General features: G+C 49.2%; 5 long non-coding RNA genes across 8 annotated transcripts; 1 reads left to right on the plus strand and 4 right to left on the minus strand.

The window, feature by feature from the left end:
- Window positions 1-19,999: 19,999 nt before the first annotated feature.
- On the minus strand, window positions 20,000-23,015 carry LOC137206471 (uncharacterized). The gene is made up of 3 exons (XR_010934664.1): window positions 22,267-23,015; window positions 21,218-21,395; window positions 20,000-20,634 (listed from the first exon to the last, which is right to left on the minus strand). It is a non-coding gene; the product is annotated as an uncharacterized lncRNA (long non-coding RNA).
- A 7,354-nt stretch (window positions 23,016-30,369) lies between these two features.
- Window positions 30,370-39,705, plus strand: LOC137207961 (uncharacterized). Its single transcript, XR_010935401.1, has 2 exons — window positions 30,370-35,098; window positions 36,848-39,705. It is a non-coding gene; the product is annotated as an uncharacterized lncRNA (long non-coding RNA).
- Window positions 39,706-63,163: 23,458 nt separating this feature from the next.
- Window positions 63,164-72,087, minus strand: LOC137207962 (uncharacterized). 3 transcript variants are annotated; one of them, XR_010935403.1, is made up of 6 exons: window positions 71,769-72,087; window positions 71,348-71,484; window positions 70,961-71,115; window positions 70,519-70,621; window positions 66,061-69,545; window positions 63,164-65,835 (listed from the first exon to the last, which is right to left on the minus strand). It is a non-coding gene; the product is annotated as an uncharacterized lncRNA (long non-coding RNA). The 3 variants fall into 3 exon arrangements; XR_010935404.1 differs by having other exon boundaries at window positions 66,061-66,205; window positions 70,961-71,118; XR_010935402.1 differs by having other exon boundaries at window positions 70,961-71,118.
- Window positions 72,088-74,638: 2,551 nt separating this feature from the next.
- LOC137207963 (uncharacterized) lies at window positions 74,639-81,435 on the minus strand. Of its 2 annotated transcripts, none has more exons than XR_010935405.1 (4): window positions 79,907-81,435; window positions 79,429-79,697; window positions 78,402-78,534; window positions 74,639-77,647 (listed from the first exon to the last, which is right to left on the minus strand). It is a non-coding gene; the product is annotated as an uncharacterized lncRNA (long non-coding RNA). The 2 variants fall into 2 exon arrangements; XR_010935406.1 differs by having other exon boundaries at window positions 79,429-79,508; window positions 79,907-81,434.
- Window positions 81,436-84,908: 3,473 nt separating this feature from the next.
- Window positions 84,909-93,546, minus strand: LOC137206472 (uncharacterized). The gene is made up of 3 exons (XR_010934665.1): window positions 92,685-93,546; window positions 88,577-88,748; window positions 84,909-87,050 (listed from the first exon to the last, which is right to left on the minus strand). It is a non-coding gene; the product is annotated as an uncharacterized lncRNA (long non-coding RNA).
- Window positions 93,547-143,681: the final 50,135 nt, after the last annotated feature.

Consider the following 143,681-nt stretch of genomic DNA (forward strand, 5'->3'; position numbering starts at 1 on the left):
ACCATCAGGGAATTAACAGCAATATTTAGGAAGGAATTTAAAAACTGAACTAGAGTTCATTTTTGATTCCATAATGAGTGAGAAGAAAACATTTGGACTGTAAAAAGGAAGTCCAGACAAAACAATACTTGCTTTTAAGTTTCCAAAAAATTAATTTTATGTATCTTTTTCTGCCAAACATTAATTACACATATTGTGTTTCTTTGTCTTATAGGAAAAGATAAATGATAAAGAGCAATGAATTTTAGCCTTGGGTCAGCCTGTGAAGCCTCTGCTGGATTTCCCTGGCATCGGGGGCACATCCAGTACACTAGGACCCAAACTGAATCTTGCTGCAGTGAGAATAACATTAAGATGAGAACCTACATCAGCCCTCATTAAAAGGGAACATTTTGGGATGACCAGAGAGGATGCCCTCTGAGGGGTCTTGTAGTTGAAGTGTCCAACCAATAGGTCAGCATCTCTCAGCACTTCTCAGATCTTCACTAAGTTGGTCTTGAAAGTCAGACTATCCTGATTGCAGCTGACAGAATCCAGATAAAAATTACTAAAAAAAGGAAAAAAAAAACAAAACAAAACAGGGAGGAGGGGTTATTAGCTCACGTCATTTAAAAGTACAAAGGCAACAGCTTCAGGCATGGCTAGATCCAGGTACTCAAATAATGGTATCAGGAAGTGATCCCCTTCCACCTCTTGGCTCTGCTTGTCCCTCTGTAGGCCCCATTCTCTGGCAGGCTCTACTTTCCTAGCACCTATTCACACCCTCAGCAGCCCTGGGAGAAAAATGATTTTCTACCCACAGTTTCAACAGAAGTTCCAGAAATGAGTCTTACTGAATCATGTGTTTATCCTTTATCCAATCTCTGTGGCCAAGGGCATGGAACACTCTGATGACTCAAGTTCATTCTACTGCAGAAAAAGTATCCGGACTTAAACTTTTGAAGGCTTAAGGCTTTGCTGTTTAAGAGCTGTGCCGCGGGATGGAAGGAGAAGAGAGAATCACCAGTTCCCACGTGGCCTTTTATGACCCAGCCTTGGAAGTAACCTAGCAAAACCAGCCCTCAGATTCAAGTTTAGGGGCAATAGACCCACCTCTCATGAGAGGGGCATCCAAAAACGTTGTCATGTTTTAAAACTACCACACATGGCAATCAGCTTTGCATCCTAAGATTGGCTTTTCCTCTTTTCCCACTTCACTCTTTTCAGTCCGCAAATCACTTCCCTAAGTAACCTACCTGCCTACAAGCTTTCATCTCCAGCTCTGCTTATGGGAGAAACCCAAGCGAAGATGCTATCTGTAGCCTCATTCCTCAAGCAACTAGGGGCCCTCCAGGCTTATCTGATGAAGTTTAGTTCAGATAGACATGAGTTTTACATTGAACTTGCTTCAGTTAGGATGTGTGATCGTCTTTGGGAGAAAAGCAAACTCCCCCAGGAGTAAATTTCCACCTACACATATCCGCCGCTTTCTTCCACAAGACGACTTTGTCTTGCACTTTTTAAACCTCTCCCATTCCTGGCTGCCTGCATTCCCTGAACCTCGCATCCTTTGGAAGAGCTTTTTAATGATCTTTTAATTCTTTTTCAATTTTCTGATGCATCAGCATGTGTACAAGGAGGTAAAAAATGGCTCCCTCTTCTGATTTGGCTTCGTCACCACGCAGCAGGGTCTGGTTTGACTCAAGCTGCACAGCATCTGAGTGGCCCCCTTACAAAGAAGTCCCCCGGGAGTTAGGATTTGCTTTCTCTGCTGTTGATTCATTTTACCCCCATCTACATCGAACACGTACAGTTCAAAACTGGAGGTCAAACACAGAGCTGGTTTATGTCAAAGTATTCACCATTTACTCAGGGTTATCTCAGCCTCTGCTCTCCCTCCCTTTCCCAAAAGAGGTAACCTGCAAATGTTTAGCTCCAAAGAGCAGTTTAAGCACGCTTAAAATCTTCAATGATTTAGAAGTCATTGGAAAGAAAGCCTCTGATTGATTTGCTTGATCTTACTTAGGGGAAACTATTTTTTAAAATGGGTATGTGAGGGAATTCCCTGGTGGTCCAGTGGTTAGGACTCAGCACGTTCACTGCTGAGGCCCGGGTTCAATCCCTGGTCGGGGAACTAAGATCCTGCAAGCCGCGTAGCACGGCCGAAAAAAAATTTGGTTATGTCGTAAGTTAGCGGTAGTATAAGGGCACCCAGGACACAAAGACCCCCGAAGCTCGCCAGGTGGACAGGTGAGGCACAGGACAGAGTGTCCTCGTGAGGACTGGGTTCTCATAGAGCCACCAAATGGCACTGTAGGTTGAGAGGATGCTGCCTGGTCTCTACATCAGGAAACCTGAATCAACAACATCACGTTAGGGGGAGGGATAAATTAGAAGTTTAGGATTAACACATATGCACACTATATATATATATATATATATATATATATATATATATATATATATATATATAATAGAGAACCAACAAGGACCTACTGTATAGCACAGGGAACTACACTCAATATCTTACAATAATCTATAAGGGAAAAGAATCTGAAAAAGAATATATATATATATATATATATATATATATATATATATATATATATAACTGAATCACTTTGCTGTACACCTGAAAATAACACAATGTTGTAAATCAACTATACTTCAATTTAGGAAAACAACATGTTCCCCAACCAAAAAAAACAACATCATTCTGGGCATTGACTCTGTGTCCAGAAACTCTTCTAAGGGCATGTGAGGTATCAACCCACTTATTCCTTCCAACACCCTCCAAGGAAGATACTAGTATCTTCTACTTCCAGCACAAACAGGAGAAAACTGAAGCTCAGAGCACCCGTGTGACCAGCTGGTGGGTCGTATTGCCTCACCTTGAACTCAGAACACTGACTCCAGAATATAGACCATTAACCATCCACTGCATACATGGTCACATCGGAAGGGGCTCTGTTTGGGCAGCCAGAATTAGTAAATAAAAGTACAGGATGCCACCCAGTTAAACGATGCCCAGTTTTCCTCTAAGTAGGTACCAAATACTGCATAGCCCCGAATTTATCTAGCAACCTTAGATTCTGTCAGCCAGAAAGAAGGGGGTGCAGCTGTTGGAAGCAGACGCATGACTGACTCTCCAGTGCTGAGAACATGGCCCAGCACTTAGCTGCCAGAGAGGACCTAGGACAAAGCGAGGGCGTGGTCTGAGGGACTCATCTGGTCACCATGGAGACCCGTAAAGAGGATGATGGAGCAAGACCAAGGGGACAGAAGGAACTGCTTGAATGTGTGGCCACTTCTAGAAACAAAGCAATAACCAGTATCATGGTGAGGGGGTATTTGTCATCTAAACCCACGCTGCATTTGTATAGAGTCAGGAAGGTGTTTCAAAAACTTCCTCAGACTTGTTGACTTTTCCACATCCCACTTACACTATGATTTGCTTATTTCTTTCAACTCACTTTTTTTGTATAAATAAATGTATTCAAACAGAAAACTTGATGTCACACCTCTAAAAGGAAAACCGACCATCCCTTGCTATAAATTGAAGGTAACTGTGAGGATAAATACATACCTTTAAACAAACCTATCCAGATAACACCTAAAGTTATCTCCCAAGTCACAGCAGAGAAGTCATATCCATAAAGAAACATTGGTTGGGGCTTCCCTGGTGGTGCAGTGGGTAAGAGTCCTCCTGCTGATGCAGGGGACACGAGTTCGTGCCCAGGTCCGGGAGGATCCCACATGCCGCGGAGCGGCTGGGCCCGTGAGCCATGGCCGTTGAGCCTGCGCGTCCGGAGCCTATGCTCCGCAACGGGAGAGGCCACAGCAGTGAGAGGCCCGCGTACCACAAAGGGAAAAAAAACAAAAAAGAAACACTGGTTGAACAAAAAGGTTATCAGGCATAAACATTTTTATGGCAAAATATTCATTTTGTATTTTAATTTGACTCCTTAGGAAATCTGATTATAATTTTAACTCTGTTGAGTCATTCTTGAGTAATCACTTAAAAATCTTAACTCTAGAAACTCAACTAGCTAGAAACACCTGAACCCAGATGAGCCCTAAAATTCCAATATGGCAGTCACTTCCCAGGTTCGATTCTCCTTTAACGGGTGTCTCAGGAGTTGCTGTCTGGGAGAACCTACTGCCTCAATCCAATGAGAATCATCTGGGATGTCAGCACTGAAGTCAGTTATGAGGTTATTTGGGTTCCTAGTTAAAGGTACACTAAAGTGGGGGGAGGGAGTGGTTCTGTGATATATCCAATAATTGGTCCAGTCCTGCATACCTCTGTAATAGGGTTACACACAGACACCTTCTGCCATATATTGGGTTGGCCAAAATGTTCATTCTGTTTTTCTGTACGATGGCTCTAGTAGCACTTAGTTGTCTTTAACTTCATCTGAAACGATTTTGTTAGACTGTATTTTGATAGCTGTCATATCAGCGTGCATTAAAAAAAAAACCTTAAAACTGGTGAATTTTTGTGTAACATTTTAATATTGAAGATGGAAGAAAAAAGCAACATTTTCAGCATATTATGCTTTATTATTTCAAGAAAGGTAAACACGCAAATGAAATGCTAAAAGAAGATTTGTGCAGTGTATGGAGAAGGTGCTGGGACTGATCAGACATGTCAAAAGTGGGTTCCAAAGTTTCGTGCTGGAGATTTCTCTCTGGACGATGCCCCATGGTCTGGTAGACCAGTTGCAGTTGATAGCGATCAAATTGAGACATTAGCTGAGAGCAATCAATGTTATACCACGTGGGAGATCGTCAACATACGCAAAGTACCCAAATCAAGTGTAGAAAAACATTTGCACCAGCTTGGATACATGAAATCGCTTTGTTGTTTGGGTTCCACATAAGTTAAGTGCCAAAAACCTTCTTGATCATATTTCCACATGTGATTCTCTACTTAAAGGTAACAAAAATGTTTCATTTTTAATAAAGTTCTTTCACATCTTTTTTTTTAAAGATTTTTTTGATGTGGGCCATTTTTTAAGTCTTTATTGAATTTGTTACAATATTGCTTCTGTTCTATGTTTTGCCACAAGGCATGTGGGATCTTAGCTCCCCAACCAGGGATCCAACCCGCACCCTTTGCACTGGAAGGTGAAGTCTTAACCACTGGACAATGAGGGGAGTCCAGAAAATGTTCCTTTTTTAAAACAAATGGTGACGGGTGATGAAAAGTGGATACTGTACAACAATGTGAAATGGAAGAGATCGTGGGGAAGCGAAATGAACAACCACCAACCACACCAAAGGCCGGTCTTCATCCAAAGAAGGTGATGTTGTGTATATGGTGGGATTGGAAGGGAGTCCTCTATTATGAGCTCCTTCCGGACAACCAAACAATTAATTCCAACAAGCACTGCTCCCAATTAGACCAACTGAAAGCGGCACTCGACAAAAAGCAACCAGAATTAGTCAACAGAAAATGCACAATCTTCCATGAAGATACCACAAGACCGCATGTATCTCTGATGACCAGGCAAAACCTGTTACAGCTTGGCTGGGAAGTTCTGATTCATCCACCGTATTCACTAGACATTGCTCCTTTGGATTTCCATTTATTTCGGTCTTTACAAAATTCTCTTAGTGGAAAAAATGTCAGTTCCCTGGAAGACTGTGAAAGGCACCTGGAAAAGTTCTTTGCTCAAAAAGATAAAAAGTTTTGGAAGATGGAATCATGAAGTTGCTTGAAAAATGGCAGAAGGTAGTAGAACAAAAGGGTGAATACGTTGTTCAATAAAGTTCTTGGTGAAAATTTAAAAATGTGTCTTTTATTTTTACTTAAAAACCGAAGGAACTTTTTGGCCAACCCAATACCTCAGCAGTGTCTCCCACGTGAGCAGGGCGGACATCCCCAACCTACTCGCTTTGAGTTGGGCTGTGTAACTTGCTTTGGCCCATGTGGGCAGACTTCGTGTAGCCCATGACTGAGCAGAGGTTCTACATCTGCATGACTTGCAATGGCCTCCTGTACTCTGCCCTCCCACATATGAGCATGTCCAGGCAGCTGCTCCTCTTACAGCCAGAGTCCCAGAGCAACAGACAGATGAGGCTGAACTGAGACCACCCCATTGCCTGTAGCCAAGCCCAGCTGGTCAGCAGCCTGAGCTACAGATGACCAGACAAGGCTGGCCAAGATCAGCCAGACCACAGTCAACACCAAACACCCTTGAGTGTGAAAAGAAAGGTTTATACATCACTGAATTTTGAGCTGGTGCATTACACATCACTGAAGTGGTAAAAACTGGTTAATATAACTTCTTACTTGGAAAATGGGCCTTTCCTCATCTGCCCTTCCTGGAAGCTGGCTCCAAACTGGTCCCTCCCGCCACAGATAAACAAAAGCCCTGGGCGGTGTGCACCTTCCCAGGAGGGTTTGCTCTTGCCATCAATGGGACAAACTACAGGTCATCTCGGTTTTTCTCAACCCTTCTACCTCAAAGCAGGTCAGCCAGGTTCACAAGCTATCTCCCTTGGGCCAGGCAGTGTCCAGTGACCTCCCCCTCCACTGGATGACCCAAGAAGGAAAAGATCAAGGAGAGAGAGGAGGTTCCCCAGCCCACTCCATCCCCGTCTTCTTGCTCTTTGCTCCCCAAATAAAGAACTCAGGAACATTTTCACCCTGATCATCTGAGACAAGACAGAGATGGGTGTAGAAATGAATGTATCCATTAGGTGCTGTTCACAGACCAACTTCACTTTTTGTGAGAGGCTGTAATTAGACTGCTGTGATTTTTCAAGTAAGGAAAATGTTAAATGGAAGCGTGTCAGCTGGTTAGAAAAGTTACCCAAAATAACATCACAGGGAACGGATCTTTTGATAAAATATTCCTAAAGGGTTTTAAGCTATAAAATATTTTCTACCCCCAGATTCGCAGCTTTTGCCTCCCATTTCCAGATTTCCAGATTGACATTCCAAAATGTTTTTTTTTTAAGTTGCAAAACGTGCTTACTGCTTACCTCCCCCTCTGTGGAAGTGCCTCTTTTGCATTTTGCACTTAATTTTAAACCTGAGACTGATAACTTTTTCAGTGCTGAGTCACTGGTATAGAAATGGCCCAATTTTCAGCTCTCCAGGCAGAGATATGGGCTCTGGAACCAGTAGAAAAGCAACTTTCAGCATATCCCCTAAGAGACGAAATACAACAAATCCTGCTGGTCAGACAAATCTCTGATGCTCTCTGAGAATGATTCTTCTTTTGTAGCTTTTCCTGGTGACAGAGAAAGGGAGTCTTTCTGGCCACCTGTCAGAATCTCAATGAGTCAAGAAATATTTACTAAGTGTCCGGGGAACATTTTAGGGGTTATGAAAGAAACACAGGAGAAACCTCTCTCTTCAGGGAACCCACAAGATTTAGACGAAGATGAGATTTTAAAACCTACAAGAAGGACGTGTGTGTGTCTGTTGTCCCTGTGCCAGAGTGACATAAAAATGCAGCTTCCCGGAGCCTGACCTCCAGAAAAGTGCTTCCATTGTGAACTGTGTTTTAATGAAGTATCCTTGCTTCCCCAGCTGGACCACAGATGCCACGACTTCAGGGTCTAATGTGTGATGGTCTTAGAAGCAACTACCGCCTCTTGAATCCAAGAATAAGAAGTCCTCAGTCAGTTCTGACCGACAACTTAATGAACGATTCTAGAAAGCCCGAGAAGACAGACCTCCATGTGGGCTGCAGGAGTTTTAAAGAAGTCTTCATTTCAGGCGGAATCGTAATGTTCCCATGCACAGGGGTTATATCTTCTCAGAAGCTGACACGACTTTCAAGCATGAGACCCAGGAGTGAAATATGATGTATGTTTCCTGTCGAAGCCAAGAGTGACCTGAATATAAACCTGGGCCGGGCTCTCAGTTTGTGCCTGGACTTGAAAAGGCCCCGTCCCTAACAGTCTGAAACGATCTGTAGTCTCCAATAGAGGAAAAAGTGGAGAAATCTTTCAATATGAACGTTTGGAGGCCCTACACACACACACACACACACACACACACACACAGGCTCTTAGACATGTCTCCATCCTGAGTTGATCTGAGCAGAAATTCCAGGCTCCAAAGGGAAGCTCTGAGGCCAGAAGAGCTGTCGGGCAGTGGGCATGGGTAAACCAGGCAGCTGCCAATTCCTTCATTTATACCGTACAGACCTGGCAGCAAGAGGATGTAAGCGGACCGAGAAAATTAATACAGAATAAGGAGAACCGTAGAATGACGCATGTTTGGTCGGTGCTGAGTGTGCGTCCAAGTCAACACGCCTACATCACTGCCCTCCTCTTCCCACCGCCCTGTTCACTAACCTCCAGACCACCTGAAGTCTCCCTCTTAAAGCACCACCTGCTCTCCCAGCTCCCCAAAGCCTGCCCCCATCGCCCCTGCTGGCGCCCTCCCCGCTGTGGGTCCCAAGGTCCGGCTGGGCCTGGAAGGGACACTGTTGTCAGGACTCCTGGCGGCGGGTTGGGGTACCAGAACACAAGATGTGGGAAGACTCACAGGTCCTATGAGCGGGTCGCTCTGCATCTTCCCTGTCCTCTGCCCAGGCCCACCTCTGCTCTTCCTGGCCCAATGATGCTGCATCCTGGCAACTGGCCCGTGAGAACTCCCTCTCCTGAGCTCCCTGCCCTCTAGGGTTTGATCAGGGTCCGCCTGCGGGAGGCACGCTGGAGGTGAGGGCAGGAGGAGAGGGAGGTCCCGTGTCCCTTGCCCACAGGCTCCCTGCTGTGCCCAGAGTGGCTGTAGCCCCTGTGGGCAGCCCGTCCCTGGCCCGGCTCTCCCTGGGCTCCCCAAGCCCTCTCCTCTCTCCTCCTGCCCCGTCAGACCCAGGGGCACCAGCAGCTACTCTCTCCTGCTGTTCCCTGTTGCCTCCATCCCTGAAGAGTTCCCTTAATTCTGCTTGAAGCCCCCCAGAGCGAGCCTCTCTTTCCTGCAGGCGCCGTGACCGATAGAAAGTGTTGGACCAGAGCCCTGGAGACCGTCAGTCACGGAGACTCCTGTCTGATCCAGGGGGCTCAGCACGAGGCGGGAGCCCGAGTCTGCAGAAGCCAGCAGCGCCCCAAGTGGCCTCCACGTGCCAGCCCTGGGCCTCCTTGGCCCTGTGCACCCCAAGCCCTGGGACACCCAGAGCCACGGTCGGCCCCGGGACTGTGCTCCTGCAGTTGAACCATCTGGAGAGTAGTGGTGAGGGGCTCGGGCTCGACACCCACACTGTGTGACTGTGTGGCCATCACTGCCCTCTGTGGCCTCAGTCTCCTCCTCTGTAACGTGGGTATCATGGCGGGGAGGCTTAACTGAGGTGTTTCAGGCACAGTGCTCGGTTCTGGGCCTGCGTCAGGACCAGCTCTGTAACCCAAGCTCTGGTTATTCCCTCGTGTCTGGGGCTCACCCTGGATGGCTCAGGCCTCGTTTCTTCCAGCCGTCACTGCACACATGCTGCAGGCTTCTTCCCGGCAGAGGACACATGCACATGCACACTCACACTCCCGTGCATACGTGGGGCTTGTAGCCGCCATAGTGGACAGTGCAGGTCTCGCCTGTCTTCTCATCTTCCTCTGCTCCCCTTCTAGTTGGGGGTGTCTCAGCCCCCTATGACTTCAGGGTCCCCATCCACGCAGGGGACCCTACCCACACCCAGCCCAGACGGCTCCCCTGCTGAGGACCTACATGTCCACACGGGGGCCGCACAGGGGCCTCCAACCCAATTCAATGAGCTCACGCCAAACACGGCCTCTTGGACGTCCCCACCTCAGGGAGCGGTGACTCCAGCCCCCAGGTCCTGGCAGGATCCTGGCTGTGTCTCCTCTCTCCTGTTTCTTCCTCGCATCTCAAACTCTGCCGTCAACTCTGCTGCATTCCCTCTATATCTGCCGTCACCCTCCAGCTCAGGGGACTGTCCTCTGTCACCCACAGGACCATCTCACCCCTGTCCCCCACTGCCACCCATCCCCCACACCACGGACAGAGGGGCCTGGTAACATCCCTGCTTAGCCCTCACTGAGACCTCCCCGCCGCTCCCCCAGACCCTCCCAGCTCCCTCACTGGCTCACCAGGCCCTGCGTGACCTGGCCTCCGTCTGCACCCCAGCCCCAGCCCCCACCTTCTTCCCTCACCATCCTCGTCCCCAATCCTTTGCTTCAGTCACAGTGAACTTCATTCCCTTTCTTAAACTTGCTGTACCGTCTTGGCCTCTGGGCCTTTGCATGTGCTGTGCCCCCTGCCTGGATTTCCTTTCTCTCGCTCTTTTTACCGGACTGAAACCTTTACTCACCGGAGAGGCTCCAGCTCAGCCATCTCGCCCCCTGGAAGACTTTACTGGGTGATGTCTCCCCGTCCTGCTCCCCAAACACACAGGACCCCCTAGGGGCCACTGCTGGTCACTTTCTTTGTTGCCGTAGCAAAGGACGGTGGCCGCCTGGTCCATTCCCAGGACAGTGCTAGTCACGTGGTGGGTGGGCCTCAGCAAACGTTTTTTTGGTACAGAGGAGTTATTTCATCTGTCTTCTCTCCCCAGCTGGATCGAGAGCTCGAGGAAAAGGACTGCGGGTCATGTTCTCTGAGTCCCCCCCCGCCACATCCCCCAGCTCACCGTCACCACACATTTGACCAAGTGACCAATGGGATCAGCCCCTGCCACGTCCACATTGACTGCTTCCTTCTAATCATGGTGAAAATAAATATCTAAAGGCAGCTTCGAAAACCGGACAGAAAAGGAATGCAGGCGGGACACTCAGGGGGCACATGGCTGAGCGAACTGTGATCACAGCCTGATGTCATCATCCAATCCTGTCCAAACTGAAAGTGATTTAAGAGTTGGGGGCATCTGAGCAAATGCCTTAACCTGTGGATATTTCTCTCAAGGCAACGCTCCAGAAAGGGGGAGATGCTGCCTTTCTGAAGCGGGTCATGGCCAGGCAGCCCAATCAGAGAGAAACATGCTCGCTGCTTCTCTCTCCATCTTCTCCAGTCTTGACTGGATTATGGAGAGATGATTGTGCCGTGGAGAGGAGTGGGGAGAGGCCCAAAAGTCAGCCGAGCCCAGGGCCTCTTCAAAAACATACTAGTCACTCAAGTCCTGGAGGCGATGGGTATTGATTTCTCCTCCAGCTAATGTGCTGGGACTCAGAGCCCCAGCTCCGGAGGGATTAACGTGAGCCACCTTTGGTGCCCTGGTGTGGCTCTGACTGCTCCAGGGACCTGCTGAAATCTGGGCCTGGGGTCTTTCTCGGCCTGTCAGGGGTCCTCCCCACAGATGGGGGCAAGGACTGGCCCAGTGGTCAGGTGGGCACAGAGGCAGTGGATGATTGCCGACGTCCTAGTGCTCAGGACCTGCAGCTCAGCCCCCGCTTGAGGTTGGCTCAAGCTTTCTCCTGTCCCTGGAGCTCAGTCTTCCTATCAAACAAATGGGTAGATTACCATCCATCCCTTGGGTTATATCAAAGAACAGCTGAAGGAATCTTGAGGTCTGGGGGAGTGGGGTTCACAGAGGAGTCGTGATGCAGGTGCAGAGTGTGAAAACCCCAGAGCCCCGGCTGCATCCCAGAGTCAGAGCCACTTGGTGAGATCACCTCTATTCGTCCTTCAAAACAGACAGCCACTAAGTGGAGAAACGGGAACCTCTTGCCCATCCTTTGAATCTCAGTCCAGGGCTGTTTCCAATAAACCGTGGCTATGCACCAAACTTCAGGGCTAGAGTCTCTTCAATCATGCCGCTTCAATGTAGACAGAAGGTCCTGGTTAATACAGGCATACCTCTTTTTACTGTGCGTCTCAGATATTGCATTTTTTTTTTTACTGACTGAAGTTTTGTGGCAACGCTGCGGAGAGCAAGTCTATTGGCACCATTTTTTCCAAGAGCATTGCTACTTCCTGTCTCTGTGTCACATTTTGGTAATTCTCACAATATTTCAAACCCTCCACCAGGGAAAAGATTACGACTTGCTGAAAGCTCAGATGATGGTTGGCATTTTTTAGCAAAAAAGTAGTTTTTAATTAAGGTACGTACTTATGTTTAGACATAACGCTATTGCACACTTAATAGACTACAATATAGTGTAAACACAAGTTTTATAAGCACTGGGAAACCAAAAAACTCATGTGACTCGCTTTATTGCAACGTTCACTTTATTGAGGGTGGTCTGGAACCAAACCCACAATATCTCTGAGGTCTGCTTGTAACAACAATAATAACCAACAATAATAACTGTCTTAGTAATGATTGTCTTAGCCCAACTTCCCCAGGAAACAGACAGAGATGAGGAAAAACGTTATGTGCTAAAGCATAGGGGAGGGCGATCCCAGGATGCAGGAGGGAGGGGAAAGGACAATGAAGCAGGGAAGGAAGACAAGAACGTACAAATAGGATCCCAGCTGGACACAGATCTGGGCTGGCCCCATCGCTGGGTCTTCCTGGCCGTCCTCGGACCTCCTGTGTGCACTGTTGTAAGAGACTCTAGGGGTGGGACAAGGAAGGGTAAAATGTAGGGGTAACCACCTTTTGGACAGCTCCATGGGCACTGCTCCCACGGAGTACCGTGTCGGTGGTGCAGCTGGAGCCCTTCAACATGGTTACCCCACGAAACTCAGTGCCCTCAGGGACCAGGTGACCACATGAACAAATGAATACAGAGAGGGGAGGGGACTGAGGCAAACTGGGGGGCCCGGGTCCCCTCTAAAGGAGCACTTGCCACTCAGCTCCAGCCCACTGTTGCTCTGGAAGAACCCGGGACTGTATTCTACAATATTACCATTTTTCAATGAGTGCCTGAAACTGGGACTTTTTTTCTCTGTTTTAACTTAATATATCTGCCTTGACTGTGGGCCATTAGATTACTTTTTCTCATGTAATTTCTTTTAATCGAGGTAGAATTCATACACCATAAAATTCATCATTTTAATTTATGTTGTAACACTTCATTCCTTTTCATGGCTGAATATTATATCAAATGGATATTCCACATTTGTTTGTTCATTCGTCAATCGGTGGACAGTCCTAAGCCCCTTAATGAGAGATTTTGAAACCTAACACTCAGCTGCCCCTTCCACATGAGTGCGAGGCTGGCTTTAGAGCATGGCTGTCCCCTAGTGTGGAATGAGACGGCCACAAGCATTCATCAGCATTGGCTGACCTCTCAGGTGCAGAGGTGCGACAGCTAAAAAGTTTCTCGGTGATGCAGGAATGGCATTGGTCCCATTTCAAAGACCTATGTCTTGGTCGTTGATTTTGCAGAACGATTTGCAGGAGCAGTTCTTCTGGTCCTCTCGGTCCCTGCCCAGGGACAGCGTAGGTGTGCCGTACCCCGCACTCAGCCCCCCACCGCCCCCCAGCAGGAGAGGCGAATCCCTGGCTCGGAAGCATCTCCAGTGACTGACGTATGGAGTCCTGAGCTTGGGCTCTGAAAGTCACCACAGGGGCTGTGATGTTAACCACACCCATTACTGAAGACAGAGGGGAGGGGTTTCTCACAGCCCTAAATCTTCCTCCTCTGAAAGGGGCATGAATTCTCCCAGTCTTTCGCTCTGGTTTATATCAGATCCAGAGGCACAGGTTGATTCTAACGGAGGCTGAGTGAGCTGGGGGAGGTCAGGGTAATGCCTGCATCTTTGGAGGCTGGTGAATGACTGAGCACACAGAAAGCCACCACCTCCATCTCTAGCACGGTGCCAGGGATGCTTATTTCACGCTGCCCCCTCTAAAGCCCTTGCATCACTGCCTTACCTGCACTCGCATCAACATATCACCTTCAAAACACTGTCACAAAGGCATCGTTTTTGGAGAACGGGCTCGGGGAAGAAGTGATCCCCCATATTCGCCTGCCTCAGCTCTATTTCCCATAGAGTCCTCGTTTCAGAACAAATCAGCGTGTGATTAGAATCTCACCACTGATGAATCCCAAAAGCTCACTTAGAAACAGGACTGTGTGGAACTCAAGAGGACAACTGCCATATTCTCTGAGGGCTGAAGACAATTTTCTTCCTTGTCCCACAGCACATGGGGAGCTAACGGATAGAGCTGCGGATTGCCAGAAAATAGGCGGCCCCTCTGGGACGGGAACTCTGCACTCGCCGAGCTTGGCACCGTTCATCGGGGCGAGCTTGTCTCTTGGGTGTAACATCCAAGTTGGCTGCTTGGCTGCCTGCTCTTCAGTTAGTTCCCTGAAACAAATTCCCTAAAACTGACTCTGTTGAGTCCCATTCCAGAACTTGCCATCATTTCTAAAGTGTACAAATCTCCTTATGAAATTTTTAAATTGGCCACCAGCATCACGTTTTTGCAGCCACCCCATGACAAATTTCACAGGTTTCCAGACCTGCATTGATCAAAACTGAAAAGATCTGAGCTTAAAATCAAAAGAACCGAATTATCTTGCTCTCCGAAGCTTAGAGAAGCATTTAATTGGGATAAAGGTTGTATGGAAATCAAAGCTTTTTTGCAGTCATTTTATTTTATGCATTTGTAGGGACAAAGGTAAGTGCTCAGTTGAAAGGGAACTAATGGATTGGTCACGTGGTCATTCTGCAAGCATTTGTTAAACAGCTAGTCTATGCAAAACACTGTTAGGTGTGATGAAGTGTGCAAAGAGATATAATGCGATTCCATGAAATGAGGCAAATCATGACGAGTTCCTGCTAGAAGATCGAGAATCCTGTAGACTCTGAGACACACGCAGATCTGATCTCTGTAGGGACGATGCGGCAAAGTAGTGCACCCACTAGGCACCTCTAATAAAGGCTTTGCGCTAATTAGGAGATGAGGTAGCGTTGGACGCAGGCGAAGATGGGAAATGCCTTCATTTCCTGCAAGTTCACTCAAGGCGACTGGGGTCCTGGTGTGAGAATCTTGGGGTGAGCACTCCTGCTGGGTTCAGAGCCCTCGGGACAAAGCCGGCTCTGACCCCTGTGAACATGCAAAGGACCTAGAAACAGTCTGTGCCTTGGTTTCCTGATCTCCCATAACCGGGCACTTGGACTAATTTGTAGTGAGACAGTGCATGTCCAGAGCTGCTGAGAGCTGTGTCTGGAGCACAGAGGGGACAGCTGTGGTGGCTGTCACTACTGCAGGGTCATGGCATATGTGGGTTTCCACTGGTTCACCCATGCAGGCCCCCCTTCCTGGTGAGAGGGTCCCACAGGACGCCCAGTGCCTGAGGCTAAGGCTGTGTCTGTGACCAGGAGGTGGAAACTGAAGGCGAGGCTGGGAAGTCGGTCCTGGGCCCCAAGCTGCCCAGAAACCCAAGCCGGCACCTCCTGCCTTGGAACTTCTGACCCAGGACAATGGCTCCTTTGATTGGGTCTTTATTTCCTGTCCCAGAGCCCCTGAAGTCCCCAGCTCATCGCTACTCATCCAGCAGGTCTCAGCTCAGATGTCACCTCCTCAGAGACTCCTTCTCGGGCTCCTCAGGGTTGGGGACACTGTCCTGGGGGCTCTGGACCATCACCCTGAGTCATACTCCATTGTGGACAAGCCCAGGGGACAGGGCCCCTTCCCCACTGCGTTGCCCACACCCGGTACATGGCAGGGCTCGGGCGGGTCCAAGCTGAGGGACCGAGGATGGAGGGGTGCCAGGGGAGTGATGACAGGGGCCCCGCAGGACGTGACTGGGCTCCAACCCCTCGTTCGTTCTGCCCCTCAGCCCTGGGCAGGGGGTCTCTGTGTGTTGATTTTCCAAGTTTCTGTCACTAAGAAGCTCTAATCAAGCCCTTCTACCCTCTTTCCCTCTGTCCATTCTCCTGCCTCCTAGAGGACCAGGCCACCCCCTCACCCAGAGCATCACTTCCCACCCGAGAAACCCCCAAAGGAGATTTCAGGACAAGCAAATGCACAGCGTCCACCTGACTGTTTTCCTGGGACCGTTTTCCATCCTGCTCATGGGTGACCCTCCGCCCCTCCTGCGGTTCAGCACTAACTCCCCCGGTCTCCTGGGGGAAGACTGGAGCCAGGGGTCCAGCACTACTGGGGCTTCTCAGACTCTAGTGAGACTCTGGACCCCCTGGAGGGCTTGTTAAAACTCAGATGCCGGTCCCAGCTCAGAGGTTCTGATTCAGTGGGTCTGGGGTGACGCGAGAGAATTGGCAATTCTAACAGGGTCCCGGGAGGCTGATGCTGCTAACCTTGGAATGACACTCCGAGAACCACAGCTCTCCACTAAGCCTGTCCACCTGAGACAGGGGCATGAGTCTCTCTCTGCCTCACTCAGGACCCCCTCCTGCCTCAGGCCCTTTGCACCTGCTGTTCCCTCTGCTTGGGGAGCTCTTCCCAGGGCTTGCTCACCTCCTCCGAGAGGCCATCCCTGCCCACTTATACGACTTTGTCCATCAGTTCTATTTCCTGTCTAGCAACTCTCACCTCCCTACATGTCAGACAATGGTTGGTCCAATGGCTATTGCTTGTCCTCCAGACTAGAAAGTGACCTCCGTGAGAGTGGGGACTTTGGTTCCCTGCCCTGTCCCGGCACCCAGAGCAGTGCCCAGCAGGGACGGGTGCTCAGTAAATACCTATTAGTAAGTGACTCAGGGCAGAGCCCTGCTCTCTAATTTCATAGGTCGCTCTTTCTCCTGTTGATTTTGAATGGTGTTTCCTACATCACCCACTTCTTTATTGATTCTTAGATCATAGAGCCTCGGAAAACTGCTGGGCAAAAAACTCTCGTTTTCAAAAAGGAAATTAGATGGTGGCTTCCCTTGTGTGGGGAAGGGTATGAAAGGCCCCTCCCCCACCTGAGAAGGGACATTCAGCCCTGCAGTTGCCTGGGGTTCAGGCTCCACGCGGGGCCCCGCAGTGATTGCTCTCATTCATTTATTCTTCCCTTTTCTGACTCTCAGCAAGCCAGCCGCTCTCTCCTGACTTTCATTTCCATCCACTTAAGTGGAGAAAAATTAAAAAGAAATGAAATGCACTTAAGAGAATGCCTTGAAAGGTTAGCAGACCACCCAGGGGAAGAGAATGGGCTCCTTTTGGGGTCTTTGTGATTATCAGTTATTTACTGAGCCCTGATTATGTTCCCAGCGGCCATCAAGACATAAAGGAGACAGGGTCCCTGCCCCGGGGGCTTGCCAGGGGGAAGGGACAGTTTGTGGGGCTAAAAAAAATGATTATCGAAACAGGTTCGTTTTGTGCGATGCACAGCAAGCCAAAATGCTAAGACACTGAGGTCTGCAGCGAAGAGAGTTCAGTCACAAGGCAGGCAAGCACAGAGACGGGAGAACAAATCTCAGATCTGCCTCCCCAAAGGCTAGGGTATGGGGTAATGAATAAAGCAGGAGGGCGGTCTGAGCATGGGGAGCGTGGGGAAAGGTGACTGGAAAAAGGTGCAGCAATTATCATTCTGTGCAGGTGTAACAAAGCTACCGGCCTCTGCACCACCCGAGGGTGGAGTTTTCAGCCCTCTGACATCAAAAGCTCATGGAGGGACTTCCCGGGTGCGCAGTGGTTAAGAATCTGCCCGCCAATGCAGGGGACACAAGTTCGAGCCCTGGTCTGGGAAGATCCCACATGCCGCGGAGCAACTAAGACTGTGCGCCACAACTACTGAGCCCGTGCGCCACAACTACTGACCGTGCTCCGCAGCAAGAGAAGCCACCGCAATGAGAAGCCCTCACACTGCAACAAAGAGTAGCCCCCGTTCGCCACAACTAGAGAAAGCCCATGCACCGCAACGAAGACCCAACACAGCCAAAAATAAATTAATGAATTTATTTTTTTAAAAAATGGTCACAGAGCACGGACATTGGCGCATGCCCAGTTGGTGGATCAGTGGTCCTATCCAGTCTTAACAAGCTCAGCTTAAAATATGCAGAGCTGACTCCAAGTTCCTGGAAAACAACTCAAGCAAACATCTTATTATTTAGGATACATGCTGCTTGGAGGACATGTCAGTCTTAAAATGACCTGGATTAGTGAAGGCAGGTGAAATGGATTTGACTAATCATCACAGCACGATTTCAAAATGTTCCAGCTGAAAAGACAGTGACGTGTGACTCAAGCCTGCTCTATGCCTTTATTATCCCTTTATTTTTGATGATGTCCTTTTATTTTCTGATATAAAAGGTAATAGAAAGTTTATAAAATACTCCTATAAAGTAGAGAAAAAATAAAACTCAACTCCAGTATTTTCTGCACATACAGTCTACTCGGTTTATAAATTTAGAATTTAGTGTGAATATGCAGTCTTCAGATCCTCCCTTGACTTACCTCACAGTATATTGTATACATTTCTCTGCACCATAAAATCATCTTTAGAGACATCAATGTTAATAGCTATGAAATATTCCATCACATAGATATACAATGATTCCTCTATTGCTGGACTGTAAGGTTGGTTTTTGCATTTCCATTATCTTTTTTGTTTGGGGTTAGTATAACTAACATGGCCGTGAACATCCTTAGTTAGGAATCTTGAGTCATTCTTGAGATAATTTAAGTTCCAAATGGGGAAGAAGAAAAGCCGAAGCCCACACTGGACATAAATCCCAGGTACTCTCAGGGCTCTGTTAGCAGAGGGGAAGGTGGGTGTGAAAATGCTTGTGGCCACCCAGGAGCCACACCTGGGCACCGGGTTCTTCCCCAGGACATCATCCGGGGCTGCTTCTCAGGTGCAAGCCCAGCACAGGGTGCAAGTGCCTGCTGGACCTGACCTTTCAGTCCACAAATCACTGGGCCATGGGAAACTCTAAATAATTTTAAAATGGAGCATCTCGGGGTGTTCTTCTTATTTTCTAGTTCAGTATAAGAGAGTGTCTGTTTGGGGGCAGACCAACGGGGCTCTGAGCTCCACCCAAGAACAGAAGCTCCACTGAGGCAGAAACAAGCCTCTGGCTCTTGTGTCTCCACTGAGAGAGGATGGAGGGGACAGGGGCCTCCTCAGAGCCGCTAGTGGGGAGTCGGCCTCACCGGGGACACTTCTCTCTCCCACTTACGCGCAGCAGACAGAAGAATGTTTAAAACTGACATGTCAGCAAGGCTCTTTGTTCTATGCAACCAGCTCATATATATTTTGAAGCTCATTTTGATTTAATATGAAAGCATGAACTTTCAGCCTGAGAGCTTAATACTGAATTGGCCCTTTTATGGAATTGTCCGTGAATGACTTTTCACAAGTTGTCTTTTCCTCTTTCCTAAGCTGCTCTGGCCCTGGCTCTGCATCTAAGGAGAAAAATGCACCATCTTTGCCACAATTTCTACTTCTGGAAAAAAAAAAAAAAAGTTTCCCCATGGCTTTATAGTCCTTAGGCCCCTTGTCGTGGATCCTGGGTGGAGGAGCCATTTTGACTGGACATGACACCATTTTCTTTAATCCATGACTCCTGAAAGTTCAGGTGAGTATGAGTCAGGAATCTTTGCAAAGAGTAGAAATACAACTCAGCTTAGCTTTAAGGAAAAAAATTTTTAAGAAATGCATTGGTTTCATGACACTGAGAAGCCAACCCCGTAGCACCACTGGGGGAAGCACTTGGTCGTGGGCAATTTCTGCCGTGTCTTTCCTGATCCTAACAGGCAGGAGCTTTGCCCCCCGCCTTCTGCCCCCAAAGATGAGCAGTGATGCTGCTGCTGCTGATTCCTTAATAATAAACTCCACGGCGAGTAGAGTCATCAGGAGGGGTCACAGCTGGATTCCCTCCAGCAAAGACCTCAGGGTGAATGAGAAAAGAGAGCGATGTATGAGCGGAGGGGCGGACCACCCCTGCTGTTGGCTGGTCGCTGGCTGCCTCTAGGACTGACAAAGGCTTAGTGGAAAATGGTTGGTAAAGTAGAAAACGAACGGACATCATGATGTCTGAAAGGCTTTCTCAGCATTAGTGGGATTTGATGAGCCCTTGAATATCTGATCAGAGAAAAATGAAACAAACAAACGGGGCACATGATGGTAAAGCTCCATGAACACAGAAAAGAAGGTGCCGGTGCCTGTCCCCTGGAATGCGTGCCAACACAAGACAGCAGTCAGGGACGTGCTGTCTAATGTGAAGATGCTCGGGGGCAGTGGGACATGTGGCGTGGTGGGGAGAAGATGGGCTCCTTCCCTGGTGCTGAGGGCAAGTGGTGTGGATGCTCCGAGGGCTGCAGTGTGTTCACTCACAGGGGTTTGTATCCGTTAGCTATCGTCCCAATTAAGCTGCATAACAAACCGCCCCCAAACTCAGTTGCAAACAACAATAAGCATTTATTTCTCATTCTCATGTCTACACGTCTGCTGGGGTTCATCACATCCAGGCCGGGCCTGGCTTTACTTGGTTTCAAGCTAAGGGTCGAGTCCGGGTCTGTCCACGAGTCTCTCATCTTCCCAGGACCAGTGACACCAGAGGCATATTCTTCTCATAGAGAAGGTGGAGCACAGGAGGTCAGGACCAGCTGGGCAAGCACATTCAACCCTCTGCCCACATCCCATCAGGCAGAGCGAATCACATAACCAAATCCAACCTCAACGAGACAAGAGACTCCACATCTAGAGGGGAAACCTACAAAGTCACGTGACAAAGGCCAAGGATCCAGGGAAGGGAGGGTGAAGAATTAGGACAATGATGCCCAACAATGCAACTTCCCATAGGCGTGAAAATCCCCATCCTGGACATATTTCCAGGGAAACAGAATTCTGGACGCGGGGTTTTGGAGCAAGTGATTTCTTTTCTCCCTGATGAAATTTCCACATCTGTAAAACAGAGGTAATGATGTCACATAAAATCATCTCACATGAGTTTGTTTAAAGTTTAAACAGTGAATCCCAGCAAAGTGCTTACAACAGAGGGGCAGATGTTAATATTAGCTATTAGCATTTCTGTTAATGCTCAAAGTTGTAGAAATTCCCTTGAGCATCTCATTAGAGAATCACTCTCCTGACAATTTACATTTTCCTTTCTTTAATGTGAGGAAAACCTGATTGTCACGGGGTGGAATACTCCCTCTGAGGAGGGTGCAGAGAAGGCGGGGCCCTGTGGAGTCACACAGTCCTGGGTCGCAGTCCCACCCCTGCCACGAGCAGCTGTGGATCTCAGCAAGTCACGCGGCCGCTCAGAGCCTGGCTTCCTCGTCTGTAGAATGGGGATCATCTCGGGCTCCTGTGTCAGGATGAAACTCGCTGAGGTAGAAAGTGCTCAGCGCAGGCCTGGCCTGCGATGAGTGATGCCGGCGGCAGGGAGAGCGCTGAGGGAGGAGTTGGGGCTGGGACCTCGGGCCTCGGCTCTGTACCCATCACCTGCGGGCCTGGAGGGGTCCCTCTGCCCCCTGAGCCTCACCTGCCCCACATGCAAGGAGGTGGCTGGACCAGTCGGATGTCCTGCATCTCTCCTGTGGCCTCTTATTCTGCGATCTGGGCACCGCCCACTGTGTTCAGTGAAGGACAGACGCTGGGCTGGGGCCAAGCTCCCCCAGGGGCCAGGGGCGGCCACGTTTAGCTCAGGCCTGGACACATTTCTGCAACAAAGGCTGAGTTTCACAGACAACATTTCCAAGGGGTTTCTTTCTTCACTGAACGCCTCCCTCTCTCCGCCTGCAGGCGGGTGTTTAGACCTCTGTCTGCAAGGGCCTCTCGGAGAACAAACGGGAGGGTCAAGCTCAGCTGTGGTGCAGCCTCTGTTCCTCTGTCCTGCCGCTCGGAGGCTGCCCTCCCCTGAGTGACGTCCCCAAGGACCCCACATCCCACCCGGGACGGGCAGCGGAGCCGGCCAGGGAGCAGTGGCTCCTCCCAGCCCCGCCAGAAAGGCCCTCCTTCCCCAGAGCTGGGCTCCGCCGCCCCGGGGCTCCTCCTCCCCAGCGAGGACCGTCTCTATAAGACACCTCTCCTCCCAGACCCCACCACCCACACTGTGAAAACCACGGACACTCACTAGACTGCACTCGGACTGATCACATAAAGAACTCTTCTAAGAAGAACCTGGGAGTCGCGTTTAACTTTTAAAATGTGTGTTGGGATCTGTGGCCGCTAATGAATCCCGTGCCTCCCCCGCTCCTGGTCCAGAAGCCAGAAGCAGAGATGCGAGGATCGCATGGGGGCCGAGGACACACGGTGTCTCTCCCGAGGCTGCTTTGGACAAGGCAGCTTGACCTGGGGCCACAAACGGACTTCCTCGTGCGGCCTCCATGAACGGAATTCTCTCTGCCAATCTGGACAGGGAAGGACTGGGGAGCTGAACGAGCAGGTCCGTGGGCCTGGCTTTGAGCTCTGCTCGATGGCAGAGAAGGAACATTATCGTCTTCCAGCCTCAGGGCTTAAGAGCTGAGAACCACGTGAACTCAGCCCGCCCGCCGCCCAGCCCCCTGTCAGCATCCCCGTGCCGGCACGCACCTGTGAAGCCTCTCCCGGCGCACAACGCACTCACGTGCAGGCGTGAACACGGAGACTTGAAGCACCACGTGTCCCGAGTATGTGGGGAGCCCAAGTGTGAAACAGCTCCCGCAGAGAGAGCCCAGGACCCCCTCCAGCCCTGCCCTGGGCGCAGGAATTGCAGGATGAGTGCTTAACCCGTAAGTATTGCAGGAACAAGTGATTTTAATTAAGTGAACCACAGGGCTGCCGCCTCATCCATTAATACCTCCCTCTAGGGCACATGATGTGGGGCTGTTCCAATTCTGAAAGGACTGTCAAGTTACTCTCTGCAAACGAACTTGCTGAGACAGGATGACGAATGACGACGTGGCCGATCCCCACATTTCATCTCCGCTCAGAGCTCCTCCTGCATCTTGTGTAATCAGGTCTCGGGTGTGTTTCCTGACCGGGGGAAGGCTCGGGATTTACCCGGGATTACCGAGCAGGGGCAGCGGGACTGTGACACGTGGAGGGGCCCAAAGCTGGCCTCCAGCCCAGGGACCCACCCCCGGGCTGACAAAGGAAATGCAGGAACACTGTTTTGAGGAGGCTGAGAGGCAGTTCTCAGGAGGAGGAAACAAACATCTGTGCATCCCTGCTAACCAGCTGCCCGACGTTTTTATGCCACTTTCGCTGATCTGCACCGGATCAGCCCTCCTGCTGGTTTATGGTGGTGAAATTCCAGTCATTAGAGTGAATGACTTGGTCCCTCCGCTGGTGTTCCAGACTCAGACTCGGCAGCACTGGCTTGGTGAGAGACCGGCCACTCTCCCCGTGCCTCAGCCTGTTGGGCGGGGACAGGCCTGCTCTGAACCCAGGGGACAGTCAGCACTGCAGTAAACCACTCCTGCCTCTTTTGCAAGGAATTCCTAGGTCAACGTTATACCCGTAGTTGTGACTTTGGTTTCAGCTCGGTGAGTGACACATCTTGGCCAATTAACTGTCTCAGTGGCAGCTCTGGTCACCTTTTCCCATGGACCTCATCTCAGATATTGATGCTGAAACAGTACAGTAACATGTCCCCAGGTGACAGTAAATGGCCCATTTTACTAATAGCTTCATAAGCCCCAGGTTATTTTTATTGTAATTTGCTAGTGAGCCTATTAAGAAGAGGCAGAGTCAGTTCCGGGCCATCAATGATTTTAGTTTTTAATAACTTTATAATAACTCAGAGGAGGCCGAGATCAGTCCTCAGGAGCGCTGAGTCAGTGGAGAGCTGGCCTGGAGCAGGCCCTGGGCTGCCGGTTTGCACGAGTCCCCGTGGCGTCCCACACACAACCAAGGCGGTAAATGACAGGCGTCTGCTCATTACCCCTGCTGCGGCTTCTGGAGGATGCGATCGACCAACTCAGGCTCCGCCTGATGCATCGTCAATAGGCCATGATGCTGCCTGGAATCACAGGCGCAGGCAGAGCCCAGACCTTCAGAGCAGAGATTCCAGCCAGGGGTGGTTTTGCCCTCAGGGCGTATCGGGCAGTTTCTGGAAATACTTTTGGTTGTCAGAACTAAGGGAGGGAGGCTACTGGGATCTCATGGGTAGAGGTCAGGGATGCTGTTAAACATCCCACGATGCTCAGGACAGTCTCCACCACAAAGACTTATCCTGGGCTTCCCTGGTGGCGCAGTGATTGAGAGTCCGCCTGCCGATGCAGGGGACACGGGTTCGTGCCCCGGTCCGGGAAGATCTCACATGCCGCGGAGCAGCTGGGCCCGTGAACCGCTGGGCCTGCACGTCTCCTGTGCTCCGCAACGGGAGAGGCCACAGCAGTGAGAGGCCCACGTACCACAAAAATAAAATAAAATAAAATAAAAGACTTATCCTGCCCAGAAAGTCTAGCTTGCTGAGGGTGAGACACTGATTTACAGCCACAGTGAACATTTCATTCCATCGTCTGGGTGTCGGCAGAAATGATACATGGCTGGAGGCCTGGCTTTTCAGTATCGTTGGCTTCGTGCAGAACCAAAACCATGCGTAAATCAATTCTCCTATTTGCTCTCTGGCTTCTTCCTATTGTAACTGTCTCCTTCCCACTTTTATTTTTCTGTTACTGGAGAAAAGGTGACCAAATCAAATAGGCTGGAGAGTCACTACAAATTTCTTTTCCTCAGTGAAAAAGAAATAATTTGGAAGTGAGTCACAGAAAGCAGAAAATCAATGAAAAACAAGACATGGAGTTTATCAAAAAGTTGATCATCCCTGAAGAGGAAAAAAGAAAAGTCTCCAGATGAGAGCTGGTCGGTCACAGGAGAGTCACCCCTGCCAGAGAGGAGCTGGGGGCCCGGGGAGAGCGGGGCTGAGCTGAGCTAGTGCGGAGCTTCCCAAAGGGCAGATCGAGCCACCTTAGCGGGGCCTGACATCAATTCCATGAGCCTCGACCAGCATTTTAAAACATGAAATAACAGAATTAAGTAGAAACTATCAAAGGATATCCTTTACCATGAAAGTGAATATTGTTTTGTGAAGTTTTGGCTTCCTATATTGTGTGTGTGTGCATATGCCAGGCCTTGTTGTAAAATATATTTCTTATGGTCGGCTGCAGTCAAAACAGCTTGGAAAACACTGGACTGGATGAAAAATGTTGGAGAATTTAAAGAGAACAAAGTATATGTAAGCAATTTTGCAAGTAAAAAGAACAAGGAAATTATTAACTCTGGGAGAGCAAAAGATGCATAAAAAAGAAAATGGGCTCTGCATGGGACTTCCCTGGCAGTCCAGTGGTTAAGACTTCACCTTCCAATGCAGGGGATGCAGTTTCAATCCCTGGTCAGTGAGCTAAGATCCCACAAGCCTCGCAGCCAAAAAAACAATAACCCAAAACATAAAACAGAAGCAATATTGTAACAAATTCAATAAAGACTTTAAAAATGGTCCACATCTACAGATGAACCGGTTTTCAGGGCAGAAATAGAGACACAGATGTAGAGAACAAACGTATGGACACCAAGGGGGGAAAGCGGCGGGGTGGGGGTGGGGGGGCTGGTTGTGGGATGAACTGGGAGATTGGGATTGACATGTACACACTAATATGTATAAAATGGATAACTAATAAGAACCTGCTGTATAAAAAAATAAATAAAATAAAATTCAAAAATTAAAAAAAATATGGTCCACATCAAAAAAATCTTTAAAAAAAAAGGGCTCTGCAGTGAATAACATCTACCTGGTCACGTGACATAAATGCTGCTTATGACGTAATTAAAATCATGATTAGCCTGTTGAGGGTGGTGGGAGGTGGGGTGCGGGTGGAGGAGGGACGCTGACCCCTCATCAAGGGTGCAGACGTTTGAAAGACACCAGCACAGCTTGAAAGCTCCACCAATAGCTCACTCTTACAAGACCTGGAAGAAACTTGCAGAAACGGCTAAAGGAATACTGTAGATGTCTCTGGAAAGAGACGGGCGGGGAACAGACAGATTCAACAGTGTTTGATTTGGTGATCATGTATCCATTTACTTAAAAAGGGGGCTCACAGGCAGGGGAGCAGGACCAGTGAGGGTGTGGTGGGGTCTCTGAAACGAGTCCGAGGATTGAAGTGGCTTTTGGTTCCATCACTTACAGCTGTGTAACCTCAAACCCGTCCCTTCCCAGCTTTTGACTCCAGGTGAGCAGTCTCTAAAACAGAGGTCGGACCGAATTATGTCGACCTCTCCTTCAGCCCTGGGGTCTGCGTCTTGCTGTGAAGTAGCCCGGGATACTGAGCATGACTCGCCTTGTCTCTATGTCAGGTAATGTCGACGCCACGCACACGAGGCACAGAGCAGGCATCAGGAAATGTGTGTGGGTTCCATCGGTGCTGGTGGAATCGTGGGCAGCCTCTGCTCCCCATGCTGAGTGAGGTCCTGTAGCCACGATTCACGGGACTGCAGATCCCCACCCCCATAGCAGAAAGGACACTCTCCTAAAAGGCTGGTTTTCACGCCCCTGGTGGTAGAGGAGATGATCTTAGGAGCCCACAGAAGGGGCAGAAAATATTCCAGCTTGTTCATCAAACCTGTAATTCTGTTAAAATTGGTCAAGAGGTTGAAGTAGGTCGCACCATAAGAATGGATTTATTTAAGAAAACTAGGAGTTGGTCTGGCTTAAAGGTGAATATTAAATAAGATAACAGCGTGGACGCCACAATGAGCAATGACTGTGAAGGTGCCCTTGAGTGACCCAAGCTTGGGAAGCACAGTGCCCGACGGGAACTGACTTCTGTTCGGTGGCTCCGTAGGTGGCCTGTCCCTGGAATCCATGTCCACTTGGGAAAGGTGACGTGAGGGACCTGGGAGCAGCAGAGCAGCCAGGTGAGGGGTCAGAGCACAGATGTCCTCTCAGGACAGCACGAGTCAACCTACAGCAGCCCAGGAAGCACTGAGGCCTCCGCAGGCGCTGTCCCAGCTCCAGACACCGTGGGGGGCACAGCACGAGCCACCAGGTGCTGGGCTGGCTTAGAGCAGTGTCTCTGAGCACCTGCCGCATTAGGTAGGTGCTTACTGCAGCACCCACTTTGCTGTGCTGTGGCCCAACATTCCGGTGTCCCTTTCTGAACATGCTCACTAAGGCCTGTGCTGCAGACCCTGCAGGGAAGCCCTGTCCCACCCCACCCCCGCCCTGGCCCCTCCCCCAGTTGCATCCGCACAAAAGCTTCATTGTCCCCTAGCGCCTGCCTGACTCAGATGCACACTGGCCTTTGGTTTCCAAGGTGCGGCACATCCGGCTCCACGTGACCTCGGGTGGTTCCCTCACTCATGTCCTTCACCTGTGAAGTGGGGACAGTGCCACAGGGGCAGCTGGAGCCCGGGAACCACTGCCCTGAGGGTCGAACTGAATTTCTCTAAAGAGGCTGGTGTTTGTTAGCGGCTTGGGGTGAGCTGATAGTGAGGAAAGGGAAGAGGGTTCTCAGGGACCCTGGGGAAGCCCTCCCTGGCGCCCTGAGACCTCTCCTAGGGGCAGAGGCACCAGCCCGCTCTGCCTTCCCTCTGGCTGGCTAAAGCCCCTCCGTCAAGGTCCCCATTGGGTGAGTCCAGCAAGCGGGGTCAAGAGTTCCAGAAGCCCCGGCCTCACTCCCGAAGCCCTGGTCCACGTCCACCCTCATGCAAGCCGCTCTGCTCACGTTCTCAGGAACGGGCTGCGGGAAGGTTTCCACGGTTCCCTTGTCTTACAGGAGCCCGAGCTCGGGGGACGCAGAGCTCAGGGTGGCAGGAGACGCCCCCAGATCCCACCTGCGAGGACAGCACAGTGTGGCTTTCATGGATGAAATTAGAGCCTCAGCAACAGGAACGAGTTTCTCCCGGTGACCGAGACGTTGTTTGGTAGAGGGATCAATAGATGCGAGCAAGCGTTCCACGTGCTGTGGAGGGGCCTCGGGCGCTGACAGATGATAAATGAGAAAATTAGAGGCTTCAGGAAAATGTAAATATCATCCTTTGTAAGTCTGTCCCTTGGCAGGAAAAAAAAATGTTTCCCCAAAGCAACGAGGCCCTTCTGTTCTTTTCCCCACCAGGAAAATGCCCGGGACTGTTTTACATACTTTCACTTATCTTGAGTTCCTACCAGGGCCTTGGCAAAATGTGGGAGGAAAAGGCTGCAGTTTCAACTGATTTTCCTTTAATTCAGTGTTCCTCAAACTCTACTTCATTATCACCCCTAAGGAGCCATTTCAGACATTTTTCTCCTAATTGCCCCTCATGAAATTTTAATACTACAGAACTACCAGACAATGGTTTATGTACTGTAGGTACATCTGTGTGTTTATATAAGAGAGTAAGATCCTATCATGCCCAAGAACCAAGTTTGCCCTCCTGGGAGCAGTATGGTCGTGAGCACACGACCTCATTCATTCATTCACCCAAACACGCAGCACGTATGCACCTGGTGCCTACTCTGAGCACTGGGGACTCAGCCCTGAGCAGAGCAGGTGGCCCTGGTCCCGTGGAGCTGACACTGTGGCAGGACGAGGGACAGTGACAGATCACAGGGGGAACAGGCACCACACCCGATGCAGGTCGATGCCATGGAGACGATGAAGCAGAATAATGGGAGAGGGGGTGCAGGGGTGGGTTCCAGGTGGGCCAGGAGGCCAGGGAAGGCCTGGCTGATGAGGTGACATCTGAGCTGAAGCTGGAAGGAGGGGAGGGGGCGGCCTGGGGTTTGTGGGGACAGGGTGTTGCAGGCAGAGGGAAGAGCTGGTTCCAGATCCTTCTCTCCCCAGTGATGGGTCACAGTTCTTGACACACATCTGAGGACCCTCCATCCCCGAGGAGATAGGAGGGTGTCAGCCCAGAGCTTGTTTCCGTTGCTGTTATCTGTTTGTTTTGGTGATCGCCTCTCTCCTAATTTCTCCTAAGGCAGGGACACGTGGACTGACGTTTACTCTCTTGGGGACCGTGAGAGGCAGACCCCAAATTGGATTCTGTGGGGCGTGGTCACTGTGCAGCACTTGGGGGCAAAGAAGCCAGGAACCAGGCGAGAGGCTGCAGCTTTGCTGAGGTTGGAAAAAGGAAATGCTTTCTTTTCTCTCAGGCACTGAGGTGGTTACAGCTGCTGTAGGAAACTGGTTCAATCAGAAGATAAAGCTGCCTCTCCTTGGTCTGATACACAGGTGAGGCAGGAAACAGACACATGGGCCTCGGCTCCCTGCTGACGGGGAAAGGCTTTGCTCCTCAGCCCTCGGTGGTTTCATTAGCCCTGAGAATATCTCCTCAGGTAGGCAGTGGAGAGAAAGGGATAGAAAGAAAATAAGGATTCTTCCGGGGCCGTTTGGGATTTAACCACAAGGGAAATACAAACAGTCAAGGACCCAGATGCCCTTTGAGGGCTCAGTACATGAGGCTTCATCTAAGACCAGCCTCTGTTTCATTCATTTGTTCATTATTTTCTTTCTTTTTTTTTTTGGCCATGCCAAGTGGCATGTGGGATCTTAGTTCTCCAACCAGGAGTTGAACCCGTGCCCCCTGCAGTGGAAGCATAGAGCCTTAACCACTGGACCACCAGGGAAGTCCCTGTTAATTATTTTCTGAGCAAATATCATGCCAGGCACTGTTCTAGGTCCTGCAAGATAGCCCTGACCTGGTCCTTGGCCTCAGAGAGAGAACCTTCAAATAAGTGAGACACAATAAACATGTTAATAAAAAACAAGATTGATAAAGAGGGTGAAACTGCCCTACAGGAAATAAACTGTGGGTTAAAGAGGGGAACAGAGGCCAAGCTAGACAAGGAGTCCTAATCCACGTCTCACCTGGGAAAGACAGGCAGCTAATTCATGCTACTCCACCCCCCCAACAAGGGCGCCCAGTGGCAGCCACTTCTCCTTCCGGGTGGAGGGAATTCGGATGTGACACGTGAGGCAGCAGACAGACAAATCCAGAAAGGGGGGCATCCACAGGACCACTGATCCTGGAATCAGCAAGGGAGGGCATGAAAAGTCAACTGAAGAAAGCGGGTCACGTCGACCAAGAGACTTTACAGACTTCACCACATGTGGGGCAGCCCTTGTTTAAATCCTGATTCTGCAAAAGCAACAAGAAAACAGGCGTCTGTGAGACAACTGCAGGGACTTGAACTTCAGAGGTGATGAGGAAGCCTTAGAAAACATCCACATGATGTCCGGGATTTGCTTTCAATACGTTGTGGGAAAGGGGAGAGCTGGAGGGGGTGGGGCGGGTCCCGGTAATTGTGGAATCTGGGTGATGGGTACGTGGCGGTTCATCATATTCTGGTTGAAATATCCATAATAATTGATTGTACTCAGTTTATTATGTGATTGCTGTTTACTTGGGGAAGAACTGCACGACACTGCAAAACGCACAACAGGGATCTCCGTTCTGTCATTTCGGCTCCTCCCCACGTGAACTCGTGGGGACAGGGCATTTCCCCCGGGTCTGAGCCGTGACTGTACACGTTCCCGCTCCTTCTGCAGACAGGACTCTGGAACCTTCGACCAAGCCCCGCCCGCCGGGAAGGGATTTTATTTACCCTCCATCTGAAGCTAGCAGCTTGCTCATCACAGAAGTCCACCAGCTGAGGGCGATTTTTTTTTTTTTTTTTTTGGTGGTACGCGGGCCTCTCACTGCTGTGGCCTCTCCCATTGCGGAGCACAGGCTCCAGATGCGCAGGCTCGGCGGCCATGGCTCACGGGCCCAGGCGCTCCGCGGCATGTGGGATCTTCCCGGACCGAGGCAGGAACCCACGTACCCTGAATCTGCAGGCGAACTCTCAACCACTGTGCCAGGGAAGCCCGACGGCGATTTTATGCAGACCTGAGCACGACAGCCGGGGCCTGTCACCCAGCTCTCAAGTGAAGATCCAGGGGTATTTGCAAGCAGAAATAATGGGCCGCTGCAGCTTTTTAAAGAGACGTGATTTATCTCCGGGACGGCATCCAGGCTGGAGCTGCTGGAGGACAATCCCAGGCTCTGGCCGGGGGGACGTTGTTCATGCCTCGGCGGCCTGTCTGCAGAGGGGGGACAGCGAGGCTCCGCCTGCCGGGGTGACCGGGAGTTGGGGTGACCTGCGCCGGGCAGAGAAACGCACCCCACGGAGGGCGGAGATCTGGGAAATTTCTGTTGAATTTGAACCACATGATGGTGAACTGGGTGACTCAGAGTCCAGGTGGAACGTCTGCAGGCAGAATCACGTGGTTTGGGCGCCTTCATTTCTCTAGAGCAGGAATGTGTGCTTGCTAAGATGCAAGTGATGTACCTTTGATTGAAAACAGCTGCACACAAGTGCAAGCCTTTTTCGCCAGTTAACTGGACTGTGCCGACGCCAGGTGTCCACCCAGGGCCCTTCTTTCTCACTAACAGGACCCTGATGGCCCCGCGCTCCAGCCATGGCCAGCCCCCTGGCCGCTGTGCCCGTGTGACCCTGTTCTCGCCCCGAGGTGGAGGCAGGCGGCCGCTGGGGATCCTGGGAAAGCGCGGCTGCCCCGATTCAGCCTCTTCCTCCTCTCGCCGCTCCTGCTTCCCTCCTGGCGGGGGGCAGACACGACGCCGAGGAGCAGCGGCATCCGCAGCCACGGGGACCCTGCAGGAAAGGCGCAAGCCGAGGACGGAGGCAGAACGGCGGAAGGAGACGCGCTTGGTGTATCGTGCAGCCCTACACCAGGCCTGGACCGCCGCCCCCTGGCCTCACTGACCCGGAAACAGGCCAGTCACCCTGGGTTAAGCCACTGGAACTGGTGGATTCGAGCCGAGCGCAGTCCCGGCTGGAAGCGGTCACAGCTGGCCCTTGAGAACGGCGGCCCTGAGGTCCGCTCACCTGTGAACTGGGTTCACAGCAGTGGGGGTCCCCAAACTCATTTGGCCTAGGATGGAGACAGAATGCAGCATCACGGGACACCCAGCGACCCCCTTCACGGGCCAGGTCAGCCGAAGCTTTCAAAAATAAACCCAGAATTAGGGAAACTTCTTCTGCGCCCGCCATCTGAATCCTTCCAGACTCTCTGGAAGTGTGATACCTGCACGTTCCCTTCGTGGAGAGAACGTCCCCCGTGCATCCTCCAGCGTCCACTTCCCCTTCTTGAATGAACAGAATCTGATCATCATTTGAGAATTCGCCTTCCCACCTCAGCCTGCGTGTTTGGGGTGGGCTGATGCAGGACCCCAGGCCTGGCCAGGGGGGGACTCAGTGATGGGACCTAAGCTGGCCACTCAGTGACTTGGGGCTCTCGTGGCACCTGCTCTTGTCCCTGGACTTGAACCTGAGCGAGTGCAGGGCAGGAGCTGTGTTGGAGCCGCACGGGGCGCCTGCAGCCCCTGGGCCCCAGCGGAGCCTGGCGGGAGCCGGCACCGTGGTGGGGGTCGGGGCCACTCAGCCGAGTCCAGGGGGCGGCGTGTGACACGCAGACCCGGCTCTGCCTGAAGACCTAGCACCGTGCACCAGCCTGTTGATGCCCTCGGCCTGAGCCACCCGAGTCAGGTCTCTGTCCCTTGTCACCGAGAGACTCCTGCAGGAAAAGATTCCATTAGGGGCAGGGACTTCCCTGGCCGCTTGGGAAACCTCCAATCTGCCCAGAAACCAGGAGGACATTTACACCTGCTCAGTCTTTTCCTCTGCGAGGCTTGCCCTCTGCCACGTGGAGTCATCTTCTTTGGCTGAATTCAGGGAGCTGTCAGGGAACCGTAACTGGGGTTGGCTCTGCCCACTTCTTGCCAGGAGAACACACTTGGGTCTGTTTTAGAACCTGAATAATATCATCGTGCCCTCTGTGTGCAGAAATGGAGTGTTCTTACTTGAAGAGGGAATTGTGGGCACCTTGACTTTTGAGGTTTGTAAGCGAGCAAGCCTACCTCGGACCCCTGTGCCGGGAGGTCAGAGGCTGTGGTCGCAGCTGCTCCGTGGCGCCCTTCCCTGCATCCCAGCATCCAGGGCTCTGCCCCATCCCTTCCCCGGGTCTCTCAGCTCCCCCTGTGCCACCACCAAAGGCTCTATTTCTGGGGATTAAAAAGGCGGGGATGACGGGGCAGCTCTGTCTGCAGAGCTCCGAGGAGCAGTGGTCTTGGTTGTCTCTTTGTTAAATGGAAGCCGCTGCCTCCTTGAAGGGGCAAAATGAGCTGAGAGCCCAGACATGGTCCCCTGCAGAGGCGCCAACAGGAGAGATGCAAACGCCTCTGGGACTTGCCTCAAGGATCGACCCTCACAAACTGCTAGTGTCAGGTGCCGGCCAAGGCTGGGTGGGCTTACTCCTAACAGCCCCTCTGTTTCTGTCCACGGAATAACCTCTGCTGATGGCCCGTGGCCACTTCTGCAGTCGCTGCTTCTCTGCTTTCTGGGGTCCCCTGTCCACTTCAGGCCTTGGGGCGGGGTCCACGTTCTAATTCTAGAACTCGGTGCTTCAGGGCACCAGGCCTCTCCCAGCCTGGGAGCAAGGGGTCCCTAGAGCATCACACTCCTCCCCTTTGAGCGGCCTCACCTTATTCCAGGCCCTATAATTTATGGTCGCCCAAAGATGACATGTTTCCCTGAACTAAGGCCTGGCCCTCCCCCCGCAGACCCCGCGACTGTTATATTACCTGCTCTCTTTGCTTGTGGCATTTGTTATTTTCTGCAATTGTCTTGGGTATTGATGTATTTACCTCCTTCTCTATTGTCCGCCTCCCAGACTAGAACACGAGCTCCCTGGGGTCGGGCTGCCTCTGCCTCCTTCTCTCTTGTTTCCCTGGAGCCCACGGCAGCGGCCGGTACCCAGAAGGAGCTCAGTGAATGTGGAATGACTCAGACGACTGACAGAAGGAGTGAACACATGAGTGAGTGAGAGCGGACCTTTGGTCAAAGCTCTGGTGTTTATTTCTCATTTCCTTCTTGCCTGGCACCTCCTTCCAACCTGATAACTTGCTGGACTCAAAACCTACTCTGTCTGGCCAGCACTGTCCATGAGAACTTTCTGTGATGATGAAAATGCTGCATACCTGTGCTGTCCAATATGGTGACCATTAATCACATGTGACTAAGGGCACTTGAAATGTGGCCTGTGTGACTTAGGAGCTGAATTTTTAAATTTATTTCGTTTTATTCATATGAACTTAAATAGCTACAAGTGGCCAGTGGCTACCGTGGAGGATGGCACAGGACTCCATCCTCGGGGTCATTCCTGGCCGTGTTCTCTAGATCTTGTCCTTCTGTCTGCCTGCCTGGCCCCTCCAGACTCCCAGCTCTCATCCCCCATCCTCAGCCTGGGGGTCGCCAGCCTCCTGCCAGGCGGGCCCCTCATTCGCCTTTGGTTCAGGGCCGGTTCAGGTGCCCAGGCCCCAAGCTGATGAGAGCCTCCGAGGCCTTCTCAGTCTGGACTCAGGTCAGAGGTTTCCCGAGAATACAGGACACGTAGGAACCGCCTTCTGCCAGTCTGGGCTTCCCCACAAAAGACCCCCAAAGCTCTAGAAATCTCTGAGACTAAAAGGGGGGCTGAGGTGTGTCAGCCAAGCCTCTGGATCACAAGGGACAGAACACCGTGCAAACTGACATGAGCTGAAATAAAAATCCGCTCACTGCAGGCACGGCGCGGTCCAGCGCTACCTGGCTGCAGGCGCGGCCGGATCCTGGGGCGAAATGACGTCATCGGGAAGTGGCTCTCCCATCCTTCAGGCCCCTTCCTCCTGGGTCAGCTCCATTCTTGGTCACATGTTTCTCGTTACAGGGCAAAGATGCCCCAGCGCAACAGAGTCCCATCCCACTGGTCCAGCAAGGACAGTAAAAAGAAAGGCCTCTTTCCCAGTATTCCAGCGAAAGCCCTGGGACTGACGCAGATCAGACAAGCTGGGCTCACAGACCCGCCTCCTGATGGAAACAGTGCTCCTCCTCCTGTTCTCCATCTCCTGGCCCCTGCCCTCGCTCCGTAGGACTGGCGCCGTCGTCCTGACCACAGACGACACAAGGAGGGTGCAGCCATGAGGACGTTTCCACCAAAGGCGCTTCTGCTCACAGCTCACGGGGGGTTCTTGCCACCTGTTGGGAGAAAGATGGTCGGATCCGAACAGCTCTCAGGACGCAGCGTGTTTATGTCCAAGCCAATCTGAGGCCCTGGTCACTTCACAGCCCAGGTGAGAGTGAGAAGCAGAGGTGTTCATGTGTCTGGGGCCTCCGAGGGCCAAGTTCTGTGCTCCAGGCTTTACTTACAGCAGATGGACTTTGAAGGTCAGAGTGGTCAAACGTGGGCGCCTTTACATGGTGCCCCTGACATGACCTCCCTCACTTCTCTAAACCCGTCCTGTGTCCTCCCACTCCTTCCACAGGCATTTATTGAGCTGCTGCTGGGCTGCAGTGGCCCTGGAGATGGGGAAGTGAGCGACAGCACGGCCTCAACCTCTCCAGGCTCGCAGTGGAGGGAGGGAGGTGAGCGGGGGCCCCACGCCCAGATGATCCCGGCCCCATCGATGCACTTTCTGGTTTTCCCTTCGTGGAGCCCGTGTTCAGAGCACAGAGACACCCTGTGTTGTGTGCATTTTATAAACCTGGGGGACTTAACAGTAACATGTAGCCGACAGTGGTGGGGGCGGGGCACGGAGGGAGGATTTGAGGAAAGACCAAGAACAGCGTGGAGATGCCAGTTTCTCCACCGACAGCTGTGGGCAGATGGTGTCTGACGGGATAAACGGGGCCGCAGGGAAACACTGTCCTGTCCTGCACAAGCATTTATCGAGTGACTGCTGTGTGCACTGCACTGAGTCCTGTGTGGTGGGCAAAATGGGTGGGAGTGGATCTTCCTTTGGGGGCTTTGCCATCTTGGAGGCCGCCTCATGGTGAATGGACTCCAGACACCCAGGCTACAGGGACTTCCAAGGCCTCCCCCCGGCCACTCCCTACAGCAGGGAGGGACCAAGGTGTGGGAGGGCGTTTTAGGCACAGTCATGATCTCTACTCCCCTTCTCGGCCACCCAGATGAGCCTGGAATCCTTGTCAAACAGGGGGCTTGCTATGGGGGCAGCCTCTGCAGGACCCCCGGGCCCCCCTCCAGTGGGACTGCCCGCCCCCAGCCCCAGCCCTAGAGAAATCCTGCAGCTGCACTGCCTGCAGCTTCCAGCCATCATCTGGGCTCCGAGAACTGTGACCCCCGGGCTGGCGCCGACCCCCGAGCCCATCGGCCCTGAAAATGACAGGCAACCCTCCATCCCATGTGCAGAACTCGAGGGCAGCCACCCGCTGCTTTGGGGACCCCGTGCCCTGGGCGGTCATTAGACGATGGGCCCCGGTCGGTTGGTCAGGAGAGCGGGCCGCAGACAGGAGCCGAGCCCGCTGCCTTCGCGGAGCCCACCCTCCTCTGCGTGGAGCCGCGTCCGCCCTCGGGGTCACCCCTCCCCCCACCGTGCAGCCCGGCTTCCCACGTGCGGCCGCTGGGTGGTTTGCAGCAGGTCTGCCGGTCGTGTCCCCCACGAATCATGTCCTCATCGAAGTGGGCAGCGAACCTTACAAACCTGCCCCGGGGAGGCCTGAGAGCCGCCCTTGGGGGTGTGGGCACTGCGCTCAGGCCAGGGGGGAGCTGCCTGGACCCTCAGGAGTCTCTCCACCCCAGACCCCTGGAGGGTGAGGTGCGGGCTCCTGCAGATTGGAACGAAGGTCCCTTTTGGGTTCCTGTCCCAGATTGGGGGCCACGAGCATGGCCAGGGAAGGGGCAGGGAGGGAACACCCAGGCTTCTTCTAGGGCTCTCGGGCCACAGGCTGCACACAGGCTGGACAGTCCCCTGGAGCAGGGACCGTGGTGGTTCAGAGGACAAATGGCGGGGAGGGGGGCAGGAGGCAGGGCTTTAACCCTGGGGCGGGGCCGGCAGAGGAGGATGCCAGGGAGGAGGGAGGAAGAGGCTCAGTCCAGACGGTGAACCAGGTACAGAGACCAAATTTAAAGCCCTGAACAGAATCCTGCCCAACCCTCCATGTCACCCCCTTCCACCTTGGTACCCGAAAGCTGGCAGCTCCCAGGGTTGGGGGCCAGGCTCTGCCCATCTTGTTGTCACATCTTCCTGGGCTGGTGCTCTCAGGCCCACCTTCCAGCCAGTGGGGAGGGGGAGAGAAAGGTAGGGAAGATTCACTGTGAGGGGCACAGCCTGGAAGTCAGACCTTGTGTTTCTCTTTCATCCCATTGGCCAGAACTTGGACCCACATCACCCCAAGCTGAGGGACTGTTCTGGGCAGCCCTGTGTCCAGGTAAGCATCTGAGGTTTTGTCCCTATAAAAGAAGGGAGCAGGGACATCGAGAAGCAGAAGCCATCCTGCTCAGAAGCCTTTGGCAAGATAGATGATCTCGCCACAGGACCACCTAAGCCTGGCCCAGCTTAAGGGAAATTAAAACAAATATCCTGTAGAGGGTCAAGCCCCTTCCTTGTCTGCTTCCAGCTGGGGTCACACTTACGCAGAAGCCAGGTCTCCACCACTGGCTGCTGTGTGACCACAGGAAGGTAACCTAGCCTCTCTGTGCCTCAGTTTCCTTATCTGTAGAATGGAGATGATAACAACCACAGGTGGTTATGGCTATGAGCATTAAGTGAATTAATTTATGTGAAACATTCAGAACAGAACCTGGCCCAGAGTCAGTAAGCACTCATCCACATAGCTAGGGAGAGAGTACTCAGAATTGAACAACGGTCAGGGCACACAGCACTCCCAGGGGCGGCTGCCCTGGGCTTTCCTAAGCCCTGACCTCATCCGGTATGAGCAATAACTGTGATGCAGTCCATTTCATTTCTGTAGCTCTCTGAGTGGCAAAGCGCTTTGATGCACGTCTCTCTGTCTCTGAGCCTCGCAACTGTTGTGAGAGGTGAGTACGCTGGCACCAGCCCCATCTCACAGAGGAGGAAACCTTGACCCAGAGAGGAGGCGTCCCTGTCCCACAGTCAAGCGGTCAGTAAACCGCCAGGCCGGGATGTGAGCTCAGGACTTCAGAGGCCAGGCTCACCCACTGAGTCGTCCCCAGTCACTTGCTGGGCAGAGCCCCGCGCCAGGGGCAGCTGGAGGTGCTGGGCACACGGGGCTTAGGACAGGCAGGTCCCTGCCTCCTTGGAGCTCACACTCAAGTGGGGAGGGGGCTGCTGTGGGCAGGGTGGTCGGGAGGGGCTCGCCCAGCGACAGCGTCCCAGCAGGACGAACGGCCGGGACAAAGGCCCTGGGTGGGGATGAACCTGCTATGTAAGTGGCACAGAAGGAAGGGCAGTGAGTCCAGGAGAAGGAGTGGGGGAGGGTGGACAGGTCCCCCCTGCGCTTCGACCTCAGGGCCTGCGCTTCTGGAAGCATCTCTGTGTCTTCAAGCATATTTTCCAGGCAGAGAACACGCCCACGTGGGGCAGGGAGGGCGCCCTGTGTGGACGGGGAGGGAGTGGGGGACGTAGAGGACATGCCTCTGATGACTCTGGGGGAAGCCCAGGCCGCCTAAGCCGCCCGCCTCAGCCCAGGCTGGGTCCTTCCTCATCAGGCCTCCGCCGTCAGGTTGGGGCACCTCAGAATGAGGAGCAGGAAGTGTGACTGTCACTGCGAACACCTGCCTCCAAATCTCCTGACTCAGGAGGCGGCCTGTGACCGGCTTCCCTGTGCCGCTGGCGGTGACACTGACACGAGGCTTCCCTCCCTTTTAAACCCCTTCTGGGTCCGCCCATGCGAAATCAGGCTGTTTGCGCCTCCTGTTCTCTGTTTGGTTTTTATACCTTCCAAACAAGATGTAAAGGCAGAACACATGCATAAGGCATAATTATGACACATGGATTTGTTTAACTTTATCCCTGCAATTTCTCAAATATCCACGAAGTTAAAGACCACCTTTGCATGAGACGCTCTCGGGAACAGTGGTGATAGGACCAGGGCTCACAGGAGTGGAAGACACTGTAAAGACACCGAGTTACTCATTCAGTCCTGTGTGCATCCGCGAGTCCCACTGGTGGGCACACCCATACAGCAAGCACCACAGAGACTCACTGGGCCCCTTGTGTGTTTAGACAACATGTCACTTTGCATCACAAAAACACCCAGTGATGTCAGAGGCACCATGAATCACAGCAACGGCTCCGGGCCTGGTATCCAAGAGACCTCGGCTTGCTGCTAAGTCACCGTCCCCGCTGTGAGAACCGGTGGCCGTATTGGGGCCTCCCGTTGAAGGGAACTAAATTACATCTAGAATGACCCACATTGTGCCGCAGCCAATGACCCAGTTAACCTCTGGTTCATTTTCTGCTTCTCGGTGTCCTGGGAACGGGTGGTGTTTACTCTGATTGGGACAAACCCTCATTACTGTGCGTTAGTTTGCCAGTGCGTTGGCTGTGCTGGGCCCAGTGCTTTAATAGAAACGGCGGATGGGCCAGGGCCCTGCCGAAGCTGCAGAATAAGAATGAGGTCCTTTCCTTTACCCTCCCTCCTCCGCCCTGATTTGCATGGCTAAGCTTTCTGCTTTTTCTTTTAATGTGTTTGTTTGTTGATTATTGATGTGTCTCGTACAGAGGAACAAATTATTTGCCCACCGGGCAGTGGCCTAACTTTGGCGGGAGGCTCAGCCGTGACTGCAGCAAACTGGAGCCCTGCAGCAAACTGGAGCCCGACAGCCCTGCTTGTCCTGGTCGAGGCAATTCCAGGAGGAGGATTTCCAGGGATGTAAGGATCAGAATTACATTGGTCTCCAGCTGACTCATGAAGGGGGATCTTGGCAAAGGAAGCCTTGATGGATAGGAAAGAAAGAAAAGATCCTCTTCTGTGGTTAAAAAAAATCTAGCTAAATTTAACAAAAAAGCTCAAAATTGTCTCTAAATGAGGCTGCAGCTTCCCTGGGGAAAGAGAAGACTTGCTGATTTTTCAAAATGTGGGTCTCAAGTCTCTCAGCCCCCATGTCACCTTTTTTAAACAAATATTTTATAATTTCCACATTGGTATTTTGAAACAAAATTCATAGATAATATAACCCTACCTACATGTTTTTTAAAAATTCAACTTAATGCCCTAACTGTAATATAAAAAGAACGATAAGAAAAGTAATTTATGTCCAGTAATTTGCAATAAAGCAATGCATATTTCAACATGCCCTGGCAGGACCACACTAGAAGAACTGAGGAAGCGGTAGATGCAGACTGGGGTCTAGCGTGCAGCGCTAGCATCTGAAATGTCGGATTGAGGGATGTGGTGGTTCAAAGGGATGAACCACCACCAGCAAACTTTCTCAACAAAACGAGGACAAGCGTCCCTTGATTTACAGCATGGTTGCTGCCCCAGGAAACTCGGGGAATATTAAAACAATGCAAAAAGCATTATTGCTGCTTCCACGTAGAACGGATTCTCCTCTGGGGACTCAGAGCATTGTAAATAGGGTTTTTTTCCACACAAACATCCAGTGGAACCTTTGAAACTAATGCAAGATGCAAGACAGTTCGCAGGGTGTGGGCCTGGCCCGTGTACTGTGGTCACCTGATGTCCCCAGCCTCCACCCACTGAACACCAGTAGCACACAGCCCATCGTTGTGCCACCGACGTCACCTCTTAGGGGACAACACCCCCGTTTGGTAAGCACGGCCCCACAAGTCAGCACACACGTGTCAGAGGCTGAAGCCTACTGTTGTCGCACCTTAAGTTCCCCTTGCGTGTGGCCTGTCCCTGGCTGGCTGCCCACCCCGCCCAGAAGGAGACAGGCAGCCCAAGGACACCTCAACTCCCTCAGGCCCCCCCCGCCCCTGCCCCCAACCCCACCCCAGGCAAAAAAAGGGCAGAGTCCTCAAACACTGTCCCTGCTGAGGGGGCTGGCCTCCTGGTGTTTGAGGGTTCCCATACAGACATTCCTCAGTATCTTCGGGGCATTTGTTCCAGGACCCTCCGCAGAATCCCAGGATGCTCAAGTTTCTGCAGACCGTCCTCCACATCCACGGGTTCTAGCCAAGGTTGGTTGAACTCACAGGTTCGAAGGGGCCGACAGCACCTCCGTTCCCAGCTCCCCAGGGGCCTGAAAACCTCCTCCCCCCGTAACACTGACTTGGGAAACCCCTCAACACCAATTGTGCCTGTCATGTGGGTCCTGAGGGTCTCTACCAAGGGGCCTCTAATTATTTATCAGTTTCTTAGTTTACCCATTATCTTTATTACTGAAACTCTATCACGATAACTGCATAACTCAAGATATGGTTGGTCAACCCAGCCACACGCTAACCAACAGGGCGCATGTCCGTGATCGTGGTCCATTTTCACATACAGGCGGGCTCTGATCGTCCACAGTCTTCTCCCAATATTCCGCCACGCCTCCCTCCTTTCCAAGTCTGCTCCAGTGTTCACCCCCTACCCCCTGTCTCCTTCCCCCTCCCTGCCCCACTCCCAGTGAAAAGCTGAATAAAACGTGCATCCTTCCACAACTTCCTACGCACTCCCAGACTCACGTCCAAACTTAGACACACTGATAGGGATTTCCTGACCTCTCTTCGTAAGGATCTGGGCGGGGTTCCCCCTCAAATACGATTTTACTACGTAAATTCCTCGGCACTGTGCTTTCTCAGTCCTCAATACATTATGGATCTTTTCTGGGTCAGCAGGTCAAGGTCCAGCTCATCATCCTGAACCAGCTGTCCACCAGCTCACAGTGCGCGTCTGCAGCAGAGTCTGGGGTCAACTGTAATCAACTATGATGAGCATTGCGATGAATATCTCGGAATACATGTCCTTGTACCGGGGAACGTTTGTTTCTATGGGATATATTCCTAAAAATAGGATCCGCTGGGTGGAAATATATGCATGTGTTGAAATCAGAGGTGATGGAGTGATGAATTCTGCCAGGGGCAGGACAAGACAGGATTCGTGGTGGAGGAGGCATCTGAGGCAGTTTTTGAAGGATAAGGAAGGTGGGTGGGCTGGGGAGGGTAGTCCCTAAGACAGGTGACAGAACCCCACTGTGCAGTAAGAGAAAGAAACCCACAAAGAAAAAGTCTTCCAAATCAATTCCATGGAGGAAACAGCACATTGTTTGGAAATCAGAAGAGCCAGACTCTGTCTCATTGTCTGCAGTTCACTCTCTGGGTGACCTTGGGTGAGTCCTTTCCCTCTCTGGGCTCCAGTTCCCTTATCAAATTAAGTAGTTGGACTAGATGACCCTTTAAACGCCTTCCTTTTGTGAAGTTTCTATGATTAAATGAGAACCATGTATATGATAGTTTTCTGGAGTCTAAAGTACTAGTGGTCATAACGGATTCCTGCTCCGATGATGACCTATGTCCATTTGGTGAAATCTGATACAGCCCTCTCTTATGCCCCCAACACCTTCCCTCCCTCCCTCCCATCATTTCTTCCTTTTTTCCTTCCTTCTACAAACACTTGTGGGATGCCTCCTGTATGTGAAGCAATGTCCCAGAAGCTGGTGTGAAAAAATAGACATGATCCTGCCATCATGGGCATCCCGAGACCATCCACCTGAGAGCTTTCTCTTGGCCTGTGGCCAGGGGTGCAGACAGTTGGTGGTTCTGAGGACCCTCAGCCAGTGGCGCATGGGAATCGGGGCGTAAGTGATCAGAAGTCGGCTCCAGCTGCCCTAGGAGGAATGCCCCGGCTCCTTCCCCTTCCCTAGTGCGCTTCCTGGGACCACCCCTCACATGGACAACTTGCACTCAAATCCCCGTCTAGAGGTCTGCTTCTGGGAAACCCAACTGAAGCCACATAGAAATCAAATGGGAACCCGGGATAATAAGGTAGAGAGTCAGCTGGGCGAGTGAGGAGCTCTGTCAGAGAGGGCTGTCCCCAAGGCGGATGGAAGCTGCAGGGTGAAGGTCTGGGGGAGGGGCGTTCCAGGCTGAGTGTCAGCAAGTGCAAAGGCCCTGAGGCAGGAACAAGATCAGCATATTGGCCAATACTCCTGCAGAATGAACCTAAACAGGATACGTGATGATGATGATGATAATAGCAGCCAATGCACACAAGGCACTGACTGTAGGCCTGGCACTGTTCTAAGCACTTTTGCTGTATCCTCCTAACAGCCTCATAGGGATGTGCCCTTATTGCCCCATTTTCTGGAGGAGGAAACCAAGGCACAGGGAGGTGGAGCCCCATGCCCCCATCCAAGGTCATCCAGCTGGTTACTGGTGGGGCCAGGATGTTGCTCGCCTCTGCTCATGATGGGAAAGGTCTGAGGGGAGGGGGTTCACTTTGCACTCCCCCAGGGCCCTGCTCAGAGACTTGGCAACCAGTGAACAGCAGTACTAACAGCGACATTTGTCCAGCACTGACCCTGTGCCAGGCCCCTTCTATGCACTTCACACGGACTAATTCATCTGATCCTCACATCAACCCCCATAAGGCAGGGGTGATGGTCACCGTGTGACGGAGGAGGAAACTGAGGCTGTGGGCTGGGAAGGACTGAGCCCGGATTTCAGTCCAGGCCGATCTGACTCCAGAGACCCTGCTCATAACTGTCGTACATACACACACGAGCGTGTGCGCATACGTGTTAGCATACACACACACGTGCGTGTATGTGAGGCATGCACACACACGTGTGTGCACACAGAAGACAAGGGAACTAAATCGCAAGGGCTGAAGGGTTCTGCTGCTGATCGCACAGCAACTAAGAACCGGAGTTTTTAATCCCAGTCGGGTTACTGTGGAGCCTCCCCATCCGGAGCAGAATAAAGCAGATAATCAAGGGTTGAAACGATGGACTTCAGGACTCTGTGCTACCCTCGTCCCTACTCGTATGTGATTATAAACCGAAGAGCTGAAATCCCGTCAGCCCCCATCCGCGCAAAGCAAGCTCACAGATCCTACTGGGGATGCTCTGAACGGGCTGGAGGTCAGGGCTCTTCTCAAAGTGTTACTTGCTTGCTTGGTGTTCTCACCTGTGAAATGGGGCCAACGAGCATCCTCCCCGCAAGGGCTGTTGTGAGGATTAAATGAGGTGACACCCGTGAGTGGCTAGAGCCAGGCCTGGCACACAGTAGGTGTTCAGTACCTGCTGGCTGATATAATTATTGCCCCAAGGATAAGCGGGCCCCTCCCCGACTCCACTGCCTGCCTTCCTGAAGGAGAGTCCGCTGGTATCATTGTTTCACAGCGTCCTGGCTCCAAAAGCCCAGTGAACGGTCACAACCAGAGACTCGCCAGCCTTTGTCTCCCTGCACTGGGCTGACATGACCCAACGCCAAGGGATTTTATTCTTTTCTTTCCTTTGCCTGTTCCTTTCCTGTCCGGATCAACAGTAAGATAACAGCTGCACCTGGATCTTGTGTTTTCACAATTTTAACAACACACAGGAAATTGGGTGGCTTAGGGATGCGGCGTCAGGGGGCGAGCTGTCACCGTGTGGACAGACCAGGTGGAAGACGGAGGGTCAAGGGCAGGAAGGAGAAGGACCCGAGGGGATGGGAACAGAATAACTTGATAGGCTCCAAGGGCCCAAATTAAATTAAATGCAGGGAGTGCTTTCTTCTTGTGAGAAGTTTCCAGTGAGAGGAGGAGTGGGCACCTCCCAGCGGTGAGTTGAAAACGAAGGATTCGGTCCTTTGTTTTCCATTTGGGGACAGAGTGTCTCCCCACCAGGGCTGCGAGCCTGATCCCAGCCCTGCCGCCTCCCCGTCTTACTCTGCGCGCCCTGCTGTTCCCCGAGACACAGCCAGGTGATGTCCCCTCCCCAGACTCTGTCCTTGATGCTCGCTCCACCCCACCTTCACACGCCGGCCTCCACCTCCACTCTCGACCTCGGCTCTAACAGCGGCTCAGAGGGACACAGTGTCTTAGGGGCCCCGATGCTGCCCCCGCCCTCTGCCGGTCCACCGCCCTGCTGGATTGCCTCGTAGCCCTGTCACCATTTTAAATATTCTGAGTGTACCTTCAGTGTGAGCTCCAGGAGAAAAAGGATCTCATCTTTCTTATTTACCTCTCTCTCCCAAACACCTAGAATGTGCCAGGGACATAATATACATAAGTGCTCAATACATAAATCCCTGTTAGGTGAATGAGTGGATGAATGCATGAGTGAATGAAGGAATGAATGACTTGGTCACTAGCTCCTCAGTAAGCATTTGTGGCTGAATCATTTTGCCCTAGAATTGTTGAGCGTTTTTCCTCTCAGCCTGTGTGAACCCCCATCTCACTGGTCATTTGACCCCGTTGGCACCAACAGAGCCCCCATAGCAAACTGGACGCTGAAGTCAGGTGCCCAGGTGATGGGAAGATTTATGGAAACATGCCCACCTCTCTTTGCCTGGATGTCTTAGCTTTGGGCAGATTCAATCTTAGGTGACGAAATCAAGCTGTCCCTTCTTTCCCTCCATGCAACTATAGCCCTCTTTATACCAGGACTGAAAGGTCATCTCCTCCACAAATCCAAGAAAATGGAAAATTTTCCCAGTATTGTCTCTGGTGCCTAGAAAGGCCCTGGTGGTGTTTTCTACTTTTCTTTACCAAACGAGTCATTGGGCACCAAAGCCCAAGTACATGTGCTCAGCGATCACCTAGTGATGCCTCGAATGAACAAAGATCGTTTACTCTGGTTTCTCTTTTCATGCCTTTGCTCCACGGAGAGCCCCCTGAAGGCAAGGGCTGTGTTTGAGTATCCTTGCGTCTCCCTCTCCTGAGGCAGGAGCTCAGCAGATGTCTCAGATGTGATGTGAAGTGATTTGTAAGGCCCATGAAGAGCTGACAGTCATCATCTAGAAAGTGTGGTCACTCTGGGGGTATCCCAAACAGAGCAATCACTTTTCCTCCAGCAACAGATCTTTGGTCTTGCCTTTTTTTCCATCATGAATATTTCAAGCCAGTCAAAAAATATAAAGAAGAATAAAACGAATGACTATGATCTCATCAGCCAGCTCTGTGAAATCTTATCATACTGTATTTGCTTCAGATGTTTTTCTTCTAAAATGAAACATACACCTTGATTAAAGCCCCTTGTGCCCCCTCACCCCAGCTCCTTCTCTGTCTGCCCACAAGGCTCCACCTGGTGCCTCCCCTGCAGAGCTTCATGACTTACCATGTCTGTGTGTCTGCAAATATTAGACAGCACGGTTTGTATGCTTCAAATGGCGTGTGCATGCCAGGTGGCTCTCTGCAGCTTGCTTTTTTGTTTAAACCTAACTACCACAAAGCATTCCACTGGATCTACGTGTAATAAGCAAATAAAAATAGACATGCTGCGTAGGCACAGGCAGAAGAAGTAGGATGGAGTGAAATCAAGTGGGGTTCAAGGATCAAGGGGGATGTGAGGGGTGTGATTTTCCATAGTGGTTGGGGGAAACTCAATTTGAAAAGGAGACATTTAAGCAGAGATCTGAATGAAGTGAGGGTGTGAATCTGGCTGAAGGTGACCAAGTAACACATCACAGTTTCCCAGGGATTTTTCAGCACTGAAAGTCTCGAACAAACCAGGACTCCCTGAGGGAAGAGCATTCTGGAGGAGGGAATGGCGAGTAGAAAAAATCAGAGGTGAGCAAGCTTGGCTTGTTGAAGGAGGAACAGGGCCCAGGGTGGCTGAGTGGGACGAGCATTTCTGGAAATGGAAGCTGATGAAGTCCAAGAGGGGTCCCAGGGGAGCACAGAGAGGTCCACATACAGCATGTACATCACACAGGGCGACTAACAGGTCAGTTATACACCACTGTGCATTCAAACTTCACTCCTGACAGTTTTAAAGTTTAAAAATTATTAAAATAAATTTTAAAAATAATTTTTTTAAATTATCATCCAGGAACATTGATATTTTTTTTCTTTTCTATGTGTATATTTCTAATAATTTTAACACATGTAGAGATTCGTACAACCACCACCTCCATCAGGATCCAAAACGGTTGCATCATCTCTCATAATTCCCTCATGCTGTACCTTTAAGAAATCCCTGACAAGTGTTGATCTGTTTCCCATCACTACCATATTGTCTTTCTGGGAATGTCAAATAAATGGGATCATCACGAAGTACGTAAATTTGGGGGACTGCCTCTGTCCCTAGCACAGAGCCTATAAGACTCATCTAAATTGTAGTGTGTAGCAATATTTCCTCCCTTTGTACAGATGCATCGTACTCCATGGTGGGTTTGTTTATCTGTTTACACATTGGAGAACATTCGGGCTGTTGCCAGCTTTGGGATTTTGCATCTGTGTTATTTTTGAGAATTTCATAGCAATCGTCCTCTGGATATTACAATGCCTTCAGGAAAGTGCTATGGACAGAAGCTCTGCTCTATCTTAGAAAAATGTCCTGCATTGATTAAGATCTTAGGATTTTAGGGAGAATATCTCTTCCCTCCTCTACTTCCTGGTGGCAAGCCCCTAATTTGTCAGGATGTTCACTTTAAATAGTAGAGAATAAAATATTTTCAAGCCCTATTTCTAGCTCTACTACATACCTTACGTAATAATTTCTGCCCCTACCTTTCAAAAGGACCAGGGCTATACAAAAAATAATACATTTCGTTATGTAACTTTAAAATAAGAACAGGGCTTCCCTGGTGGCGCAGTGGTTGAGAGTCCGTCTGCCGATGCAGGGGACGCGGGTTCATGCCCCAGTCCGGGAAAATCCCACATGCCGCGGAGCAGCTGGGCCCGTGAGCCATGGCTGCTGAGCCTGGGCGTCCGGAGCCTGTGCTCCGCAACGGGAGAGGCCACAGCAGTGAGAGGCCCGCATACTGCAAAAAAATAAATAAACAAAATAAAATAAAATAAGAATAAAATCCAAAGATCAAAGAAGGGTCCCTTCTGTTCCAAGTAGCTCAATCAGAATATCTAGAAAATAAGAAACTTGCCCTGTCCCCTGCTGTCCGGATGGAAGGAATTGGGGTTACAAAGGAACACACGGAATCTCACCACTAAGTCTTTTCCGCTTATGAGCTTACTCCGTCAAGCCCTGGTGGGTTTGGTTTTGTCTGAGGTTTAACGGGATTGCAGACTTCGGGGGTGGTCTCTTTGGATTTTCTCCTTCTTTTTCCTATTATTGCTTAAAAATACCCCACAAGACCAAAGAGACAACCGTGACAGAGAAGATTGGAATTACACAGGCTGTAATTCCTTTTCACATAAACGTTAAAGTGTGTCGCCCCTCGGGGGGTGTGATTTTCCTGGCACCAGAGGCAAAAAAAGCGCAAGGTTTGTTTCCATAAAGATGCAGACTTGGCTACATCTAAGTAGAATAAGTGTAAGCAGGTATCCATCTGTCTCCCTGCACTAGAATGAAAACTGCATGAGGGCAGGGCTATGCCTGGTTTGCTCATTGTGAATCCCTGGTGCCTTTCATGGCACAGAAGCTCAATGGACAGAATCGGGACACTTGCTCCTGGAACGTGTCACCATACAAACATAGCCATAAATGTAACTGCCACGTAGAAAAATTTCCACGTGCCACCTAACTCACTCCTCTAAGCACCAGTGGCAAGCAGGTCACAATTTTGGAAGCATCGTCCCTGCCCCAGATCCCTCCTGCTGTTCGCCTCGGTGGACCTGCCCATGCTAGCAGGGCCTTATTTCCATCTCGGGCCTCGCCCTCCCCACCCGGCTGTTTCTGGGCACAGGACCCCTCACTGCCTGAGGCTAAGCCACGTGGGACCATATCCAACTCCTGGGGCTCCTGTCTCTTCCGGCCTGACCCATCCCTCCTGCTTCCTCAGTTCAGGGCTCTCATTCTGACAGCCTCCCTCTGAGCTGGAGAAGCTGACGTAATTAGCATTCTGCATTCCACCTGGATTTGCATAATCAAGCACAGTTAGTGACCTCATCTGTACTATAATTACTGACTTTGCTCTGACATTCCAAACTTCAACTCTGCTATCAATACATGTCTCTTCTCCCTCCTACCTTTGCTGCAGTGGGATTTTTAAGGTGGTTTTTGCAGACCCCTGGCTTTCTCAGACATGACTCTGGCTACAAAAATGCAAAAGGATCAATGCCCCTTTATGTAAGCATTTCTCCCTCTAAAGTCGGGGCAGGTGGGTGGCGTGGACTTCGGTGCCATCATATTTAATACTCGGCGGAGGGGCAGAGGAGGCCTGTCATACTTTCCATACAAGCATCTGCTGCCTGAAAGCACACAAGCCCCTCATTGTCGCCTGCAGAGAGGGAAAAGTGTCCTGGTCCCAGTGAATCAGATAGAACGCCTTGGCCAAGATATCCACGATAGCTGAGTCAGAGGAGTCTGCAAGCGGTGGTCCTTTTGACTTTGGGAGAGATGGGTGGGCAAATTCTCTAAAGCAGGCTCTTTCACTCTTTTTTGACTGTGTTGTGGATTCAGTGTTTGTGTCCTCCCAAAATTCCTAGGTTGAAGCCCTAACTTCCAGTGTGGTTGGATCTGGGGTCATTAAGGAAAGTAATTATGGTAAAATGAGGTCATAGGGTGGAGTCCTGATCTGACAAGATGGTGGCCTCATAAAAAGATATCCCAGAAAGCTTGTTCTTTCTCTCTCCACCTGCATGTGTGGAGGAAAGGCCATGGGAACACACACAACAAGAAGGCGGCCATCTGCAACCCAAGAGGAGATCACTCACCAGACACCAACCCTGCTGGCACCTTGAGTCTGCACTTCCAGGCTCCAGACCTGTGAGAAAATAAATGTCTGTGGTATTTTGTTTTGGCAGCCGAGCTGACCAAGGCAGCGACCCACAGTTAGAGATGCATATTTTCTCAGACACAGTGCAAGCACACGTGTGCACTCACACACACACACTCACACTGCATGAAAACACAGCACCTTCGCCACATACAGGCACGAGGTATTTTCTCTTCCATTGCGTTCCATCTTATTCAATTCTGCTATTTTCTTTTCTGTTTCCTACTTTTAAAATGCTGATGGCGACCAACTAAATTGATTTCATGACCCATTGATGGGTGGCAAGCTCAGCCTGAGAACTCTGCTCTATGAGGGCCCTGTTCTTTCTTTGGTTTTTGAAAGACAAGCTCCTCCAGATGCTTCCCTAGAAGAGACCCCAGGAGGCAAGATGCCTGGCATCAGAGCATGCTGGAATAATAGTTTTTCAATGAAAAGCTCCTATGTCCCCAGAGACGCAATCAGCAAATTCCACAATGCAAGAAATGACCCGTTTTTCTTCAAAAAATAAATATCAAGCAAAAAGGACAGGATGGCGTCATCCAATACAGCAGCCACCAGCCACCTGCCGTCCACTGAGCCCCCGAAATGCAGCTAGTCTGAACTGAGATGTGTTCTAAGAGTAAAATGCACATCTGATTTTAAAGACTGAGTATGAAAAAAATATCGTAAATATCTCTTAATAATGTTTCGATAGATTATATGTTAAAATAATGTTTTGGATACATTGGATTAAGTAAATATATCAGAATTAATTTCACCTATTTCTTTTTTTTTAATTTACCGTCTAGGAAATTCAAAATTACACTTGTGGCTTGTATTATTATTGAATGGTGCTTTTATAAACTAAAACAGACTCGAGACACATCAATCTAAGGAAATATATAGAACTTTTTGGATCCTCATTCAAAGAAACAAACTGAAAAAAAAAAATGAGACAATTGGGGAAATTTGAAAACTGACTCGGTATTTGGTGATATTAAAGATATTAAAAATTAGAATTTTAGGGGTGATGATTCTGTTACAAAAGAGAGTTTTTTTAGAAATATGTACAAATGAAGTAATATTGGGGATTTACTTCAAAATAAATGAGAGGAAGAAAAAAAACAAGGCGAGGTCACAGATGAAACGAGTTTGGCCATAGGTGTTGAGGAGTTCACTACGTCATTCTCCTTTCACATCTGTTTTAAATTTTCCAAAATCTGCAATAAAGTTTTGAAAGGCTGTAAAAATCTACTGCATAAAAAATTGTAAACAAAATCAAACCCCAGACAGACGGCACATGTATTCCATGTGGTAAACAGTGCTTATAAGGGTAAATTCCAGAGAGGAACTGCTGGCGTTCAGATCCGAACTTTCCCCCCACCAGTAAGCCATGTGATCTGGGGCAAGTGACGTAGCTTCTCTGTGCTTCATTTTCCTCCTTTTTGAAAAAATATTTATTTATTTATTTGGTTGCACTAAGTCTTAGTTGCAGCACGTGGGCTCCAGCACATGCAAAGTCTTAGTTGCGGCATGCATGGGGGATCTAATTCCCTGACCGGGGATCAAACCCAGGCCCCCTGCATTGGGAGCACGGAGTCTTAGCCACTGTGCCACCAGGGAAGTCCCATTTTCCTCCTTTGTGAACGGAGATAATAGTAACTGCATGATGGGGGCATCCATTTCCAATAGCTGCTGTAACAGCTGACCACAGACTTAGCGGCTTAGAACGACACATTAGTATCTTATGTTTCTGAAGGTCAGAAGTTTAAAATTAGTCCACAGAACGGCATTCCTTCTACAGGCTCTCAGGGACAATCTGTTTCCTTACCTTTTGCAGCTTCTACAGACTGACTGCATTTCTGGGCTCGAGACCCCGTCCTCCATCTTGAAAGAAAGCAGCACAGATTTTGCTCTTTTCCTTGACTTCCTGCCTTCCCCTTATAAGGAGGTTTGTGATTACGTTAGGCCCACGTTGATAATCCAGGCTCATCACCCCATCTCAAGAACCTTAACTTAGTCACACCTGTGACGTTTCTTTTGCCAAGTGAAACAACATATTCACAGGTTCTGGGGATTAGGACATGGTCTTCTCCCAGGAGACATTATTCAGTGAGCACAATGGGGCTGCTATGAGAATGAAATATGTTGAGCACTTACAAGTGGACCTGGCACATTGTAACGACTAGTTAAGCATGAATGATTATTATTACATAGTATTCATTAATCAATTTTTAAAATTTTGAACCCATCAGAAAAAAGTTGCAGCCAGGTATAGTTTGTAACTGAAGGAGTAAAAATGGAAACTACTTAGAAGAATCCTGGAGTGTATCCTTTGTCCCCATTCAATTCCATCTCTTCCTCTTTGCTGCTGGCTGGGCAGTGGGTATAATGGCTGGAGCTGGAGCCACTATTTTGGACCATGAGGTAACCCGGGGAATGGAGGCCTCTTGTGGCAGAAAAACAAAATGAAGAAATGAGACCCCTTGAAAGCTTGGTAGAGCACAGCTCCCACCCCCAGCCTGTTACACGAGTCAAAAATAAATTTATATTGTGCTAAACCTTCTTTTATCTGGGGCCTGGGTCACTCACAGTAGAATGTAATCCTACTGATACTTTAATTTTAATCTGTTTCCCATAAATCATAAGAGGTGCCAAATATGCGGAGAGGCCACAACATGTAATAAGTAAACAGGCTGCATCTGGAGACCCAGAGGGCTTTGTTGTTCTCTTTCGATATACAGAACCGAGTGGGGAGCCAATGCAATCAGCCCAGTTTGTCCCAACTGGGGTTTCATTTATTTCTTCCTTTTTGATCATTTTTTAAACATCATGATCCTTGATGAGGCAAAAAACGTGAAAAGAAAATTGAACTCATGCTATAAAACCACGTGTAGAAAGAAACGGATGGTTCAGGTAGAAAGTACGAGTGAGTGATGGTTCTGTAGCATAAAGCCCAGGATGTCAGGGTGCTGCCCTGGTGCCACAATCAGCCCAGATCCCTGATGGGCAGAGTGAAGTGGGAACAGAAACTAAGAATACGGGGACGGAAGCAGGGCAGCCTTGCCTAAAAAACATTGAACCCTGTGGGCAGAAAGAAAGAGAAAGAAAGAGTCATCTTGAGAACACAACCTTGATTCCTTCCAGCCCGTGGATGCCCATGACAACTAGCTGTGTGGTTTTCATTCCTTGCACGTCCTTGGAGGCACTCTGTTTTGGAGGAGGGACGACTCATCCAACACTATGTTAACTTCATTTGGAATTCTAGCCAATTCAGCCCAACACACACATGCTTAGGCTGGTACCCAAGGTGATCAAGGCGCCTTTGTGACTGTGCAGGGGTGGGTATTGCTGACAGCTGATCTGGCATCTCCCATCTCTATCCTCACTACTAAGCGGTCCTTGGCCTGGTCAGGAATATCCTGCTCCCCTCTGCATCCCGGGAGCCTCAGGGAGGAGGACCCCACCCCTGCTCCGAGGGTAATTCCATCTTCCTTGCCTGTGATTGGGTGAAATGTGGACACGTGACCCAACCAAGGCCAAGGACATTCTAGGAGGTATTTTCTGGGGGTTTATGAGCAACGCCCCGGGAGAGATTCCAGAAATGGCTCTGTTTCCCCTGCTGGACAGGAGCAAAGAGGTCAGACAGGAAGGAGACGAAGCCTAGACTGTGGCAAGCAGAATGCCCTTGAGGAGCGTCCTTGAGGACAAGGTGTCCTCGAGGACACCTGCAGGTTGCCGAATCAACCTCCCCTGCAGCCCACCTGCCCCCTCCCTTCCAGTGATACGAGCCAACACGTGGTGTGACAGAGCAACCTTTATGAAAGTTGGGCAAATTCATCTTACTTCATATTGAATTCATGGTGTGTGATGGAGGACTGTGCGCTAGATTTTTTGTTGCTGTCACTGTGATCACCGTCATTTGGTTGTTTTGTCTACTTTTAGCGAGAATACCCAGAACCATGTTTGAAAGTTACCTGATATTCATCACCCTGGAGATCATGAAGGGAGAGCACCAAAAAGGTGATAGTTTAATGAGCAAGAATGAGTGGACTTTTGAAAATGTAATGGTATTTAAAAATAATGAATAAAAACGATCACAAGTTCTTCCTAAGATGATAAACCAAATAAGATGACTTTTACCCAAGAACAAACCTTTCTCTGGTTCCATGAGCGGCTACCGTTGACCCTTGAACAATGTGCAGGTCAGGGGCACCAACCCTCCACGCAGTGGGAAATCCGAGTATAACTTATGGTTGGCCCTCCCTATACACCAGTCTTCTGTATCCGCGGTTCTGTATTCACGGAGTCAAGCAATCGCGGATCGTGTAGTACTGTAGTAGTTACTGTTGAAAAAAAAAATCCACGTATAAGTGGACCGGTGTTGTTCAAGGGTTAACTGTACTTACTTAAAATGATCTCTTTTTCCTGGGAACTTTTCAAGTTGGCCCAGCTGACCACGATCAGTAATGAAAGTGTGGAAAGGTAAAAGTTGTGACCACACTTTCTATTTGATTGTTGTTTCATGTGCACAACATAAGTGTGCAAGGGATACACAGAAAGGGAGAATGAGAAAAGTGTAGCTCATGCCTCCAAATTCATCATCTTCCATCTTTTTTTTTGATCAGTTGAACTTCCTGTTAAGCTCCACTCCCAGGTTGGTGACATGATGGGGACACAAAGAATGTCATCATTTGTTATAGTCCTGAGACCCAGACCGGGAGAATCCCTTGGGAAGATTTTAATGTTTAACATTTTTTAACTTAATTTTTTATTTTATATTGGAGTATAGTTGATTTATAGTATTGTGTTAGTTTCAGGTGCACAGCAAAGCGATTCTGTTATACATATACATGTATCCATTCTTTTTCCTAGTCTTTTCCCATATAGGTTATTACAGAATACTGAGTAGGGTTTCCTATGCTATACAGTAGGTCCTTGTTGATTATCTATTTTACGTATAGTAGTGTGTATATATTAAACCCAAACTCCTAATTTATCCCTCCCCCATCAATGTTTAACATTTTCACTAAATTCCTATTTCCTATAGAGTTGCCAGTATGATTCCCAACGTGATCCGTATAGATTTTTCTTTTGTCAGGAGAAAACAGGAGTTCCGTGAGAATGCTGGTCTCCTAGATGCTCCCTGACACCCTCCCCCCGACGTGCACTCAGCACTAGACTCACTCTGTTAGGAGGGAGAGGCCGCGTTCCATATAAATGCAAAGCGCTCCAAACACTCAGGACTATCTGTGCTTTGCGCGAATAACGACAGCAGCTTGCAAGTGGGCAGGACTTGGCGGAGAGGCCCCGTCGCAAATCCGCCACCACGCTCCTCGGAAGTGCCTGTGATATCTGCCTTCAGTCGCTAATTTCACACTCCAGAGACAGAGCTGTGAACAGCTCAGAGCACAGAATTCCCATTTTCATAACAGTTTCCTTACCCCTCAGACACCCTTTTATGGCTTTTGTTTTTTTCCTTTTTGCCACCTTTTAAAAATCAGAATGCTTGGGTCCTTTAAGGTATCGGGTTTGCTTTTGCTTTATCATCGCTTTAATTTCCGTGACTTTGCGAATCTCAGAGATATTGTTTAGTTTTGTCTTTCGACATTTTGCAAAGCTTCCTCTGGCTCGGTGGCATTTTTGAAAAATCAAAATGAATTGCTCGCATATTCTGCCTTCATTATCCCCTCTCCTGCAACTTTCTAAATAATGTAGGGACTGGGGATGCTCCTGCGAGGAGCACGAATGCATTTGAAATGCTCTGTTAAGACATGCCTTTCATCTCCCTTCAGATCATAAAATGAGTTTTCAGCTCTGGATTTCCGCAGACCTAAGAAATACTCTTCTCATCTAGAATGAGTTGCAAGACACAGGGAAGGTCCCTTTGAGACAGACAGGGGGCTAGTCTGTGTTGTCTGAGCCGATCAGATTGACGGACAGGAAGTCATCGCTCCAAAGAGGGGAATTTGTAAGACTCTTGGCGGCCAGATTTATGAAACCCAGCAGGTTTGTATTTGGGATCAGGGTTTGATTATTCCTCTTATTCACTAACTTGGTTGCGTTTTTGCATCAGTGACTCAGTCCAGATGGGACAACTATTATTCAGATCACGTTCGGGCTTTTCCCCCGCCTGTCACACCTCCCGCTCCCTTCAAGACCAGCTCACATCTCCCCTTCTCTGGGAAGCCTTCCCTATGCATGAGAGTTCCTCAGGATCTCTTCCTCTCCTGACTGCCTATGGTGCCTGCAGCTTGAATGTCTCATTTGTCCTTTATCCATAACCCAGATCTGGTGCCTTTCTCCCCAACTGATGTCCCTAAAATACAGGCATTACCTCCATCATAGAGAGTTCAAAGACTTAGTTTTGATACCCCCTACCCATTCAAAGGTACAGTTCTCCTTTGGGCAGGTAGCTGCTTCAGACATGGCTGGGTCCAGTAGCTCAAGCAATGTCAGGACTCCATTTCTTGACTCTGTTTTCTTCTGTGCTGACCTGACACACAGGCAAGCCCTTCTCAGCTTGGGGGCCCAGTTTTCCATCCTGACAGTAAGGGGTTCTGGTTTCTTTTTCCAGGTAGCTCTTATCGGCCTGGTTTGGGTCATTTGACCATCAGTGAATGACTTTGGCCAAGGAGAGGGGAGAGTAGAATATATTGATTGGTCAGACCCAGGTCATGAACCTAAATCGAGAACTGGAAGCCAGTGCAGTCAATTCTTTCAGATGGAGTAAAGAGGGGATGGGGGAGAAAAAGGTCACCAACAAGAAAATCAGGCTGGACCTCCAGGAGAAGAAGAAACAGGTGCCCGGCAGACAAAAGCAACCACTGTCCCTTTGTGAGTGAACGAGGCAAGAAAGAAACCCACATAGAGTGTTGAACACACTGTGAGACATATGAGGACGCAGTTGGAGGCAGGGAAAGGATACATTTATGAGAAAGTCAGCAGGACTGTGGGCATTTTGTTATTATTGTTAGGTTGAGAAAAAAGTTGTAATGACGTGTTACACATAAATACTTATTAATGGGGAAAATGTACAAAAGAATGTGTGTAAAGTATGACATATTATGCAAACAAAAGGCGCTGTGGAAATTACTGCTGAAGACTAAAGCCAGTAAATCCTTATTTCCCTCAGAACCCCCAGTTTCTATGGAGAGATTAAGTTTTATTTACCTGTTTTTAAATATTAAACTGGCAGTATGGGGCCCTAATTCCTTAGCCAGGAGAAAGGAGGTATGTTTTTGTTTAATGAGGATCACTGGCTCCATTTCATCTAATGTTCTGTCTAAATCTTCAATCTGATTTGGGGCTTGGCTGATAAATGTTGATGTGTCTGCTCTTAGCTTCTGTTAAACAAAGAAAAATGTCACAGGTAGTAACTGGCTAGAGAGTATGGGCTTCAGTAGTGGTGAAAAGTCAAGAGAAAATTGGGGTGATCGTGGGGAAACTCTCCTCCCTCCTGATAATGAGAGTGGACCAAAAAATGAGAGAAAGGATTGAGGACCCAAAAACCCCACTGTGGCTGCAGGAATCAAACATCACTATTCCCTCCTCTTTCTGTCCCACTAAGCAGTTCGTAAGGTAGTTCCGTGTCCCCATTTCCCCCACACTCACTATTCCCCAGCCCTCACACACATTTGCCTCATTTCTGGTCCTTTGACTTCCCAGATCTCTTCCTTCCTCTGAGCCTTTGCATTTGCTGTTCCCCCTGCCTAGAACACCTCAGATCGCTCCATGGTGACTGGTTCTCATCCTTCAGTACTCAGCCCACATGTCACCTCCTCACAGAGGCCCTCTTAGACCACCCAACATGAGACAGTAGCCCCACCCCAAGTCACTATTTATCCTGTCACCCGATCTGTTTCCTTTACTGCATTTTTTACAACCTGATATTATGTTCTTTTGTAAATGACCCATCATCCCTCAGTAGACTGAAACTCCTGAAAACAGATGAACCTTGTCTACCTCATTCACTGCTGTTTGCTTAGAACTCAGCCTCTTTTCTGATGTAAAGTAGGCACTGAATAAATATCTCTTGAATTCATTTATTACTTCAGTAATGGAAAGTGGTGTCACACATTTTCCTTTGGGGACGTGTTGCTTTGCATCCATTACCTGTGTGTGCATCTCATCTCTAGTGAAATGATGAACCCCCTGAGGTGGTCAGCCTCTTGTATGACACCAGAGTCTCAATCTCAGCATTACTGACATTTTGAGCTAGGTAATCTTTGTTGTGGGGGTCATCCTGTGCATTGTGGGAGATTCACCAGCATCCCTGGACTCCACCCTTAGATGCAGTAGCACTCCACCCCAGCTGTTACAACCAAAACAGTCTGCAGGCATTGCCATTATCTCCTGGGGGGCAAACTTGCCCCCAGTAGAAAACCTCTATGTTACACCAGTGCCAAGGTCAGTGCCAAGTGAATGTCCCATTTACCCTTGTTGGCTGAAGAAGTGGGTTTCAGCTTTATCTCCTTTGAGGGTTTTAGGCCATTACTTTTTTAAAACTTTGCACCTTTGCTAATGCATCAGTTCATGCGTCAAGCACTTAGTGAGCACCTTATATATACTAGCACCGAGAAGGGGAGGACAGCCAGGCTGGGTGGTTGGAAGAGGGCAGGTGGGCTTCATAAAGCAGAAGTTCTCTTACGTTCACAGCTGCACCTCCAAACCATAGAACATTCCTTAGCCCATAGTAGGCTCTCAGAAATATTTGCTATTGAAACATCTCCAAGAGGAGTACAGATAGAAACGCTGGAGCAAATGACAATACTGGTGACTCTGAATGCACGGCACACGGTGCCTGTTTTTATTCTAAAGAGAGAGATGAGCAAATTAGCTCCATCAGGAAATCTGGAAGTATATCACAGCCCAGAGTGCTTCTGGGCAAAATCCCAATGACTAGCCTTAGGTAAGGAAAGATGTTCAATGTCATGAAAAACCCAGGAAATGTGAGTCCAAGTGACAATAAATTCCTTCGTCAATGCTTGAAATAGAGAAATGGTATACACTTCTGCTGAGTACAGATATTCTAGTGGTGCTCTCTGGGAAATCTCAATAAAACTGTTAATAATAACAACAATAGCTATTGAATATTAACATGTGTGGTGCATTGCTTTAACAATTATTTATTACCCATGACTCATTTAACCGCCACAGGAAACCTATGAGGTAGGTGTTATTATTATGTATATCTGACTGATGAGGAAACTGGGGATCAGAGAATTCACTTGTCCTAAATCACGCACCTAGTAAATACCAGAGTGGAATTTGAACCTAGGCATTCTGCAAGAATATCTGAGCTCTCAACCTCACTGCTATAAAAGTACAAAAGTTCTTTAAAATAGATATAATAACTACTTTAAAGAATTTAGAGGAAAAGATGGACAAAAGAGTACAAAGTGGAGCATTTCAACAAAGATATTGAAATGAAAACTTTAAAATAAAGCCAAAAGGACATTTCAGAACTAAGAAATTCAATACCTGAAATTAGAACGTCTTTAATGAGCATAATAACAGGCTGGACGTAAAAGAAGAATCAGTGAGGGCTTCCCTGGTGGCGCAGTGGTTGAGAGTCCACCTGCCGATGCAGGGGACGTGGGTTCATGCCCCGGTCCAGGAAGATCCCACATGCCGTGGAGCGGCTGGGCCCATGAGCCATGGCCGCTGAGCCTGGGCGTCCGGAGCCTGTGCTCCACAACAGGAGAGGCCACAACAGTGAGAGGCCCACGTACCACAAAAAAAAAAAGAAGAAGAAGAATCAGTGAATCCAAAGTCAGGTTGATAGAAATTATCCAAACTGAAGTAGAGAAAGAAAAAACTGAAGACTTTTCTAAAAAGAAGAGAGCCTATGCGACGTGTGGGACAATATCAAGCAGTCTAACATACGTGTAAATGGAGATTCAGAAGGAAAGGAAAGAGAAGAAACGACGTTGGCAGTTAAAATGGGTGAAATTTGCCCAGAATTGATTAAAGACATGAAACCGAATATCAAGAAGCTCTGTGAACACTAAGTAGGATAAATACCAAAAAAAAAAGAAAAGAAAAAAAAAAAAGCCACATCCAGGTACATTATAATCAAACTTCTGAAAACCAAGGTAAAGAGAAAATCTTAAATCCAGCTAAAGAAAATACATGATATTCAGCAAAACAATCAAAATGATGGCTGCTGACTTCTCTAAGAAATGGTGGGCGTCGTGAGGCAAAGAATAATTTTTAAATGCTGGGAGGTTAAAAACAACAACAAAAATTGCCAACTTAGATTTGCTATACACAGCAAAAATATCCTTCAAAAATGGATATGAAATAAAGCTATTTTCAAACAAACAAAATCTGAAAGAATTTGTCACCAGTCAATTTACCCCACAAGAACTGTAAAGGAAGTTCTTCAGGCTGAGGTAAAATGATGCCAGAAGTAAGCACAGATCTACTGAGAGGGATGAAGAGCAACCGGAAGATAAATACTGAAGTAAATATAAAATACTACTTCAAATAAATTAAGTACTGACTTAAAGTAACAATACCAACAATGTATTGTAAGGTTTATTACATATGTAGAAGAAAATATATAACAATAACAGAACAGACAAGAGTGGCAAGTGGAATTACACTGTTGTAAAGTTCTTATTTGGTATGTGAATATGAGACTAATTTAAGATTAATTACAGGCACTTCCCTAGTGGTCCAGTGGTTAAGACTCCACGATTCCAATGCAGGGGGCGTGGGTTCAATCCCTGGTCGGGGAACAGAGATCCCACGGGCCGCACAGCACGGCCAAAATTTTTTTAAAAAATATATTAATTGCAATAAATTAGGAATGCATATTGTAGTCTCTAGAGCAACCACAAAAATATTAATTGAAAGGAATAGGTACAATGATGACAAAAGAGGAAACACAATGGAGTAATAAAAAGTCTTGACAAATCAAAATAAGGCATAAAAGCAGGGCCAAAGGCACAAAGAATAAATGAGACACACTAAATACTCCACTTAAAAGACAGAGATCATCAGGCAAGATTGAAATAAATAAACCAACAAGAAAACTAGACTCAACTTCTTTAAAAGAAACATTTTACTCAGAAATGAAAAAGAACAATGGATAAATTCAACAACATTAAAGAATCTCAAAAGCATGATGCTAGGCAAAAGAATGACTCCTTACGATTCCATTTGTATGAAGTTCAAGGACAGGCAAAAAATTATCTATGATCAGAGATTATTATAGAAGTCAGGATGGTAGTTATCTTCGGGATGTTACTGACTGGAAAAGGTCACAAGGGAATTTCTAGTCATGAATGAGATTTATAGCATGACCTGAGTGGGGGTTATAAAGATGAATATGTGTTTTAAAATTCAGCAAGATGTATATTTAAGATTTGTGCATTTACAGTATGCAAATTTTATTTTCTAAAATGTGTGTATGCAATCATATATATGCACACACACACACACCACCCCTTCTCCCCACTTTCACTGTACCACTGTCCTCGATCAGGTTTACCAGGACCCAGAGGCTGAGATGAGGGTAGCCAATAAATGGTTTACTGTTTCCAGAATACCACCTGTGACAAAGCAAAGGAAGCAGGGAAGGGTGGAGGGAGAGCCTGTACTGTGAGCCTTCCGCAAATCCCACTGGAGCCCTGGCATCGGCATGGCCTGCTGAGTTGTACCCAGTTGAGGATAGGGAGTTGGATCTTTGCAGCCCTGTGTCAACCAGTTACGGGATGTGGGCTACGCAAGAATGTAACACCCAGGGAAGGACCCAGCTGTGAGCTGTCGGTAGCCAACACCCCACCACCTCCAGCCCCCAGGGAAATGAGGGCCGGGGTCATGAGGGGGAGATGGGGTGGCATGCCACAGCGTACACGGCAACTGCCCTGGTCCGAGCCACTGGCTTGCTGACCAGGACAAACACCCTAGCCCTCTCGCTGGTCTCCAGGTTCCCACTCTGGTCCTCATGATGATTTGTTCACCCCACCACTGCCTGGGATAATTTCAGAAAAGAATGGGATGGCCAAAAAGTGCCTTCAGTTTTTAAGTAAAAATAAAAGACACGTTTTTCATTTTCACCAAGAACTTTATTGAACAACGTATTCACTCTTTTGTTCCACTACCTTCTGCCATTTTTCAGGCAACTTCATAATTCCATCTTCCAAAACTTTTTATCTTTTTGAGCAAAGAACTTTTCCAGGTGCCTTTCACAGTCTTCCAGGGAACTGACATTTTTTCCACTAAGAGAATTTTGTAAAGACCGAAATAAATGGAAATCCAAAGGAGCAATGTCTAGTGAATACGGTGGATGAATCAGAACTTCCCAGCCAAGCTGTAACAGGTTTTGCCTGGTCATCAAAGAAACATGCAGTCTTGGGTTATCCTGATGGAAGATTACGTTTTCTGTTGACTAATTCTGGATGCTTTTTCTTGACAGCCGCTTTCAGTTGGTCTAATTGGGAGAAGTACTTGTTGGAATTAATCATCTGGTTTTCCGGAAGAAGCTCATAATAGAGGACTCCCTTCCAATCCCACCATATACACAACATCACCGTCTTTGGATGAAGACCGGCCTTTGGTGTGGTTGGAGGTGATTCATTTCGTTTGCCCCACGATCTCTTCCGTTCCACATTGTTGTACAGTATCCACTTATCATCGCCCGTCACAATTTGTTTTAAAAATGGAACATTTTCATTACATTTCAGTAGAGAATCGCATGCAAAAATACAGTCAAGAAGGTTTTTTTTCACTTACGTGGAACGCGAACGTCAAAACAATGAACATGGTCAAGCTGGTGCAAATGACTTTCAACACTTTATTTGGATATTTTGAGTGGGTCGGCTATCTCCCGTGTGGTATAACATTGATTGTTCTCAATTAATATCTCGATTTGATCGCTATCAACCTCAACTGGTCTCCCTAACTGTGGAGCAGCATCCACTGAGGAATCTCCAGCACAAAACTTTGCAAACCACTTTTGACACATTCGATCAGTCACAGTATCTTCTCCATACACTGCACAAATCTTTTTTTTGCGTTTCAGTTGCGTTTTTACCTTTCTTGAAATAATAAAGCATCATGTGCCAAAAATGTTGCTTTTTTCTTCCATCTTCAATGGAAGAAAAAGTGGTCACACAAAAATTCACCAATTTTGATGTCTTTTTTAAAATGCACGCTGATATGACAGCTGTCACACACAATCTAACAAAATTGTTTTGAATGAAGTTAAAGACAACTAAGTGCTACTAGAGCCATCTTACGGAAAAAAAATGAACGAACCTTTTGGCCAACCTAATACATCGTATCCCATCAGATATGATCCCCACTCGAATCCCTTCAGTATCTCCCCATCACATCTAGAACGAGATTCTTTAGTCTGGCTATTAGTCTCCACCTGGATCATCCACTCCAGCCACCCAATGCCTTTTGTGCAGAAAGGGGCGGCCAACCCATCCTGGTTTGCCTGGGACTTGCTGGCTTTAACACTGAAGGTCCCACATCCTGAGAACCTGCTCAATCCCAGGCACACCAGGACTATTGGTCACCAGAAGATTTGCTGATGAAATTGAGACCGCTAGGTGGCATTTCGTGGGGCTCTGAGGAGCTCCGGTTCTTTATGTCTCAGTGCAGAAAGAATTCAGCAAGAGGCAAAGTGATATGTAAGAAGTGATTTATTAGAATAGGATGCTTGTGAAGCTTACAGGCAGGCAGGTGAGAGGGTGCCACACCATGAGTACTTAGTGGGCTACAGTTTTATAATCAAAGGAAAAGTAGGGAGAGGAAAAAAGACCACCTTCTTCCTCATTCTTTTTTTTTTTAAACATCTTTATTGGAGTATAATTGCTTTACAACGTTGTGTTTGTTTCTGCTGTATAACAAAGTGAATCAGCTATATGCATACGTATATCCCCATATCCCCTCCCTCTTGCTTCTCCCTCCCACCCTCCTTATCCCACCCCTCTAGGTGGTCACAAAGCACCAAGTTGATCTCCCCGTGCTATGCAGCTGCTTCCCACTAGCTAGCTATTTTACATTTGGTAGTTATATATGTCGACATTACTCTCTCACTTTGTCCCAGCTTACCCTTCCCCCTCCCTGTGTCCTCAAGTCCATTCTCTACATCTGTGTCTTTATTCCTGTCCTGCCCCTAGGTTCATCAGAACCATTTTTTTTTTTAGATTCCTTATAAGATTCTATCATCAGCTCCTCCTCCAGGCTGGGCAGGGGAGTTTTCTTGTCCCCACATGGTCAAGCCAGGACTGTCATTGCACTATGGAAAAATTATTTCAGGTCTCAGTGCAATGGGGGGGGGGGGTCTTTCACTTTGAAATGTCACCTTTCCATAAATTATTGTTTCTTATGTGTGCAAAGAGCATGTCCTAGGGGTCATTAACTTACTGAGCTCACTGGGCAGGATGTGGGTCTCATGCCACCATTGTTTTATTGTTTTGGGGCATGTCTCATGCTTCTGTTGCATGGTTTTGTTGCTAAGCAAGCCTGCTTGGTTTCGTGGTTAAGCAAACCTGCTTTCTTGACTGACCATTAACTTACAGGGTCTCCCGTACTTCTTTACTTACAATCCCCTAGTGGGATTAACTATTTAATTACCTACTTTGTCCCTTTACTCTTCCCCTGTCAAATTGACTAGAGAAAAAGCAAGAGATCAAGGGATTGACAAGGCTTTCACTTGAAGCATGGGTGAGTGAGGGCTGACTGCGCTGAGGACACCTGAGGAGGAGCCAGCCCACCTGCCCTCAAAGCCCAGCCCGCTTTTCATTCCTCTGCTCCCAGGGGACTGTTCCCAGAGGCCAGAGCCTTTGTGTGCAGCGAGGCGGGATGGTTCCTTGTGGTTGGGCCGCGATTAGAAAGGCATGCCAGGCTGTAACTGCAACCGATTTATCCCTCTGCTCACCGTAATTAAAGCCCCCAGCGCATTCCATCCACCAGGGCCTGGGAGCTTGGACCTGTCTGGACTTGCTGCTTCTAACCCAGCTGGTGTGTCGGGCCAGGCGGTTCTCTAAACGGTGCCCCCTAGTTGTCCTAGGGCCAGCTTTTCTGGGTGGAAACCTTACAGACTGACATTTGTAAAGAAAGAAAATAGGGGTAGAGAGTTGGGGAGATGAAACAAATTCTATGACCTTCTTTATTTCAAAACTTTGAAACTTCAAGCCTCACTCAGGGCATCTCAACAGTGGATGCTATAAGCATTTTGTGCAAGGCAATTTTCATCGTGTGGAACTGTCAAGAGATATTATGGGACATTTCATGTCCCTGGCTTATGCCCAATAGATGTCAGCAGATCACCCCTTTCCCTAGCCATTGTGACAATCCGAACACCCTCGCTCATTTCCATTCACTCAGCTTTGCATGCAAATCTGACACACAAAATGCCTTTGGAACTCAGTTCGGGGGGGTGGAGATGGGGACTGGGGTAGGGGACACAGTCCCAGCGGCATCACTGCCTGGGGGAGGCTCTTCACACGATGCCAAGCCGTTTCGTTCCTAGCGCTGAAGCCTGTCAGAGAATCCCATTAAACCCTCACCATTTCTGCAAGGAGAACAGGATGCTACTTACTGAGCATTCAGCATCCCCAAATTAGACAATTATACAAAATGGGAGAAAAGGAGAGAAGGATTCCGGTTTCCAGCCAGCAACCAGGTGCCAGGCCCAGTGCCCAGTATGGGCAATGCACAGAATCAAAGGAACTGCCCAGACTCACGGAGTTCATGGTCTGGTCAGCAGAGAAAAATCATGCACGGCAGCAACAGCCGTGGGAGCGAGCCCTGCGACAAGGTGGTGTTTTCAAATGGGCAGGTAAGGAGCTATCGTGGATCCTTACTTCTATCTAGTGCATCTTGGACAGTAGTTTGAAGCTGGAAAAGAATGGAAGAGAGTAGAATAGAATATCATCAGATAGTATCAGATCTGTAAATTCGAGTATATGTTGGCTTGTGATACAAAATAGTTCATATCGTGGATCAGAAGCAAAGAGTAAGCGGCCACAGTGTGAGGGGCTACTTCTGCAATAATTGATCTTAAAGCAGGTATAAAACATGTCAGGAGTTGGAAACTCCACATCAGATTTTGGAAAAATTTGCAGGCAGAGAGCAACTACATATGCTGCATCCGTTTAGATGATTCCCCAACAAGCCCGAGAGAAGGCAAGACAGGATAGTTCTTGTTGCAAAGATGGGGAAAGGAGGCTAAGCAAGGCTGAGATGCTCTCCAGAGGTCACACGGGTGAGAGGCCAGAGCCCCAGGCCTGGACCCCGAAGCCCCAGACTCTGACCCAGGAAGGTCCCATCACACCAGCTGCCGCCCAGGCTCCACCCACGTCACCCAGGATCTCTGCTGCTGCCATGCGCTCCCACCACACACCATCTCCAGGCGCCTCTGCAGTTAAAGCCACAGGCTGGTAGAATTTTAGGAAAGCAACTCCGCCGCCAAGACCTCATGGGCACAAACTCCCCACAGTCCCCTCCTGGGAGAAAAGCTTCCTCCTGTGACCGTGACGCTTTTCTTCAACGCCACCGACTGTCAGCTCCTAAGGACGCCACCTGGTTTGAGCTCAGGATGTGAAAAGGGAAGCAAATCTCCCAGGTTTTTATTCCACCACAGCCTGTGGCTCATCACTCCTCAGACTAAAAGAGCCAAAAAAAAAAAAAAAGAAAGAAAGAAATGTCAGGATTTTTTCCAGAGGAGAAAAGCCACACGAAATGGGGTAAAGAGTGAGTCATGCCCCTCCCCCATTTATGTTCCATCGCCCCCAGTACAGGTGTGTGTGGAGGGGTCCTGTCCACGCGCCACCTCCCCACTCAGTGTCCCTCTGAGGGGCGCAGGGCCGTGGTCTTAGGTTTGGAGCTTACACATGAAGTGGGATCTGGGGTCTGAGCTGAGTCTTGGGCACAGACGGCTTCGTTCTTGCTGGAGGGTCAATGATGACCTGTGTCATGTGTGCCCAGGACGTGTGTCCACGTGGCAGTGCAGCCGGGGGGGCAGGGCACACGTCCTCTGTCGAGTGAGCAGGTTGGGGGTGACCTTGGGGATTTCTCCGCGCGCATGTCATCCATCCCACAGGCGCTGGGGAGCCCATGCTCTGTGCCGGGCATGGTTCCAGGCCCTGGGGATGCAGCCCAGACCTTGCCCTCGTGACGGGAGACACACAGTGAGCAAGAAATCAAGGCAACCCTGCAGACGATTCCAGAGAGTGAGACATGTACTGGGAAGAACTTTAACCAGGCTGAAGTGATGGAGTGGCGGGCGGGGGTGGACCTGAATAGGGACTCAGGGAATGAGGAGGGGACATTGGCCCTGAGTCCTGGAGGAGAAGGAGCAGATCATGGGAGGAGCCAGGGGCGGGGCTCCCGGCAGAGGCAGTCACAGCATCCCGCCCTTTCCAGCGGGCCCTGCAGGACCCTGAGAGAAACAGGCTCTACCGTCCCCTGCACAAAAGTCCCTGCGCTTGCAGCCTGGGGTCCTTTTGGGGGCCACACAGAATAGTATTTAGAAGCCTGGACCCCGGCACCAGGCAGTCTGGATTCAAATCTCAGCCCTCTCACTTACTAATGAACTTAATTACTGCTCTGTGCCTGTTTCCCAATTTAGAAATAAAACAGAACTGTTGTGAGGATCAAATGAATAAATCCCCATGCAGCACTTAGCCCAGACGCTGGTGCACGGTGGGGTCTGAGTGGCTGGACAGCCAATCAGCAGATGTCCTTGGAGGTCACAGCAAGCACTTTTAAACCAGCCCACAATCAGATCAGACCTCTGGGGCATCTTTAATGAGAAAATTGCACCTTTCCAGAATAACCAGGAAAATCAGTGCTCAGACTCCCAAAGGTCTGTCTTCTGTCCTGACACCAAACGATCTTCCAGAAAACCAGGGCTTGCCCTCAGACCGGGGACACAAAGGCCAGGCTTGTCTTCACTGGGGATGTAAGAAGGGGCCAGTGAACCACAGACCCTGAAGACAGGAAGGACCTTTGGGGCTATGGTAGAGGTTACAAGTCAGGGATCTGAGGCCAGATGTGGGTTCCAATCCCAACCCCACCACTTACCAGTTGTGTGGCCTTGAACAAGTTTCTTACCCTAAGCCTCAGTCTCCTCATCTGTAGAGTGGAGATAATAATCACAGAGTGGTTTATAAGGCACAAATGTCCTAAATGCACACATCCCTCCTATATTCATATAATGTAGCATCATGAGTTGTCAGCGTTCATCCTACCACCCAGGGTGAGGACAGTCTGAAATCCTCAGTGCCAGTGAGGTGTGCAGACAGGACCTCACGGGAGTGGGGGAGGGGACCCATGCTAAGCACAGTAATCACAGGGGCCCAGAGATAAGCCGCTGAGCCCCACGGCCCTGTCTAATGCCCGCAGCTGGGATGGAGGCATATTCCTGTGTTCTGGTTACACAGCACTTACTTGGGGCTCAGCCCTTTGTTGCTGTGACCAGAGCCTACCGACCTCATTGACTCCAGGGACTGCCACCAGCCAGGCTTCTTGCCTTCTCCATTTCTCCTTCACTGGGATGGAAAAAAATATGCTCTTGTCCTGCTGGAGTCCTCATTCCCAACCTCCAGTACAAGTTCCTCTGCAAACCTGGAAATGTATTCCTTCCCTTAGAAAGTAACTGCTCTCTGGTAGGATCTTCACATCCTTACAGCACAGAAACCCAGCAGTGCGGGAAGGCTGCCAGCTGAGTGCTGTCTTCGGTCCCATCTTGGGAGCTGTCTCCCAACTCTGGGAGATGTAGAAAAGCCCCACAAATTGCACAAGGATTTCACAACGCAGTGAAACAGCCTGTGATTAAACCGAGATGTCAAAATCAATATGCAAAGAGTGTGATTAAAAGACAAGCGTGGCTGGCACCAGAGCATCACTCTTAATTGAGCCTGTGCCTACTTCTTCACATGCAACAAGGAAATTAACGACAGGGTGATAAACCTTCAAGAGAAATTAATTACCCCTGCTGCTTGTGCCTCTCCTGTGCTCTCTGTTTAACCTGCATTCTCCCTCCCCAGCAGCCAGCCCTAGAAGGGCCCTGGGGTTGCTGATTATACGTGCAGGGCTGCAGCATTCAAAGAGCCCCAACTCCTCCTCAGGCTCTGAGTGAGTCTGTTTCCTGGCCCCCTCTGCACAGATGCGGCCCTGGGAAGAAAGAGCCAATGGGTGTTTACCGCCGAGGAACAGAAGAAGGAAATAGACGGGGTGGGAGTCTGTGCAGGGTTAGAACGGGGTTGGTGCATTGTGTGGTATGCCACGTGGCTTCCCCTGGGACTAGACTTGTACTCCCACAGGACTAGGGAGGGAGGGAGGAAGGCAGAAGGGGTGAACGTGGCGGTTTCAGCAGAGGCAGAGCTAAGCAGGGTGTGCTGGCCTTGGCAGGCCTAGGCAGAAGTGACACGTGTATACGGGATGGGAGGTCACCAGGGGCTTCCAGAGTCATTGGGATTCAGGGCAGAGGCTCCAAGAAAAGAGATGATGGGAAAACAGGGGCAAAGGCGGAGATGAAAATTCAGCAGCGCTTCCCCAGCCCCGGGCACTGCCAGGGTGGGCTTTCTGCGGGAGGCGGACATCAACCCTGGGAGCGAGCCTGGGCTCTCATCGCTGGACAGACACCGAGAACTGGGAGTGGAGGAAACAACCACGGGGGCAGGGCGTGAGGAGAGGGCATGAGCAGGCAACACCAACGGGCCATGATGGGGCTGTGAGCATCGTCTTTGCAGTGACTAAAGGGAGACAAAGTGACAGAGGCTAGCAGGTTCCTGGGTGCAGGTCCCCTCCCAGGACAGTGGGTTTGGGAAGGCAGAATGCACCTGGGCTGTCTCTGTGCGGCCACCCCAGGCTTGCTGGTCTCTGCCACCTGCCGGCCCAGCTGCACTGAGACCCCACGTCTCAGTCCCTGGCACGGGGCTCCCACCTCCACCTCTCTCCATCTTTTGGGACTTGTCTGAGCACCGACGTCTCCATCCACGCTTCCAGCCCCAGGTGCCCACGACCTGTCCCTGTTTTCCAACCTCCCTCAGTTGTGTCCTGCACACTGGACTCCACTTTGTGCCCATGCTCGGCCTCAGACGGGCGCCCCTCGGGATGGGGAAGGCCCGGGACACTGCCTGTGGCCCCTTCCGACAGCAGGAAATGGTGCTGGAATCACTCCTGTCACGCCTGACCCCGGGGCTCCTGGAGACGCAGGAGAAGGCCTTGAAGCCGCATCCCCCGGCCAGAACCATCTTCCATCAGGGGATGAGAAGCAGAAGAGGAAGCGCCTGGCCGATCCCAGCGGCCACACTTTCCAAAACATCTCCCACCCGCAGACGAGCACCCTGCCCCCAGGTGCACCCAGGCGCCTGAAACCAGCAGATAATAGGTGCCCGTGAACTTGCAGAGTCCTGCCCGGATTTCAATCTTAAGAGTTAATTTGAAAGAAATAATTTGCCAGATTGATAAGCTGCCAGGAATCTGGGCTGACCGGCGTTTTCTCTTGGCCTCAGTTCTGGACTCCAGAGCCAGACTGGGGCTGGGGGATGCCCCTTGGCCTCAGTGGGCCCTCACGGTCTGCGGGGAGTGACAGAGCGCACAGGCTGATTTAATGGACGTTTATGCAGCCCTGCAGGAGGCCATAGCTGAGCATGGCCCCTCCTGATTAAAGGACAGCGGCCAGTTGTTCCCCAGCAGTGCTGACAAAAGAGGGTTGCTTTGGTCCTGGGAGCTTATGGGAGCTCCTCAGATGCCCAAATCTGGCACCTGCCAGCTGGCGTTCTTAAAGTGACCCTTTCAGGAGAGATGCCAGTGTGGGGGGACGGCTGTTATGGGGCCTCCACCCAAGCTGGGGGGGGGTCACTCTGCCCACATAGAGGCAGGAGGACAATGTCCTAAACCCTGCCCTGGCCTGGGGGGCAGAGAGGGGGTTTGCATGGGGGCGGGGCTACAGATGCAAATGCCTACAGGCCTGGGGGTCAGGGGACTCCCGCAGAGGCTGGGGGAGGGGCACGGCCCACAGGATGAGCCCATCTCCAGCGTGGAAGCCACGTGGAAATACAGGCCCAGCATTGCCCGACCTTCCGGCCGCCAGGGCAACCCCGGGAAAGTGGAGGTGACTGTCCACTCCGGGAGTGTGAGCTGCGTCAGGCCCTGTCAGGTCCCTGTAACCCCGAGCCCCGCCCCACCTTCCCTGCAGAGAGCCCTCCTCGGCCACCCAGGGGGAGCGAAACAGGCGCCGCCCCAAGCAGCACCAGCTCGGTGGGCGGCGCCCCCTGAACGTGACAAGGTCTCGGGGGAAGAGCCCTCCTCTCACACCAGCCAGCCCAGCGCCACACACACCTTGATGCTCACGACTTTCCAGAAGGATTTTCTCTCAGGGAGTCAGAGGTCACACTGTGGACCCAAACCAGCAGCAGATGTGTCGAGTGTGTCCCTCCTGGTGCTTTTTGAAAAATGTGAAGCCGATGTCAACACGTGAAAAACCTGAGATTTCACTTGAGCATCTGATACTTTGATTCTCTTCAGGTGTCAGGACACGGCGCCACCCTGCGCCCAAGTCCTCCCCTGGTAGCTTGCGGTGGCACCGAGGCCGGGGCAGCAGCCCCTTTAGACAGGCTCGTGCTCCGCAGTTTGCCACCGATTCCACCCCTCCCCCTATCGTCCCCACAGGGAGACCGAGGATCTGCCACCCAAACCCCTGTGCCGCATTGTCCACAGGCCGCTTGCTGGGTCCCTCCCCGGGTCCTTCCCCTTCTACAGGGAAACGGTAACGAAACCACACCGCACGGCTGGGGGACTGGCTGAGTCAGCGTCCGGAACCTGCTTGGACCGCGTCTGGAGGGCGGGAATCCCTCAGGAAGTGCGGGCTGGTGGCTGGTCTAGCCCTCTTCACTCCTTTGTTACCTGCCGGGCCCGTGGGGACACTGGCTTTCAGACCTGCTGCAGACGGAGGAACCAGACGTGGCCGTTTCTCTCCAGCTTTCTCCATCTCCACTGCTTTCCCCCACCCCACCTCCCACCTCGCCCACCTCGTCCCACACCCAGAGGGTGGGGGACGCAGAGCCTGGAGTCCCGCCACGTGGGTCCTGGGTCTTCCGTTGTCCTGACCCCCAGCGTCACTGCCAACCCGTCTGATGGGCATGTTCCTATTTTCTCCCACATCACCTACTTGGATGTTAATCCCTCTGTCCACCAGCGACTTCAGCACTGCATGGGAGATTTGATCAGGTTTGCAAGGGTGTTCTTTCTTCTTACAGCCCATGTTCTATCAGTGACACACTTCAGAATTCACTGGATGTAATATATCTTTAGGATTAATACACTGTGTTAAGTACTTTGAATGCAATCAACAACTATAATCCAATTACTACTGACTGCGTTTTTAATGCTATTTTGCCCCCAGCCCCTCATCTCAACTGTGCGCCAGACTCACTCCCACACACACACACACACACACACACACACACACACAGCACATGCCAATTTTGTGCCCCGCCGCCTCGCCTAACAGTGAGAGCACTGAATAGGGAACAGCTGATCTGCGTGAAGTAACGTGAGAGCTCCTATAGTCCTGGAGCTTTTAAACTTACAAACAGGTATCAGCCAGGTTGCCATGGAGAGCAGTGGACCGATGCCAGGGCTCACCCTCCGGACTCGTGGCCTCCTCTGATCAGCAGGGTCACGTGGGCTCTGCGAGGAGGCAGAGGCATGGCCTGGCATTTTAATGACACTGACTTGCTGTCTGAGCGGCGAGTGTGTAGGGGTGAGACAGGGCACGTGTGTGTGTGATTGTGCATGTGTGTAAGTTCGCACGCACAGCCCCACACATACGGGATGAAAACTGAATGGCCCCAAGGATCTGCTGGACACCTTTCATGTTCTAACAGAGACCGTGAGGCCTGAGGGGTCACTGGAGTTTCTGAGTCAGGGCGGCTGCTGACTCAGCACCGAGGAAGCTGCTCCTCTGGCCCCATCAAGACCCCCCTCGCTCCCTCCTCTCTCTCACGGGCACCCATCCCCCCTTTTCTCCTTCCTCTCCCCCCTCCATTCACCGTCCTTGCCTCCCCCCCCCCATTTTCCCTCACAGCGGCCTTCTTTGTCCTGCAATCCCCTCCCCCGCCCCGTTATGATGATGGGAGGGGAACCGCATCCTTGCCGCCTGCCACATCAAACCCTCGACACCGGTTTGAACCCATTTTTTGGTCTTGCAAATCCACCCCAACTCAGGGAAAATACATATATACACGCATCACATGCACAGAACGTAAACACAGACCACAAGAAAGCCCTCCATCCTCTGTCTCTGTTTTGGTTTCTCCAAAAGCCGACCCCGAGGCAAGGCTTCAAGTCCAAGGCTTTCCTCTGGGGGCTGATCACAAACATTACCGCTCGGGCGTGTGGGGCGGGGAGACCAGACAGGGAAGGGGGCGATGAGCATTCTGCCTGTTCCTCTGGCAACCAGCCGAGGGGTGTCTGCAGCCCGTGGAGTCCAGCCCCAGAGCGCAGTCAGAAGATGGGCCTGAGGTTCTTGGGAAGGGGCGTGTGCCCACCTCCAGCAAGTTACGTCTGTGGGAAACAAGAGGCCCGTCCTGCTGGGGAGCTCGCAGCACAAACAGGCACCGCAGCCAAGAGAGCCGGGCGCGGCCCCAACTCCATCAGGCCTGGGCCCCCCGGGGCGTTCATTTCCAGCCCCTCCGGTCTCTGGGGCTCCCACACAGCCCAGCCTGGCAGCTGGGACCCTCAGGGGCGACGCAGGGGCGGCTGCAGGAAGCCAGGCAGGGGGCCCGTGGTGGGCGGGGCCAGGGGACTCGGGGACTTTCGGAAAGAGGAGCCCCTCCCCCTGCCGTGCTGCTCTCTGGGGCTCACCCCTGCGCGGCAGACCTCCCCCCACCCCAGACATCCTCCCAACAGGTGAGTCCCTACTGTGCACCACGCTGGGCTCGAGCTGGGGTGCATCGGGAAACGGGCTCCCGTGCTGGGGGAGCCGGCGCTCCAGGGAGGCTCACAGAAGAGAAACAAGAGCCGGAAGTCACCGTGGTAACAGAGCGCAGACCTGCTGGGCCCCGGCGTGACTAAGTGTCACACTTACTCACACAAGTGTCACACTTTGTGTGCCACGAAGGCCATGAGACAGTCTGTCAACCATTTTTTAACGCAACCGCAGTAAGAAACACATGTCACACGGTGTTACACACACGCCTATTTCTGTGAAAACCAGGCAGAAGTTTCCCCAGACACCCCTTCAGTGCACACCACGCACTCTGATATTTCCTCATCTATTCTATTCTGGTCTATTGCAGAGTTTAAGCGCAGGGCTCCACCCTCTAAATAGATTTCAAGACCCACTCATGCATCACAACCTGCAATTTGATAAACTCTGTACCAGGAAACATCCCGTGGTGGGTGTGTTGGACCAGATGCCCTTTGTCCCACAGTGAGGCCGGGGAGGGGGGCAGGAGGAGGGCCGTGCCCACTAGAGCCTGAGAAGTCACCCCCTCCAGTGTTTGCCCAGCAGCCTGCAAGTCCGGGGGGCTGGGGTTGGGGGCACAGGCCGGACGGCAGGAACTTGGCCTGTGGCCGCTCAGCCCGGCATCCTCCCGAGCCCACCAGGAGCAGCCCCCCAGCATGGCTGTGGCGGACAGGCCCCCGAGGGAGGCCTAAGCTGGGCCCACCCGCCCCTTCCCAAGAACCCCAGACCACCCCCCCGGACCCGCACTGGGGACCAGGCTCCGAGGAGCAGGCAGGCAAGCCCTCGGCCCGGAGGACAGGCAGAAGCTGCCGCAACACCCTCAGCCAGAGCTGCTCCTGCTGCTGCCACGGGGTCGCCGGCAGCTGACTTGGCCGCAGCCAGTGCCCTGGGTCCTACGTGCGTCACCTCGCTTCCTGCTCGCGACGGCCCTCAGAGGCAGATACGGTGGTCTCACTCCTGGCACTCTTGGTGGCAGCAGCACTGATAGGATCGCAAACAGCACCTGACGTTCCCGAGCACCTGCCAGGCCACCAGCACGGTGCCGAGGGCTCCATTTGATCCCCGCTAGTCTGGAGTCCTAACCACAGATAGCATCTGTGTGATCCCAGGTAAGTGACTTAACCTCTCTGTGCCTCTGTTTTCTCAGCTGTAAATGAGGCTGCCCCTAGGAATTAAAGATGCTTAACTAGGGCCTCGCACCAGCAGGCAGTCCATATAGGTTGATATTAGCCCCACTCGACAGCTGGAGAAACTGAGGCTCAGAGTCACTGGCCTGGTGGGAAGTGGGATTCGCTTCCCAGCCTGTCCAACGCTGAGCTCTTTGGCTTCCCTCCCTTATGGCCACCTTCAGAAGGACAGGGCAGAGGGCCATCACCCCCACACACAAAGGGACTGAGCCTCTGAGGAGCCCACCACCTGGCCAAGATGCCCCCCCCCCCCAGCTCCCAGGAGACCACCAATCGCTCCTGTGTGTCGACGTTCTGGCCTCAAACCACATGCTGCCCACCGCGGGGGCATCTCCCCGTCCCGGGCCAGTTCTCTGCAGACGACATGTCTGCTGGGGGCAGGCCTGTCCTCCTTCCATCATCCACGACATTCCCTCCTCTAGCTCCCCTCTGGACAGACGCTGTCCCTCTCATCTCCGTCATTTCCATGCAGCTGACGGTGACAGCCACACTGGCCATGCTTGTCACACAGCCTTTTGGTTTCTGAGACTAATTTATAGCCAGATTTCACCTGATTCCACTTACAAGGGAAGGTTTCCTTCCAGTCTCAACTGGGTGGTCTTGGGTTTGGAGGCCTGGGGCTGGGCTGCAGGCTTGGAGGATTAGGAGGGAGCAAACAACACAGCCCTCACCCCGGGAAGGGGCTAGCGGAGCTGTTCCACCCTGGCCACCTGGGGACAGCCAGCACTCTTGGCCACCACAGGCCTCCCGCCTGCTCTGGGTGTTCTGGGTCCCACAGCCTGGGTCCAGGTCCCACACTTCAGACTTCCGGGTCCTGCGCCATCCTCTCACCTCCCAGAGAAATCTCGATATTATTCCCGGGAAGACGTTCTCATTCCCTTTTGCGGCCCAGGAGGTGGCAGAGCCGACTGGGGAACAGTATGGGCTCTGGAGTCACCTCCCTGGTTCAAATCCAGCTCTGCCACTGCCTGCTGTGTGACCTTGGGTAAGTTGCTTAAACTCTCTCTGCCTCCGTTTCCTCATCTGAAGTGCCTGTTGGTGTCAGGGCAGAGGAGAGCAATCTGTGCTTCCCAGCCTCAGACATTTAGGCTTTTATACTTTTTCCTCTTACGGAAGTCCTTAGAGATCCACCTTTGCATATTTTTCTCATTATTTCATTGGGATAAATTCCTATAAATGGACTTTGGGGCCCGAAGTTGTGCATTTGCAGTTGCAGTTGCTACATATAGTGCCAAACTGCCCTCCGGAAAGACTGTACCAATGAACTCACCCAAGAGGTGTGGTTCTATTTAATAAAACTTTCTCCACCCCACATTGCCTTTGATTAGGCTTACACATCTCTTCAAAATCCTTGTTTCCTAGATCATAATCTTAGAAGTTAATACATGTTCTTCTTTCGGGTTATTATTAACATAAGATTTATCAGACTGTGTGAGAGCCCAGCCAGAGCCTTAGGGAAGGAGGTGTTCCTTTCTGAGCTGCAGATAATAAAAATTACTAAGCCACGCAGATTTGGAAACAAAAGTGACCAGGGCGGAGTAGAAAGAATTATCCTTGTTATGTTAAAAGCATGGTTGGAATTTTCACTCTGCGCCTGGCATGTAGTGTTTAGAACAGCGGCTCATACATGAGGTGGGCACCCAGTAATCCTTTCTGAATGGAAAGAGTTGTGGAAAGTGTGTTCCAGACAGAGGTAACAGCACATGCAAAGGCCCTGAGGCAGGAACGTGCTGGGCCCGTTTGGGGATAAGAAAAGAAGCCAGCGTGGACAATTCCTCCTATGACTATCCCAGGTCTAGCACTGCAAGTTCTGTGTCCAGAGAAATGCCTCAGCAAAGCAGGACAGTTGGTCACCGCAGGCCGGAGCAGTGTGAGCCAACTGGGATACTGTCTCCCAGCATCCACTGTCCCCTCCCAGTAACAGCCTGTTTTCTGGGCACACAGCCGGGCAGAATGAAGACTGCACTTCTCAGCCCCCTTTGCAGTCAGGGGTGGTCATGCGACTGGGCTGTGGCCAGTGGGAAAGAGAACTGTGTGCTCAGCTGCTGGGCCCCACCCTTAAAGGGAAGGCTTGTGCCCATCTGTCCCCTCTGCCCCTCCCTGCTGGCCAGACACTGGGATGTGATCCACCTTGTGGGAGAAGCCACACCCCAAGGGTGACAGAGCAGCAAGGTGGAAGGAGCCTGAGACCCTGAAAACTACAGAGAAGAATCACCCTACGGGCTTGGATTTCATGCAAAAAAGAAATAAACTGTCTTATTGAAGCCACTGTAATTTGAGGTCCCTGTCATGCTCACTGAGGCTCTAACCTACTTGGTAGAAAGGTGGGGTTGGAGAGTCAGGCAGGGGCCGGGAGGCCAAGGTGAGGGAAGAAACCAATGAGGAAGGATTCCAAGGCCCACCTGCTCCAGGTGAGAGTCCCAGTGGGTGCCCCTCCCACCGCTGAGTAATAGGATTTTCCCCACTTTCCCTTTAGGACGTTGCAAGACACACAGCCTAGTCTCTCGTGCTTATCTCCTGAGATGTCCTTTAAGATTACTTAGATACCCTTTCATTTTACCCACAGGGAAACTGAGGCCCAGACAGGAAGTAGCCCGCCGTTGTCCTCAGGAAAGAGCCAGTTCCCTTGAATATCCTCCTGCGTCAAGTGGCCATAATTTGCTTCTACATCTACTGAGAATCAGACCAGCTGATTCTCATTCATTCGTTCATTTATTCATTCACACGTCCATCTGTGAAATACTTTTTGTAAAGCAAGATGGTCACAGGAGCCTCTATTGTAGGGAGGGGAAAGTCCTTCCTAATCAACGCCTTCTGCACCCAACGAGGTATTTCTAACCCAAAGATGCAGGGGAGAAGGTAACGACATGGGGCTGCCCCTAGCCCGCCGCCCCCCACACCTGCCCCAGCCTCACCCCAGCAGCACCTCCACCTCCTCCCCGAGCCCTTGGGGTTCCTACCTTCACGGCCACCGCCGTCTCCAGCCTCTGGCCTCGCCTGTCCCCTCCCAGTGGTCAGAGGAGCCAGGCACCATGCGCCATGAATCCGAGAAGAGACCCGATCCCTGCCCTCCCGGAGCTTACCGGCCTGAGCGTGGGATCCTCCAGATCCGCCTCTCCACACACACAGGGCTCACCTGGGAGCAGCTCAGGGCTCACCTGGGTGGAGCCGGCGGGGGGCTGGGGGGACCTGACCCCGACCTCTCACCTGGGAGCAGCTCATGTAAAGCGCTCGTAGCTCACCCCGGGCTGATGGTTCCAGCCTCCAAGACACCCCGAGGCCTCCTTGGCTGCTTGGTAATCACACCAGGTACCTGTAAGGAGACGTGACTCTCATTTTCACTTAACTGGCAAATCCACATCATCAAAGAGGCGTAGATGCTCAGTGGCCCTTCCTTCCCTCGCCAGTGACCATTAACCTTTAAAAAGATGCTTCCTGAGCCGTTTGCTGAGCCTCGTTCTCTGTGCCAGGTGTGATGAGGCCCATACGTGGGCCAGACTCGGGAGGGGGTGAACGTGAGAAATGCCACAAACGAGAGACCCGGGCAGAGCGGGCCCCGGAGTGGGTGTGTCAGCCGCCACGCCGGAGCCCAGCCCCGGGGCTCTGGGACAGCGAAAGCCAAGTCTCGTTCAAGAAGTGAGTTCTACTGAGACAACGGCGGCAGAAATTAAAAAGCCAGATGCTGTCGCTCCTCTGATCTAAGCCCTCTGCTTCCCCTGACTCGGCGTAGAAGCCAAGTCCTTACACCCACCTTGGGGCCTTTCTGACTCGGCCCCTCCGCACCGCTCTGACTCCCCTGCCCCTCGGCCCCTTCCTCTCTCCTGTCTGGTTATACTGACCGCCTTGCTGAGCCTGGAGGTCCAGCTCCACGCCCACCCCAGGGCCTTTGCACGAAACCTCCTCCCCCAGCTAGTCTTAGGGCTGCTCCCTCTCTGTGGCTTTCTCAGGGGGCCTCCCTCACCCCACTTTTAAGATAACACCCCTACCGCATCCTCCACACTCAGGGTCCCCCTCCCTGCTTCACTTCTCGCTAAAGCACCGACCAGCACTGACACCATCCCTTTTACCAGTTGACGTCGGCGTTCGTCCCTCTGTGTTAGGACGTACCGATCCTGTAGGGAGGGATCTTTCCGTCTTGTTCACGGCTTTGTTCCCAGTGCTCAGAACAGGTCAGACACGCAGCGGACACTTCATAAACATCTGTGGAATGAGTGAGTGAATGCATGAATGAATGAAGAAAATCATACCTGAAGGACAAACCCCTGAGACCTGGAAGAACTTGTTGATTAAAGGGGTGAAGTTCCAGAGTCCACGTCCCTCCATTTGCTGAAGGGAGAGATTAAGAAATACAGTTATCCAGTGGGACGGCCTCGTGCCCGGGGCCTGAGTTGGCAGCAAACTGGCCGTCACGGTGACGCCCTCCGTGCACAGGGGCAGAGACACGGGCGGAACAGCAGGGCCAGCTGCGCGGCGGCTGCTCCCCCAGAGCCACGTGCTGCCGATTTAGAGGCTGCGGCATCTTGCTCCCGCTCCGCTCTGCCTGAGCCCTCCCCGCCCAGCCCTCCCCAGGCAGCTCCTCTCCATCGTCTGGGGCTCAGCTCACATCCAGCTCCGCAGAGAGCCCGCTCCCCACCTCGGGATCCGGCGTGACGCCCCCTCCCCCAATCACGCGCCGTGGTTTCGATTCCTCAACGCGCTCATCGCTCCCTGACTTTCTCTGGTTCACTCCTTCATGCACTTGCTTGTTCTCGCTGAACCCCCATGAGGACATCAGCTCCGTTTGGAGGGGGACCTTCCTGCCTCGCTCACTGCTGAACAACCCCCAGCCCCGTTCAGGGTCCAACACACGGTAGGTGTTCAATAAACATTTGTGAAATGAATGGCTGGAGGAAACAAGTGTACATACACTTTGAGGATTTATAAAGTGACATGGAAATTACCAATTCTTTGAGGGCCTGCAAGTAACATTTACCGTCATCCCGGGGGGGTTAGTTAGATGTGGCCTGATGTGAAGATAGCTGTGAAGACGGAAGGGTGGCCCAATTAGCTTCCCACACCCCCTCGGGCTTTTCTGTACTTCAATAAAAATGTTACCTTTCCTCCTTTTGAATCTGTCTTCATCGAAGCCCCAGTAACGATGGAATACAGCAATTACTTGCTTTTTCTTGTTTCCCCTTTAGGACACAACACGATTGTGTTACTGTTGGTTCAGAGGCTGAACGCCCTCCTCTGTCTCGGGAGGACCACGGTGTAGCATTCAGGGGGTTGGGCCACCCAGGAGTGACCAGGACTCTAGTGCCGCTTCTGCTCCTGCTACCTGCCCAGGCCACGTCACGCCTGGGCCTCAGGGCTGCTGCTGCCGCCTATGGGATGAGAACTGTGATGAAATGACCCCTGAGGTCCCACCAGCTTTGACCTGCTTTACTCAACGGGTCCCTGACAAGGTTGTAGGGGGTAGAATCTGGCTGGGGACCAGCTCCTGGAGTGGGCGTTGGCGCTCTGGCCCTGTTCCCTCCTATGGATAAGGGCCCGTCCATCGTCCTCGGAGGATCTAATTCACCTCGATTCCTACCTGTCTGCCCGTCTCCTCCTGCGGCCCAGACCCCAAGGACGCCCTGGCTCCTCTGAGGCCCGGTGCTCTGCTCCCCCGTTTCCTTCTAGTCAGTTCCTCTTGTCCTGGCCTCAGAATCCAACCTGCAACCTCAGATCCCGAGTGACTCAACCACCACCTTTCACCAGGACAGGTTCCCGAGTCTTCAGGCCCCCAAGGGGCCTTCCTGGCACATCTCGGATGACGGAGCACCTCCAAGGAACCCCAGGACCTCAACACCCTCATCAAGAGCTTCAGGAGGGACCCCCATTGGGAGACCACCATGGGGACCTTGGGGACTGTGGGACAGGCCGGGCGGGGCCACCACTCAGGCCTCGGTGTGTTGACTCAGGTCGTGGCTTCTGTTCCCCTGCCTCGACTCTCCCTCCAGCAGACCAGCCCCCGCTCTCCCGCTCACGCCCTGTGTCACCTGTTGTGACCTGAGGGCTGGCTAGGCTGTCCTCACGACCCCCACAAGGAGCAGGAGGTTGTGGGAAGGGGAGGGGCGGTGACGCCTGTGAACGTGGGCGTGAACGAGGTCAGGAGCTTGATAGTCCTCTGGGGCTAAAACTGCTCCGGGAATAATGCTGCCTCGTAATATTTAAGTAGACATTTATCAGATGTGTTTCCATGGGGCCCCACCTTCAGGGGGGATTGGATCCCATCACTGTGGGTGTCACTTCACACGTCAGCTGCATCGAACGATCAGACACACTCTGCTGCCCTCCCCTCCCAGCCCCAGTCCCCCGACCAGGTGTCCCCCAGGGCCCGGCCGCGCGGCTTCTGCTGGGGCCCAATGTCCCCCAGGGCCCGGCCGCGCGGCTTCTGCTGGGGCCCAGCGCAGAGCTTGGTGCGGTTGGTGCGGTTCCATGAGACCCGGGAACCGGGCCGTGCTGGGATCCGTGGTGACCAAGTCCCTCGTGAATTAAATCATTTAACAGATGAAATGGAAAAGGCCTCCTCGCTTTCCTTTTGAATGAGCCGTGAAATAGGCTCCAGGACCGGCCTCCAGGGCGAAGCAGTCAGCAAGGCCTGGCTCCCAGAGGGACTGATGAGGTGTCAGAAGACGGGCGCCAGGAGGACACGGCGCTCGGGAGCACCTGTCACAGTGCACAGTAGTGGAGCCTGTGTCCACAGGAGCCCCGACCTCGAGAGGCTGGAATGGGCGAGAGGGGTGTCTCCGGGTGCCCACTGGCCACATGCTGACGGGCGTCCCCACTCTGGGCGACCAAGCACCAGAGCTGAAATCCTTGGCCTCCCATCAGGGAGCGGGTTTGGATTCTGGTCAGAGAAGCTCCTGTCCACACTCTGGGTCACTGACGCAATTCTTCTCCAAGTGCTGGAGTTCCTCGTCAGAGGGAGCTGCTGGGGCACAAATGACACTCAGTCAGGCAGCGACTTGGTTTCCTCATTGGTTCGAAGGCGGGTCCATCCAACCCTGAGAAGGTGGAACCCAGGACTAGCGGGTCCCGGCAATGAATTCTCCGCAAATTAAAGAACAACAAAGCACAGTAAATCGGACTTGCACAAATGCTTTTCAACACGTACTACTCTGTGCCTGTGAGGACACAGCCACATGGACACAGACCTCTCAGCAGGTGGGGCTCTCGGGTGGGAAACGCCACCTCCCAACGCAGGATCTGAGAAACACCACCAAGGGGCGGTGCTCTCAGGTGACAGACACACCCTTTGCTGACCAGCTCCCTTGTGCGTCAGAGCGGCTCCATTGTCCAGCTGCAGCTCTTCTGCCGAGTCAGCCGGGGCGGGACCCGCTCACCTATGCAGGCTTCAGGGCTGGGATCAGACCTGAATCTCCTTGAGCCATCGAGAGTTGACTCACGTTCCCTATTCATCAAAAATGGTTCCTAATTACTGCGAAATACTGATTAAAAGTAATGAATGCCTTAGAAATGTTCTCTTGAAATGAGTTTCTTAATAAAAATATGGACACTACTTGATCATCCAGTGGCCCATTATCCACCAGAGAGATGGAGTGCCCTTGGTGTCCTTTCCATTCCTCTAAAGAATGAGGTAGAGTTAAAACTACATGGGTTTTGGAATCAGACTGCCATGGGTTCAAATCCCAGCTCTGATATTTGCTGTGTGACTTTGGGCAAATTATTTCATTCACCTGGACTTTAGTTTCCTCATCCATAAAATTGGTATGATACCTACCACACACGTTGACATAATAGTAAAGGAAATAGCACAGGTAGAACCCTTGTCCCATACCTGGCACATTAGCTCCCTTCTTTTATGCCCGGCTGGGAAGCCACCAAACATGCTTTCACTGTGCACTAGGTGGTCATTAATCTATTTTTTTCTCCTTTATTCCTAACATTGGTGATTTAGAGATGGCACAAAGGGAGGTGTTCGTGAGAGGTGCCGAGTGCTTTGTGTCACAGGCTTCCAATCCTGGAAATGGATGTAAATCTTAACTCTCTCGGGGAAATGTGTGATCAGATGGTGTTGGTGGCAGGTAACATTCACTGAGCACTAACTGTGTGCTATAGGGACACACACTAGCTCATTTAATCCTCACAACCACACTTGGAGGTCGATATTATTATCAGACCTATTTTACAGGTGAAGAAATGGAGGCAGAACTTAAGTTCAAGATCACAGAGATGTAACTGGCAGACCCACGAGATCTGACTCCAGAGCCTGTGTATTTCACCTCTGGGCTCCATGAAAGCCCGCTCAATGGCCACACTTCTGCAGGGGTGACCTAGCCCCCAAGTTGGTCTTCATTCCAGCCACACCGTGTCACCCTTACATGAGTCTCAAAGACCCTATTGTTCCCAGAAACGGTCAGGAAGAGTGTGCCATGGCCTTGGAGGGTGAAGAGCTGCCTGTGGTGGGCCGCTCAGAGAAGGGACAATTGCAGGGTGTCTGGTAGGGGGCACTGTTGTTCCTGCAGCCCCCATTCTCTGAAACCTGTGTTCAGGGAAGGCAGGCTTGGAGCCAGGAGTAGGAGAGGATAGGGCTGAGTCCTCCAGATCGAGGGGGCACCACAGACACATGCCTTATGAGCAACAAGAGAGACAGGATGAGTGTTCGGACTTTATAGTTTGGTTCACCCGCATCTGTCACTCCTTCTTCTGGTTCCTGATTCCCCTTTGGAAAAGTCACCTCTCCCCATCTTTTAGTCTCTGGGGTCAGAGTGGACATGACCCAGGCCTGGTTCATCAGTATCTGCTTCTCCCTAGCCACTGCAATTGGTTCAAGGAGGAGCACATGAAAATAACTGTTCAAATGAAATTCAATCAAAGGGTTGGTCTGGTATGAACGGAAATGGGGGTGGGGAGAGCTCCCTTTCCTCTGGGATGGCTCAGCCGGGAGAAGGTAAGCCTGGACTTCTGCCTGCAAATGAAGGCAGCACCAAAGAACATTAGACTTGAGAGATGCAGAGAAACTGAGTCCAGCCAACATTTTGTGAGCACCTGGATACAGCCATACCTGAGGTCAGTGTGCCTCGGAACTCTTCAGTTACATGAGCCGTTAATTCTTTTTTGTTTTTCATTTGTTTGTTTGTTCAAGCCAATCTGAATGGAGATTCTTCATTTAACACCAAGAATTCTGATTCAAACGAAGACCAAGAAAATCATGGATCAGTCTGGTTTGGAGTAGCCAGGCTCGTTCACATACCATCTCTATACAAGTGTGTGGTATTAATCATGGAAGTCATCCCCAGAGCTCAATTTCTCAAGCTCTGCAATTCCCTGGGGGTGGAGGGGAGGTAAGAGAGCGAATAAAATTATTCTTTAATTCTTATGTTATTGAAAGTCGGCTAGGCGCACTGCAGATGCAATCTCTTGCTCAAATTGCATAGAATTTGATTGGCTGGTGAAAGAAATCCTTCTGGAGGTTGGTCTGGGTGCTTCTCTTCCCACAAAAGTAAAATTAATGGCCTCTGATGAACCTTATGAATTTCAATTATCATGAAAGGAGAAAGACTCTCACAGTAAGAACACTAGCTCTTCTGCCCCCCAAGCGTGCCCCCCAAGAGCCCACTCATTAAAAAGGGGGTGAAATGTTTCCCCGACTCAGGATTGTAGTTTCAGTGGAGGGATGCTGGTAAGAGGTGGCACCGGAGGGTTACCGTTTCTTCTGGCAGCAGGAGGGTGGGTGGCGAGAGTGTTCTCACCCGGATGGCCAGACGGGCTGTGGGGCAGTCAAGGCTCTTGGCTGGAAGCCGTAGTGACCCACGTGGGTGACGTGAGCACAGTGGGCTTTCCCTGCGGGATCTTGAGCCCCACAGACTAGAAGAGACGCAGAGAACCAGGCGGAAACCACAGGACTCCGTGGGGCTAAGAAAGAGCATCTCGCACCAGAACGGGCTGATCAGGACGCTGCCTGGGAAAGTGACCTCCTCCGATCCCTCTTCTTTCCGTCACTTGCTCAAAACAGAGTTCAGGAAAGAGCGTGTAGGGGCCAGACTTAGACCAGCGCCCACCCCTCAGGAAAGCCGGGTGGAGAGGGAGGACCTCGACCCTTAGCTTTCGTGATGGGACGTGTCACCAGGGGCTACCCCGCACCCCTCCTACCTGGGGGAGGAGTGATTCCCAAAAGGACGACTGGAGCTTCAGCGAGGGGATTCAATTGTGGGCAGCCAGAAATGATCCCTGTCCCCCACGTGCCACTTGGGACAGGACCACGGTGAGCCTTGGGTGCCGGGCTCATGTGAGCTTCCCCTATAGGGGCACCGGGGGGCAGGGGACACATGGTGGACCTTTATGGAAAAGGCAGCTCTCGGGACTCTTGACTCCAACTGAAATGCTACAAGGCTGTACTCGGGGGTTATTTCTTTTTACAATGAATATTTATCACTTTCATAGTAAAAACGATTTTTCATTTAGAAAATTAAAAAGCTACCGTCTCCGCAAGCAGCACACCAGAAGTTGGGGCTAATGGGGCCAAATGCTTCCAATCAAGTCATCCGCACGCTTTGGGTCCCCACGGCGGCTCCAGCGCTACGGTCGGTGCCCAGGGGTGCGGGGGTCGGAACAGTGAGTTTCGTGGAAACACCTGCCTCCAGGGGCCCAGCTGGGCAGACCGTCCCTTAAATTGCTCACAGTGAGATTGATGAGGAACAAATTACTTGCCGCATTTGCCCTGTGTAGACCCAGTCAACACACACACACGTCTCGCTGCCGACCTTTCTTGGGAAACAGTGTCGTCGTCAGATTTCCACTTGCTCCGCGGTGGCCCATCTCCTTAAGGCCCCTCACGTGCCGAGCAGCACGTTTTCAGGGCCTCTCCCCGCATTCCCTCAAGAGCAGCACTGAGGCCAGCAGATGTGATCACGTGGTTTGTTCCCTGCACACCTCCAGGGGGCCCCGTTCCCACTGTGGTGGGCGTGAGTGGTGTCCCAGGGTGTGCAGTGCCAGCCTCTGCCGGCCCCCCTCTCCTCAAGTCCTCAGGGAGACCCTCACGCACCCTAGAATGTCAGTCTGGAAGGTGCCTCGGAGACATCTCATCCGGGGCTTTCATCTCCTTTCCTTCCAGGAGAACTTTGCTCAAAGTGGCCAGGTCGTGCTCCTTGCCCTTAGGTTTTTCAAGACATCACCCAGCAGAACAAATTTCAACATCACGGGTCCAGTCCACTGTCCTCGGTGAAAGAATGAGGAACTTGAACCTGGAGAGGAGGCACGTCTGCCAAGGACGCTCTCCAGGCAGAGCCGGGGCGAACGACCGAGCAGCATTTTATAATTTGCAAATGTCTCTGCACCCCATGTTGTTACACTTGACCTTCATGATCGTTGGTCACTGTCAGATGACACTGCATTTCACACATCAAAGACAAAACTGACCAGATAACGCATCATTGTTTTATGTGCCACTAAGAAAGAAAACATTGACAACTGAATTACAATGCAACAGTGAGACTCCATCGATTATGTGACACAACCAGATTCAAGAGAAATTAACATGTGAAAAGGGTGCACCTTAGAATCAGTGCAGTTCAGTGTTCTTCCCACTTTACAGATTTTATTTTCTAGATTCAGGGGTCTGGTTCACCTTGATTCCAAGGTCTGGTCTGTTCACACACGCACTGCTGGCCAGAGGACAAGCCTGGGATGTAACCTCAGCCCCCTGGTGACCGTCTCCAGTCTGGTCCAGGATGGAGACACGCACTGCCCCCATCTCCCTTCGAGGACGGATCTGCCGCCCCGTGTGGGACCTTTGGTCAGCAGACAGGCCCCCACTTCTTTAACATGACTCCCCAAGCTCATTAAAGAACAGACGAATGAGCTGTATAAATAACAACAATTTAACACTGTGCGTCCTCATGCCTACTGTGAAGCAGTGGCCTGGACTCAATGGGAGAACTGAGATGCGCTGAAGTGAGTTGTTTGAAAAATTCCGCAGTCTGGCAGGGAAGTGAAACCACAGGTGGTAGCAGGCCTGGGACCTGAACACCTGCCCTTGGCTCAAGGAATTTCAATGATGCTTCGACATTTCCACTGAATGTTGGCATGAACTCTGAGGTTCTTCTACAAGAAGGATGGATAACCTATGGCAGAATCTATAGATACAAGCTGCGCCTGGATGACTATGATGCTTCCAATAAAAGTCTTTTTAACCTGAATTATCTGGGGCATCTACCCTGCTTTCCCTTTCTCAGTCTATGCTGCTTTCGTGAATCCTTGGACATAAATCCACATTTGCATCTAAGCCTTCTGTTTGTTTTCTTCTGCCCGTTGGAAGGAAGACAAAGTAGGGGACATTTAATAACCTGCTTCCGCCCTCTGGTTCCATGATATTAATCTGACCACAGAGGATCCTTAATGCTTCACCATCACAAAGACTCAGTTTCATACATGAATGAATCGATGTCAAATGGGAGGGGGGCACGTGCCATGTTTTCCTGACACCTCTTAAATGCGTTCTTATTTCATATTGATACAGATCAGGGGCCGTGGGTCATGCTGACGAGCTCGTGAACTACCTGCTACTCACCAACAATACAAGGTCCTGTTTTCCTGATGGAGCAGTTGATGTTGATTGCAGAGGATGTCCGTGAACTTGAAATTGTTTTGATTGTTGTTTACCCGCCAGGGACCTTGAGCTTGAGACCTTCCTACTCCACACAGAGGTGCAGATGACACACATGGTGGGAGTACTGTCGAGAGACATAAATTAGAGCAACTAGAGTGAGATGGAGAAAGAGAAGGATGCGTTACTAATTGGGGCATCATTACAGGGCTTCTGAGAAGCTAAGAGAGATACAGCATCAACATCGAAACCCCAGAAGTGGCAGGCAGAAGTGACCACATCTAGAGCCAGAGGCCATGAACATAACTGACAGGCTTTATGACCCTGAGGGGGAGGCAAAATCACTCTGACGTGACAATATGCTAAAGTGGGCGTTTCATTGTTTTCCAGAAGCTGTAATTTTCAGATGATGACTTCAGGGATCCTTTAAGGAGGATAACTGATTACCCGACAAAGAACTTGTAGCATTTCCTCTTTACAGTGGAAGAGAGAAAAAGCAACAACTCAGCTCTTTCAAGCCGAAAAGGAGCATTTTTCAGAAAAAACATTGCAAAGTTTATAACAATGGGAGCCGGAGGAAACACAAATACATCTCGCCTCTTGACAAATGAGATTTAATTAAGAGACTCTTCATGCTAGAAAACAAAGTCTTGCCTGTGCCATGAAGGGAAAAGCGACAGGCTGAGGGGGAGGGTGTCGCTGACAAACAGCCCTGCGTCGGCCCGTTAATTATTCATAAACGTCCTTGTGATGGAATTCCACTGCTTCACCTATTTTTAGTTAATTCTCTATTTTTTTACTCCAAATGCTACTTGTGCTAATTGATGAAATAGTTAATCCAGATCACAATAAGCACAGATGAAACAGAGAGGCTTGGGTTTATCCGCTCGAGGAATTTTAATAATTTTACACTTTGCAGGGATGTAAAGCATGGGCACTGAAGGTATTTGCACAGAGATGCACCTGTGTCTCCCTGCTCCCCACGCAGACCTGCAGTTTAGTGGGATCTAAACCTCCCGGCCAGCTGGTGCTCGCCAGCCGACACTCCCAAAGCTGGGGGCTTCCATTCTGACCCTTTCGCCGGTCCCCCCAACCATGGTCCCTGTGATTCCAGGTGGTCCTGAGGCTTCTCCTCAAAGCCCTGCGTCAGGCTCAGTCCCAGAACAAGATACATTGCTGACTGACTCTGAGATCCCTGCTGGCCACGCCAGAGCTCCTTTCTGCATATTTCCTGACCATCTCTGATTTTCTCCTGAGTTGTGACCAAGGTCCTAAAACTGAGGTCTGCCATCCCACCCAGGTTCTGAGCTATGAAGCAGGCTGTGGTGGGGAATGAGGTGGAAAAGAACAGCCCTAGACAAGGAGAACTTCCCGTTACAACTGGAAACATCCGAAGAGGCAAATATGACCCCAGTCACACCCCTGCTTCAAACCTTCCAGAAGCTGCCCACAGCCCTTAGGATGGAGCCCAAACTCCCAGGCCCCTGCCCCTCACCAGTCCCACCTCCCACCACTCACCTCTGTGTTCACTGGGTCCCGGCCTTGGACATACCAGGCTCCCAGCACCTCGGGGCCTTTGCACATGCTGTCCCCTCCTCCTGGAATGTTTCCCCACCCCCACCCCAATTCCTCACCTAGTTACCTGCAGCTCACCTGTCATGTCTCAGATGAAATGTCACCTCCTTGAGGGATTCTTTTGTGTCTGTCATTATCCCCGCATCCTGGCCCAGGGACCAGGTCAGTTCCCCCGAAGCTCCTCTCATGACACCACAGTGTGTTTCTTTCCCCGCAAAGACCACATGTAATGACATGAGGTCTTTATTATCTGAGGACAATTGAAACAGATAAAAAGCCATTTGAGACAAATCCAATTAAATTGGGTAGCAAAGCTTCACAGCAAATATTTTGTGATTTAACAAACAGGTACCTGGGACTTACTTTCGGCATGTGCTGTTCTCAGTACCCTACACATATTAAATTGCTCAGTCCTCCGTACCATGGATACTGTTACTATTACCTCCATTTTACAGATAAGAGCACTTAGGCACAAGAAGGTTGCCCAGCTAGTAACTGGCACTGTCAGAGTTCCTGCTCTCAACCACCTCTTCCAAACTAAAGGCTTCTCCTAGAATAAATGAAACTAAATTCTGCTCCTCAACGTCTGTCTGCTAAGCAACCCACGGCCTTGTTCCAGGACATATATTCAGTCCGTACACGGATGTGCCTTGAGGGCTCACTATGCATCAGGAGCTGTCCCGGGTGCTGAAATGATTTACCTCAGGAGCAATCGGACGCTAAGCTGTTCAAAGATCTCAGACCTATGACTCTAGTTGAATTCACCTATCAATCGAGAAAAGGCGGTGCTAGTTTTTAATAAATAGGCCTGTCCTCTGAGGGCCAAGCACACACAAAAAACAGACGAGAGTGAAGAGTCAGTACCTCACTCCAGTTCAAGCAACAGATCCCAACCCATGCCGTGTCGTCACCGTGGCAGAGAAGCAGGTGGGGGTGGGGCTCCTCTGGTCACCTGCCCCCCAAGCTGTCGGTGGCAGTGCGCCCTAAGTGTCACGTTCCCAGGGAGCACCATGTAACCGCACCTGAGCCAGCAGGGAGACTGACCACACACCCCACCAGCTCCCTGGACTGTTCACCCCACCCCAAAAGCCAAACCTCTTCTGGACCCCAGTCTAGCCAGTGGTCAGTCACTCCACCCAGTCCAGGACTATGATGGGGGGAGGGGAGGACCGGAGCCACTCAAGACGACATAACCTCAGAAAGGAGCTTCAAAAACACAGTCGGCGGACTTCCCTCGTGGTACAGTCGTTACAAATCCGTCTGCCAATGCAGGGGACACAGGTTCGAGCCCTGGTCCGGGAAGATCCCACATGCCACGGAGCAACTAAGCCCGTGAGCCACAACTACTGAGCCTGCACTCTAGAGCCTGTGAGCCACAACTATTGAGCCCACGTGCCACAACTACTAAGCCTGCGTGCCTAGAGCCCGTGCTCGGCAAAAAGAGAAGCCACCGCAATGAGAAGCTCACGCACCGCAAGGAAGAGTAGCCCCCGCTCGCTGCAACTAAAGAAAGCCCACGCTCAGCAACGAAGAACCAGAGCAGCCAAGATTAAATAAATAAATTTATTTAAAAAAACACACACAGTCGGACCCACCGCCTTGTGAAGCTTCAATAGCCTGCAAACCGGCTCTGCCTGCTCAGTCTGCTTTCACACACGGCGTCCGTCTCCTCCCCGGACTGTTGTCGCCTGGATCTCAAGACACACCAGCCACCAGGAGGTGTGGACAGAGGGGTCAGATCTGCCACATCGGACGATTTGATTAAGATCCTCCTTGTTCTACTTTCCACAGATTTTTTCATGTCACACCTGACATGTCATATGCCCTGAATGAATATTTTCCTGACGGAATGACAGAAACTTTGGTTTGCAAAGGTGCTGCTGGATTTTGACCTTGGAGTGAGAATCACCTCACATGCTTTCAATAATCAAGAGATCTTTCGTTTTAATTCACTCATCAAAGATATGTTTTCTTTCTGAGATGTTGATTTGGTCCCTCTCTGTTTCTTTGTCCATGTGGGAAGCAGACAGCAAATTGCGTGAATGTGAAGTCGTTAGCAGAGCTGCCATGATTGGCTAATTTGTTTCTCTCTCTCCCAGAGCGCAATCAGGGAGTGTCTTCACGGGAGGCTGGTTAGGGGAGCGTGTCCTTTCCTTCTGCAGCTGCGGGTGGCCTGGAGCGGGGGCGGGGCCGGGGGAAAGGTGGAGCATATCCCCACCGTTCACCCCAAATAGAAACATCCTAATTCTCACACGCCGGCCACTACATTGTAATACAGTAGAAAGCAGAAACTGCGTGAGTCCTAACAGACTTAGGAGCTTTTCAAATGAAGGAGGAAGCCCCTTAGTTTCTGCTCATGGAGTTTTGAGTCCCATGCAGCACTGGGCAGGGGTCCGGAGGCCACCCAAACCAGACCCATCGCCCATCCATGGGCTCACCCCAGCAGGCCACGTCCCCACTGGCTTCCTTTCCTGCTGTGAAGCGAAGGGGAGGAGCTACCTGATCACAAACGGTGTATCAAGCCCAGGAGACGATACCGGCTTTCCCAGACTCATCCTTGGGGGCCAAGGTTCAGCCTAGGTGAGAGGTCCGGGTGCCTCCACTGATGTTCCAGCCCAAAGGACTCAACCCTTCCTGCTACAAAGATTTCTTTGAAAAACAGATAAACTGCAGTCGGAATTTAAAAATCTCTGTGTTCAGGTTCGCTTTTGATCCTTCCTCCTTATGACCAGTTGGTTTAATCACACTTCTTCACTGGCACCTTTATCTGAGATGATGGGTTTTTACTAGGAAACAGGCTTCTGACTTCTCTACGTCTTGATTCTCTGGTCTTTTAAAGGTTGTCATTGGAGTTACATAAATAATGTAGGAGGAATGAACTAACAGGAGAGGCTGCTCAGACGTTGGATTAACAAACTCCTGCCTTTAGTGCTTCACTCCCTCCCTCTTTTCCTCATTAGCTCTTTCTCTTGAATAAGAGAGAGAATTGTTCTTCAAATCTGTCTAGATGTTATCCTTGGGAGGTTAAAAAAAAAAACTGGCCAGTTCCTCATGTCGTAGCGTCAGCCTGAGCCTGGGACACGGGGGCTGCAGTCCAGCCGCCCACCGTCCTGACCACAATTCCAACCGTTCTGAATTTTTTCTTTTTGGTATGTTTTATTTTCTTTCTCCCAACTTATTTTGTTTTAATGTCAAACCTATAGAAAAGTTTAGAGTAATACAGTGAATATTCACATAATCTTCACCTAGATTCACCAGCTGGCAATACCAGGCCACGTGTGGGTCATCTCTCTCCGTGGGCATTATAGTATATGTGTGTGTGTGTGTGTGTGTGTGTGCGCAGTTTTCCTTTTCTGGCTAAATGATTTGAGACAATGGTGCAGAGATCATATTTCATTTCTAAACACTGCAGTGTGTATCTCCTACGGAAAAAGACATTTTCTTACACGATATCAATACCATTTTCACACTCAAGACAGTTAATGTTGACACAGTAATATAATCTGACAGTCCAAATTTAGTGGGTTTTTTTTCATTTCGGATCACGCACTGCATTTGGTTGTCACGATTCTTTCATTCTCTTTAATGTGGAACAGTGTGCCGTCATTTGGTCTTGTATAGTGTTGACTTTTTGAAGATTCCAGACAGTCGCTTTGTACCATGAATGCAGGAAGTGCTCAGAGATGATGGGAACAGGTCAGAAGCTATGACAAAAGGCTTCCCCTGGACAATGTAAAACTATTTGAGCATAAAAAAAATGTATGGAAATGGATAGGAACACACTGAATATTTTTCTAAAAATCTATGAGTTCACAGTGATTGAGGCCAGGGACAATTCTTTCTGAATAATGCCAGCTGATATGCGTAAGGAATGATAGAATTAGAAAAACGTAATAATTGACTCAGGTGCAGACCATCAGTGGGCACCAAAACCATTGGGGGAAAGCATTTTGGGGAACACAAGATCCCCAAGTATCACCCTGTATGTTACTTAGCGATTACAAAGGGGAAAAGGATCCTTTACAACAGAGACATCTGGTGAACACCACCTTAACCAAGGACTCAAACCTGACATCCCAATGACAGATGAGCGGACATTACGAGGCTCCCTCCCTGAGATGAGCTGGGCACAGCCTCCCTCTGCAGAAATCCCGGCCTTCATCTATCGGGAAACAGTCACACTCACCCATTCTGTGGGACGTCCTACAGGCCAGTGGGCCGGCTCCTGTCTGACCTCGCCTGGGCAGTCAACAGACACTCCCTGCTTTGAGCTCTGCCTCGTGCCAGGCCCTGCGCTGGTGCTGGAGATGCAGAGATGGAACCTTGTCCTTCAAGGATGGAGACGATGCTCAGGAGTCCGTGTCCGCGGGGCCTCAGGCATTTGGATGACCTTGAAATGATTTCTAGATGACTGCAACTTCTCCGCCAAAAGGAAAAAGGAAAAATACATATATTTGTTGTTTTCTTCTCCGGATCAAACCAGACGGGCTGGTTTCAGAATCATCTGTCACTAGAGAGGCGCACTCAGGAGCAATCTGTGGGCCCTTGGTCACCCCATCAAGCGAGATGGCTGGGGTAGCTGGGACCGTTACCATCACGACTGCCATCAGGATCTGTGGCTGTGACATCATCACAGGGCGTCAGCCAAGACCCGCTGGAACAGGAGCTTCTATCACCGGGTCTGAGCCCCTCTGCAGCGCCGCTGCTGTTGGCAAAGCAGACTTGGCCACAGATGGCAGCAGCTTCAGAACCAGCCACGAAAGCAACGGGAGGAAGGTCTGCGAAATGACAGAGTCAGATCATCCGGTCTAGAACCGGGGATGTTTAAGGGTTCTCAATCTCTTGCGCTACAGCCTAAGAGGCAGATCTCTGAGCCTTCACTCATTCCTTCTGCACATATGTCAGGAGGACCAACTATGTGCCAGACACAGCTGAGGTCCCTGGAGATGCAGCAGAGAACAGATAAAGACCCAGGCTTCGGGAGCTCGTGATCTACAGAGGGAGACAGTCAACAACGAGTGACAGCCCAGGACAGTGAGCACAGCACACAGTGGGGCTGCATACCCCCTCGTTCCTCACCATTTTTGCCCCGTGGTGGCTTCTTACTGCCCCTGAGCCTCTCCCTCTGAGGCCTTCAGCTGCAGGGGCCCGCGTGGCTGGGAACTGACATCCTGGGAAGCAGCCTCCTACGAACGCAGAAGGCAGCTGGTGCAGCATTCCCCGGCTGAGTCACCCTCAGTGCATCCCCTCTGGGGCCTGTTCCAATCCGTCTACCATGGCAGCCAGTAGGACTGAGCCTGGTGTCCCATGGTGGTCACCTGCTCAGGACCCCAGCAGGGTCAGTGTGATAACCCTCCTTCCGTCTCCCTTCCGCGGTCTCCTGCCAGAGCTCCCTGGGATCGCCTCCTGATACTGCTGATGACACCCAGTCTCAGGGTCAGCTTCTGGAAGAATCCAGCTTTAAGTCATATGGAAAGCATAAAGCAGTAAGGAGGCAGTGAGTGTCCTGTGAAAAATGGAGCTGGGAGGGGGCAGAGGTGGTCCTGGAGGGAGGGGCTGTGGTTGTATAGAGAGCAGGTGGAAGGCGACATTGGAGCAAGGCGGGTGGGCATCTGGGGGACGAGTGGGGAGTGCAGAGCAAATGTGGACCCTGCGGCTCCTCCTGGGAAGAGCAGGAAGCCTGTGCAACAGGAGCAGAGTGAGCATGAAAGACAAGTAGGAGAGAGACTGGGGCGGAGGGAGCCAGAGTGAGGCGGGCCGCGTCCAGCGTGGAAAGGGCTTCGGCACGGAGCGGGGTGGGGAGATGGCGGGCCCCGCGCAGGGGACTGGGGTGACCTGATGTCCCTCTAACAGGTTCGCTCTGATCAAAGGTGGAGAACAGACTGCAGGGGGCGAGGGCCAAGCAGGGACACCAGGGAGGACTCTGTTACGACAATCCCCAAAGAGATGACGGTCAGGTATCTAGGGGGCAGGGAGCAGGGCAGGTGGGCCAAGTGGACGGATTCTGATCCATGTGGACGGCAGGGTGGACGTGTGAGCAGAGAGAGCATCTGGCGGGCGTGAGAGGGGGAGAGGAGCTGAAGTGAGCCGGAGCGCCCCCAGGAAGGGGAAAGCTGTCACCCCGGAGCTGGGAACTGCATGGGGTATGAGGGAACCCGACGACTGTTAGACGGGGAGGGATCCAGAGCAAAGTTGAGCATGTGAACGTGGCCAAGAGAGGAGAGGTCTGGTCCCACGTAGAAATAACTATTTTAAACTAAGAATACCAGGCTATTCCTGATGTCTCAGACAAATCAGATCACATTACAACCTCCTGAATATGACAAATTATATTTTTGTCAACCTGGAACCCCTCCAACTGAGGAAACATGTGAGCTTCCCAATGAAAACGGAGAACCAGATGGAGATGGTGTAATTAGAGCTGAACCACAGTCATTCCCCACTACATCCTCACACCAACCCATTTCTCAGTGCTCTTGCCTCGGGTGGGAGTCCCCAGTGGCAGAGACTGGAATTTTCAGTTCAGGGTATTTGGGGGGATCAACACTTGTGGAGGGAAGTGGGGGAAGAAGGCCAGGCAGGGGAAAGTTTGATGCAGGCCTGACAAAACCTCAGCAAAACCTGTGGGGAGCTCTGGAGCTTGTAAGGGTCAGCCCACATTGGGGCCAAATGTCCAGGCTTTATACCCCTGTCTCGTTCAGTCACCAGGAGTGGGCTCTCCAGGAGGGGCATGACCATGGACAAGAAAGCTCCCTGAAGCTAAGACAGAACCCGAAGGAGGCATCTTATGCCTTGTATAAAAATTTTGCAAGAAAATCTAGGATATTGCAACTACGATTTAGAGAGGCTGGTGAGACGTTACAAACCAAGATGGATAATCCTGAAATCACAAAAGGGGGAAAAAAGACATATTGAAAATATTAAAATTTGGAACGTTTGTACATAAAATGATTACATTAAAAAAGTATATATGTCTGTAAAAGTATTTGTAAGTCAATAATAGATGAAGAATTCATTTAATATAGTTCAATATACAAAGAACTCTTACAAATTGATAAGAAAAAGAGGCAATGGCTATATATAGACAATCCATGGAAGAATGCATCTCTTCTGACCTCACAAATTGTTGGAAATACATCCCATAGAAGTAAAAGTACTTATATCTTGTACCAATACACACAAGGATGTCACTACAGTGTTGTTTTTAGTGGCCTGGAACCGGAAAAAGAATTAATTCCCTTTACTAATGGAGTGGCTAAGTACTTTATGAGTATATCTGTGGAATATTGCACAGCGCTGTAAAGAATTACTTTAATTTAGAGCTACAGACGGTGACTTGAAGTATTTAATTTTAAAGTAATGAATTACTTTAATTTAGAGCTATAGAAGGTGACTTGAAGTATTTCTACCAGGAATTGAGTGATAAAATCAAGATACAGAAACATGTTCGTTATGGGTTTATCAATTCTGTGACCTTTTTAAAGAACTAACTTTTAGCTTTGTTAATTTTATCTATTGACTTCTGTTTTCTATTTCATTTGCTTTAGTTCCTTATCTTTTCTTAATTCAACTTATCTGGTGTTTGCTTTCATCTTTTTTTCCTAGTGTCTTAAGGTGGAATCTTAGGTCATTGATTTTTTATCTTTCTTCTTTTTTAACATATGCATTTAAAGCTATAAATTCTCCTCTTTGCACTGTTTTGACTGCACCTCTCAAATTTTGATGTTGTATTTTCATTATCATTCAGCAAAATTTCTTTTGAAAAAATACTGAGTCTATTTAGAATCTTTTAAAAAGCAAATAATAATTCAGTTGATACACAAATGTGTCCAAAATGATGAAGGAAAAACAAAAGTTACTGAGGTTTGGGACATAATATTGTAGCATTAATTTGAAGAAAAAAAAAACAACTTTGTCTCAAAATTTGTTAAGGAGGTTGAAAACCAAGTAATCTCCATCTGTCAGAAGTAAAACTGAAAGCTAGTTGAGAATCTCAGTTGAGATAGTAGGATTTTGTTTTCCTGTTTTTACTCTGAGTTGGCTACCCGTCTGCTTGCAGTAACTAACTGTCCCTTATCATCTGTACAACCCTTCTTCCTTTAGTAACAGAACCCCTGTGGTTCAGGAGGCACATTTATCAGCGCAGAATTAGGACTACAGTTTCAAGCCTCCCTTGCAGTCATTTGTGCCCAGGTAAGTACTGGCCAGTGGAATGTGAGGAGTACAGGTAAGGAGTACCCCTGCCAGGCTGTGCCGATGAAGGGAAGCGTGTGCCCGATTCCTCTCCTTTCCTCTCTTCTCAGAGCTGAAATGCAGACAACTGTGGGGCATCTGGCCCAAGTGGATCAAGCCAGTGGTTTTGGCATAGTGGAGCAAAAAGATAGAGGAAGTCTGGGCCCCTGACAGTTTCACGGGCCAGAACTGCCACACCAGCTCATGTTCACGAGTGAGAAATAAACGCCTATCTTGTATAAACCAAGATCTCTATCACAGCAGCCAAAACTAACTCCTAATTCAGAGCCCACAGACACTGGATAAAGACCTTAACAGACATTCTGATTGGGGCTCTTGAGATATTTCCCATACAAACCAAACCTAGAGGAGAATAAAGGAATCAGGTTTAGAGCCTTTAAACATAACCCATGGCAGAAATAGAAGGAGCTGATTTTGTGGGTGGAAAAATTGAGTCTGAGACAGATGAAATGAATCATTCACCAAAGTTAAGAAGCAAATTTTGCTACTTAAAATGTAAAGGTTTAACAGTGTACCCCAGACGGCAAGTAACAGACCTGAGACCACATCCAGCCAGGAGATGTGCCGTGACCAGCCCCCAACTCGCTGGTGTGTGCAATTGGTTTTTTTTTTTTTTTTGCGGTATGCGGGCCTCTCACTGCTGTGGCGTCTCCCGTCGCGGAGCACAGGCTCCGGACGCGCAGGCTCAGCGGCCATGGCTCACGGGCCCAGCCACTCCGCGGCATGTGGGCTCTTCCCGGACTGGGGCACGAACCCGCGTCCCCTGCATCGGCAGGCGGACTCCCAACCACTGCGCCACCAGGGAAGCCCTGCAATTGGTTTTTGACACTAAAAATGAGAAGATTCCATAATGTATGTTTCAATATATCAGATCATCCCGTTGTGCACTTTAAATCTCTTACAGTATTAGCTGTCAATTGTACCTCTATAAAGCTGGAAAAAAATAGAGAAGGTTTCACATAAAAATCTAGATTTCCAACTTCCTCTGAAAAATCAAAGCCATGCAGGTTGGATGTATCTTCCATCAGGCAACTCATGACCTAAGCAAGTCTCGGCTGCCCTCACTGGGTGGGTGTGAGGCTGAACTTGACACAGCGCTTAACACCCTCTGTTGGCCCTGACGGTCATTACTATTCATCATCCCTCTGACTGCTGGGCTTTTTTGGTAAACAAACCTCTTTACCCTTCTCTCTGCTAAAACCAACAGAACAAAAGATGAATCAAGAGAGCCAAGTTTTTCAAGAAAAATGAGAGCATTTATTTACTATGCAAACAGAATACAGCTGTGTGGAAAAAAACACACTCAGCCAGCTTTCCTCACATACACCTCCTCTCTAGGAGGCGCCCTCTGTAGACATGTGAGTTTTGATCCCTTTTGCACAACCTCTGGGTACAACCTCCTCTCTCCTTTCACAGTTCCTCTAACCAGAGCAAGGTTCCAGGGCCCCTTCATTCAGGGGAACCTGCTCATTTTTCCAGATGATGTCATCGCGTCTGGAGCCAAGTCTCTATTTGGAGGTGTTTTCTTTGACTTTGTTGCTTTTTCCTTCTTGGACCCGGGCAGCAAGTCAAGCCTGCCCGCTTCCCCAACATGTTAACACAGACAGCCTGCTTCCCCAACTAGAGAGGCACATGCTAGCTTAATTACAGTGAGGGAGACTCAGTTGCTATTAAAACAGTCGAGTGATAGACAAAACCCTTCATTTGGGAGGAAAATTAGTTGTACACAAACAGGAACACATTTCATCTTGATTTAAAAGCTGCGACACTCCCCTGGCACAGAACCCCGGCTATTTGTTTTCTTTTCTGCCTCCGTCTCCTCCTCCCAGGAGGGATTTTCTTGGCAATGGGCCGGGCTTTGAGGCCCCACGAGGGTCCCTCCTGCAATCTCCCTTCATCGGCCAGCCGTCCTCTTGCCTTTGTGGAAGCTTCAGTTGCCCCAGCCCACCTGGAGCGGGACCCTCCCTCCCAGCCCTGTCCCTTCCTGTGCCCGGTCCCCTCCCCGCAACCCCTGAAGAGTAAAAACTGTCAAGTCAGGGACAGCTGCTCCGCCCCGGGGCCCGGCTCCTGGAGGTGAACGAAGGATTAAACGTGATGAATAACAGTCAGCGAAGGCGACACACGCGGGGAAAGCGCTCGCTTTAGCCCAAACTCCCAGATCGATCGAGAGGGCCACAAATAACGAAATCATCCATCTTCCACCCACTAAAGAGGAGTCCGCTGCGGCCAGTTGGAAAAGGGCAGCGAGAGACGTCCCGCCTCCGCCTTGCAGCGATTCGCGCTCTGGGATGTCCCTGCTCCCACTGCCCAGCGAATCCCCGGGCCCCTGGGGACGGTGCCCAGCGGACGCCCCACAGAGGTCTTCCCTGAGGAGAAGAGGGGTGGCCAACAGCCCAACCCCACCCACAGGGGCCGGGGGGTCCCTGACCCCATAACCTGCTAACTCACTTAGGACTTACACCCTCAGCGCCCCTGAGGAAAGGAAGCCAGCCAGCCCCTGCTTCCTCAGTCATGGTCACACTCATGGGTTACTGACATAAAACAACTCAATTTTCATCATTTCGCTGGGAACATCTCCATAACACTCTCCCAGGAATCTGGGCTGGAAATGCATTTCAAGGCTGCCAGAATCCAGGACACACTTCTAGACCTTTCTATCATCCTCATGACCAAACCGTTGGGACAGGCATTGGAGTCCCAGCATCAGGTGCATGGTCCCCACCTCACCTCTACTCTCCCCTGGGAAATACACGTTGCTGTTTTGTCCTCTTCGGTACAGTTATTATTACCTGTAGTACTTGAGAATTTCATCAAATCTAAGATGACTTGGGAAGAAAACGTGGGGATGTCAGGGAGCAAAGAAGTGCACGAAAAACCGGGACACCAGGGAGGGGTCGCTCGCAGCAGAGCCAAGAGGGGGAGGGGCAGCAAGGTGGAGACGAGGTTTTGAGTTCTGGGCAATGTAAGGACACCTAAAATTACCAAGACAATTAAGATTGCCCCATGCCACAAAACACATGAGGCAGTTTTCAAGGATGTAAGGAGGAGGAGATCATTAAACTAAGTTACCAGGGCTTCCACAAGAGAGCGGGAGTAATTTCGTGAGAGGCCCTGACATTGCAGAAAAATCTAAATTAATTCTTTGTTTGGCTGTTCTTGGGAGAGGATGAGGAAGTAGTTGCTGGAAATAAAAGGCAACTAGAATACGTGATTTTTTTTTAGGAGACAAAATGCATATGTGTGTGTGTGTAAATATACAAATATCAGAGAAAGTAAGCAAGATAAAGAAGAAAGATAAAGAAGTGGAAGAATGAGAGGGAAGAGGGAAATGATTTCCCATAATGAAGGGAAATAAGGTTAATCACTTCTTGATGTTGTAGCGGGAGTTCCTCTGACACAATAAAACTTGAGAAGCCACCTTCAGCCTGCCCTGGGAGCCGGAGCTGATAGCTACCTGCAGGTGTGGGCTCTGGCTAGGACCACGGCCGCCCCCCAGAGCTCTGAGGGAGCCAGCACTGAGGCCACATCCACAGTCCTTTGTCCTGTAAGTCCTGCATCCCCGCCCTCCCCCACTGCCTGCATAGGGTCTCCCGACTCACTGCTCCAATGTGAAAGCAAGGCTTCCCACCCCCCAGCTCCCTTCTCTGGCTTCAGAGCTTCACAAAGCGCAACGCATGAGGTCATTTCAGGAGACACACATTTGCACCCTGTAATGATTCTTCCTCACCTCTTCCAGTTACCTCAAAGACAACGTCTTGATTTGGTGCTAATATGCCTTTAGCACTCTCTAAGCCTCGCTCATCATCCTTTGAAACAAAGAAAGAACAGGCCCCGGCTTAGTGCAGAATGCAGCCCCTCTGTTTAGGTGTATCGTTTTTATTTCCACGGTTACCATCCTCCTGCAGCAAGACGTGCTGGTTTTCCATTTACACCAGCGATATGGTTTCCCTCTCAAATAAAAGTCTTTTAGTGAAAACAAACATGGGTTTATTTAAAGAAAAATATTGAGTGAATATTCAGCAAACTTCGGGCCAACTACCTGTTTTTGTAAATCAAGTTTTACTGGAACACTGCCACGCTGATTCATGTACATGTTGTCTCCGGCTGAGCAGAGTGAAGAAGCCGCCACAGAAAGCAGGTGCTCCACAAAGCCTAAGAGAGTTACTCTCTGACTCTTCACAGAGCACATGTGCCCGCCCCTGGAGTGACGGATGGTCCTGGTGATGTGCGGGTGTGGCAAAGTGGAGACGTGGCCTGGGGATGATTTAGACTGGGTGACCAGTGAGCAATGGTTAGGAGCTTGGGCTGTAGGGTGAGACAGCACCAGGCAAACCCCAATACCCCCGCTTACCATCAAGGCCTTTCGCCTGAATCATCCTCAGTTTCTTCGTCTGTAAAATGGGAAAACAGTCTCCACCTCGTGGAGCTCAGGTGCAGAATAATGACCTCATAAGGAAAAGGCACAGGCCCAGTATCTGGCATAGAGCAGACAGTCAGGAAGTGGCCATGAGTGAGTGTCAGTGGGGAGAAAACACATCTCTTCTCAGCTGGGATGAGAGTTGCTCAGACTAGAGGCACTTCCATAATTGTGAGGAAATTATACTGAGAAGCCACTTGGGCTTGGAAAATGTAGGCCCCCCAATAGGGAAAAGACCACAAAAAAAAAAAAACTACTCAGACATAAGTGGAGATACAGAGGTGATATCGGGCTGGAGAAGGTAGAAGGAAATTCAGTTGCTAAGCAACACATCCTGATGCTGGATTTGAGAGAAATGGCCAAGGGACCAGGGCATCCACTGATAAAATCACCAAATCACCTCGCTCTGTGCTGCTCCAGAGTCCCCAGTAAAGAGTGCCCATTTTGGACTCCTGTAGGTGCAAGATTTGAGCACATGTACCAGCCAACACCTGGGTTACCATGAGATTCTGTGGTCCTTTCAAGGCAGGATCGTTTGTGACCTTAACAAAGCTGCTGTGAAAACAACAGGAGCAGGTAAGACAAGCTGGGTCCCCAGGCCCAGAACAAAGAGACCGGGAGAGTTCCTGTAATCCATGAGTTTTCAGAGCCTCGGGTGCTCTGACCACACTGTCCGCCTCCCCACCAATCTGGTGTGTTCCTCGAGCTTTACCAAGGTCGAGCCTGTCTGTGTCAGTGTGACCATCATTTCACCTGGGGTGCCACAAAAGTGAGATGAAATAAATGTTTATCTTGTTAAAGAATCCTCCCTTTGGTCTCCACTTCTTCCTAAGTCATGCCTGAGGCAGCCCTTTCTGGAAACATCCATGTGCCTAGGCCAAAAAGAAATCCCTTTTTACCTTGGCCTTGCAATTGGGTTTTCCATCTTTTGGCAAAAGAAAAAATTCCTAATTTATAGAAATCAGAGGAAGTCAATACAATTACCTATCAATTGCACAAATAAGGAAACTGAGTGTCCTTCTGTCTTTTAACCCTGCATCCCTGTTCTCTCCCAGCCAATGGAAAGAGAAAGAGAGACAATGCTCACACCCAACTGGCCACTTCTGGTAACAAGGGAGTCTGGGAAATGTAGTCATTCTTCTAGGCAGCCAGGTTCCCTGCTTTTACGAGAGACGTGAGAGAGGGATACTGAGTTGGGGAGGACACCCCGAAACCTCTGCCACAGCTCAGCAACACCTGCCCTGTCCCCCACCAGAGGGACAGATGACCCTCAAGCCCGACACCAATGTGACAAGGCATCTTGATCACACTGGCCTGGCTGGGTCGTCCCTGCAAGAGGACAGCACTCAGATCTGGGCAGAATCAAGCCTTCTGTAAACGACAGGCCAGAAGGGGAAAGGTGGGGAGCCAGCATGGTGAGCACCTCCCGCAAAGGACTTTGCCCCTTTGGTGGGACTTCAGGGGAGTCCAGGTCTTCCCTCCAGGCAGCTGGTTCCGTCCCACATCAGACACCAGAGACGGATGCTGAGCTGAGGGGACCCACAAGGCAGTCACTCTGCACTGAGTTGGAAACTCCACCCTTTGAACAAGATGCTAATTATAGTTCCCTGTGTGCCCTCCTCACCTGCTAAAAATAGGCTGTCTCGTGTTTTCATCTCCACAGGTGCAGCTGAGTTTGGGGCAATAACGACGCTTTTAGCACTGGTGCAAGTAGATGACTGACTCCTGGACTCAGGAAACCAGGTATAGTCTGTGCGGGAACTTGTTTCTGGGAGTAAGACCCATGGCAGCGGGCCAGTCAGAAGAGGTTCTGCGACCCCACGGGCTCAGCTGGGGGGTGGGTGATGGTGGGAGGACAGTGCTCCTGGGTCAGCCTCCCACGTGGAGGTGGCCTGCAGAGCTGGGAGCATCAGCGATGGGCCGCCAAGGCTGAGAGTCATTTGTCATCCAGGCAGGAGGGAGGCAGTTAAAGGTCACTGGCAGTGCACAGGGGCCCCAAATCCACGATGAAGGCCAGGAAACAGGGATGTTGGAATGAGGTGGGGAGGGGGTCCTGAAGGCGATAGAGGTGCGGGGGGAGGGGGGAGGGGATTGAGAAGTTTCATTCATTCATTCACTTATCTATCTGACAAATATTTCTTGAGTCCTACTGTGTGCCAGGCTCTCTGCTAGGTGCTGGGTTGAAAGGGACAGATAGGATCCCTCATTCATTTATTTTGTTTTGTATTGTTTGGGTTGTTTTGGAGTTTTTTTTGTTTGTTTTGGCTGCACTGGGTCTTTGTTGCTGCGCACGGGCTTTCTCTAGTTGCGGCGGGTGGGGGCTACTCTTCCTTGCAGTGTTCGGACTTCTCATTGCAGTGGCTTCTCTTGTGGAGCACGGGCCCTAGGCGCACAGGCTTCAGTAGTTGTGGCATGCAGCCTCAGTAGTTGTGGCTCACGGGCTCTAGAGCACAGACTCAGTAGTTGTGGCGCACGGCCTTAGCTCCTCCGCGGCATGTGGGATCTTCCCGGACCAGGGCTCGAACCCGTGTGCCCTGCGTTGGCAGGCGGATTCTTAACCACTGCACCACCAGGGAAGTCCTCTCATTCATTTATTAATTTAACATTCCAATAAACACATGCTGAGCCAGACACTGCCCTGGATACAACAATGAACAAAATCCCTTCCCTCCTGGAGCTAAAATTCTAATGGGGGGTTCAACATCCTCTTCCCCAAAAGCAAATGAACAAACAAAGCCATGATCCAGTGATTTTAGTAAAGGAAAACACCAGCTTCTGGGAGACCAGAACCCACCAGGCACTAAGAAAGGGCATGGGAGTTGGAGGAACAGGTGTGGCCTTTACGATGAGGAACCTTCTTCCAGATCCGCAGGGAAACCCAGTGTTGGCTGCAGCCTGAGAGAGGGATCCACGGCTCCAGGGCCCCAAGTTCCCCTTAGATGAGCCCCTCCCAGCACCCGAGGGGATGCCCCAGGCCAAGAAAACTCCCCCACTGGCCCACTCCACCCCTGTGTGCAGTGAAGCCCCAAAGCCAGAAGAGTCTCAGCACAGGACGTGGGCTTCTGAGGGTCTGACCCAGGATGTATGACATTGTGAATGCAGCAGAAGGGAGGCCCCACAGTTATAAATTTCTCAGAATTTCAAGGAGGACCCAGCTCTCCTGCCAGCTCAGTCTCAGGGAGCCACTGCTGGGCTCTGTGTGGTCAGAAGGGTTTGCTGTGCCCTGTAGACACTGCACCAGCAGCCTGCAATGTCCAGATGGCAGGATTCTGCTCAGCTCAGACGCAGAGTTCACCTGGTGTGAATATTTAGTGGCCTGGTCCCTGGAAGCTGTGCTTCCATCTTTACTGCTCAGGGACTGAATCACCGCCAAGCGCCTCCTGTCCCTGGCAGGCACTTCTGTGAGCGGGTCGGAGACAAGCCTTAGGAAGCTGCTCCGGCCCGGCGGGGGTGGGTCTGTCTCCGAGGCGCAGAATGGGGCTCAGGTTCAGCTACTCTCTGGCCCGCTGGGAGGGGCCCCCGTTGCTGTCGTCTCTGGTTTTATGGTCTCACGTGAGAGATGAGAAACCTCTCAATCCAGGAATAACAGCTCAAAGCCCCTTGCTTTCCCCACTGCAGGTGGATCCCGGTGTGTAGCTGAACTTGAGCGCAGTCCCTCTTGGTCATAAAGCTACAGATCCTGCTTATTCTCAGCTGGAGGTGAGGGCCCAGACCCCGCCTGCCAGTTCTGCAGCCCCGCTCTGCAGGCACCGGGGAATCAGCGTTTGCCTGTTCTTAGCAGGGGCGGTGGATGAGACAGGAGCAGAGTGGGAGGTCACAGAAGGGGTGCATGGAGTCTGGAAAAGAGGAAACACCTGGGTGAGGTATTTCCATTTTGCCTTTTTGGAGGCCAGATGTTGGAATGCCAAGAAATGTGACCTAAGAAGGTCACAGAGTGAAACCGTTCCTGAGTGTTTTCTGTGCAGGCAGACAGCACATCACAACAGTTAGCTTCCTGAGAGCACAGCCTCTGGAGGAGGACTCTCTGGGTCCAGATCCCAGCCGGTCACACCACTTACTAGCTGTGTGACCTCGGGCAAGTTATGTAACCTCTGTGTGCCTCAGTTTCCTCACCTGAAAAACGAGGATAATGAGAGTCCCTGTTGCATAGGATCATGGGACAGATTAGAGCAGAAAGTGGCAGTAAAGTGCTCAGCAGTGTCTGCCCATAGGACGCAGGGCTTAAAATGTTAGATGACATCATCATCATCATCACAGCTGCATTTGATGACACTCTGGCGACCTTCATTCCTGACCTTATCAGCTCCATGTGGTTTTTTTCTGGGACCAGTTCCATCCCCTGGTTCAGACCTTTATCCTGTAGAAACGCAGGCTGAGAAGGATGCTCTGAGGCCATCCCCCTCATCGCCATCACCATCAACAGCCTCAGGTGTCACTGAGCCCATGGCAGGTGCTAGCCCACCGTCCCTCAGATGGCAGCACTCTACAGTTTGCAGAGCAGGTGACTTCTCATTCACCTTCCCAGCATCAGCTGATCCCCAATGGCCCTGCCTCCCCTCCTGCTCACGAGCAACCCCTCCCCCACAGGGGGGCAGTGGAAGGGACCCTTTCAATGCCTGAATCAGATCACGGCTGCTCTCTGAGTAAAACCCTCCAGTGCCCCCTCGCATGGGGCTGTCTCCTCTCACATCCCGTCTCTGCCCACGCTCGCCGCACCCCAGCTGTCCTGCCCATCACTGCTGCGTACCACATCCCTCAGGCTTGTCCCACTTCAGGTCCCAACACCAGGAGAGACCTTCCCTAAATATGCCTGCCCTCAGCTGCCTCCTTATCATCAGACAAGGCAGGTTAAGTGGCCCCTCCTCCAAAGACCTCCCAACGCCCCAGTCCATAGTCGGCCACCCCTCCCATGTGTCATGTCAGCCCTCCTTTCCTTCATGGGACTCATCGGGGTCTGACACCGCCCTGTACTTACTTCGTTCACACATTTACTCTCTATCTCCCCCATTCAAATATAAGCTCCAGGAGGACAGGGACACTGGTCACCACTGCATCCCCAGCACCCAGTAAGTGCTCAGTAACACTTATGGACGAATGATGACTCGCGGTGGCCCAGGGGAGGGGAGGGGGCCGTGTGCCGTTATTATAATGGGCGCTCATAAATAACAACATCACCTTGTGTTTACAACCTGCTTTACAGCCTGCAGGTGCTTAAGCATCGGCCAGCCCTGAGAGGGAAAGAGAACACAAATCTAGACACTTAGCCAGAAAAGGGAGGAAGGAGAGATTTAAGAATGAGCGAGGGATGCATTTTCCAGCATTGAGTGAGAACACGTGTTTCTTCCTGGTCTCAAGATCAAAGAGGATACCCAGAGGACAAAAGCCCTCGAGAAGGACTATGCTTTATCCTGAAGATTAGCCCACAGCAGAGAGTCAGGGAATCTGCAGGAATGGAGGCTTTGGGATTGTTGTTTTTTAATTAGGAAGCAGGAGGAGAAAGGGCAGCAGGCCCTGAGCCCAGAGCTTTGGAAGGTGCGTCTGTGTCTGGCCACCTGACAGCAGCTCAGGGCGGGTGCACCCCGGGGAGCCAGCCCGCCGTTCCTCCCCACAGCCCTTTCTGCTCTCTGCTTAAGGATATAAAACCTTCTATGGCTTGTCTCTCGAGAGCTATTGGAAGCAAAGCCACCAATTACAGGCTAAATCTCCAAGCATCCCTACAGAAACCTCTCTTCCTAAACCCAAAGCCCTGATTCCAGGGCAGCCTCTTGACCAGACTCACCTGTGAGCCTGATTAGCGATCCGCTGACGACAATGGGCTGACCTCACAGGCACTTACTGCGTGGGGCCTGGGTCCTGAGCGCTCCTGTGCGTTAACTCGCTTAATCCTCACCTGGATGCAGTCACACAGCGCCATCGGGAGCCTCAGGTCACAGGGGCAGAGTCAGGCTGGGCAGAGTTGACACCTCCTGGGGCCCGTGGCTGCAGGGCTTCAGAGCCAGAGTCCCGGCCCGCAGCACTGACCCCTGACCGCCGGCCGAGCACTGACTGTGTCCTTGTGGGTGGAAGAGGGGGCCTTGGCAGACATCAGTATTGCTCCCAAATCCTCTTTCCAAGAAAAAGTACTTCTCTCCTCCAGTGGACTTTGAAGGAGACTTTCCTGAAGGACTTGGAATTTTGGCTGAAGTCCCAAAGCTAGAAGTTTTGTAACCTACTCATTCTAAAGAGAGTTCTGGAAACATCCATGGGAGCCAGTGACCATCACCCCACGAGACAAGAGGGACATCTGGAAGGAGATTCCCGGGAGGGGATTCACAGCAGGAGACGCTCTTCGACCCAGGGCGAGTGACGGGGGGCTGTGAGAGACCTGAAGAGGCTGCGGTGCTGCAGGGAGGGTGTCACATCTCTCCCCCACTGGATGTTCCCAGGGCTGCCATGAAACCTGAGCTGAGGGGGGCCTCCCAAGAGCCTGGCCTGGGTTCCCTGCAGGTCGGAGGGAGGCCAGATCATCCTGGATCCCTGGGGAACTGCACAGCTGCTGAATCCACCCACACTGAAGTCGACCTGATGGCTGGTCTCTGTCGTGGGAGATGATGAACTCCCTCACCACGTGAGTCAGGTTCATTACGAGTTGCTCTTACTTGCCACCAAAAGCAAGCTAATGGACACACCATCCCCTCCAAAAAGGCTTCTCTGACCCCCTGCCGCCAGCAATCCCTCGCTGCTCTGAACCTCAGGACCCTTCACTGCACTCACCCACTGCACCCTGTGTGCTATTTACGTCCATGTTCATGTCCCCCACCAGCCAGGGGCTCCCTGAGAACAAAGTCTGAGTCATACCTCTCCTCCCTAACCAGGGCCCTACACTTAGTAGGTGCTTTGTAGATTTTATTGCACAAACGAATAATTAGAAGATAGGCATTTCCATTTTTATTTTAAAAGCTAGGTAAATGAGTTTTGTTTTTAAAGAAACACGTCACTGTCACAAAGAAACACATCATTGTCACATAAACTGCTCTTTCAGATTGTACAGCAAGATTTATCCAATAGCAATGGACATTAAGATGTTTTATTTAGGGCTTCCCTGGTGGCACAGTGGTTGAGGGTCCGCCTGCCGATGCAGGGGACGCGGGTTCGTGCCCTGGTCTGGGAAGATCCCACGTGCCGCGGAGCGGCTGGGCCCATGAGCCATGGCCCATGAGCCTGCGCGTCCGGAGCCTGTGCTCCGCAACGGGAGAGGCCACAAAAGTGAGAGGCCCGCATACCGCAAAAAAAAAAGAAAGAAAGAAAGAAAAAGATGTTTTATTTAATGTGATAAGCTCCACGTCTATAAAAGCCCCTCCCTCTTTTATCCCAGGTGATAGCATTTGAAGATGCAGGACTCTCCTTCCAGCAGATATCCCTCTTTAAAGTTCACGCTCCCTTTAACAGATGTAGCACATTCTGACAAACACATCTGGACAGGTGGCTACAGAGATAAAGCTCCGCAATGGGCCCAAGGGACTTGGGACCACCAATGCGTTTCAACAATTCATCCGTTCACTAATTGTGAGGGCTATTCATCCTTATCAGGAATAAACCTCGACTTCCAGGATACAGTCCAGGCTGGGCTCCCTGGGCAACCTTGGAGCTGGGAATTCAGGAAGGGCCATGATGAGTGGACATGCCAGGACCCACCGTGCTGATGGAAAGAGGCCATGGGAACCAAGGGCGGGGACAGCACTCAGCATCAGGACCACGAAACGCCACTGCCGGTTTCCGAAAGCTCCATCTCCCCCCAAAGCCTACCCCTCCCATAGTCTTCCTCATCACAGTAAACGGCAACTCCACTTCCAGTGGTCCAGCCACATCCACCGCAAACACCATGGTCCAAACATCTGGCATCTCTCACTGAACTGTTACAGGTGCCTCCTCGCTGGTCCCCGCTTCCACTCCTGTTCTCTGTACAGTTAATCCTCTGCCATCATCAAATCCTCCATCCAAAACCCTTCAGTCCTGTCCTACCTCATCAGAATATAATCCAAATTTCTGTGTCATGTAGAGCAAACAGCTTGTCCACGTTTGCCTCGGGCTTTCCCAGAAAGTTGAAATTCCTGCTTCCTCCCAGGCCAGGGCTCCTTCCTGATGGAAGTTTCTGGGAGCCTTGGCCCTGATCCCTTCCCTCACCACTCCTGGTGAGTCAGTAAGACAGGATTACTAGAGCCCAACTTGGCAAAAGAGGAAACTGAGGCACGGCCAAGGCAAGTGATTCACCTTTCTTCAAAGGGCTCATTACTGAGGGGCGATTACAGGTGGTTACAGTGTGGGCCTGAGCCAGCGGCCTGGGCTGGGTCCCGGCTCAGCCACTTTCAAGCTGAGAAATTGCTAACCTCTGTGTGCCTTGGTTTTTCCATCTGTAAAATGGGTAATAAGCATAATTGACCTGTGGCTTTTTATGAGCATGAAGAAACCCAGGCATCACCATGGGGAGGAGCCTGACTCTGGAACCAGACGGCCAGTCAACCCACCAGCCCCTCCACTTGCTGCCTCTAAGACCCAGGGTCACCAACCCTCTGCGCTCTGCAGATGGAGACGATGGCAATGCCAACACACACACACACACACACACACACACACACACACACACACACACACACACACACAGCTGGCTGGAAATCACTGAGAATTAAAAACCCCACCAACCACCACCACCACCTTCCAACCAATGACTCTTAGGAGTTGGTGTGTAAATAACTAACCAAGAACCCAGTGTGATTTTCTGATTTTCTCCCTCTGGGGAGGTTCTTGACCTGGGCCACTGCTTTACTCTGAGATAAGGACTTTCAACCTGCACCTTCAAAAGTCTACAAAAGAGAATCTTTTAGGTACAGTGGGTTTAGGAAATGTATCATAACCCTACCATTCCCACCAAGAACATCGTTCTCCCCACACCAACTGAAAGGTCTTCCCTGGCTTTCCCCTCCCCCACCCCCAATGTCAGACCCCAGTCCTGTGAGATTCAGTCCAGAAAGGCCTTGAAGGCACCTGACTGTGAAAACCAGGAGTCAGGACGGGCCTGCCTGGAGATTTCCTCTGGAAGGGGCTGATTGCTGTCCATGAAATATCGTTACATGGCATCAGTTACTGAGGGAAGAAAATGGCAATGGCTTTGATCTGATTTGCAGTCTGAGAAGCCCACTCCAGCTGCTGCTATAGAGGGTGGACTTGAGCGATGTCAGTGGGATGCCTGGAGCCCAATCAGGAGGTTGATGCAAAGGTCCAGGTGAGAGGTGGAGCCAGCTTGGACAAGGGAGGTGGTGGCGAAGATGGAGGGACCATTGTGGGTGATACAGAGCGTGACACAATAAAAAGTGTATTTTGTCTTTGTCCCCCACTACTGGCCCAGAGACCCCATAGCTCTTGGGAGTGTTTTGCTATTCATAAGAATCCCCTTTTGAGTGCACCCGATTTTATGCTAATGAGGTGACTTAGGGTGGGGTCCCCAGAGAGCCTCATGATGCAGGCCGGTCACCAGAAAAACCGAACAGGATTAGAGGGTAGAAACCCAGCCCCATCCTCTGACCTCTGGGAATTTGGGGAGGGGAGTGTGCAGCTGGGTCATAAACACTCTCAAACAAAGATGTTCAAGAGCGTCCGGTCAATGATCACATCGAAGTGCTGGGAGGGTGGTGTCCCAGGAGAGGGCAGGGCAGGTCCACACCCCTCTCCCCTTGCCTTGTCCTGTGTATCTCTCCCATTTGATTATTCCTGAGTTTTATCCTTTATCATAAACTGTAAATGCAAATAAAGTGTTTTCCTGAGTTCTATGAAGCTGTGCTTGTAAATTATGAGACCCGAGGAGGGGGCTGTGGGAAGCCCCATTTCATAGCCAGTGGGTCAGAAGTATGGGTGACTCAGGACTTGCAACTGGCATCTGAAGTGGGGGGGGACAGTCTTGTGAGACTGAGCCCTTAACCCAGAGGGTCGGTGCCAACTCTGGGTAGTTAGTATCTGAATTGAATTGAATTGAATTGTTGGCCACCCAGTTGGAGGATTGGTGGCCGGTGTTTTCACATCACACATAGGAAGTGAAATCAACAGGTATGTGTAATGGATAACGTGATGCAAATGAGGAAGAGGATATTTCTGACTTAGGCAAATAGATGGGTGAAGGTGCCATTCTCTGAGAAGACAAACGCAGGAGAGGAGCATGAATGGGACAGGGGGCAGGAGATCATGGGTTGCGTCTTAGGCTGAGCTGAGCTCCACTTGGAACATCCTAGTGGAAATGTCAGAAAGACTAACTAACCGTCCCTAACTAGGTCCAGGGGTCTGGAACCCAGAGAAGAGGTGTGAGTTATTGAGACCACCTGCCTAGAGATGGTAAATGAAGGAAGAGAACCTTTAATTACAGATGGGGAAACTGAGGCACAGAACGGGAAAGACATTTGGCAAGGTTCACACTACCGGTGGGTTAGCGGCACAGTATCTTTGTTTTGGTGGGCTGAATGATGACCCTCTAAAGATGCTCATATCCTAATCCACAGATTTTGTCAACATTTCCTTCCAGGGTAAAAAAGGACTTTGCAGATATGACCAAGCTAAGGATCTTGAGTTGGGGAGATGATCCTGGATTATCTGGGTGGGCCCAGTGTCATCAATGGGTCCTTGTGAGAGGGAGAAGGCAGTGTGAGGAGGGGTGCAGAGATTAGATTGATGCAGCCAAGGAATGCAGGCAGCCTCTAGAAGCTGCAAGAGGCGAGGAACAGATTCTCTCCTGGAACCTTCAGAAGGAACCAGCCCCAAGACACCTCGACTTAAGTCCCATAAGACTTATTTCCAACTTCTGCCCTCTAGAACTATAGGAGAGTAAACGTGTAAGTCACTAAATTTGTGGTAATTAGCTACAGCTGCCTCGGGAAACTGATACTGTTGAATTTATATTACAGTTGACAGTGTGAGCCTGGCTCTGCTGGGGATTCTTCTGGCCATAAATAACAGTGTTCTGAGGACATTTACTGTTTACTTAACAAGAGTTTCTAGGACTGGTTCAGCGGCTCAGGCTATCTGCCTCCTTCTCAGCCTTCAGGTTAGTAAAGTCTCTGCCCAGAATTAAAATAGGGCTGTGGTAACCCCAAGCATCATGACCTCAGATGACAGTCTCTAAAGCAAAGAAGGGGACAGGAGGCCGGGGTCTCCACATTCTGAGGACCTCTTGATTTAATGGGGAGAAAAGTCTTTCTGCGAAGCCTCGGGAGACTTACTTCCTTTTCCACCTGCTTGGCCAGAACTGCTCACATGCTCATCCTGGGATTGTACTGACTGGCTTAGAGCAGTGATGATCTATTTCCTTAAGCAGAAGTCATTGTTGTCTGGGGGAAGGAAATGATCAAATGTTCTGCTCTGAGCTTACTTCCATGATCCCAGGTCCTGAGAGCCTAACCTCCACCCTCTGAATTCCTTCTTTAAGTCAGTGATTCTGAGAACAGGATATGGTGGACAGAATCTGGCCACTTCACAAGAAAGTCCCTTTTTACGGGATTACAACACCTGTCTGGTCAGAACCCACCAAGGTGCAGCTGACACTCTGCCAATCTGGTTTCATTGCAGCATCCATTCCATTGCAGTTTGAGTCTCAAACAGTTTTTGAAAGTTCGACATGCACCCCCAAAAAGCAGATTTCTATTTCCAAAGAAGAGGGGGAACCGTATATTGGGGCAGTGACCAGTAGTTGCTGCCACAAACTTTGTCATGCTCACTGGTTATATCCATTTTACCTACCAGACTTTAATAACCCAGTAGTTCTCAGCCAGGGACGACTATGTCCCCTAAAAAACACTGGCAATATCTGGAGTCATATTTAGTTATCACAGCTAGAGAGATGTTGCCACTAGCATCTAGTGGGTACAAGCCAGGGATGATGTTAAACATCTTACAAATCATAGGACCAGCCCCACAACAAAGTTATCTGGCCCCAAATGTCAACAGTATCAAGGTTGGGAGGCTGATCTCATCCCTTGCGAGCAGGATAGGGTTGGCAGATTTAGCAGAGGACACACTTGTGTTTATACTAAAGAAGTATTCATTGTTTATCTGAAGTATAAATTTAACTGGGTGTCCTATATCGTATCTGGCAACACTAGAAGAGGATGATAACCTATACCGCAGTGTTTGCTAAAGCCGGGTACTGAACAACTTAATAAACGTTTGTCAAATGAATGAGCATCTCAGCAAAGATGTACAAGGCCGCTGCATGCTCTGATAACCCTGATCAAAGCATTTTCCTCGGCAGCTCCAAGGCACAGGGCCAGCCCCTCCCCACTGGGCTCAGCGAGGAGGCTCCCTGCGTCACCCCACCCCCGCAAAGCAGCTCACATGGCTTCCCTCTCAACGTCTCCCCCCAGGGAAGGCCTGGCTTCCTGTTCTGAAATGCACTGCTAGAGCAGAACTCGGCCAGTGGGTAACCTAAGAACAATGCCTGTTTGGGGGGCTTTCACTGTTGCTGACATCCAGGCTGAGGCAGACAGCCTGCGGCCTTCGGTCCAAAATAGTGTCTGTTAGTGGCCCCTGGGGGTGTGGTCCCTGTTCAAAGAAAAGAAACAAGCCCTCAACCCACTTACTGTCTGAACAGACAACACCAAGAGCCCCTATGGCCTGGCTTATGGCTCCTTACAAGCCTGAGTGAATGCAGCTATACTCAGGCCACACTGATTCCTTATCCACAGGGGAAACTTTTAGAAGGTTGATAGTAGGGATTTAGATTTGTGGACCAACTGCCCCGGATTTTCAGTCCAGTTTTGCAGACTCTCAAGGAGTCTCTCAGGGCCCATAACAATCCGTTTCCGATTTTTTTATTTTCTGTTTCCAGTTCTGATTCAACGAACACTCGTTGTACACCTTCTGTGACCCAGGCATCCTGCGTGCATTTTATCCTTGTTAATCTCACCTAGTCCACATGGCGACCTGCAATACCCTCAATATCATCCCATTCTCAAGATGAGGAAACTGAGGCCCAGGGAGGTCAGCTAAGGAGTCACCAGTCAGTAGGATCAGAGTCCAGGTTAGTGACCATGTCAGCCCCGGGACTGCTCTGCTTTTACTAAACGCCACCAACATTAATCATCTCCCAAGTGCACTTTCTGAAAGGTGATTGTAAAACGAGGTGTGCTCTCCAGACAGACTAAATTGAATTGCATTTACAGTCATATGGACCCTGCTTTCCCCTTTAGAAAACTATTATCCACCGGCGACCCACAAGCTCTGCCTTGTCCACGGAGATCCACAGCTGTGCTGCCGGGGGCCGTAGTACTCATTTTAATACTCAGTTACTTGGGGACTAACGCCACTTGGTGTCTGTTTCATCACACAGTAAAATTCATGTGTTTAATCTTCCGTGTCCACTTACAAAAGCGAACTATTGGTGGACAGTTAAGCAGCTAGACAAATCGTCCCTGTTATCTGTGTTCTTCGAATAGTGTCTTAACGGGATGCTGCCCCACTGTCTTTCACTGATAAGAAGTCTGATTAAATCTCCTTGGTCTCCAGCCCCCAGGAGGCTGCCGTTATTCCTGTTTATAATTTTCCACCTCCCAAACTAACCCTTTATTCCTGAACACACACTTTTAGGCATCGGGCATTAGTATAAATTACACTTTACAATTATTTGTAATTAAGGGAGAAAATATGTCCTGTGCTGCAAAGATGAGCCCTACTGGGCTGAAGTTAATCATGTCTGTGCCAGAGCACCGGCCCAGGGAAGCAGCATGAAACACGATTAACTTTCATCTGACTTAATGGAAGTTTATGTTGCTGTTTTTCATAATCGTAATATCTTGAGACAAATAAACAGTTTTTCTCCAGTGTAACTGAATTTCTACCAACAAGACACCTTGGGTTTAACTGAAAGTTCGGGCAGAATTAACCACAAGTGTGTATTCTATGGATGAGGCTAGAATTTTGTTATGAAACCCATGCAGGACTGTCCCCATTCAGGAGCTGAGAAGTTGATCACACCCCCCCTGAGGGAGACCCTGCAGCCTCTTCTGTTCTCCTGGAAATAAGTTTTGGCCCCATTTTGTGAACCATTAAAGCCCCTTGCTCTAGTTCAATGCCCTTGTGCTCTGGAGCTTAAAGATGCATCCCAGGCCACATTTTTCCTACTTTTAACATTTCTCCTTTACACATCGATTTGTTTGAGACACATTTAAAGCTCGACTTTTATAACCCTGATAAAATCCCATCTGCTCAAAGCTCCAACCCACACTCAGCCAGAAAGTACTAGGACAAAAATGGCTCAGATTGTATTTCAGCCTCTAGATGCAAAGATATACACACAGCAACAGCAATTACTTTTGTCACTGGGTGTAAGTCAGGTTTTCTCCACAAAATGCCTCCAAGAAGGATGCAGAAGGAAGAAATGAGGTTTATGCAAATCAAGGGAAAGGTCCCCCTGAGGTTAAACCAACAAGGAGGTGGGGAGTGGCGTGAAAAGCCTGATTATCCAGCCAGGACCAGGACATCACGGCGAGAGGTGCCACCAGGGTGAGGAGGGACACGGAGCAGAAAGGCTGGTGGGGCTGGAGACCCGCAGGGGCTGCAGAATTAGGAGGTGGAAAGTTCTGAGAATTCCAGAGGCCCCACCCAGGTCCCCACCCAGTCATGGCTGAGTGACTTCCCAGGCTGGGGGGCATCTGAGCCCCTGAGGCCCCTTGTGTTTCCCAGGCAGACCCTGAACTCCTGAATGGGGCCAGGAGTCCCCACCTGCCTGGAGGGAACCTGGAAAACTTAGGCTGAGGCCTCGGACCCAAAGAACTGTGGAATGAGCTATAAGAAAGAAACATGGCCAGAGGGAACTTTGCAGGCCCTGCGACCTGTGAGTGTCTGAGCTGATGAGTTCCGTCCTGACCTGAAGCCTGTTCCACAGCGTCTGCCTGCAGTGGACACACACACGAGCTTACACATGCACACAGGCACACATGTGCATACCCACAGGCACTCACATACAAACACACACACATATATACAAGCATGCACAAACACACGAACACACGGCAGCACTCAAGAAAGAGACTTTCCCCCTCCTCCCTAACAAAAGAAAAGGAGCAAAACACAGACATCACCATGTTTGGTCTCTGAACAGCAACAGCGGGAAAAGTAATCAAGTGACACCAGCTCAGCCCAGCCCACAGCCCCCATTTCTACTGTGAGTCTATTTGCCCTGCCTCTATTATTGTGTTTCCTGGATGGGGAGAAAGAGGTAGAGCAGAAAACTGTGGGCGGGGCTCAGCCTGGGGAACTGAGGCCTCGTGCGCTTGAGGCCTGAAGGAAGGCAGTGTGCTTTTCAAAACTTTTTTGCCCCTATACATACACAAACACAGGCTGCCAGATATAGGGGGAGAAAGTTGCATTTCAGATAAACAAAGAATACTCTTTAGTATAAATATGTACCAATAATTACATGAGACATGGTTATACTAAAAAACTATTGGTGTTTATCGGAAACTCAAACTGAACTGCGATTCCTGTATTTTATCTGGCAACCCTACTACCCTCCACTCCCCTTCCACACACGCACACACATTCACACACTTTTATCCCAATGAAGTCTTACCTACAACCCAACATAAAAAATAGTTAAAAGTCAGGTCCTACCCCTGGCCAATCCCCATGGCCTTGAGGCACCTCCATGGCCTCTGAGGGCCCAGTTAGAAAAGTCACTGGTACAGTGGGACGGCTTTGTGTCCCAGAGCCGGGCACAGCTTCATCTGGGTCCAAACCCCACCTGTCACCCTTGTGACCTTGGACAAGACCTGTTACCTCTCTGAGTGCCGGTTTGCTCATAAGATTCAGCTTACATTTGAATCTGGGTATTTGCACATCTGTACATGTCGGGACACCCTCCCGCGTGCCCCTCCATCTGTCCCCTGCCTCTTTCCCACAGCGCCGCTCTCCCTTCCTTTGGGGCAGAGAAGGGAGGCTGCTCTTGGGCAGGTTCTCTGGGGGCCAGAGAAGCAGGGAGAATGGGCTTTCCCTGGAGGACACCCAGTGTCTCTTTCCAGATCTGTTCATCTTGTGATTAATAGTGAAGGGGATTTCTTACTGTAATTCCACCTGACATTATAGAACCACTGGAGGGTTTTAATTAAATTAAAGCCATTCATACATATAGGAAGGTGGTGAGGAGGACAGACTGGAAGATCCCTGACCCTGTTGCTTGTCCTCTTCTGTCATAAAGGAGAGAAAAGTCATCACAACAGCCTGTCCAGGTGTGTGATTTAGTGTCCTAATAAGCAGCTCAAAGGGCAATGGTAGCAGGAGGACTTGAGTAGTGACATGTTGGACGTTTGCACACGAGGGATCTTCCTTTGTCAGGCCAAGTTTATGGACATGCCACAGCTGAGGGGTGGGTGTGAGGTTTAGGCTTTGGGTATATTTGTTGTTTCATTTTGGTTTCCTCTTTTTGAATCTAGGAGCTCTCCTGGAACGTTAGTAATATGTTACGTTTGAGGACTGACGTAAGCAACATGGCAGAAGGAAATCTCACTTTTGTCTCTCCCCTTCAATCTACAACCAGGAAGATAGCCACAATGCGACAAGGCACCTCTGCCCAACACACTAGGGCACCAGAGAATTCCACACATCTGTACATCTAAAAGTGGGTGGATTAGAACACATAGAGAAGGCAGAACTGGGGAACAGTGGACGTGGTGCCTGCAATTCCAGCCCTCTGGCCACAGCAGCTGAGTCTGCAGCCCCAGAAAACCCAGTAGTGGCAGCGGGGGCAGCGCATACAACTCCAGCCTCCCAACCACAGTGGCACCTGTGGACACAGGTAACTGGGCAGCAGCAGCAGTGGGGCCTGGGGCCCCATCCCTCCAGACACTGAGATGCCCATGACTCCAGCCCTTCACCGCCCCCCCCAAGTGGTGGAGCCCACAAACCCTACAACACTGGACATGGCAGAGGCCCCTGGGTGACTCTGGCTTTCCCCCACCCTACCCTCCTGCTACAGCGGCAAAATCCCCTGCAGGGACACGATGGAAGAGCCCACCCTCCCAGTGCCCCAGGTGACAATGTCAGCAACGCTGGCAGCAGGAAGGCACCAAGGACCGACCGCAGAGTCACAAGAAGCGATGATGAGGGCACGGGGCCACGGAATGGCACCTCTGCCAGAGATGGTGGAGTAGGGAAGTGCCGACTCTCGGAGATAAGCAGGCAGCTCAGAAACAAGCAGAAAGCCGTCCACTACTTCAGATGCACTGGCAGAGGAACAACTCATTGAGGACCATGAAGAACCACAGTGACGAGGCACCACAAAAATAAAATAACAGTTCTCTAGAAACCAAACTTAAAGGCACAGAATACTACGCTCTAACTGACAGAGAATTCAAAATAGCTGTTGTAAAGAAACCCAGTGAGCGATAAGAAAGCTCAGAAAAGCATCAAATTAATGAGCAGAAGGAATACTTCACTAAAGTATTTACCAAAGAGATTAAAACCCTGGAAAAGAACCAAACAGAAATTCTGGAGCCAAAGAACTCAATAAATTAGATAAAGAAAGCATTACAAAGCACTGGAAATAGGGCAGACCATATGGAAGAGAGAATTAGCAAGCTCAAAGACAGAAATCTAGAAATGATACGGGTAGAAGAGGAAAGAGAAACAAAATAGTTTTAAAAAGAGGAAATTCTATGAGAACTACCTGACTCTTTCAGGAGGGACAACATTTGGGTAATGGGTATCCCAGAAGGGGAAGAGGGGGAGAAAGGAACAGAGTTTATTTAAAGAAATAATAGGTAGGCAGTTCCCAAACCTGGGGAAGGAACTGGATATGCAAGTCCATGAAGCTAAGAGAACGTCTTTTACCTCAATGCAAAAAGATCTTCTCCAAGACACATGACATTAAAATTGTCAAAAGTTGATGACAAAGAAAGAATTTTAAAGGCAGCCAGGGAAAAAAGAATGGTAACCTACAATACAAAAAACAAACAAACAAACAAACAAAAAAAACACACTACATTAGGCTATCAGCAGATTTCACAGACCAGGAAGAAGTGGAATGACATTTTCAAAATACTGAAAGATAAAAATTATCACCCAAGAATACTCTATCCAGCAAAGTTATCAATCAGATAGAAAGGAGAAATAAAGACTTTCCCAGACAAACAAAAGCTGAGGGAGTTCATTAACACTAGACCCGCCTTACAAGGAATGTTGAAAGGAGCTCTTCTGCCTGAAACAAAAAGGCAATATTACACAAAACTTTGAGTAAGGTGGTAAGTAGACAGAATCAGAAAAGTGCAACTCTGAAACAAAATAGGGTTTTGAGCACTTTATTATAACATAAAGGTTAAAGGAGGGGAAAGGCAGGAAAAAATAACTATATATATAGTTATTTTTGAAGTTTTATATATATATATATGAAGTTATATATATGAAGTTTTATATATATATATATAACTTCAATTTGGCAACAAACTCACACTATAAGAAGGAACAAGTTGAGAAAACAAAAAAACAAGGGGAAGAGGAAAAGGACAGAATTTGTATAGATACATGAAGATAAGATGCTATCAGCAGAGAAAGGACTATTTTATCTATAAGACATTTTATACAGACCTCATGGTAAACGTAAAACATAAATCTAGAGAAACAAAACATTAAAAAAAGAGGAAACTAAGAAAAATATCATAGAAAACCACCCAACCAAAATGGTAGACAGAAACACAAGAAAAAAGAAACAATACAGAGCAACCAGAAAACAAATACAATGGCAGTACTAAGTCCTCACCTCTCAATAATCACCCTAAATGTAAATGGGTTGAACTCACCAATCAAAAGACACAGAGCGGCTGGCTGGATAAAAAACAAGACCCAACTATATGCTGCCTCCAGAAGACCCACCTCAGCTCTAAAGACAAACATAGGTTCAAAGAGAAGGGATGGAAAATGATACTTCAAGAAAATAGCAGCTGAAAGAAAGTGGCTATAGTCATACTCATATCAGAAAAAATAGACCTCAAGCCCAAAAAGGTAATAAGAGACAAAAATGGACAGTACATAATGCTAAAGGGGACAATTCATCAAGAAGACATAACAGTTATCAATATATATGCACCTAACAGAGGAGCACCGATGTATATAAAACAGTTATTAACAGACCTAAAGGGAGAAATTGACAGCAACACAAGAATAGTAGGGGACTTTACTATCTCACTTAACATCAATGGATAGATCATTCAGACAGAAAGTAAACAAGGAAAGAGTGGCCTTAAATGAAACATTAAACCAGATAGATTTGATAAATTTGTACAGAACATTCCATCCAAATGCGGCAAAATACACATTCTTCCTAAGTGCACACAGAACTTTCTTAAGGATAGATCACATTCTGGAACACAAAACAAATCTCAATATATTAAGTACGTTAAAAACACATCAAGCATCTTTTCTAATCGGAATGGTATGAAACTAGAAATCAGCTCCAAGAGGAAAGCTGGAAAAATCACAGATGTGTGGAGACTGATCAACATGCTACTGAACAGCTATTGGGTCAACAAAGAAATCAAAGGAGAAACTGAAAATTACCCAAAGACAAACAAAAATGAAAACACAACAAACCAAAATCTATAGGCTACAGCAAAAGTGGTACTAAGAGGGAAGCATCTAGCAATACAGGAGTACCTAGAGAAACAAGAAAAATCTCAAATAAATCTAACCTTATACCTAAAGGAACTAGAGAAAGAAAAAGAAATGAATCCCAAAGTCATTAGGAGGAAGGAAATAATGAAGATCAGAGTGGAAATAAATGAAATAGAGACTAAAAAGACAATAACTAAGAGATGGTTCTCTGAAAAGATAAAAAAATTGACAAACCTTTAGTTAAAGTCACTAAGGGAATAAAAGAGAAGGCTCTGATAAATAAAATCAGAAACAAAAGAGGATAAATAAAAATGGATACTACCGGGCTTCCGTGGCGGCGCAGTGGTTGGGAGTCCGCCTGCCAATGCAGGGGATGCGGGTTCGTGCCCCGGTCTGGGAGGATCCCGCGTGCCGCGGAGCGGCTGGGCCCGTGGGCCATGGCCACTGGGCCTGCGCGTCCGGAGCCTGTGCTCCACAGTGGGAGAGGCCACAGTGGTGAGAGGCCCGCGTACCGCAGAAAAAAAAAAGAAAAAAACAATGGATACTACCGAAACACAAAGGATAATAAGAGAATATCATGAACAGATATATGCCAACAAATTGGATGACCTAGAAGAAATGGACAGATTCTTAGAATCATACAATCTTCTAAGACTGAATCATGAAGTAACAGAAAATCTGACTAGACTGATCACTAATACAGAGAATGAAACAGTAATCAAAAAGCTCCCAAAAAAACAGAAGTCCAGGACTAGACGGCTTCACAGGTAAACTCTACCAAAAATTCAAAAAAGCTTTAATACCTATCCTTCTCATATTGTTCCAAAAAATTGAAGAGAAGGGGATGCTTTCTAACTCATTTTATGAGGCCAACATCACCCTGATTCTAAAACCAAACAAAAAGAACACACAAAAAATGTATAGGCCAATATCTCTGATGAACATAGATGCAAAAATTCTTAACAAAATATTAGCAAACCAAATACAACAATACATTAAAAGGATCAAACACCATGATCAAATGGGATTTATTCCAGAGATTTAAGGATGGTTTAACATCTGCTACTCAATCAATGTGATACACCACGTTAACAAAATGAAGGATAGAGATATGGTCATCTCAATAGATGCAAAAAGGCATTTGACAAGATTCAACACCCATTTATGATTTTAAAAAAAACCTCTCAATAAAGTGGGTATAGAAGGAACATACCTCAACATAATAAGGGACACATATATGACAAATCCATAGCTAACATCATACTTAATGGTGAAAAACTGAAAGCTATCTCTGTAATATCAGGAACAAGACAAGGACGTTCATTTACAACACACTTATCCAACATAGTATTGGAAGTCCTAGCAGGAGCAATTGAGCAAGAAAAAGAAATAAAAGGCATCCAAATTGAAAAGGAAGAAGTAAAACTGTCACTATTTACAGATGACGTGATTTTATATATAGAAAACACCAAAGACTCCACCAAAAACTATTAGAAATAATAAATGAATACAGTAAAGTTGCAGAATGCAAGATTAAAATATGCAGAAATTGTTGCTTTCCTATACACTAGTAATGAACTATCAGAAAGATAAATTAAGAAAACAATCCCATTTACAATCACAACAAAAAGAATAAAATACCTAGGAATAAATTTAACCAAGTAGGTGAAAGACCTGTACACTGAAAACTATAAGACATTTTTTAAAGAAACTGAAGACACAAATCAGTGGAAAGATATTCCACGCTCATGGATTGGAAGAAATAACATTGTTAAAATGTCCATATTACCTAAAGCAATCTACCGATTCAGCACAACCCCTATCAAAATCTCAAGAACATTCTTCACAAAAATAAAACAAAAAAATTCTAAAATTTATATGGAACCATGGAAGACCCCAAATAGCCAAGCAATACTGAGAGAAAAGAACAAAGCTGGAGGTATCATACTCCCTGATTTCAAACTGTATTAGTCATAGTAATCAAAACGCATGATATTAGTAGAAAAACAGATACATAGATCAATGGAACAGAATTGAGACCCCAGAAATAGACCCACACACATATGGACAAGTAATTTATGAAAAAGGAGCAAAGAACAATGGAGAAAGGACAGCCTCTTCAATAAATGATGTTGAGAAAACTGGACAGCTACATGCAAAAAAATGAAATGACCACTATCACAGACCATACACAAAAATCAATTCAAAATGGATTAGACTCGAAGGTAAGACCTGAAACCATAAAACTCCTAGAAGAAAGCATAGACAGGATGCTCTTTGACATAAGTCTTAGCAATATCTTTCTAGATATGTCTCCTCAGGCAAGGGAAACAAAAGCAAAAATAAATAAATGGGACAATATCAAACTACCAACTCTGCACAGCAAAGGAAACCATCAACAAATGAAAAGACAACCTACTGAATGGGAGAAGATATTTGCAAATGGTATAACTGATAAGGGTTTAATATCCAAAATATCTAAAAAACTGATAGAAGTCAACAACAAAAAAAACACAACCCAATTTAAAAATGGGCAGAAGAGCTGAGTAGACATTTTTCCAAAGAAGACATACAGATGGCCAATAGGAACATGAAAATATGTGCAACATCACTAATCATCAGGAAAATGCACATCAAAACCACAATGAACTATCACCTGATGCCTGTTAGAAGAGCTATTGTCAAAAAGGCAAGAAATAACACCTGTTGGTGAGGATGTGAAGAAAAGGGAACCCTCATACACTGTTGGTGGGAAAGTAAATTGGTGCAGCCACTATGGAAAACAGTATGAAGATTCCTCAAAAAATTAAGACTAGAACTACCGTATGATCCAGCTATCCCACTTCTGGGTATTTATCCAAAGAATACAAAAACGCTAATTTGAAAGTTACATGCACCACTATGTTCATCACAGCATTACTTACAATACTAAGATATGGAAGCAACCTAAGTGCCAATCAGTGGATGAATGGATAAAGAAGAACATGAAATATATACGATGGAATACTACTTAGCCAAAAAAAATGAAATCTTCCCATTTGCTACAACATGGATGGACCTTGAAGGCATTATGCTAGTTGAAATAAGTCAGAGAAAGACAAACACTATATGATTTCACTAATAGGTGGAATATTAAAAAAAATCAAAAACAAAATAAATGAACAACCAAACCAAACAAAAACAAACACAAAGATACAGAGAACAGTAGTGGTTACCAGAGAGGAAGGAATGGGGGTAGAGTGAATTGCATAAAGGAAATAAAATGTACGGTGATGGATGGAAACTAAATTTTTGATGGTTAGCACATTGTAAGATACACAGAATTCGATATATAATACTATACACATGAAACTTATATAGTGTTATAAAGCAATGTTACCTCAATTAAAAATAAACTAAAAAAAGAAGCAAAACCACATTAAGTGGTTTTAACTTACTGGTTAAGTGATGAGTTAACTATAAAAAGCCTGGCTTGGAGGATGAGTGTACATGTGTGTATTTGTGTGTGTTTGTCCATATGAGGGTTTTTTTTTGCATTTTATTTTATTTTATTTTTATACAGCAGGTTCTTATTAGTCATCCATTTTATACACATCAGTCTATACATGTCAATCCCAATCTCCCAATTCATCACACCACCACCACCACCCCCTGCCGCTTTCCCCCCTTGGTGTCCATACATTTGTTCTCTACATCTGTGTCTCAATTTCTGCCCTGCAAACCAGTTCATCTGTACCGTTTTTCTAGGTTCCACATATATGCGTTAATATGCGATACTTGTTTTTCTCTTTCTGACTTACTTCACTCTGTATGACAGTCTCTAGATTCATCCACATCTCTACAAATGACCCAATTTTGTTCCTTTTAATGGCTGAGTAATATTCCATTGTATATATGTACCACACCTTCTTTATCCATTTGTCTGTCGATGGGCATTCAGGTTGCTTCCATGACCAGGCTATTGCAAATAGTGCTGCAATGAACACTGGTGTGCATGTGTCTTTTTGAATTACAGTTTTCTCTAGGTATATGCCTAGTAGTAGGATTGCTAGGTCATACGGTAATTCTGTTTTTAGTTTTTTAAGGAACCTCCATACGGTCATCCATAGTGGCTGTATCAATTTACATTCCCACAAACAGTACAAGAGGGTTCCCTTTTCTCCACATCCTCTCCAGCATTTGTTGCTTGTAGATTTTCTGATGATGCCCATTCTAACTGATGTGAGGTGATACCTCATTGAAGTTTTGATTTGCATTTCTCTAATAATTAGTGATGTTGAGCAGCTTTTCATGTGCTTCTTGGCCATCTGTATGTCTTCTTTGGAGAAATGTCTATTTAGGTCTTCTGCCCATTTTTGGATTGGGTTGTTTGTTTTTTTAATATTGAGCTTCATAAGCTGTTTATATATTTTGGAGATTACTCCTTTGTCCGTTGATCCACCTGCAAATATTTTCTCCCATTCTGAGGGTTGTCTTTTTGTCATGTTTGTAGTTTCCTTTGCTTTGCAAAAGCTTTTAAGTTTCATTAGGTCCTATTTGTTTATTTTTGTTTTTATTTCCACTACTATAGGAGGTGGATCAAAAAAGATCCTGCTGTGATTTATGTCAAAGAGTGCTCTTCCTATGTTTTCCTCTAAGAGTTTTATAGTGTGCAGTCTTACATTTAGGTCTCTAATCCATTTTGAGTTTATTTTTGTGTATGGTGTTAGGGAGTGTTCTAATTTCATTCTTTCACATGTAGCTGTCCAGTTTTCCCAGCACCACTTATTGAAGAGACTGTCTTCTCTCCATTGTATATCCTTGCCTCCTTTGTCATAAATTAGTTGGCCATAGGTGTGTGGGTTTATCTCTGGGCTTTCTATCCTGTTCCTTTGATCTATATTTCTGTTTTTGTGCCAGTACCATATTGTCTTGATTACTGTAGCTTTGTAGTATAGTCTGAAGTCAGGGAGTCTGACTCCTCCAGCTCCGTTTTCTTCCGTCAAGACTGCTTTGGCTATTTGGGGTCTTTTGTGTCTCCATACAAATTTTAAGATTTTTTGTTCTAGTTCTGTAAAAAATGCCATTGGTAATTTGATAGGGATTGCATTGAATCTGTAGATTGCTTTGGGTAGTAGAGTCATTTTCACAATATCGATTCTTCCAATCCAAGAACATGGTATATCTCTCCGTCTGTATCATCTTTAATTTCTTTCATCAGTGTCTTATAGTTTACTGCATACAGGTCTTTTGTCTCCCTAGGTAGGTTTATTCCTAGGTGTTTTATTCTTTTTGTTGTAACGGTAAATGGGAGCGTTCCCCTAATTTCTCTTTCAGATTTTTCATCATTGGTGTATAGGAATGCAAGAGATTTCTGTGCATTAATTTTGTATCCTGCTACTTTACCAAATTCATTGATTAGCTCTAGTAGTTTTCTGGTGGCATCTTTAGGATTCTCTATGTATAGTATCATGTCATCTGCAAACAGTGACAGTTTTACTTCTTCTTTTCCAATCTGTATTCCTTTTATTTCTTTTTCTTCTCTGATTGCCGTGGCTAGGACTTCCAAAACTATGTTGAATAATAGTGGTGATAGTGGACATCCTTGTCTTGTTCCTGATCTTAGAGGAAATGCTTTGTTTTTCACCATTGAGAATGATGTTTGCTGTGGGTTTGTCATATATGGCCTTTATTATGTTGAGGTAGGTTCCCTCTATGCCCACTTTCTGGAGAGTTTTTATCATAAATGGGTGTTGAACTTTGTCCAAAGCTTTTTCTGCATCTATTGAGATGATCATATGGTTTTTATTCTTCAGTTTGTTAATTTGGTGTATCACATTGATTGATTTGCGTATATTGAAGAATGCTTGCATCCCTGGGATAAATCCCACTTGATTATGGTGTATGATCCTTTTAATGTGTTGTTGCATTCTGTTTGCTAGTATTTTGTTGAGGATTTTTGCATCATATTCATCAGTGATACTGTTCTGTAATTTTCTTTTTTTGTAGTATCTGTGTCTGGTTTTGGTATCGGGGTGATGGTAGCCTCATGGAATGAGTTTGGGAGTGTACCTTCCTCCGCAATTTTTTGGAAGAGTTTGAGAAGGATGGGTGTTAGCTCTTCTCTAAATGTTTGATAGAATTCACTTGTGAAGCCATCCGGTCCTGGACTTTTGTTTGTTGGAAGATTTTTAATCACAGTTTCAATTTCATTACTTGTGATTGGTCTGTTCATATTTTCTATTTCTTCCTGGTTCAGTCTTGGTCTAAGAATTAGTCCATTTCTTCCAGGTTGTCCATTTTATTGGCATAGAGTTGCCTGTAGTAGTCTCTTAGGATGCTTTGTATTTCTGCGGTGTTTGTTGTAACTTCTCCTTTTTCATTTCTAATTTTATTGAGTCCTCTCCCTCTTTTTCCTTTTTTGTTTTTTTGCGGTATGTGGGCCTCTCACCGTTGTGGCCTCTCCTGTTGTGGAGCACAGGCTCCGGATGCACAGGCTCAGCAGCCATGGCTCACGGGCCCAGCCGTTCCGTGGCATGTGGGACCTTCCCGGACCGGGGCACGAACCCTTGTCCCTGCATCGGCAGGCGGACTCTCAACCACTGTGCCACCAGGGAAGCCTCCCTCTTTTTCTTGATGAGTCTGGCTAATGCTTTATCAATTTTGTTTATCTTCTCAAAGAACCAGCTTTTAGTTTTATTGATCTTTGTGATTGTTTTCTTTGTTTCTATTTCATTTATTTATGCTCTGATCTTTATGATTTCTTTCCTTCTAACTTTGGGTTTTGTTTGTTCTTCTTTCTCTAGTTCCTTTAGGTGTAAGGTTTGATTGTTTATTTGAGATTTTTCTTGTTTCTGGAGGTAGGCTTGTATAGCTATAAACTTCCCTCTTAGAACTGCTTTTGCTGCATCCCATAGGTTTTGCATCATCTTTTTTTCATTATCATTTGTCTCTAGGTATTTTCTGATTTCCTCTTTGATTTCTTCAGTGATCTCTTGGCTATTTAGTAACATATTGTTTAGCCTCCATGTGTTTGTGTTTCTTACGTTCTTTTCCCTGTAATTGATTTCTAATTTCATAGCATTGTGGTCAGAAAAGATGCTTGATATAATTTCAATTTCCTTAAATTTACTGAGGCTTGATTTGTGACCCAAGATGTGATCTATCCTGGAGAATGTTCTGTGTCCACTTGAGAAGAAAGTGTAACCTGCTATTTTTGGATGGAATGTCCTAGAAATATCAATTAAATCTATCTGGTCTATGGTGTCATTTAAAGCTTGTGTTTCCTTATTACTTTTCTGTTTGGATGATCTGTCCACTGGTGTAAGTGAAGTGTTAAAGTCCCCCACTATTATTGTGTTACTGTCGATTTCCTCTTTAAAATTGTTAGCAGTTGCCTTATGTATTGATTTGCTCCTATGTTGGGTGCGTATATATTTATAATTGTTATATCTTCTTCTTGGATTGATCCCTTCGTCATTATGTAGTGTCCTTCTTTGTCTCTTGAAATATTCTTTATTTTAAAGTCTATTTTATGTGATATGATTATTGCTACTCCAGATTTCTTTTGATTTCCATTTGCATGGAATATATTTTTCCATCCCCTCACTTTCAGTCTGAATGTGTCCCTAGGTCTGAAGTGGGTCTCTTGTAGACAGCATATATATGGGTCTTATTTTTGTATCCATTCAGCAAGCCTGTGTCTTTTGGTTGGAGCATTTAATCCATTCACGTTTAAGGTAATTATCGATATGTATGTTCCTCTTACCATTTTCTTAATTGTTTTGGGTTTGTTTTTGTAGGTCCTTTTCTTCTCTTGTGTTTTCCACTTAGAGAAGTTCCTTTAGCATTTGTTGTAGAGCTGGTTTGGTGGTGCTGAATTCTCTTAGCTTTTGCTTGTCTGTAAAGCTTTTGATTTCTCCATCGAATCTGAATGAGATTTTTGTCGGGTAGAGTAATCTTGGTTGTAGGTTCTTCCCTTTCATCACTTTAAGGATATCATGCCACTCCCTTCTGGCTTGTAGAGTTTCTGCTGAGACATCAGCTGTTAACATTATGGGAGTTCCCTTGTATGTTATTTGTCATTTTTCCCTTGCTGCTTTCAATAATTTTTCTTTGTCTTTAATTTTTGCCAATTTGATTACTATGTGTCTCGGTGTGTTTCTCCTTGGGTTTATCCTGTATGGGACTCTCTGCGCTTCCTGGACTTGGGTGGCTATTTCCTTTCCCATGTTAGGGAGGTTTTTGACTATAATCTCTTCAAATATTTTCTCGGGTCATTTCTCTCTCTCTTCTCCTTCTGGGACCCCTGTAATGCGAACGTTGTTGCGTTTAATGTTGTCCCAGAGGTCTCTTAGGCTGTCTTCATTTCTTTTCATTCTTTTTTCTTTATTCTGTTCCGCAGCAGTGAATTCCACCATTCTGTCTTCCAGGTCACTTATCCGTTCTTCTGCCTCAGTTATTCTGCTACTGATTCCTTCTGGTGTATTTTTCATATCAGTTATTATGTTGTTCATCTCTGTTTGTTTGTTCTTTAATTCTTCTAGGTCTTTTTGAAACATTTTTTGCCATCTTCTCGATCTTTGCTTCCATTCTTTTTCCGAGGTCCTGGATCATCTTCTCTATCATTATTCTGAATTCTTTTTCTGGAACGTTTCCTATCTCCACTTCATTTACTTGTTTTTCTGGGGTTTTATCTTGTTCCTTCATCTGGTACATAGCCCTCTGCCTTTTCATCTTGTCTATCTTTCTGTGAATGTGGTTTTTGTTCCACAGGTCGCAGGATTGTAGCTCTTCTTGCTTCTTCTGTCTGCCCTCTGGTGGATGAGGCTATCTAAGAGGCTTGTACAAGTTTCCTGATGGGAGGGACTGGTGGAGGGTAGAGCTGGCTGTTGCTCTGGTGGGCAGAGCTCAATAAAACTTTAATCTACTTGTCTGCTGATGGGTGGGGCTGGGTCCCCTCCCTGTTGGCTGTTTGGCCTGAGGCAACTCAACACTGGAGTCTACATGGGCTCTTTGGTGGGGCTAATGGCGGACTCTGGGAGGGCTCACGCCACGGAGTACTTCCCAGATCTTCTGCTGCTAGTGTCCTTGTCCTCACAGTGAGACACAGCCACCCCCCGCCTCTGCAGGAGACCCTCCAACACTAGCAGGTAGGTCTGGTTCAGTCTCCTATGGGGTCACTGCTCCTTCCCCTGGGTCCCGATGCGCACACTACTTTGTGTGGCCCTCCAAGAGTGGAGTGTCTGTTTCCCCCAGTCGTGTTGAAGTCCTGCAATCAAATCCCGCTAGCCTTCAAAGTCTGATTCTCTAGGAATTCCTCCTCCCACTGCCGGACCCCCAGGTTGGTAAGCCTGACATGGGGCTCAGAACCTTTACTCCAGTGGGTGGACTTCTGTGGTATAAGTGTTCTCCAGTTTGTGAGTCACCCACCCAGCAGTTATGGGATTTGAATTTACTGTGATTGTGCCCCTCCTACCGTCTCATTGTGGCTTCTCCTTTGTCTTTGGATGTGGGGTATCTTTTTTGGTGAGTTCCAGTGTCTTCCTGTCGATGATTGTTCAGCAGATAGTTGTGATCCTGGTGTTCTTGCAAGAGGGAGTGAGAGCACGTCCTTCTACTCTGCCATCTTGAACCAATCCCATTCGAGCTTTTGTGTGTTTGTCTGCCCAGAATGTGGTTCACATTCAATGATCTTTAAGATACAGTTAATGTATTTACAAAGGCAATTAAATACAGAGGATGTCCACTGATATTTGGAGGTCAGTCACCTTGATTTGGGGATAACTTTTCTCTCCACTGGTCTGGAATTGGTGAATTAAGTGCTGAGACCTGCATCACAAGGATGGTTTCCAGTCTCTTGATTTAGGCTGGATGGGGAATATTCTCAGCCCATCCTGTCCCAGGGCAGACATTACCTTTTCTTAGACATCATTTCCCACAGAAGCAGGGACTTCTCTTCACCTAGAGACCACTCTGTCTTGAATGCTTCATGCTCTCTTAATGAGTTTGAAACACGAGTCCACATCCCTCAGTGGCCCCGCCTTCTGACCTATAGCTTCATCTTATGAGAAACCTGGCCCATAGCTTTGCCTACCATGACTCAGCTTGGGACTTAATTAAATTCTATCCCAGCCCGGAATCATTTTATGAGTAACTCCCATGTGTGTGAGTTGATGAGCAGGGCCATCCCCTGGAGACCAAGAGCAGTACCCAAGTAGCATTTGGCCAGGTGGAAGCCAGATGTGTTAGGGTGGCCAACAGCCACCTAACTGGCTCCCAGCCAGGACCCCAGGGGTGACTTCCTCACTGGCTCCCAGCCAGGACCCCTTCCTCACTGGCTCCCAGCCAGGACCCCAGGGGTGACTTGACCCACCTCAGTGGCCGCAGGAGGGGAGCTTTTTGGCTAAAAGGTTGAGAAAACTATTCATGTATAGAAGTTCAGGAGATGTTCACGCTCTGGTGAAAATCAGATCACCAGAAAAGCTGCATGTGGCCTGCACTAGAGATGGACACTGTCCCAAAGACACCAAACCTCTGAATGCAGTGTATCTGGCTGTTTCAGAGAACAGGGGACGCTTGTGGGGCTGGAATCCTTACTGCCTTGGAGTCCTGACTGTTTGAATGGGAATCAAGATTCGTTCAGCTGCAAGGCATAGAGTAAATAATTAACAGTGGTTTAAGTCAGTGCTTTCCAAACTTTAATGTGCATGCAAACCTCCTGGGTTCCTTGTTAAACAGCAGCTTCTAATTCATTAGGTCTAGGTTCATGGCTGTAACATCCTCCCAGGCGAAGTCCAGGGACCACACTTTGAGTAGCAAGGGGCTGTACATTACAATCACCTGGGGAGCTTTAAAAACCCACTAATGCCTGAGTCCTATCCTCAGAAATCCTGACAATTGCCGTGGAGTATGGCATTGGCATCCACGTATTTAAAATCTCCCCAAGTGCTTCTAATACACAGCCAAGATTGAGAACTGCTGGCTTAAGCAAGAGAGACATTTAATTATCTCACATAAAAATAAGTACAGAGAGGGGCATTCCTGGGGCTGGGTTTGGAAGTACAATGTTGTAATTAAGGAGCTGGAATCTTCCTGTCCCTCTGCACAAACATCTTCATCTGTCCTCAAACTTAATGCCTAATGGTTTCAAGATGGCTGCACAGTTCCAAACATCACATCCTCACAGAGGGAAGGAATGAATGTCAGACTCTTTGCTGTCTCTCTCTTAAGCAGGGATCAAAGTCCCTCATGGAACCCAGCTGCCAGCTGCACTACCCATACCCCCTTTACATCCCCTTATGTCTTTTTGGCCCAGAGTGGGTTATACTAGGGTTGCCAGATTTAGCAAATAAACATACATTCAGTCGTGAATTTAAGTTGTGACATATTTATACTAAAATACTATTCACTGTCAGAAATTCAAATATAACTGGACACCCTGTATTTTATCTGGCCCTAAGTAAGCACCCAACCATAAAAATCACTGACAAAGGGAAATAGGATTATCATGCTTAGTTTAGCCTCCAGCCCCCCCCAACCCACCCCCACCCCATCCCCAATGACCCATCCCTATATCCTTTTCTCAGCCTGAGTACTTCTCTCTCAGTGACCAGATCTGGGTCACATGTCTGTCTCTGAGTCAATCGCTGGGCTAGAGGAGTGGAATAGGCTGATTGGCTCACATATTCCACCCTTCACAAATGTAATATAATGGGAATAAGGGAGAAGCCGTGCCTCCAAACACAGTTGGAGTGCTATCAGCAGCAGAAGGGTGAACTAACCCTGTCTTTTGTTTTGTTTTGTTTTGTTTTGTTTTGTTTTGCGGTATGCAGGCCTCTCACTGTTGTGGCCTCTCCCGTTGCGGAGCACAGGCTCCGGACGTGCAGGCTCAGCGGCCATGGCTCACGGGCCCAGCCGCTCCACGGCATGTGGGATCTTCCCGGACCGGGGCACGAACCCACGTCCCCTGCATCGGCAGGCAGACTCTCAACCACTGCGCCACCAGGGAAGCCCCTAACCCTGTCTTTTATTTTCTATATTCTTGGGCCTTGCTGACCCTGGAGGGACTGCCCCTCCCAGGGATGGCCAATTCCTAGAGACAGTAAACAGCTTGCCTGTGAGTGTACTTTTCAACTACAAACCGACCAATCCAGAGCCCACATCCCAACCGCCTCCTTTTTCAGGCCCTCACACTCCAGGCCGCTGTCCACCTGCCCTAATCACCCTACGGCCAGTATCAGACCACCAGAGACAGACCCTCTGCCCCAGAGCCCCCTAAAACCATTCAAACTAGCCAACCCTAAGCCTGCTTGCCCTGCTTCTTCTACTCCTTTCAACGGAAAGCACACAACAAGGTGCTTGCCCCCCGTTTCCCCCCGCCTCTGCCCCACCAGGCACTTCCCGGCTGGCATGCTTCTCTTGGGAACTGTAAACAAACGACCTCTTCAGTGGCAGTGATCTTCTGTTGGCCTTACCATCCCTCAAATTTTCTGTTAATACACTATACTTTAAAACAGAGGGAAAGGATTGTTTTCTCATTCCTTAAATATACATGAGCGCCTACTGTATGCCAGGCACTTTTTTAGAGCCTGGGATATAACCATGAACAAAGCCTACACAGTGCTTCTGAGACAGACGATCTCATGAGGTAAGATCAATAAACACATAAAATACGTATCATGTCAGATAGTGGTAAGTGTCGGCAGGGAGGACAGGGAATGGGCAGGGATGGGAGGGAGGCTACAATTTTAAATAGAGCAGCCAAGGAGGGCCTTACTGAGAAGGTAACATCTGAGGAGAGACCTGAAGGAGGTAAGGGAGTGAGCCACACAGATAACTGGGAGAAGAGCAGTCCAGGCATGGGGGAACAGCAAGTGCAAAGGCCCTGAGGTCAGATGGGCTTTTAACTGGTTCACCCTGGCTGTTGGGTGCAGAAAGGGATTTCAAGGGAGAAAAGTGACAGTGGTCGTCTGGACAGGAACCTGCTCTTCCCAGTACCCACTGCCCTGCCTGGTACATAACAGACCATCAATAAATACCTGCAAAATGAAGGAAGACACAGAGGTGGGGCTTACTCACCTCCCTGGAAGGATCCTCGCCTCTGTCACAGGATCTCTGACTGCAGCACATGGTGGGGGGGGGAGGGGTCTCCACACACCCCCCTCCCACTACCACAATTTCCTTTCTTCTCGCCTCTCGTGGAAGTTTTCACATCCCACCAGCTCCCTTGCTCTGTCTCTGGCCACTTTTTCCTCTTGTCAAATTCCTCTTCCCTCCTCTTGTCAGGTTTGGGAATCCTCAGAGGGAAGCATCCATTTGGGTCTTTCCGGCTGGACCTGAGTGAGGTCCCGACCATTTCTCCACAGCTGTGGTGTGTGAGACTGGGGCTCCTTGGTCACCTGGGGACCAGTTCCTCTTTGCAGATTCAGCAGAAAAATCCAGAAGCAAGAGTGATGTTTCTGAACACTCCAGACTAATGAGCTGTTTTCAGAGACGGCTGCCAAGGTACATGAGAAGATGAAGAGAAAGAGTGGTGCGGCCATGAGCAAGGAATGGGGACCAAGAGGGGCGTCCATCCGTGCTGTAGACGGGATGTCAGATCGGCCGTGCCCTGGACACGCTCTTGGCTCAGCTACTTTAAGTCTTTTACTAAAAGAAAAAAACATTTTTTTTCATGTCATTTTTCCCTGACATTTTATTTTGAAAAATTTTAAGCGAATTTTACAGTGAACACATTATACCCACCACCTACATTCCACCATGAGCATTTTACTATAATTGCTTTTACTATATCTGTTTGTCTCATATCCTTCCAACAATTTCCTCAGCATCTGGAGAGAACACTGGCCCCAGGCCAGGAGGAGAAGGAGCTGAGGGATTTCCTTAGAAACCAGCCCACTGGTGCTTCCATCTGATGGGATAATTCTCTCTGGTTTCTCTCCAGCCCCTGCTCACAGAGCAGGAAACAAGGTTGATCCCAGAGAAACTCAGCTGGCTGATCATTAATGCCTGGGAGTGCTCTGAGAGGGCCGGCAGCGGGTACAGGGCACCGGGGACAAGGCGCAGCATGACCCTCTCCCTGGCTCCATCCCACCTGGCCCAGGGCGGCAGACATGAATGAGCTGCAGCTCCAGCCCTCCTTCCTGAGAATCACAGAACCTAGGGCTAGAAAGTCTCTTGAAGGACACAGGCCCATTTTTATATTTGTTTTTGACAAATGAGGAAACAGAAGCACAGGACTCTCAGGAAGATTATGTGCTTCCACACATGCCAGTGTCTACTCATGGTCACGAAGCTGGGTCTTGAGCTCCTGCTGCAAGACTGGTATCAACATGTACGGCAGGCTGGTAAGTGGATTTAGACCAAGACATGGGAATTGCAGCTGGATTCACAAGGATAATCACCTCTATCCCTTTTCTAATGCAAAACTGTTCTTGCCCCCACACCTTATGCAGAATAGATGTTAAGAGCAAATCATGTTTCCAACAAATATCTTTCGAGTACTTCCTTTGCCCGGCAATATCCAGGGCCTGGGGCTACAGTAGTGAATAAGACAGACACAATCGACTCTCAAAGAGTGGAGGAGACAGACAATCACATTAGAAAATGAATACATGCAATAATTTCAAAGAGAAAAAAATGCTAAGTAGGAAATAAAGGGAGGGAGGAATGTCAGATAGCAAGCGTCAGGGAGGCGGCTGTAGATGGACAATCTGGAAAGATTAAGCAAGGCCATGGTGAGGATCTTATTCTATTTAGTTTTTTTTTTTAAGATTTTTTTTTTGGGGGGGTGGGTACTTCCCTGGTGGCACTGTGGTTAAGAATCTGCCTGCCAATGCAGGGGACACGGGTTGTAACCCTGGTCCGGGAAGATCCCACATGCCGCGGAGCAACTAAGCCTGTGCGCCACAACTACTGAGTCTGTGCTCTAGAGCCCGCAAGCCACAACTACTGAGCCCACGTGCTGCAACTGCTGAAGCCCACGCGCCTACAGCCCGCGCTCCGCAACTAGAGAAGCCACCGCAATGAGAAGCTCGCGCACTGCAATGAAGAGTAGCCCCTGCTCTCCGCAGCTAGAGAAAGCCTGTGCGCAGCAACAAAGACCCAACGCAGCCAAAAATAAAAATAAATAAATAAATTAATTAATTAATTAAAATAAATTTTTTTAAAAAAGATTTTTTTTGATGTGGACCATTTTTAAAGTCTTTATTGAATTTGTTACAATATGACTTCCGTTTTATGTTTTGCTTTTTTGGCCGCAAGGCATGTGGGATCTTAGCTCCCAAACCAGGGATGAAACCCGCACCCCCTTGCATTGGAAGTCAAAGTCTTAACCACTGGACCGCCAGGGAAGTCCCTAGATATTTATTTTTTATTTATTTAGGCTTTCATTCATTTAGATTTTATTCTAAATGGATGAAAATGGGGGAAGGGGCTTCAAAGGGGGAGGGACGTGAGCTGACATAGGTTCCAGCAGGGTCCTTGTGAAGAACAGACTATGGGGACAAGGGTGGAAGCAGGGATCCTACATAAGAAACCGGTGTCTTTGTCAGGCCAGAACTAATGAAGTCTGGACCAGGATGTGCAGTGCAGGCGGTGAGAAGCATCATTGTACAGACTCCATCTGTATTTGGGGGACTGGAGATAGGAACTGAGGCAAAGACAAGAACAAAGACAACACCCATCCTTTAACCTGAACCACCAGGTTGCTGACTGAGCACCAGCTCTTCTCTCTTGGAAGCAATAAACATTTACTGGAGGATCTGTGGTTCCAATAGGCTTAATATCAGGCTCTGATTGTAATATGGCAGCAGTGACTCTTGATGAAAACCAACAGAATGTCTTGGCTTAAGGAAGTGTAATGGGGACAGAGGGGAGAGCTGAGCAAAGAGAACCAGGAAAGCCTTAAAACATATTGATATTTTTTCTCTCCTTTATAAAAATGGAGACCCTGGGGCAGAGTGAGGCTAAGAAACTTGTTCTAGGTCACACAGCCGGTAAGTAGTAAAGCTAAGATTTGAACCCAGAGCCCATGCTCTTAACCACTGCACTATTTAACCAGTGTCCTGGTAGAGGATACTGAGTTGTTCCAATTTGAAAGGCTCTTTTTCACTGTTACCAATAATATTGCTAGGAATGTCTCTACGCTAGTTTCTTTACACCCTTGAGCAAGCATTTCTGAAGATGAGTTCCAGAGAGCAGATGAGGTGGTCTTAGGGTCCCTCACATTCTGTGGCATCTCTTGACCCCCATCCTGGTGACTCTCCATGCTTAGATCAGTGCCTGAAAGTCTTTCCTTCTACAAAGGAGCCGGGACTTCTCCCCAGTGGTTGAACTGGCCCCGGAAGGTGGCTGAGTACCTTACAGAAGGTGGAGGATGGGCGGGATGAGTCTTCTGAACCCCCAAATACAGCCAGATCAATGCTGCCCACCCCCAAAGCCCAGCACACTATCTCATCGTCGGCTACAGCCAAGGCGCAAAGGGGCTCCTGAAAAATGTATCATTTCTTTTCTGTTCATCCATGTGGTGCCTCTGACATTTCTCTGGGCTGGAGATTTCTTGGCTGAGATAATCCCGGGCTCCCTTCCAGTCCCAGGGCGGAGAAGAGCCGTCCATCCTAATTAGGGTCTGGTTGATAGGACTGCCTCCAAGACACAGCAGCAAGAAGAAGGACTTGTCCTGTTTCCTTTTTGCGAGGTGGCGGTCTGGGGATTGTAAACCATGAACGTCTTTGCCCTTCCCTCCATGGAGTGGTCATGCCTCCCTGAATCGTCACTTGGAAGTATCGAAAGCTCAGAGGATCCCGTCTATGAGCTTATTGTCCAATCAGAGGCCTAATTGTTACCACATTTTCAAATCGATTACAAAAATCCTTCTGTTTGGGTGATACTTGGAGACCTTAGGCTTCTGTCACCAGGAGGTTAAGAAAGGAAGGAAAGCGTGGATGCTGAGACCTTTGGTCAAGGAGGTGTGGCAGCCACGGACACTGTCTAAGTGTTGCTGGCTTAATTCAATCCAGACAAACTGTGGTGAGCCTCTCTGGGTACAGGGCTTTCCCAGGCCCTGGGGGACACCCAGGTAAGTATGACCTTTACCTTGAGGAGGGAATTATCCAGCTCAGGGTCCTACCAGCACCAGCCATCCATCTACGGCCTCTTGATTCTGCAGCATTCCAGTGACATGTGAGAACAAAAGGATGCTTGCTGACATGCAGTGCGCTGTGCCCCTTTTCCTGGGGAGCCCACGAGCCTGGCCTGCAAGGGCAGGGGAGCTTCTGTGACTCAGCGAAGCAGGAGTCTCTCGGGAGAGCAGGACAGCACTGCTCGGTTCTCATCTGGACTTTGCCCTGGGCAATTTTACAACCTCAGCCAAGACATTTTCCCACTTGGGTCTCAGCCTCTCTGACCCTATAGTTAAAAGTGTGGATCACAGCATCACCAAGGCCCGTCTCCCCCTCTATTAACAGCCTGGGGTTCAGTATCTGAGAGATAACAGTGTGAAACGTCAGTCTCGTCATGAAAAGCCTTGCCCAGGTCAGAAAAAGAGCGAATGTATCCTGAGGACGTACCGCTTTTCACAGCACAGGTGAGGGAGGTCCACCTGTGCAGGCAGGCAAGTCCTGGACTCTGAGAACACACTCCAAAGTCTGAGCCCACAGTTAACAAAGGTCATTTCCAGAGTGAGGAATCCAGGTGCATTCCTGGATCTGGGTGTGCTTTTCCCAGGACTGCCTCCACTCCAGGGAAGGTGAACCACAACAAGAGCCATCGTTTACTCCCTGGGGACAGGAGTAAGGACAGAGAGAGAACATAACTTCCTGTGTGCATACCCACGTGACTTGATCCAGGATCACTACGCCTGGCATCTCACAGGTTCACATGTCCTCAAGCAGGTGGTGAGGTTGTAGAGGGATGCCTCATACATAGTTGGGGCACTTCAGCCGCTTAGAGAGAAGAGGCTTTCTGGGCCTGGCTTACTCTTCTGGAGAATCCGACACATCACCATTTGAATTCTTCTCCCCTTGCCTCCCCATCACTCTGAATTTTCTCAGTTAGAAGGGACAGAAATTCAACTCAAGCAAGACTGAGCAAACCAAAAAAAAAGTTTGTCTCATGAAAATTAAAAGTTCAAATATAGCTTGCTTCAGGTATGGCTGGATCCAGGAGCTCCAGCTGTATCTCCTGAGTCCTCATCTCTCTGATCTCAGCTTTCCCCCTTCATGGCTTCACGCTCAGGCCAGCTCTCCATGTGGTGGCACCTGTACAGCAAGCCATACCATAGGAATGATGGTTACTCATTCCCATTATGGCAGGAAAAGCCCCCAAATGGAGTCTGATTTGGCCTGGCTTGGTCCCCTGGTGAACTCTGAATGAATCAGGGAGATGGAACCCAGATCTGGCCTGTGGACTGTGTGGTTTAGTATTCACCTGCAGAGAGAGGTGGGTTCTTGCTCCAGGGTCTCCACTAGACATTCCAGACTATGCCATGTATAGTGTCCTTTCCTCAGGTGTGAGATGATGGTGGAGTGGAGGGAGGGAATGGAGAATTCCCAGACATCTTGGTTCTTATCCAGACTTGGTTGTTTCTAGACAGTTCTCTTCTTTCTTTACTTTGCCAAGTGATCTTAATTACATGAATAATATCCTTGTAATTTTTAAAATTCAAAAGTAGCACCTCCCTCCCCACCCACTTCTCAACTTGTCACCCCAGGCCACTATCATTTTCAATGTGACATGTATCCTCTAAAAGTATACAGAAATACACACACACAAAGAAAAATAAAGAGAGGGAGGCAGAGAGTAACAGGGTGATCTCTTAGATAATGGGAGAGCCTCTCTGAGGAGGTTACATCTGCAGAGAATGAAATAAGAGAACGAGCTATACAAATATCTGAGGGAAGAGAAGTCCTGGCAGAGAGATGAGCATGTGCAAAGGCCCTGAGGCAGGAGCATTTTCAATGTGTCTGAAGAACAGCAAGGAGGCCAGTGGGGCTGGAGCTGAGTGAGTGAGGCAGGGGAGTGATAGGAGTTGGGGTTGAAGAGAGAATGGGTGGTCAGATCACATAGAGCCTTGTAGGCCTTGGTGAAGCCTCTGGCCTCTATTCTAAGCAAGAGTGGAAGTCAATGCAGGACTTTTTCACGATAAAATATGATTATCTGACAATGTATTAAAAGGACCACTGGCTGTCAAGTGGAACACACAGGGTGAAGGCGTAGGGTGGATGCCAGAAGACCAATTAGGAGACTCGTAACAGTCCAGGCAAGAGATGACAGCTGTTCGCACAGATTTAAGTCAAGACCCTGGGTCTACCGACTCCAGCTTCATTATTCTCACTCCCAACCTCCCTCCCTTGACTTACCCAAAAAGTTCCTGCCATCACATAAACTATTTATCTATATATTAAAGACATCATCACATTAGTTCTCTATCACTCACAGTCCTCCAGAGTCCCCCAAGTCCAGAATTGGTCTGGAGGTAGCCTTGTGTGTATCAGCTACCTGAGCGAAGCAGGTCTCTTGGACAGAAGTCTCTGGACTGGCAAATTAGGTCTTAATCATCATAATGTCTAGCAAATGCCAAATCTCAGTAAACAGTGGTTGTTTGGACCCAGTCCTTGGGAATACTGAGTTAATTCAGCATTTCCAAAAGTAGGTGCCCTGTGGTGACACTGGAGTACACAAGGTAATTTTACATGCCCTGTCCATAAACATTATGTATTTTTAAGGAATGCATTTATTTCAATGTATATTAGGAAAAAATAGAAAACATGGACATGAGCTCCATGATTTCACAGCCATAACTGCATGGGCTGAGGTTTAATTTAAAAGAAGTCAATTTAAAGAAGAATATTAAATAGTAGTACAGGCAGTGCACTGAGATGGCCCAGAACAACAATCTTGCCGTGGAGTGGGAACGGGTGCCGCTCAGGAGCCGCTGAGCTGCTGGCAGCCTGGTGTCTGGGCACTGGAGTTCGAGTCCCATCCCCACCCCATTAAAGTCCCAGAGAGAGGTGTCAGGGTGACCTCACCCCAGCCCAGTGAAGTAAGAAGGTTTGGTCATGGAAAGAAATTGGGTCTGTTTTTCTCCACACATCCCCAAGCTAACACTGGAGAAAACAATTTAGTTGGCTGGCCTGGCTTCACTTAACATATTTCAAACTGGCTTCTTTTGCCTTTCATGGCGACGTCTTCCAGGTGCTTACCTCCCTTCTGGGCTGTCTGTCTGCGGCAGGGAGGGGCTGCAGAAAGGGTTTAGATCATATGTTTTTGTGTAAAAGAGGCTGGTTTATAAAGCCTCTTCATTAACAGCTGTTTTAATGAAGCAGGTCCCCGAGGGGAGGCTTAACACAGTGTCACTTATGCATAGATGCTGCTGTCGTTTAAAAGGACTGCTAAAATTGTACTTTAACAGCGCGTTGACATCAATCTTCCACTGGCCTATTTGGACAGGGATGAGTGCATCTAACAAGTAAGTGTGCAGAGGAGCTTACAGGCAAAAGTACCCAACAGCTAATTGCCTCTGAAATGAGTAGGATGGAAACATAAGCGCCAAAGACCCTGGTTGTACGTCTGGTAAAAATAAGAAACGGTTCTGCAGGCTGCTTGCTTTTTGCCAACACGGCATTTGGAGCTGCTGACTGGAGCAGGTGACTTATTCACCAGGTGGCGGCTTCCCCTGCGCTCGGGAGACGGGTCTAACAGGTGGATGGGCAGCCAGCTTTTGCTCTTTTTGCTTCTGCTGTAGTCTCTGGAGACCCACAGAGGACGAGTTCGCCGCACAAACTACTTCATCATTACTTGTGAACAGCAGGCAAAAGGTTGATTCTGCCTGAGGTGCCCCGGATTCTGCATTCAACAAATATTCATTGAGCACCTACTATGTGCCAAGCACTGGACTTGACCGGGTCACTAAAGGCTTTTAGTGGAGAGAGAGATAACATGGACTGCAATCCCCCCTGGCTGCAGGGTGGTCCCTGGGAGATAGAGGGATAGAGTGGACATCATAAGGCAGGTCCGGTGGTTGCCGTGACTCCTGCCCCCTCCAATAAGTAGCTAACATTTAGCGCACTTCTACGGAGCCCTGTCCCCCACGGTAGGTGAGGCACGGCTCTAAGTCATCTACCTGTATGAATCACTTTATTTAACCCTCACAACCCAAGGTGCACAGCATTACTAACTGCATTTTATAGGCAAGGGAACTGAGGCACAGAGATTAAGTAATTTAATCTAGTGAGTAAACAGCACGGTCAGAATTTGAACCATAGTTCATTGAATTTCACAGTCTATTTTAATCACTCTGCCATCTTGCCTCTTCTCCAAGGAAATGCAATGGCTAAAAAACAGATGCTGAGCGCTGAAATTCAATAATCAGGACCCTGGCAGGATTTCGCCAGTCCTGCATGGCGGAAAAGAGACAGGAACCGGCTGCTAAGCAACCCACTTGTTGTCAATGAGCAACTCCTGGGAACTGGGTCAATGTTATCATGTGATCAAGATCTGACCAACCAGAGCACCCCATTCTCCAGACTCTGGCGACTGGCTCTGGATGTGACCCAAGTTGCTCCAGATACAGTTAGCCTGGGACTTTTCAGTGATGTTGGGAAAGAGGTGCTCTCCATCTTCTGGGGTAGCTAAGCTAGGAGGATATCAGCCCAGAGCTGCTGGGGATCACCCCTGATGCTTCCAGGGGAAGGCCTGCCTTAGCACAAAGCCACTATGGAGATAAAAAGAGTCCAGACGACACTATCGGTATCGGGATTAAGCTGAGCTTTATATAACCCAATAAATTCCCTTTGTGCTTAAGCCATTTTAAGTTGGTTTTTCCATCACCTGTAACCAAAAGTGTCGTGACAGACATTATAGGGAAAACATTAGTGCTCCCATTGGACAGGTGATAAAACTAAGGCTGCAAGCAGAAGACAAGAAAAGGGAAGGAACTGATGGTTATTATCTGCTACTTTCAATCCACTCTCTCGTTGCTTTATTTAATGTTATTAAGCTGGGCTGCAGACCCCAGTGTGACACCAACTCACAGTGCGCTATTGCAAGTCACATCCTCCAAGCCTCAGTTCTTCGTCTATGCAATAACTGAGCTGGGTTCTATCAGTGTGTTCCCAAGGATGTTCCTTGTGGTGTCAGTACCATGTAAAGCTCTGCTATAGAAAGGTTCCAAGGTCAATGGGTCAGGGCGACGCTGCGCCCTCTAGCTTCCTCTTCAGAATGTCAGCATGTTAAAGGCTCTGAAGAGCCCTGCAGCCAAGACACACGCATGGTTAACGTAGCATTTCCAAAATGTATGAGTTTGGTTCTGAATTCATCATGGATGTTAAAAACATGAATAGAAAGAAAGAGAAAAAAGATATCCAATACGTAATATCCTGTTGTCTTGACATGTCAAAAACTGTCATAAGGATTGAAATTTTTGTTTCACTTTGGAAAAGCTCATTTCAATTCTCTCAAAGGCTGAATAAGTGGGAAGTCATTAAGCTGCAGCATGTGAGCCACAGGTTAGACAAAGAGAAAAACTGTCCTATAGAGCAAGTTGTCAACCTAGACATGGAGTAGTAAGCCCTGGATGGGGAGATGTCCATCTGTGATAGTCCAAGGACTAGGTGACCTCCCCTTGAAACAGAAGGCACAAAACAAACTTAGAGGGGCTTCCCTGGTGGCGCAGTGGTTGAGAGTCCACCTGCCGATGCAGGGGACACGGGTTCGTGCCCCGGTCCGGGAGGATCCCACATGCTGCGGAGCGGCTGGGCCCGTGAGCCATGGCCACTGGGCCTGCGCATCCGGAGCCTGTGCTCCGCAACGGGAGAGGCCACAACAGTGAGAGGCCCGCGTACCGCAAAAAAAAAAAAAAAAAAACTTAGAAAATTCTTCTTCCGACAACATAGTGCAGAGCACAGAGGGGCGACC

The sequence above is a fragment of the Pseudorca crassidens genome, chromosome 15, assembly GCF_039906515.1.
Source record: "Pseudorca crassidens isolate mPseCra1 chromosome 15, mPseCra1.hap1, whole genome shotgun sequence".
Lineage (NCBI taxonomy): Eukaryota > Metazoa > Chordata > Mammalia > Artiodactyla > Delphinidae > Pseudorca > Pseudorca crassidens.